Genomic DNA, 138,536 nt, shown 5'->3' with positions numbered 1-138,536 from the left:
TGATTCATCATCAAGGTAGATAGCTAGGGAATAGAAATGAAGGAGTTAAATTAATGCCAAAATTAGAGATCAAATAAATAGGTGTATATTCTTTTCTGTTGGTCGATATTCCTCAATTTTGGTGCCTTGGAAAATAAAAATGAAGCTTAAATTTTCCTAGGCCAACCTTCTTATAATGCCACCCCATTTTGTGATTATTTTTTAAAGAAAAATAATATTTTAAATGAGAGATCATCCTCTTGGGATAATAAAATAAAATTATTACTTATAAACCTGACCCACCACTTGGAATAGACACCTCTCTTGGTGAAAAGGCACTCAATGGGGTATAAAAGGAGGAAATTTGGTGGTTGAAAAGATGAGAACTTATTGAATATCTTTCTAATCATAGAACATGTCTAAAGGAGTAAAAATTAGAATTTTGGAGTAGCTATGTGGTAGATTTATGAGCAAATTATTGAAGACTTTATTGCAGATTTATGAGAGATATTTGAGCACATTTACAAGAGATGTTGAGAAAAAGTTACTTCAATTTTTTGTAAGGACCTCCATTTATTTAAAATATCAAATTACATAGCCACACTTAATCTCATACATTTAATTAAGAACACGTTAACACAACTTGCTCCAACATATATTAAAATAGAAACATAAAAAATAATTTGACGTGTTCTCAAAGTACATGAGCCAAGAAATAGGAAAACACAAGGGAATTATTTCATCGATAAGATTGATAGCAATAATACATAATGTATATAGTTGAAGATAATTCTAATAGGAGATTTCAACATCTATCTCCCACGAGCACACCATGGGTGAGAACATTGCTAGAGTGCTTTTGCACCCAACCCCAAATCAATTATGCTTCCCCAAAGTTCTTCATGGCACGAAGAACCGCCGACCTTGCACAAGGTTATCTAGCAACTCAAAACTGGCAGGGTGATGGAATATAGTGCGACATATTGTATCTACATTCTAAGATACTAATGTACTGGTACTATGACATGGAAGAGAGTGTGAAACATAGTGATTCAATTAGTAAGCACACGCTAAGAGATCAAATACAATCACATGATTACACATAAGGCATCAATCACATTTGACTTTCATTACATACATTTGCATTTCTCTCAATTTCTCACAACATGAACATCAATTCCTTGGTCACCCAAGAAGGTAATTGGATCAACCATCCAAATCAATATAAGTCAAACATTTAAAACAATATCAAACCAACTCTAACATGCCAATTTTACATTCTTCTTTGAGTTTAATCATCCAACACATTGCCACAATCATATTCCAAACATGTATGAGAGAGATAGAGAGAGCATAAAAGCTCAAGGAAGCATGTATGAGCATATAAAACCATAAGTATGCATTAATCAATACGAAATAACTTGGGACCATGTAAGATTCAAATACTAATTCATTCTCAACTCCTCATGGGTCAATAATAGAAAACTACTTGATAAGATAAAGATATCAAAATATATATGATAATGACCAAGATTATGAATCATGGTATTATAATTTTCCCTTGAAATGATACATTAATCTATGTCCCCTACCTTAAAGTCTACACGAGTTGTTCATTATTAAGTATCATGAGGAACTCTTGTATCAAACACTAAAGAACAACTTTGACGTAAGTACTTCTATTTTTATCTATCCTTGTTCTTAATATCCACACTACAAGTAGGGTATTAAATGAAGATATTATATAGCTGCCTATATCAACTATTTCATGTCAATAATTGTGTAGATGACATTAAAGCTAATTTCTTAGATTGACATTAATCCTTTTTTCTATAGATTCTTAGATGGACTAAAACATCTATAATGACTTATTTAATTGCATTCAAATTGAAACTATATAATTAAGGTACATGAATTACACGTCATTTTACTAAACTTGATTAACCCCTTTCACTTGATTATAAGTTTATCTCGGCATGACCATAATTGAATGACGACAAACTCAAATCTAGCCAAATAAAAGAATTTATAATATAAATCCACATTAAACTATGACATCATAACACTTAAATTACACCTTTTGAATAAAACTCTATTTTTGAATAAAAACCAATCCAAGAGGCCATCCTCCATTGATGGACCTCAAAAAGCTAAAAAATCCAAAATACTCAAAACTAAAATCTAAGAGAACCCATTGGTCTCCATGCAACCAACAACACAAAAATGCATTCAAAATCCCCAATGAAAGTTTACCAACATTTCCCCATATAAACCCATGCTTTTCCAAATATAAAACATACAAATAATATACTCATTCAAATAAAATATTTAAGAAGGGAGAATGCTTAAAACCACACTACAGTCAATTTGCCACAAATTTTAATTCAAAAGATGAAGAAATGAAGAAGATATGAGAAGCCATACCTCATTTTTCTCCAAAATGAAAATGCAAAGAACTCCCAACATACCAAATGAATTTGTACAATCCTTGGACAACATTGAAGACCTCCCAATTCCTACTCCAATCCAATAAACCCCATTAAAATCCACCCACAAACCAATTCATTCTTCAAAATTCAAAAATCAAGCAAGAAGAGGGCTTTTCCCTCCAAATTTTGGCTAAGTTATTTTTTTTGGTAAAATAATGTTGCAAAAATAATGAAATCTATCTCCTCCTATGATTTGGAAAACTCCCCCTTTTAAATAGAAAGCCTACCTTCATGCATTTCATAATTATTCCCTTCACGCATTTCATGATTATTCCCTTCATGCATATTATGATTATTCCTTTCATGCATTTTATGCATGATTATTCTCCTCATGCATTTTATGAGTATTCCTTTCATGCATTTTATGATTATTCTCTTCATGCATTTTATGATTATTCTCCTCGTGCATTTAATGAGTATTGCTTTCATGCATTGTATGCATGATTATTCTTTTCATGCATTTTATTAACGCCTAAAAAGCATAGCCAATCTTTAACTTTATAAAAACAAACTTTTCAAAACTCATGCAAATTTAGTTATCTTTATAAAAAGGTTCACTTCACTGTATGCTTTTAAAACTACACATCCTTCTCTAGAGCCTTCGTTACATGAGAAAATATGGTGCTTTTAAAAAATTTGTTTATAAATTTCTAACACATTCAAAACTTCCTCATTAAGTCAAGTTTCCAATTTTCTAACATTTGTTTTCTCTTATTATAATTTGATTTTCCTTTAAAGCTCCCCCCCCCATGGAAACCAAGAAGGATTTTTTTTTAAAGCTCACGTAGCTCTTAAAAGTTAAAAGTATTGCTTAGCTTTTCTTTTAGTTTAACTTAAAAACATGAGCTTAACCTTTCCTCATTCTTTAAAAAGTATTACCTTCTATTTAAGGTATCTAATTCTAAATGCCCAATGTCTCCTACAAGATTATTGCCAAGGCTTTGGGTTTGAAGATCTGTCATATGCTTCCTCAAATTATTCACCTATAATAAAATAGCTTTATGAAGTTTTGATTTATCTTGGACAATATGATTGCGGTTTGGGAAGGAATGGAAAGGATTCGACGCTTTAAAAACAAGCCATTTTTTTGAAGATTGACTTCACCAAAACTTACAACCGCCTTGAAAGGTGCTTTATTCTTTCCATTCTTGACACTCTAGGGTTTGGTCCAAAATTTATTCAATCTTTCAAGATGTTATTTTCAGATGCCACTGTGTGCATCACCATTAACAACCGCTAGTCTAAAGCTTTTAGTCTCCATTGGTCAATTTGGTATGGTTGAACCCTTGCTTTGTCTTCATATGTGCTTGTTGTTTAATGTTTTGGTTATTTATTGGTCGAATCTATCTCCTCTAATAGGGTTAGAGGAATTTCCCTTCCTAAGTCATCTAATAAACTAGTTAATGGAGACTTTGCGGATGATTAGTTTTTCACTCCTATTGAACAAGAGCAAAATATTAAAGAACTCTCCAATGTCTTGACACTTTTTGCCTAGTTTTTAACTAGACAATTTAATGGCATAAGACTCAGTTCTATCGTCGATCCATTCTTCCTATGCCTCCTTGGCCTCTTAGCTATGGTTGGAAGTGGATCAGTGATGGGGAAAACTATAATTTTTAGGCATTCCCTTCACCTTTTAGGCCTCTTTGGTCGACCTTTGGAATGTGTTTCTCTCCAGAATTGAGAAAAAAGATCACTTATTAGATCATCAAGCCACCTGGGTTGGCTAATAAATGCTAGGTTTGTTCCAAAATTCTTGCAACTACTCATGTGTAATACTCCTCCTATTGGGATTTCCAAAGCCTCCTATTTGAAGCTTGAAAAAATTCTTCGTGACTTTTTATGGGTTTTGAAGACTACAAAGGTTTTCATTACATTGCTTGGGAGTTCTACTGTCTCTTGTGAGACTTAGGAGGTTTGGGGCACCTTTCCACTCATTGACAAGGATTGGATTTTTGTGTTAAATGGATTGTGTGAGCTATTTATGGTAAAGAGGCCTTGAAAATTCTTCTCAATGCACATTGTATCTCTTCTAGTTTTTCAGCCAATCGATTTGCTTGGAAAGAGATTGGTTTTCAAACCCTTTTGTTCATGAAAGAAGTTGTTCATATCAAGGGAACTTTTGTTGCTAAGATTATTTGGTGCAGTTGGGAAGCCGTTAAAGCCTTGGCTTTTTTGGGTTGGTTCTGGCTTTAAGGACATGCTCTCTTTCAACTAGCACAATCTATGGTGATCCCTGCCTATTCAATATTGGCTTGTTTGGCTTGGGTTCGTGCCTTGTAGTTTCACAAGAAAGGAATTCATACTCCTCGAGATTTATTCCCCGGAGTTACTATGAACCTCCATTCATGGGAGGATTTGAAAGTTCAATAGAACCTCTCTTAGTTAGATCAAGAGACATTTGATGTTGTTATGTCAACTCTGCTAGTGGATATGATCCATAAGATTGGTGTTCATACATCCAAACCTTTGTGGAAATACTAGCTTTGGTCCCCCAACACCACTTTCTGCAATCATAAACCGTGTTTTGGATATCTTTGGCTCTCTTCTCACCTTCCTATGGTGCCTGCTCTGAATTTTATGTTGGCACTTGCAGTCAAGTTTATCGGTTTGACAACATAGATTTTACAATATTTGGTCTGTTATTGTTGAGCCTAAGCTCGCCCATTTTGCCTAGTGTATTATTTTCCAAGGCTAACTTGTTGGTTCTCATTTTCAACATATGGGTTCAAGACCCTCATTTCCCATTTTGTGGGCAAATTGAGTTCTTTAAGCACCTTTTTTGGTTCTATCACCGTGCTCAACAACTTTGGAGTTGTATTCATGATTTCTTTTGCCCCTTTTGACCAAAGCCCTTCTATTGACATATGGATCTCTTGGGAGATTGGGCATGTATCCCTTTCAGGTATATCCCATTTTATTTTTTAAATAAAAAGGGTAAAAATTTACTCAAAATAAATCAAAGAATACAACAGAGGCTCAAGGCCAGCCAAAGCCCCCCAAGGGCAAAACTAGACAACTTTGTCCTGTATAACCAACCTATCCATTATCTCCAAGTACTCTGGCCTCAAGAGGCTCCGATCATCCACATCCCATCCATCCTGGTTCTCTGAAGCCCATTTAGCTAGACAATCAGCCACACTATTCCATTCACGGGGAATATGACAAAAAGAAACATGGTCTATCAAAGAACACAGGCTCAAGATTTGTTTAACCACCACAGCTAATTGCCAATTAAACTCATCCAAGTACTGGGCATTAAGCATGCCAATCACAATCTGCGAGTCAAACTCGTAAACAATCCTCCTCCAACCAAGAGAACACCCTTTCTCATTAGCATGAAGAATCACAATGGCCTCAATAAGGTTATTAGAATAGTATCCTTTATAGGTAGAGAAGAAGATAACAACTTGACCTTTGTTATCTCTACCAATGCCTCTAATACCTGCAAATCCAAGATTTCCTCTAGAAGAGCCTTCAGTATTAATTTTTAAAATCCCCTTAGGAGGAGGACACTACCTCCCTTCTCTCCGAATTTTCTATCTGGATTGCCTTACTTTCCTTCTAACAGGGAAACTAATTTCACTGTCAACCAAATTCAAATTCTTTATCACAAAGGACTCACTCAGATCAATAGGTCCTGAAACATCACATTTTGAAAAAATAGTCTCTTGAAGCCTACCCACAGTCTTTCTCCAAACAAGGGCACTTGCCATTTCCATGTCCTGAAAGATCCTTCTATTCCTTTCCAACCATAAATTCCAGATGATGAACGTTGGGCCAAGAATCCAAGAAACCTGCAAAAAAGAGGATTTGACAGGAGGGCACCCCAAACAATCCCATAACTCAACTAAGGAAGAGGCATGGACACATGCATGATTCTGAGCACCCCACCACAGGTGCCAAATCTCTCTAGAGTAAGAACACTAAAAAAATATATGAGAAACACATTCTTCATTCTTCTTGCACATAACACATCTTGATGACCCTTGAAAGCCTCTCCTTTGTAAAGTCTCCCAAGAAAGACATTTATTCTGGGCAACCAACCAAAAAAAGAAATTACACTTGGGCCACGAGAAGCCATTCCAAACCTGTTTCCACCAATGCACTTCACTTTGACCATAGATCTATCTATCCAACTCATGGCAACCAGAAGTAACTACATATTTGCCCTTTAGGTGAACTCATAATACTGGTTCCCACTTTTTGGTACATCCTGATTTTTGCTGAAATCATACATTTTTTAGAAAATATAATGATTTAAGCTTTAAGAGGTCCCATTTGAAGTAATTAATTGAAGAGAGTTAGACCAAAGGCTCTTAGATCAAAGTTTATTGGATAGAACCTCTCTACTTCTAAATCATACTTGCAATGGAGTCTCCTTTGCATCTATCTAATGCTAATAAAAAAACAATTTTACATTAGGGTTTGGGGGGTCAAATGAATTCATTTAAAAGTATCTAGTCCTTATTATAAGCTTTCCAAATAGTATAATTTTTAATATATTTTTGTTTTATTTCTTATGAATGTAGGTTTTTCACCGAAAATGAACTTATTTGTTCAATGCATTGGAAAAAATAGTAAACTAATTCAAACAAATTCTGAAAAATATCTATGCCCTAGGTATTGATGTCTTATTTCTAACAAAAAAAATTAAATTAAATTTTGATATATATATATATATATATATATATATATATATATATATATATATATATATATATATATATATATATATATATATATAGAGCAAGTTATGTGTTCAAACATACACCTATATTTATATTATAATTAGTTGGACTTCAAAACTTAATAAAATGAAAAATATTCAACATATCATTATCAAACCAACTACATACCCTTGGTATTGATGTTACAAACCAAAATTCAAAAGAATTTAGTTTTTATGATTTATAGAAAAAAAGTTATGCATTTTAGGATGCACATCACTCTTAAAAAATGTTGTTTGCTATAAAAAACTACTTTTCGAGGGAGAAGGAAAATCCAATAAAATTTTATTCAAAAAAATTTCAAAAAAATATATTTATAATCTACACACAAGGTGTTACAAATCACTAGTTTACATCGTCTTCAAATTCTTAATGGTTTGAAAGTTATAGGTCTTCGAAAGTGAAGATTTTTTTCAAAATGTTCATATGTCAAAGTTGGTCAAAAAGTGAAAACCAATATTGTGAGTTCACCCCTTTGGATTAAGGCCCCAAGCCAAGGTATCTCTGTCTTGAAGAGAGTTACAAAATCTAGTAGCTAAAATCCCAACCAACTCTTGATGACTAGCATCAGTACCACCTGATGGCCACTCCTACTGGTTCTTCTAGCAAGTAACCTGCACATGCCCCTTCCAAACAACCATCTTAAAATCTACCACTCTACTCCATCCAACTCCCACAAAAATGTCACAAAGGGGTTGAAGGTGGGGAAATTTCTCCAAGATCAAGGGGTGGCCATCCTAGGAGTCATGCCAGAACCGATCTTTTGAACCACTATTACAAATCCAAAAAATACCATCCTTAATGAGATTATCCCCCTTTTTAAGGGTATTCCAAATCATGGAACCCCTCCCCAATAAACTGCATCGAGGCACCTCCAGACTATCCACCCCCCAAGGTATTTGAAAGTAATAATTCTGGCCCAATCATGATCCTAACCAGTACACCATCTCCAATATAACTTAGTTGCTAAGGCATGAGAAATCATACTAGCAAGTCGGAGACCCAATCCACCCTCTTTCTTAGGTCTACATACAACATCCCATTTAAGTAGGCTCCATTTCGAAGAAAGAAAGTTGTCGGACCAAATAAATTGACAAGAAAGAGCATCCAATTCTTTCACAAAACCTGAGGGAGCAACTTGTAAAATAATCTATAAACAGGAAAGGCTTGGACCATAGACTTCAATAGAGTTACCCTACCAGCCAGAGAAACCATCTACAGATCCAATGGCTAACCTTCTTGCGAAACTTCTCCAAAATATCCCGCCAAAATTCCCTACACTGAGAACCCAATCCAATCGGAATCCCCAGGTAAATTAGAGGAAGAGAGCCAATAGAGAATCTGAGGATCCAGACATTCCTATGTTAAATAAGTTGGGGAGTATTAAAGAAATAAATAAAGGATTTAGGCTCATTAATTTTTTGCCCAGAGGCGGCCAAACAAGTGTCCAACACTTTCCTGAAACCAACAACTTCATTTATTCTGGCCCTTCTCATCAAAGCAGTATCGTCAACAAACTGTAAGTGAGAATAAAGAGGTAAGTTCTTGCACCAACTCCAACCTTGAATAAAACCCTGTTGAACCTTAGATTTAACCAATCTGCCAAGTCCCTCAACCATAATAATAAACAAATAAGGAGATAACAGGTCTCCCTACTGAAGACCCCTAGAAGCATTGAAAAGCTTAGACGAGTCACCATTCACCAGAACCGAAGAGGAAATAGAGGAACACAACTCATAACCAATTAATCCAATCACTACCAAATCCAAAAGCTCCAATGACCTTTTGAATAAAAGCTCATTTAACTTTATCATATGCCTTAGCCATGTCAAGTTTGATAAACATGGATTTATCCTTAGAAGTAGCCATAAAATGAATAGCTTCTGAAGCTATCACAATCCCATCAAGAATTTTCCTACCCGCAACAAACCTCTTTGTTCATTAGAGATAAGATCTTTTAGACAATGCTTGAGTCTCTTAGCCATCAATTTAGTAATGATCTTGTAAACCACATTGCAGAGAGCAATAGGATGGAATTGATCAAAGCTATTTGCATTATCTTTATTGGGAATCAGAGCCAGAAAAGTGGCATTCATGGCTTTTAACATTTTCTTATTTTGATGTGATTCTTGAACCACATCCAAAAGGTCCCATTTAATAACCTCCCAAAACTCTTGATAAAATTCCAATGGGAAACCATCAGGACTTGGGGAGCTCTTCCTTTCTTCATTTGAAAAACAATGTTCTCCAGTTCTTGCAAAGAGATAGGGCGAATAAGGGCCTCGTTCATTTTCAGAGAGACAAGAGGCAGAATGCATTCCAGGATAGCAACTTCCTCTTCCCAGGCAAGAGGAGTATCTTCCTTGAACAAAGCTGAAAATTGTTGATGAGCTTCCTGAGAGATATCCTTCTACGAGGAGAGGTGTGTTATCATCGAAGATACAAGGGAAGTGATGAGGTTACTAGTTCTTCTATCCTTAATAGAGTTATGGAAAAAAGCGGTGTTCCTATCCCCTTCTTGGAGCCAATCAATTATGGACTTCTGCTTCCAAAAAATCTACTCCAGAGTCTCCCTTTCCTCCAAATCCTTAGCAGCCTTAGCCTCCTTCTGGATCAGCTCCAAAGTAAGGCCCTGATCAAACGAGTGATAGAGTCCAACTGCTCTTGAGTTGCCTGTTTGTTATGATGTAGGTTCCCAAAATATTGCCTATTCCACTTCTTAAGTCTATACTTCACATGTTACAGTTTTTTAACAAAGGAGTAGATGGTTGTACCATGAGAAGGCCTTCCTTCATACCACCAATCAGACACCAAGTTCTGAAGAGAAGGGTCCTGAAGCCACATAAGTTGAAACTTAAAAGAGGATTTCTTAGAACCACTAGAGGAGATCAAAGAGAGTTTAATCAGCCAGTCATCAGAGCCCCTCCAATCCAAAATCTCTGAACTTGAATTCCACCTATCTCCAAGACAATAATAAGACACAAGAAATCAATCCAGTCTCTCGGATATAGCCTCCATACCACATCTTCTATTGTTTGAAGTATACGATCCATTATTTGGTTTAATATCAATAATATTCAGAAATTCAATATTATCATTAAGAAGAGTGGCAGAGGGATCAAGTTTAGCCACACCCCCTCTTTTTTCTTCTAAGCTATAGATAGCATTAAAATCACCAACCAAAATCGAAGGGACAAAGGGGATCAAGGAGCGAACAAACCTTATATGATCTGAAAGTTGTGACTTACCTAAAAAAGTAGTAGGAGCATAAACATTAGAAAAAAGGTAGATCTCACCTGAATCCGCACAAGAGGCAACCATAGAAATAGAAGAGTGACTAGAGATCCACCACTACGGAACAACCTTCCTCTGATCCCAAAAGCAAACTAAACCACCAGAATTGCCATGGGCTCCAACATACTGGCATACCCCATGCGACCATGTCCTAGAGGCTATACTTTCCATATTGCGAGATTTTGCCAAGATCAAGAGCTTAATGAAAAGTACAATAGAGAGACAAAATATTGATAGGAATAAACTGTATTCTATCAAGAAGAAAATATCGATCAACTGGATCATCAAGCGTTACATACAATGAATATGAGCCTGCTTATATAAGCAAGGCTATATGACTATGTGAGCACACAAACATGACATATGGTTCAATAAGAAACAAGGGTAGGTAGGAAATAGGTGTGGTAGGTAGGAGAAACAATAAAATATTCCACATGAGGTGGATCACCCACCGAAGGTGGAATTATCACTTCACAATAAGTGAATATGATAAAGTAGTAACAAGATCACACCATAAAAGGTGGAAACTCTCCTACACACACTATCCCAATGTGGCACAAACATTTAAGTGTCTGATACCCAAACTACTATGAAATGCATTTCCTAAGTAAAATTAAGTAAGGTGTAATAATATCCAACATGAATAATTAATTACCACATATCTCCCATTGACAATTTAGTTTCCTGAATGAACATAATATCCGGAGCATGAAGTCCAATCAAATCTCGAACAACCTCTTGTTAAGGGATGTTGTTCAAGCCCCTCACATTCCATGATAAGACAATCATTTATGGGGGTGGGAGAAATGTGAATCAATGGGTTTAACAAACCCAAACTTAGCTAGAGTATGCCCAACCATCTTCACCTTCTCTTTATCTGTCTTCCGACCACTTCTCAAGGGTTTCTCCATAGATGCCTTTTTAAGGGGTTTTTGTTGAATGCCTATGACTGACATAGTCTTGTTGCTTTTCCCAGGCTCCAAAGTTACCTTCATGGAGGGGAAGACTGAGGCACCCACACTAGTCTCATCCTTCAAGACTAAAGTATCACTAGATTCTACTGCAATAGGAATTTGTGGGGGGAGACCTATATCCATTTGCCCACTGACCTGATCCCCAATTACAACATTCTAAAGATCCTTTTCATTTCCTTCCTCCAATTTCATTGCCAACAGTCTTGCACCCAGAGATACTTCAACTGGAATCCCTTCTTCCTGAACTAAGTTATTTAAATCTCATAGTAGTTATAGACCCCATCATTCTGTGTGTCTGTCCAAGTACGCTTTTGGCCTCTACTTCTATTACTATTTTTAACAGTAATAAAACCTTCCTTATCAATAGCACCTTCAGACACCATAGTCTTCCCATTATCCGCATTCGAGGTTGAATTAGAGGGAACATTAGAAGAGGAGGTATTCTTGAATCTAGGGCATCTCCTTTGCAAGTGTCCACATTCATGACAGATTTTGCATCTAAATGAGAAAGTCTATTAAGATCAACTTCCACACATATACGAGCATAGGAAATTACCTTTCTATTATGAGTTTGAGTGGCAGGACCAACATGCTTACCCACCAGAAGACCAATGGAGTGAAGAATGTCATCCTACCATAATTCTAAGGGAAACCTTGGAAGGTGAATCCAAACAGGAACTCTTGAGGGGAGCTCCTCTGTAGAGTTAAAGCTGACATGCCAAGGTTTAATAAAGAGCCCAACCTGATTAAAGGAATATGGGCCTCCCTCAAAGACCTTATGTCTATCTACCATGCATGAAAAGATAACAAAAAAACAATTGTTGGAGGCTAACATTATCTCCATATCTCCCTCAGGGTTCCAAACCTTTCTCGCCCAAGATTCCAAGATAGGTAATGAAAGACAAAGCCCTAAGAATTTGCAGATAAGAGCATGATTACTCCAATATGCAATATCATCCGCAACGGTCTCTAGTTGAACAACCAAGACGGAACGCACCTGACTTCTCTCCGAACACCCATTCACCTTCTTGATTTTCGGAGCTCCCTTAGAAGATGCATTTCCGTCAACAAAACCCTTAATCGAGTCTTCAACACCCGCATGCAAGGAGGGGGATGGATCTGAAACATCCATAGCCTCCACAATCACCAGATCAGAAGAAACCTTGATATGGGCCATGCATGCAAACCAAAAATCACTCCGCAAACACCCTAATCAAAGAGAGCCAAAGCCCCACAAAAGAGAGCACCACCCTACAAAAAAAACAAGACCACACCAACTCTTCACACCCCAAACAACTCACACTCCAAACAATCCAATCACAACACAGTGAAAAAAGCACAGGGGGTGTCCAAGAGCCACCTCCCAACACGAACCCCCACTGCAGCAAGTTCGCCACACCTCTGGCCACGCACAACAGTCACCCCCCTTCACAAATGAAACAGAGAGAACCAGGCACACAACTAGGGTTTCCCCTAGCCTGTGCGAAACCTAGCTCCCATTGCCATTCTCCCTGATCGCTCCTCCTCCATGCTATTTTACCTCATGTATATCAAAATTTAGTATGCTTTTAGAGTGGAGATTTTTTTTTCCTTGTAGAAAGGAATTTTATAGTTTTTTCTCACTACTCATTGATAATAATGTTTCACTTTTTTCTAAAGCTTCCATTTACTCTAATTTTATGTTACAAATTCAGTTTCAAACTAGTAAAGTGGCGTTGAAGGTGACTCACCTTTAAGAGATTTAAATACACGAGGCAATGCCTCGTGTATTGTTGCCAGGGTGCTCCTAGACAATTCTGTCTCTTGTGACCCTTCTCTACCTCATGATTGATGTTGAGGTTGAAGTTTCTTAGCCCAATTCTCTTGGTCCTATAGGTTTCAACTCCTTGTCGTCACTCTAGTTGTAGGAGTAGTTCAACTAGATGTCGCTTTGCCTCACATCCTCCAAGAGGTACCACCTCTAGGTGGCCCTTGGGTAGTGTGGGGCCATCAACTAATGGTGGTGGTTGGTCGGTACTTAAGTCTTCAAAGTGGTTCCCTCGACTAGTCTTGGCTATTTATTTGGCACAAAATGAAGACATAGATAAGAAGGAAGTAGAGGATAAAACTAATGAGGGGTGGTCCATTTCTAATGTCACCTCAAACCCTGTTGATGTATGATATAAACAGAATGACCAAGACCCCTCGTCGCCTCCCACTAGTATTGCTCTTGTCACTTAGTGACTTTTTTGTTGTTATCGTTAGCTTTCCAATCATTGCTTGTGTGAACTTTGGGGTAATGACCTCATGTCCACCCACCCTTTTTTGTGAATGCGTGTATTTAACTTTTAATAAAACCAGACACACTTATTCATTACAAAATAATTTAAATAAAAAATTATATTAAATTTTTAATTATTTGTATTACGCCGAAGGCGTTACCTTATTTGAGATGGACGACCTCAACTTCAAAATCAATCTAGTCTACGTTTCCCATAAACGTGTAAGATGATTGGAATGTTTTTAGCCATCAAATCTTACTTTGTTTTCTGAGTAATCAATTTTTTCCTTCCTGTTTTGACTGTTTGTTTACTTTTTCCCGTCCTCACCATTTTCTTGCTTGCCATTTTACATTTGCCATAATGCTGAAAGTACAAATTATATTCCGGCAATGAAAAGATACAATAGTTTTGCAACTTGCATAATATTTGCTATTTATTGATTTATATTATGCATTATATTAATTTTTTATGTTTTATAATACTAAATAATAATTTTTTAGGTTTTTAAAATGTCTTTGGTCATCGTTTAGACAATGATACTATCTCAATGCTAATTGCCTCTACTGGAAATATAGGCACTAAATAAAACGCATTTAATGTATGTGTACAATTTTAACAAGGATTCTAGAGGTGACTCTAATTTGGCAAGGTTTCTTAAAAAATAGAGCATCTCCTTGAGTTGAGTAGTTCTATTTGTTATTATTCCCATGTTTTCTTTTTTTGGTAAGTTTTGATAATTGCTTCCTTGATCGAGGGTTTTAGTCAATGGAATTATATATCAATTCTATATGTAAAATGTGTATTTGATTTTTTATTATTACTTATATAATTTTTTTTTAATTTATTATTAACTTTAAAAATTAGTTTTACTTTTTATTTATAATTATTATTTCTATTATTATTTAGATTTTGATGTATTTTAATTTTGTATTTAATTTACAATCTTTTAAATTTATTTTAGTTAATTGTTTATTAATTTAATAAATTTATTATTATTATTTTTATTAACATTTAGATTTTAATATATTTTGACTTCAAATTTTAATGTTGAATTTGGATTTAAGTTTGAATTAATTTTTTTAATGAGTTGTGTTCTTTTTATTAAATTGAAAATAATAATTAAATGTTATTATAATAAATATAATAACTCTCTCCCTTTCTCTTTGTCTCTTCCACTTTGGAAGTAGATAAACATTACACTGCACTATCTCTCCACCATTTTGGATGTCCATTTGATCATATATAATATTGAATTGAGACATTTCCACATGATTGACAATAAATTTGGGTAGCGGTGCAAATTGATTCTCGCAAGTAAGTCTATCTCAATCCAACTATCATGTACCCCACCTAGATAGAAGCGATTATCAAATTTCATTTAGATATGTTATGTTGGGTGCTAGAATGAATGGCCTTATCAAGATCAATGGACTAAGTCTATTTCAACATTGATCAAATACGCTTGCTTGCATTCTCATATTAACTAGGATTTTTTTGTAGAAAGGGTAGTATAGATATAACATCGACAAAATATATCAGTGTCTTGATGATTTGAAATAATCGGTGAAAAAAGAAGGTAAAAAATAAAATAGCAAAAAAACTAATGAATAATAATCCATTGGCTTTAGACATTATAATAATCTTACACGTCTCTCCACAAACATAGACCATCAATTTGCATTGTCAGTTGATTTAATTCGTATAGGGAATGCAATACATTCCCATATAAGAATGTTGGAAAAATTTAGCATAATTATCACATTATAAATAATATTTCCTCTCTCTCTCTCTCTCTCTCTCTCTACCTCTTTATTTCTTGAACTCTTTATCTCCCTCTTGCTCCTCTATATCTCTCTCTTGCTCCTCTATATCTCTTTCTATCCATCTCTCTCTTTCTCTCTCCATCTCTATTTGTTTATCTCTACTTCTCTTTGTTTTGTTCTCTATCTATCTCTCTCTACCTCTCCCCCTCTCTCTATCTCCCTATATATCTATCTCACCATCTATATCTATCTATTTATTCCCCCCCCCCTCTCTCTCTCTCTCTCTCTCTCTCTCTCTCTCTCTCTCTCTCTCTCTCTCTCTCTCTCTCTCTCTCTCTCTCTCTCTCTCTCTCTCTCTATCTATTACTTTCCCTCTTCCTCTCCACTTTATCGTCATCTCTACCTCTATCTTCCTCTATCCACCTCTATCTCTAAACATGTTGCCCTTTTTATGCATCCATCACTCTCCCTCCCTCTCACTCGCCCTTTTCCTAGGCCTTTATATCTATATCTCTTTACCTCTCTATCTCTTCCATATATTTCTTCACCCATCTCTCCGTCTATCTTTACCTTGTTATCTCTCCATCTCTCTACCCCCACATCTCTCCCTCTCCCCCCCTCTCTCCATAACACTTCTTGTATATATCTTTATCTTTCAATCTCTCCTCTATCCCTCTCTCCTCTCCATATCCCTCTCCTAAATCTCTATCTCTATCCTTATCTCTGCACCCCTCTCTCTTGCTCTTCCTCCCTCCATCTTTCCCTCTTTCTATTCCTATACATCTCTCTCTCTCTCTCTCTCTCTCTCTCTCTCTCTCTCTCTCTCTCTCTCTCTCTATTGCAAACATAACACGAGCCTTTCGGTAATGGAACCTATTTATTTCTAATTTAGAGGTTTTGTTTTAGTCATGTTTGAATCCTTGCAAGTGGATACATGATTGATTTGAAATTATCACTTCTCCATTGAGATCTTTGTTACCTAAAAAAATAAAAAATTGATATATTTACTATCAATTGATCTCATGTACTACACAAATATATACAAAAACTAGTCAATTTTTTTTTTAATTGACTTTTCATACCTCTTCAACATACCCATTGTACACCAAAATACAATTGCTAGTTTCATAATAAAGAGGTATAGCTCCTCCAAACAAAAGTCATTAAAACATCATACTAAAGACGATCAACAAAATAAAATTCACTCTTCAAAACCACCTATTAGGATGGCAAAAGGATTGGACCCTTCCATTGAAAATACATGATATTAAAAACCTAACTAATGACGTTGTTACCTTGTATTTAACGGAAACCATAAAAAAGCTCGTGGAAAAATGGGGAAGTCAACATAAGCACGAGAACAAGCCGTTTGCTTTTATTATTCAAACTAACTCAGTTGGCATCTTACGCCTTTGTCCTTATTCCACACCATCGGTAGGGGTCGATATTTACAATGCTTACAAACCTCGTTTTGTTTCTGAACATCCTCTTGTTTCAATCCTACAATGCGCAAACAGTATAGTTCTCCATTTCTTTGCTCATATTGATATTGTTTATATCTGCGCTGTGGGCAATGGAGACCTGCATAGTAAAATCTCCATGCTTTCCATCATCAGCTCAGTTATCCACCAAACTAAGCCTTAGGAAGAAATCATTACAGAAGGTCTTGTCTTTTAGATTCATAGAATCTCTTAATGCTAAAAAACTTCAGGGCAATTCCTCAAATGGGCAGATTCTTAGAGCAGTGCCAATGCAGGATGGTAATTCTTACTATACCCTTTTCTGTTAGCCACCTCTGTCTCTGTTTTGGGTACCCATATGACTATGAGTTAGTTGATTTGCACAGGTTTGGCTTCAGCTGTTACTGTTGCAACACCCACAAAGGCAGAGAAACAGAAGTTATCTACGGCTGTGCCTATTCCCACGGGCCCCCCTTTGACACCAGTGGAGGAAGCTGGTGCCGGAGATTTGATTCAGAAGGGGGTGGATCCCACTGTGAGTATCACTGTGGTGGGAGCTTCAGGAGACCTTGCCAAAAAGAAAATATTTCCTGCGCTCTTTGCTCTCTATTATGAAGATTGTCTTCCTAAGGTACTCAAGTTTGCCTTCATCTATTATATGCTCTTAACTTCTTTCTTTAAGAGGTAGCCAACGTCGAAAAGAAAATCATGATAGCAAAACTAGAACTGACTCTCACAATTTGAATTAATCTACCCCGAGATACCTTGGTGAAACAAAATCATTTAGGCATGTAAAATAAATTAGATGGGGAGTCACAGAGAATGGAGTGAAGTCCAACTGGTGGATATTGCTGAGTCTATCATAGGTTCCATTACTAGGATGTAGGGCATAGCAGATAAGGCCGGGCTTGCGCCCTGAGCAAATTTGGCTGACCTTGGCACTAAGCTAATGAAGACGATCATTCCTGCACCTGATACAAATGGACCACTTGTTCTTCAACCAAAAAGATGGTAGGAGAGCGGTTATCCATCCACCCTTGTACTACTCCAATCGAAAGTAAAGGAGGAGATCGGTTATACATCTACGCTTGTACTCCAATCGAAAGTAAAGGAGACTGATTATCGATCTACCCTTGTACTCGGATCGAAAGTAAAGGACGAGACTGATTGTCCATCCACCCTTGTTCTCCTATCAATTTTAGTGAAGGAGACTGCTTATTTATGCTCCTCTGTCACCAATCGAAAACAAAGGGTACCGAATATCTATTCACCCTTGTCTCCAATCAAGGGTAAACGAAGGGACTGAATATCATCTGAGAGCAACTGGTTCTCTGTTTACAATAAAAAAATTAACATTCAAGGCAACAACATTCGGTTCAAAGTTCAAACAGCTATTTCTAGCATTTTCTACCATCCAAATCCCATATATTTCTGAAGCCTTGAAAGTTTCTATAGAAGATGAAACCTTGCGAAGATCTCAAAATTCATTTCGGAATTCCTTTGATTTTGAAATCAGAAGTACTGCAAATTATCTGTATAATAGTCGAAGGGTCCTTAATAAGAGCAACATTCTTTTTTGACAGCAACTAATACTCTTAAAGCTGACAAACTAAATTATTAGTAATAGAGTATGATCTGAAATGTTGATGGAAAACCATTTGCGCAGTCAAATCCAGAAGCTTTCTAAATTCAATATGGACTGTAGGAATTTAATGTCTTTAATAGCTCTAAGCCTCTAACAATTCATTTTACTAATAGTCCCTGCCTCGTCACATCAACAATCCTCAAGCCTCCTTGTTTTACATCTTATGCACAAATATCCCATGAGACCAGGGCTAATCATCCCCTGTTGTGAACTCTACTACAATCGTCCAAAGGTAATTCCAAAGGAGTTTTTCCAGCTTGTGATTATATGTGTCACAAGGAACCGGCAAGAAGAATAATGTGCATTTCCAGAAGACATTTTTGGATTTTATCGTCAATCGTGGTATACCCCACTGCCATGTATTGTTGGCGGAGAAAGTGATTTCAAGTTGAATCCTAGGTTATCATACTGTATCTCCATTTCAATCTACTTTGAGTTATATTTATTCTAGCTTGGAATAGCTTTGAAACTATTGATCTAGAAAGTAGTTTTTTTTGGCTAATATTGGCACCTGAATCTATAAAAAGACACCTTCAAACTTCCCATTGTGGATATTGTTTTTATATTAACTTTTGAAGAGAGAGTCAAAGTTTCTAGTGACAATTACAACTTTGGGTTTCTGTTACTGTTTTTCATGGAAAGAAATTTATTCCCATTTTAGTTACTCATTTTGTGGGTTCTTTTGTTGTGTTCTTGCTCAAGGAACGCGTTTCCTCACATGGTTTGGAACATTTGCATTTCAGCAGGCCTTTTTGGGCAATTGACAGGCTTTTTAAAGCCGTTTCTGGCAACTTTGGAATAAATTTATATCATTTATACATGCATGTATCATCATGATCCATGATAATTGTATATATGATGTCTCAGCTTTTAGGTCAATTTTTTTGAAACAGATTCTTGTAGAAACCTGCCAAATTCTATTTCCTATCATTTTACCATTTTCATTGTTTCTTAATTCTTATGCAGTCACTCATTGTGGTAAAAGTTAACCATAGTAAACTAGTTCCCCTGAACTGATTTTGAACTTTGCTAGCCAGTATTAAGCAGTCTAATGTTTCAACAACTAATAAATAGAACAGAGGTGCTAATGGGGATTCTGGATGGGCAGATCCCTTGAGCTGAACAAAGTACAATGAAAATTTACTAGAACCTTGATAGAGATGTCAGTAAATGCTAAATAGGCTATTCACAGCAGATCTTAACTTGCAGCATAGCTCAAATAAAATCCTACTTAGGCCTATCATAAGCTTTATCAAAATGCCTTGAGAAAAGGCTCTCCCTTGATTTCTTGGTTGATTCATTAGCTTGGCATGTAGAAATAAGATTCTTTTCTCAACAAGCCTTTTTGAATAGCCTTTACAATCATAACCATCTTTTTAGCTTGCTATTTAGAACTTTAATGATACTTTTAACAGTCAATATTCAGAAGAGTATTTGGATGCCATCCTCCTATCAAGTGAATTATAATACTATTAAAGCTTTTAGGAATTATTTTAATAATCCATACATTAGGCTGTGCTGCCAAGGACTACGTGGCTAAGACACATTCATTTTTTGGAAAGATCCAAATTAATCCTTCATTTCTTAAATAGGAACTCATATTCCTCAAAGGATAGTGAGCTTTCAAGCTCTTTGCTATGGAACTGTAATATAATATATCTCCAGTAGAAATTTCAGCTTGATTAAGTTTAGACTTAGAGTGGTAAAGATTGTGGGAAAGGGATTTTGGAAACCTGCTTTGATTTTCTCAGGATCTTCCTGATGCTGGTCCCTCGTCTGCTCCCGACTCTGATTCCAATCAAAGCCTTGGCCCCTACTCCCTTCCCTCTTTCTTACTCTTGCTATCTCACTCAAAGCACATGATATTTCTTTCATGGCAGTATTTTATTATTCTATGGCATTGTAAATATTGATGTATCTAGGGTTTATCTTTCTATTTTGGGGTTCTTTTGCTTCCGAGGTTTGTGTCTAGTGTGTTGGTAGATTTTAATTCGTAGTTGTTGGAGCACTTTTTGCAGTCCCAATTGGCTGTTGTAATTTGCTCCACCCTGGAGACTCAATGATTTACTTTGGCCCATTTGTGGAAATTAATGCAATTTGTTTCTTTATATTTGTGAGAAATGAGAAGTAAAAAACTGCTTAGAAGATTAATCCCCTGGTTAAAATCCAAATCATTTTTGTTCTGATTCTCACTCCTCTTTCATCAATTCCTCTTTAGAGAACAATCTTTTCTGCAGTTGAAGTAGAGGGTTAGAACATTTCTTAGAATTGTACTCTTGAGAGATCTTTCTGGGGTCATCCACATTAGAAGTTCTCTCTTTTGTATTAGTCTCTTTGGATCATTTGACCATTGCTGTTTGGAGACATGCGACATCTTGGGTATTGGTATGGGGACTTGGATGAAGACTTTTTATATTCAATAACAAGAGATATGTAATGGGGTTACTTGGAGTCAACACTTACAAAGTTAAGATTTTTTGTACATTTATGTTAAATATATAGACTATAGTTTATTAGCACAAGCTATTACCTTCATTACCCTGATAACTTGAAATATGAAAATATCTATAAATTAGGTCATTAAAACAAGTATAAATGGCACATGTTTTTGTCAATTTCAGCCCCATTTAAGCCATCAGAATTGCTTGAAAGACACAAAAAATTAATCAAACAAGTTTGAGCATAATTAAACTAGCAGTAAAAAGGAGGCTTTGGTCATATGTAAGTCAAGTTCAGGTACATACATGTCATCACAATTACCTGACAAAAACAGGCAGTCAATCCAACAAAATTGATTTTACTTATTATTTTAACTAGCATGAAAAAGTAGAACTTATTTACAAATATCTAGTCCAATTCAGTCTAATAAATTTCATCATCATTATTTAACAGAAACACGAAATCTGTCAAATGAACTCAGGCTTCATTTAGACAGCAGAAGGAAGTAAGCCTTGGTCATATAAATGTAGGTCAGCCCATATACCAAGATACTGGTACATGTGCTGAGATTCCCTGATTTTTTTGGTACCTTGGGTATATAAACTTAATTAACCATAATGTCAATTTTATATGTATAGTATGAATAAAAAATATAACAAAATAGTATTGATAATTAACTCCACATAATAGAAGAACTTGGGATGTACCTGGACAGGTGTTCTGTGTTTGTCCAGAACCCTGCTTGGACAGGGGTCTCTAGGGAAGTTCCTGCTACTATAATGTATCCCACTCCTATTTCAATTAATCAATAGAGCTTCTGCGCAGATTGACATCACAAGGCATCTTATTTTTTTCTCTTATTATGCAGAGAGGTGTAACCTACAGTGGCAGCAGAGGAAGAAGCCTCCAATGTCGAGACTATGAATGATAAACTTTTCTAGCCTATTTTTTATCTTTTAAATATGAAGGCATCAAATTTAAAATATTTATTAATGCCTATGCATAAAACTATTATATAACACCAATTTGGGATTTGATTAGTAAGTTTCTTCTAAAAAGAATATTTTATGTTTTCTAGCAAAAGTTGAAAAAACAGATGCCTTAACATTCTTTTTATTTATTTCAGTTGACTCTTGTCAACCTGTTACTAGCACTTGAGGGAAAAACAATGCAATTTATATGAAAAAATTAAGAATCTTCTAGAGGAAGCTTCCATATTTTTTAGGGGTGCTTTTGGGAGACCTATAAAATTCTAGGAAAGGGCACCTTGAGTTTCCTAATGTCTGGAGACATCCACAGACGTTTCATTGTGACAGGAATATGTTTCTAATGCTATAGATGAATAACAATTGTCTGTGTAAATTTTTCAGGTAGCTATGCATTTATGGTAAGTCCCAAAAAGTTGAATTTTGCTACTTCTTGCCATATAATCCACTTCTTAATTTAGGATTTGAGTATAAGCTGCTATACTGCTGCAAAAGCTCGCTACAATCTTTGGAAGCTAGATATGGAATTTACAGCTTGAATAAAGTTTTAAATTTATCTAGCAGAGCAAATAAATTTTAATATATAATAATCAAGAATTGATAAAATTTTGGATTTATCTAGCTGAGCAAATAAATTCAGACAGGTTGTATATACAGTACAGTCAGGAGTTGATTTCTAAAAACTTCAAGACTTTATTTGAAGAACTAAAGCAATGAATTTATCAAAGTATCCTTGGAATCTATTGAGCCTGGCAAGAATTTTAGAATCCCTTGCTGCTTCTTTGTCCAAGTAAACCAATTTATTCTTTCTCTATATACATTTTTCCATTTGACTGAAGCATTTGTAGAGATTTTCTATGCTGGTTCTACACCTGTCTTTACATTCCAAACAAATTTATAGAACTTAGAAGAATCCCTTCTATCTTTATCGTATTCCACCATGTTGACCTCCATTCTTCTAGGGCAAGATTATAGGCAATTTTATTCCCATAATTCTATTCTTTCCTTTATTGAGTGAGCATAGATTGCAAAAGGCCAAGAGTCTGGTCAGCTGCAAAAGATTTATGCTAGAGATGCCTGGGATCATTATTTTCCTTTTAGCAATGGTGTTGGCAGTTAGCTAGTGGGTGCTGCTATGAAGAGATTTTTTATTTTCTTTGCACATGATCAATTGACCACCCTGAGTGACCCCAGATGAATTCCATAAATACTTACAATCTAAAACCCGTGGCATTTGGTTTCTGAATATATTACATCAGGTTTGTATGACTCTCTCACAAAAAGCACATTATTTTTGTTGATGTCCAATGCACCTCATACATTCCAAGTCATTATTTTGTATAATGATTAACAAGACAGAGTTTCCCAACGCTTCAAATGCATTTGTCAACTGGATGGAATTCTTGCGATGACTGCATGCTCTGTGTTTGTTTAATTGTTGGGGATTAAGATTGGCCTCTCTCAAAGCAAAAGACCTCTGTTCATGCATTACACCTAGTTTGAAGACTAACTTTTTTCCTATCTTGGAGAGGCAAGGCACATTAAGAATCTTTTATGGACAGAATTTACCAAAACAGATTGATCTGAAGGAGACTTAAAAGAAATGTTTTTGGAATCTATTGCTTATGTACTTCCCTGGCAATTCGTTTAACTTTTCTTCCTTGGTGCTGCAAGCTTCTGTCAACATCATCCCTTGATTTGTGTAGCTTATTTTCACTTGTTCACTCCCTTACTACTGCATAAGTAGAACATTCCTGATCCTCTCTCACCATAAGTGCATCTACTTTGATGCTTTTCTTATCTTTGGGATTTTCCCTTGCTACTTTCCTTATGGGCACAAGTACCCTCCATTACTACTTGTGGTTGCTTAGCTGTTCAATTGCTCATTGAAGACTTCTGCTCGTTTTTCTTCTTTTGAATTTTCACCCATCTGACACCACTAATGGTACCGTATGTCATTATATTTAAACACATATTATTGTAGGGTTTCAGCACAAATCGAGGGGCAGAAATTACTTGAGGATTTGAGATGTCAGGCTGCTTTCCTAAATTGCAAGGGTCCCCTATTGAAAGTCAAGGTTTGTTTTGATTTTGGACACAAATACAATTATGAGAGTAACTCTACTTACTACTTTTATCTCAGGAAAATAATATATTTTTTTCAGTCTGCTTTTTGGCAGTTGGTATATATAACCTTAATTTGGTGCTCTTTGAGTCAAAGAATATGGCAAGGCACAAGATAAAATTACAAATCAAGAAGTACACACAAGATGTTTTGGGATACAATTGTACTGTTTTAACTTTTATTATATAACCAGAACTCTCATGTTTTTAATTCTTATACACTAAGTTGCCGGTTGTGGTACAGGATTGGGTACGGGTATGAGATATGGGTATGCCGATGCAGCAATTTTTTTCTTGGTATATATATATATATATGTATGCATATATATGTATGTATATATAAGTATGATACTTCATCATTGATCAATGCCAAATGCCAAAATGTTAGTGATAAAGATAAATATTAAATGCCAATAGATAGTTTAGAATTTCAATATTATGTCATATGTGCCATATAATATATATCATATATGTCTAGGGTCACAATTCAAATGAAAATCATTACAATTACAAAATTGAAATAAATACAATAAAAAATAATAATTGTCTTCAATCTTCATCTATCATCGAAAGGATCTAGATGAAGGTCATCATTTGGTTCAAGTTCAACATCTAAATGCATTGCCACTCCCACTAGGTGTATCATGTGTAAGTGTCTCCTCATCATTATCTATAATGACTCTAGCAAGCTCTGTAATAGGTGCATCCAAGTTGATACACTCAAGGGTTATGTCCCAGTGCTTCGTTGACCCTTCCTTGTAGTGTTCTTGCTTATGTGATAGAAGACGCAAATTGGAATGGACATAAACCAAGCCTTCTACTTTTTTTTGCAGCCAACCGGTAACGCTTCATTGAGCAGATAAAGGAGTATGTACTCCAATTCCGTTCAACAGAAGAGCTTGCAACCTATTGAAATTGGAGAGAAAACCAACACAACTTAAAAATAAAAAATGCAAAATAAATTAAAGAATGTTAAGTACTAAAGTCTATAATACAAATGTTAAAAAAGAAAAAATACTTGTGATAGAATTTTGATTGCAAGAGGCTGGAGGAACAAACAATCTGCACATGGAGGTACCACCATGTACGAGCATCTACAGTGTATTGGTGTTGAAGAGGAGAAATACTATGATCTTGTCTTGAGATGAACAAGCCAAACTCTTTCTTAACATTTGCCACCACTTTTGAATCTAAGAAGAGTCTTTTGAATGTTTGCTTGTACCCATTTCCAACTTGACTATCTCTATATGATGGAGTTCTTGGCAAAGCTAGTATTTGTGAACTATAGTTTTTGGGAGATAATGCATATGCAAGGAGGTGCAATGGTATGTTCACTTTGTTCCAGTGATGATGAGTGGTTTTTTCCACACTTTGGAAAAATGTTTTTTTGGGGTCATTATCTTTTTGTGCTATTATGACCTTTATTTTTTCTATCACGGAGAGTCAATGCCATCATCGATTTCCCCCCAAACATGGCCAATTTGTATTAGCATACCTAATCATACTCATGATAGGCCTGGTGAAATTCAAGACATTCCACACGAGCCTACCAATCATCATCCAGGATCATTGACTTGACTTGCTAGGCTCTCTTTGAATTTGATTGCTTCCAAATACTCCATTGGTTGCTAATAACCATTACACCCAATGCCTCTTGCACCTTCACAAGTCTAGAAACGATCGTGTTTGATGTAAATCTTGTCTCAGCAACGAAGGATCATGTAAAAAGTATGTTAATGACACATATAAAATATTATAGACTTATTAAAAAATAAATTAAATAATTAAATTAAATTTACCTTAAACAATATCAAATTCAAAAAAGTCTTGAAAATGCCTTGTGACATATGGTGGTTTGTAACAAACATTTGGATCTCCTCATCCTCTTGGTATATAGCTTTCACCTATTCTATTTGAGTGCCAATTGCTTGCATCACCAATTAAGGGAGTGTATGGTGCATGGTGTCCAAAAAATGTGTTCATACCTTTCCTCAACCAAAGCACCTGTAGCCCTGCAATTTCTCGCATGGTCTACAATGATTTGGACAACATTTTTCAGGACCCACCATCTGTATGGACTCAATGAGAATTTTAGAAATGAATTCTGCATCCTTGATTTGTCCCTCACAATCAACTGCCTTAAAAAACATTGCCCCTTTGGGGGACATTGCAACAACATTTATTAAAGGTCGGTTTTTGCAATCTTTCCATCCATCAAAAATAATACACTCTGTTTCAATCCAAGAATCCCCAATTGGTTTGAGTGATGTCTCTATTATTTATTTCTCTCTTGTCAATAAGGTGGTGTGCACCTTTTCATACCTAGAGCCTATGAAACCAGAAGGTGGACTATTGATTGCTGCCTCCATTTTCCACCAATATGGTGGTCCCACCAAGTTGAAAGGAAGACCATTGGTGTAAATGCAACATGCAACTATTTCCTCTTCAATGTCTCTTGCTTCATTTTGAAATGCCTTGTCCAATGGGCCTCTTTTGTGGGAAGGAGTGGGATCTTTTGTTTGGATAGAGGGTGTCTCCAAGAAAGGATGTTGGGATACCATTACTGAACTTGTAGGTATATTCATTGATTTTTTCTTTGCTAAAGGATTAGATATTATTTTTTCTCTTTTAGTCACAACATCATCTTCTTCTTGTTCTCTAATTTATGCCATAGTTTTTTCGTTCGACAATCCCTTCCCAGTTGGCCCTTAACATACTCTAATCCCTTTACCACTTATTGCATAAAAGTGATTTTTTACTTGACTATATGAGCTCTTAAATTGGACTTCACACTCCTTACAATTCCAAATGAATGCCCTACCTCCTAGAAGTTGTTCAAGCATTGTAGTATATTTCCATAAAAGAGATACTCTATCAATTTTAATTTTTCTGTTTGTTTGCATCAATACCCATTGAACTTGAACTATTGGTCATTCTTGCAATTTAATTTTCGCTGTTATAAGAAATCACAATATTTTAAATTAAAAAATAATAAAATAAATGCAACCCTACAATATGTATAAACAAAGGAAAGTTCAAAACGAACACCAAAAAACATTATAACAAATAGTGAAACTTGTTTCTTTTTTTTTCTGAAAAAAAAACTTCAAAAAACTCATCAAAACTAAAAAAAATCATCAAAAACTTGATTTTTTTTGTTAAAAGGCTAAACAATTAGTTAAAAATTTAAAATGCTTTCCTTAGATGATTAGATCTCCTTTGTGCAAGTTATCTTTGCTCCTTTGACACTCATTGATCTATCTCCTTTGTAGAAACCACTTACCCTTCAAAATGCAAAAACGAGAAAGAAATGGCTGAAGAATGTGTTATGAGAGAAAAATGATGTTTCAAATAGGTGAAATTAGGCATAAGGGGTCATTTTAGGGTTTTTTCTGCACTTTTTAATGTTTAAAAGTGTTTTTTTATTTTATTTTGGCGGTTAATACCTGCGGGATGTTCAGGAGTGCCCTGGATGCCTTGGGTTCCCTGTGGGTGTTTTTTTGCACTTTTTAATGTGTAAAAAATGTTGTATTTTTTATTTTCTTTGGCACTTAATGCTCGTGGGACGTTCGAGAGTGCCCTAGACACCTTTGATTCTTTGTGGGCATACCCACAGGGAACTTGGGGCATGTAGGGCACTCCCTAGACGTTCTTGAGTGCTCCCTCGCACGCACTTGAACTAGAATGCTCCCGGAACAAGCATGAGATTCAAAAAATGAGAAACCCACAATTGATCTTATACACATAGGTAGACCTTAGACATAGCTTTCTTGTAATACCAATAACCTAATGAAAGGCTTGTGCTTCATGAGAGGCTATTTATCGTCTATCCACTAAGAGAAGTCATGCTATTTATAGGAAAATCATGAGGGGTAGGTGAGCAACAACAAATTAGGTGTGATCTCATTAATAACCAAAGAGTAGATTATGACCATAGATCACATGTGGATAAGTACAAACTATGGTTGTAAATTAGTTGGATAAGTGCAAACCATGACCATAGATCACCTATGGATGGGTACAAACCATGACCATTGATTTTGGGGTTCATGTTAGGACAAGAAGACTATGAAACAAAAACAGCCCAAGTTAATCTTATAAACTTGATTTGGAATACATTGATAACATGCTTGGTAAGATTAAGAGAGAGTGAAAGGTAGGGAGAATTATAAGATATTACCCCCTTTCAAGTTTTTCTGTGAACTCCAAAAATACAAATAAAGAATAGTTGACTCTTTGTAGTTGGTGCAAGTTGACATTTGTTATGACTAATGGTGAATCTTATTTGATGAGACAAAGAATAATTATGTTACTGAAGTGGTCCAAGTTTGAATGGTATTTGTGTAAAAATCCACATGATTGCTCCTTGACATGTGCACAAAATTGTACATGAGAGGCAAGCACGAAACACGAACCATACAATTTGACAAGAAAAAATCCTCATTAATAATGGGGGTAAACTACATGACAAAACTGCTGAAGTTGATGCAATTCAACAAAAAGCTCAAGAATTTATAAGTGCTTCAAGCAATGAAGATTTGTTGAAAAAATGCTTGAGTCATGCATTATGTGAAGATTACATAAGGGGAGAAATGAACCCTAACACCCATGTTAGAAAGAGTGTTTTAATTCAAGACTTATTCAAGATCCCAACATCAGGCTTGATGTTTTGTGTTTTAATGGCTACTTCCAACATTTACATCTTTTTTCATTAGTGGTTTCTATTTGATCGTATTTGCCATAAAAAGTGCAAGTTTGTGTGGATTTCTTTAGTTGAGATTTCTTAAAAGAGGAATAGGATAGAGATGGAGTGATTGAGGAGGATCCACTAACAACGGTACACATGGTAACACCTAGACCATCCTCATGGCTTAGGCACTTGTGTTAACACTTCCATGGTTTGTAGTAGACTAGAGCACTTCCTAGATGCTTGTAGTAACACAAGGATCATGCATTTGTCTATAATAGATGCCCATGTGCTCTAGTAATGATGTAAGACAATCTACATATGATTGGACACTCTTGTGGTAACCATACTTTGCCAAACCTTCAACAAGGTCTAATACATCTCTAGGCCAAGCCACAAAGTCCAATTAATATTACATATCACCATACTACTTTGCGTATCACAGTTCAAGCTTTGGACAATGTAGTTGAGGTGACAATCTAGGTAGCATCCCTTAGGTTTGCACTATGCCAAGTCATCTGCAAACACATCTTTCACCCACTTGCAAATGGTCTAACTTTGCAACCATTGGGATACAATGAATCACAAATAGAAATAGTTTCCATAGGAGAATGATTCAACTTGCTTGGTGAGTCTTAAGCTTTATGGCATGTAATCTATATATGTACATATTTGTTATGGGAGATAAATGGGTAGATAGCTTTAGAAGATAGTAGGCATACATCTTTCTCAATAGTATGTGATTTGGGGCGTAGGATAGAACCCAGTGGGCAACCCAACTTAAGAGATTCAATTAGGTTATGTTGAAACAATTTATGTTAATGATAGAGTTCAAGGATGTGCAAAGAGCAATTGAACAGGGAATACAAAAATTGAGAAGACATTTGACAACCAAATTAGAATTGTAACAACAAAGTTGTTTTATGATAGTTTTGTACAAGATCTATGAGAACAAATGTGTGATTGTCATGACCTGCCTAAAACTAGGGCAAAATAGATATAAATTGTGTTGTCGGGTAATTACGTATGTGTTAATTTGTGTGTTAAAGGTCGGCGGTTAACTGACGGTTGCCGACAGTTGGCATCGGGTAACCGTGTTGACACCTATATAGCCATCCTTGTTTCCAGTTTGTGGTACAATAGTACAGGCTTGATGTTATTGGATGTACTGGCACATGTTATCAATGAGAATGCAGTATTGAGTTCATCTATTAAGCTGCATCTGTGTATATTGTCATATTCTGGTTATCTGCAATGCACTAAACACACACTCACACCCGTAGGGAAAACATCTGGCGCCATTGCCTAAATTAATCTGGAGCACGGGAATATACTACATGGCACGTGGATAATGGGACAACTATTGCTCGAAGAGACGAGCAGTAACCCTGACGAAGAGCCTGAAGAACTGTTCGAGGGAGAACTAGCACTTACGAAAGATTTCTCCTACATCCTCTAGGCGGTGATCGAAACACACATACGAAGAGAAGCCAACACCGAGGATGTTCCAGAGGGTGCTGTGTGGAGTGCGCTTGGTGTAAGCTTGACGGTAAATCGTTTGATGAGCAACTTGCCCAACCTTCTGGCACAGGCATTTTTGGCTCTTCAAAACCGTAGGGAAGACACCTATCGGGAGAACCGACGACAACAAATCCTATGGGAGTTTTACGAGCGCCAAGAAGAGGAGCGCGATGAAAGCGAGTGAGGGCTAAATAATCCCTGAACTGTGTACGGGCGAAGGAGAATAAACAAGAACACCCCCATTATAATGAGTATGTCAGTGACACACTCAGTATACGAGGGATGAATTAATAAAAGTGTTCTTTTTAATATAATGTCTTGTTCTATTTCATAAGGAGAATTTAGAATTAATGCCCAATCTGCTAAACAAGGACAAAAACAAAAAGGAATACGTAGGGGACTCTGAAGCCACCCAACGAGCATTAATTCTCGAGCAACAAGCAGAACGAAGAAGAAAGTTCAAGAGGATTGCCGAGGAAGGAAGTGGCGGAAATAGCAGCAATGGCTCTGGTGAGGGCCAAGATTCGGTGCTAATCGAAACCACTAGGAAATGATTGGGGGATTTGTCCCTCACGTTGGAGGAGATCGGTGACGGGAGTGCAGTCGATCCGTACACACCATTTAGGGGAAACGAGACGAGAAGGGAGAAGGGGACCGAAACCGAGAACATAGAGGTTAGGGATACCGGTGCGGCCGAAGGTGTCATAGGGACACAGGGGCACGATACAAGAAGCAATATGTTTGGCTCGGCGACATCCAATCCTAAAAGTCAGAGTCACGTAGTAGGAACCAATGCACCAGTTTCTGGAGGACCAACCTCTGGAGGGTTGGGTTCGGGAGGCATAGGCATAGCGCAACCAAGAAGTGTGATGGCAAACAAACAAAAATTGCCAAAGTTCGCGGGGGATGAAATGGAAGACCCTGTAGGGCATTGCCGTACATGTGAGTCTGGTCTGCCAATGGGGTGGTGGACTAGGCTGAGTGGGTGCTGCAATTTCCGGCCACACTGAGGGGAGTAGCCATTGATTGGTACTCCGACATAGATAAACAAAAGGTGACTACATGGGCTAACTTACAAAAAGAATTTCAAGCAGAGTTTTGGCTACTACGAGACGATAATAAAATTGTGGCCGAAATCTACAGTACAAAACAAGGCAAAAAGGAGACGGTCCGTGTGTATGGCCGGAGGTTGAAAGAGTTGTTGGGGAAGATGGATAGCCAGCCAACAGACGCGCTGAAGAAGAGATGGTTTGTGGAAGGATTGAGGCCTTCCCTTTGGAAAAAAATGAAGATTGTACCGCCCACATCATATAGCGATGCGTACAATAGGGCGATGGATCTGGAGAGTGAACATAAAACATCTAAAAAGAAGGACAAATCCTCGTCCGACGAAGATGACTCCTCGGAAGAAACCAGCAGCAGCGGGGAATCCAGCAAGAAGGTCCAGGCGCTCCAGAAAGACATGGAGCGAATGATGAAAGAGTTTAAAACAATGAAGGGGAGCACGAGCGAAACTGAGGAAGGCAATTTATGGTGTATTGAATGCAGAATTGACAGGCACACGAAAGGTTCTTGCCCGAAGAAGGCCTGCTATGACATTTGCCAAATAATGGGACATTCGACGAAGGAATGCCCTTATAATATGAAGACAAGGAATTGACAGATCCTCTTTACACAAGAGCACTCGTCAGCGTCCGCAGTAGCAGGCATGTCCCAACCCACCAATAACAATGCATCATCTGGCGGGTACCGGAACAACCGGCGGGGAGGAAAAAGCAATAACAATAACAACTGGAGCCGGATCTAGTACGACGCAAAAGGGCGACCAATGATCCAGTGTAGGGCCTGCAACCAGTGGGGGCACTTCGCCAGAGACTACACAACAGAAGAAACCCTGCAAAAGTTGTGTAAGTGGTGTGGACTAGGAGATCATGACAACGAAAACTGCCCAAAATCCGGGGTCAACTTACTAAACATCGAGGGAATGGGGACAGAGGAGCAGCTGTTGGCTCTCACAAGGTCGAAGATGAAGAAAGCCACCTACCTTGACCCACGTATGGAGAAATAACGAACATTGGAGGCGAAAGACCAAGTGGAGAAAGAGATGATGTCACAACAGAGGGACACCTACGAGGCGACAAGTACTTCCTGCTCGGAGGCAGAGGAAAATATTCTGAAGCAAATGTTGCAGATAGAAGTACCCATAAAAGTGAAGGACCTTCTGGAAACAATGCCTCAACTACGTACGACACTCTTGCGTTCAGTACAAATAATTGCGCAGAGTCGGATAACCCAGGGTATGGATGTCTCTGGCGGGTCGGCAATAGACCCCTTGATCCTGACATTGAACAACGGTCGACATCCAGTAGTCATGGAAATGGGCATACTCGGGACCATCCTAACGGACACCATTGTAGATGGCGGGTCTAGGGTAAATGTCCTTCCTGAAGAAACCTGGAAGAAGCTTGGCAAACCGACACTATGGGCACCAACTTTTAACTTGCTTGGCGCGGACCAACCTGGGATAAAACCCCTGGGAACGCTAATTGCACAACAAGTGATGATCGGAACACAACCATTTGTCCTGGATTTTGTGGTGATCCCACTTAAGAAGGGCTACGACGCCATCTTAGGGAGAGGGTGGCTGGTCAAAGCAAAGGTGAATCACAATTGGAAGAACACCCTCTCCATGGAGAAAGATGGACGGAAGTACGTCATTGACCTCATGAACTAGGCCGTCACTGAGGAGCTCGCATCGGACTCTGATTCAGAAGACTCAAACAGATGGGAGTGGGATTCCTACGAAGGCAGAGACAAGATGGAACTAAATAATGGAGTGTTTGAACTGGACGATTGCTCAGAGGACGACATATGCTCGTTGAATGGACTCTTCCATTCGCAGATGGAGGATTATGAGTTGTTCCAGTGTAACATGCTCCAGATAGAGGAGCCAAAGGAGAACAGGTTCCCGCCAGCGTATGGATAGTACATCGAAGGGGACCCACCCGTAAATGAAGCACTGGCACACGAGTTTGACATGGCGAAACCCATTCGGTACGAGGAGCCTTCCGTAAAAGCCATGAACCTCAGTGAAGAAGTTGTGCCTAAGAATATTTTGGTAGGTGATGATTGGAGCCCTGCATTAAAAGCTACTGCATTTAAAATTTCATGGAATATAAGGACATGTTTGCATGGACCTATAAAGACTTGAAGGGCGTACCACCAGAACTATGTGTACACCGGATTCCTTTGGTACCGAGAGTTGTATCTGTACGGAAAAGGCCATACAAGATGAACAAGAATTATGCGGCAAGGGTAAATGATGAGATTGAGCGTATGCTCAAAGCGGGGATCATTTTTAAGGTGCAAACCAGCGAATGGGTATCCCCGATAGTGATATCCTTGAAGAAAGAGGCCAACCAAATCAAAATCTGTGTCGACTTCAGGTGCCTCAATGCAGTCACTAACAAGGACCCGTTCCCTATACCATTCACCGACACCATTTTGGAGGAAGTGGCCGGGCACGAAATATACTCGTTTATGGATGGATTTTCCAGGTTATAACCAGATATCCATCGCAGAGGAGGATAAGTTGAAGACAACCTTCGTGGTGGAAGATGGCGTCTATGCATATAATAGAATGCCCTTCAGCCTATGCAATGTGCCAGCAACCTTTCAAAGAATAATCCTCCACATCTTTGACAAAATGTCGGTGGGCAACTTCAAGGCTTTCTTAGACGACTGGTCAATTTACAGCACACAGGATGCACATTTAGTAGCTCTCGGGGAATGCATGGAAAGATGCAGGAGGGCGTGACTGGCACTAAATCCCAAAAAGTGCATATTCATGGTCCCCCAAGGGAAGTTACTGGGACACATTGTATGCAAGGCTGGACTGAAAACCGACCCCGACAAGGTTCGGGTGATTTTGGAAATGGAGGCACTAGCGGATGTCACTGGAGTGAAGTCCTTTCTCGGACACATCGGGTACTATAGGAGATTCATCAAGAACTTTGCTCGAGTGTCGTACCCACTGGATGAACTGACATGGAGAGGAGAACCATACGTGTGGGGAACGACGCAGGAAGAAGCATTTCAAGAACTGAAGACACGGTTGGTGGGTGCGCCAATTCTTACGTACCCGAACTGGGACAAGGAGTTCCATGTCCACGTGGACGCGTCCAACGCTGCAATCGGAGCCACACTAGCACAAGTTGGGGACCATGGACTGGACCACCCGGTTTACTTTGTGAGTTGGTTGCTGTCAAACGCCGAAAAGAACTACAACACCACAGAAAGAGAAGCCTTGGGGATGGTGTATTCAGTCTAGAAATTCTGGCACTATCTTTTGGCAACGCCATTTACATTTTATGTGGACCACCAGGCGTTGATGTACTTGGTCAACAAGCCGATCATCCAAGGATGGATCAGCCGGTGGTTACACCTGCAAGAGTTTACTTTCAATATCATTGTCCGACTCGGGAAAAGCCATGTGATCGCTGATCAATTGTCAAGGATCAGGTCTGGCAAGCCGACCGAGGGAGTCAACGAAGACTTTCCAGATGCTCATCTATTTTGAATTGCTGTCTTGCCTGCTTGGTACACCAGCGTGGGGGAGTACCTTTCAACGTCATAGTTTCCAAAGGAGATGCCGCCAAGAGAAAGAAGGAAGCTGGTGCTCCATAGCAGGACGTTTCAATTAATCAATGGCCTCTTGTATAAAATGGGACCTGACCAAGTCCTACGACGTGTTGTAGAAGAAGAGGTTCAAGGCGTCTTGAGGGAAGCACACGAAGGGGCGACAGGTGGACATAAGGGGCCGGATAAATATGCCAGGAAAATGTTGTTAGCAAGACTTTGGTGGCCGACACTCTATAACGATGCTCGGGAATGGGTGATGAGTTGTGATACGTGCCAACGGGCCGGAAGGGCACTTAAGAGGGATTTCATGCCGCTCAACCCATCGCACGAACAGTAGCTATTCAAACGATGGGGATTGGATTTCATCGGACCTCTGAAGCCAAGTAGAGCGTGCCGATGTAGGTACATTGTGGCGGCGACAGAGTACTTAACAAAGTGGGTCGAGGCATGAGCTCTCCTAGACAACTTAGCAATCAACACGACATAGTTTATCTATGAACATATCATCACCCGATATGGAATTCCTATCCAGCTGACGAGCGATCAGGGGGGCCACTTTGTAAACCACATCATCCGGCTGCTAACCACGGAGTTAAAAATTTTCCACTCCCTGTCAAGCCCCTATTACCCTCGAGCGAACGGGCAAGCCGAGGCAACCAATAAAATAATAGTTCTGTCATTTTTAAGTCGTGTGGGGTTGAAAAAGATGATTGGGAGGAATGACTACCATCGGTACTCTAGGCCTACCGCACAACGTATAAAGTGACCATCGGCCAGACCCCTTTTCAGTTGATGTACAAACAAGAAGCCGTGGTGCCAGTGGAGTTCATGGTGTTGAGTCTTCGGATTGCCATTGAGAATCGACTGGGTGACATGGAAAGCCTAAGGGAGAGGCTATATGCCTTGAACAAGCTGGACGAATGACGAATGATGGCACAATGGGCCATAAAGGCGGCCCAACAAAGACGAAAGGTTTGGCACGACAAGCATCTTAGGTGAATGAGATTTACTCCGGGGCAATGTGTTGAAATTCAATGGGCAGAACGAAATCAAACCTAGTAAATTTAAAGTACGATGGCTAGGTCCCTTCAAGGTGCGCGAGGTCAGTGCAAACGGAGCAATTAAATTGTGGACACTCGACGGGAAGGAGGTGCCGGATGCCGTAAATGGGTCGAAACTAAAATTGTATCGCGAGAGGCAGTCGAAGGACCCCACCGGATGAGTAAGTTAAAAAATAAAAAATAAAAAATAAAAACGAACCGTACATTTGTACAGAAAAGCCATTATATTGGAAAAAAAGGGTTGTGCTTACAAAGATAAGTCCGTACTATTAATCTGTACGACATTTTGGGGGGGGGGGGATCTGTACAAATCAGTACAACACACATGGACAAGAGCATTCCGTACATACGGTGGAGAAAAGAAATTTGCACATTATGAAATATAAATTCCGTACAGTAGTAAATCAAATTCAGCACATCATGAAATGAAATCCGTACGTGCAGAAGGTGAAATCCGTACGACCAAGGAAGGCATTGAGATTAGAGTGTGTGGAATAATTAACTGTTAAAGATTGCGTAGAAAGCCAGGGCCAGAGAAGTTGAGATAGGGTGCGAATTCTGAAAAGGATATAAATGTGCAAGCAGGGTACAAATTCATCGATGGAGTTAGGGAGCAGGAAACTAAAGAAGTTAGATTGGAGGAAGCAGTTACAGCAATTCGAGAACTCATTGGGACAATCGTCTGGAAGGAGCAGAATGGCAGATTCGAGCAATGCCAGCAAAGCGAAAAAGGTGGTGCAACCAGATGAAGGAAAGAAAGCAATGCCAACAAAAATTACAACAGAAATAGTTACATTCGAAGGTTTGAGCTGAAGTGTGTGCCGGACATGGTGGGTGGAAGCACAAACCCCAGTTGACACTGCACTGAAGACATCATTGTGCAGGGCACGCGTGCATTGGGCTATACAGATGCCTGTTTTTGCCATACGTGACTTCGAGCCATACCTCCGCATGTTAATTAAAACCTATAATGCAGAGCTGTGAGTATCGACATTCAAATACCAAGACATATATTGTCGTTTCCTTCGCACCAGACGCTTTCACTCGGGTGTTTGGTATTCCAGACGAGGGCAAGGAGGTGGACAAGAGTGCCACGAAAATGTCAGCTGAGAGGAAGACGCAGCTCCTACAGTGGATATGCCACAATGATTTGTCAGTAGCCGAATGGGGGAGGATAACTGCACCGAAGGGTAGGGGTTTGAAGAAATCTTTCATCGTACCAGGAGGGTGGCAATGTTTGCTCGATGTAATGAAGAGCCGCCTCATGGGAGCCAGCAGGGCATCCGACACGACGGTACCTATGATCGCCTTGATGGATGGATTGCGGAACGACACGGTGTATAACTGGGCGACGGTGCTTTCAGATAGAATCAATGAATTTTTGACTTTGAAGCACAAGGCGTTCTACATGCCCTTCCACGCCATCGGTCTCTTCTTAGATGCAGTACGCACACAGGTGGCTTTGGAATGGTGGGTATGGAAGCCGAGCAGTAGCATTGACCCCTTGCAGCCCTCCATTTTTTATTGGACCCACCTCGACACCTCCACAGGTGGTGGAGATGCACAGTCTAGTAAGAAGCGAAGGAGACCAATCCAGGTGAGCGTTTCTGAGAATGAGGTAGAGACCGCAGAAGAGGTTGATAGTAGCAGTGGGGAGTCCGATGATGGTTTGTCAAGGAATAGTGGTGGAGACGATGCGTTTCGCCTTACAGGTTGGAGAGAGGTGAAGGAGAGCCCTCGTATGGGGGAGAGTACTGATGGCACGGTGACTTTTGGACATATACCTAGAGGAACTCAAGGGCTTCTATTTGGTAGGTTCAAACCCCCAGAGGGAGCCAAGACAGGCCACATCCTCTTTACACCGACGTTTTTGAGTGTGGATGGCCAGGTGATGCCACTCTCGCGTACGAGGGTGACAGTTGGTGCCGCCCTAGCAGTCCTTGTGCCGGTTTTTGGACAGTTGCATCCTCCACCAGCACAGGTTCCCGCACATATGCCAGCACAGAGGGTTGCAGGGAGTACACCCTCCTCCATGGAACTAGTAGTACAGACCTTGGAGGGAGGTGCGGACATGGTAGAGGATGACGCCTCTATGGATACATGATTGGGTCGCTATTCAACTCCCCCCCTGACGCTAGTGGGACCACCGCTCGTATCCCCACGACCACCTCCAAAGGCTGTTGTGGACTTGAAGAGGGATAGTTCTTCTCCCCAACAGGAGAACACCATGACACTGCATGAGACAGAGGGGTTGGGAGAGGAGGCCCGTCAACTAGATTTGCAGATTGGGGACCTGTTGATGTGTATTTTGTACACAATCATACACAGAATAAAATACCCAAGGGTACCTTATCCTCTCTTGAATAAAGCCTTTGATTGCTGAAGATGTCGCAAAAAAGGATCAATCAGGGTGACTCCAATGTTCTTTTGTGTAGGGTCTCTACGTGTGGATAAGCACCAGTGGTCGTTGTGAATGCTGTTTCATCAAGGGGCCTTACGTCCTCCGAGCTGCAGGAACAAGATTTCTCTAAACTAACAAGTTCTCAAAAAGATCAAAAGGTAGAGTTTGCAAGGGGTAAATTCTAATCTAATCCTAAGAATGACCCAATGTAGGCTAGACTTGGCAAGTTTCTACCAATTTCAATATTGCCATGAAATAACAACCCAACTGAAATTGATGCGATCTTCTAAGGTAACAAATGATTTTTCAATTCATCAAGGATCATAGACACTACCACAAAGGCACATATCCAAAGCTCAATGACGATTGAAGGTTCAAGTAATTCAAGTCTCTCCAGTTGACCACACAAGGCGTTCCTACAATCAGTAAGAAGCTAGTGGTTTGGAACGTGAATCTCACCAAAGATCAAGCCCAACACTTAGTCCTTCAAACTTAAATACTACTTTGACTGAGAATGATTCAAGAAAACAAACAACCATGAAGATAGCCACAAGAATTGCAATAAAACACCATAACTTCAATATATTATTGATCTTAAAGCCAAAATAGACAACAATTGTTTGAAATTCTTTCTTCAAAACTCAATCTTGCTACAAGATAACTTTCTTCTCTCCAAAAGCTCTAAACTTTCTAACTATTTCTTATTGCTCTCTTTTTCTAATGACAAAATGAAAATGAATGAGGGTATATATAGCATCCTCAATTACAATGAACGGCCCAGATCAAAAGAAGATCAACGGTTGAGATTCTGACACCTAAACCCTAATTAGGGTTTTATTACAAAAGTTCCCTTTTTATTGAACAATATTAAATGCATAGCCAAATATTTAATTCGGCACAAAAATCTAGGAAACATAGACCAATGATAATTAAGGTGCCATGTCATCTATAACAACCTCTCTTCTAGAACCTTATTCCCTTTCCAATGCTCCTTTTTAGCATATGCAATGAATCTGGACACGATTCCTTCAATCTCAGCAATAGGAATCTCGGGAAGATTCCTCATTCGTTCCTCTAAGTGAATAATCTGATCAAAGGCCTTGAGAAGAGCTGCGTCCCATTCAGGTTCGAGTTCCTTGATTTTCTCAATCAGGAGCATAGTAGCAAACATTTGATCTCTTTGCTCATCTGTAATAACATTCTCATCTTTGCAAAAGATGATCTTGACCCTTTCTTCCAACTCTTGAAGATCCACATCTGTCTCAACTTCGATTCTTCTGCCAAGAATAGTACATAAAACCCCAAACACCTTGTCCTGGATTGGATGGATGACCTCCTCCACTTGATTGCATTTGGCGCTGGTGTCTTCGAAAAGAACTTCCTTCATCTGGAGTAAAGAAGACCACTGGAGTAAATTATGAGCTCCTCCATCCATTATCTTTTCTTGTGCTAAGGTCTTCCTTGGTGTTTGCCTGATTACTTGAAGAACAGGAATGACAACATCTTTAGTATGAGCAAAGGCGGCTACTGTTATCATTAAGTTGTGGATGATCTCAAGGACCTGGATAGCCCGATGAATGTTCTGCATCATTCTTGCTGCAAACTCAATGGCAACTGTATGGGATTTGTCAATCCAAGAGCTCATAAGCTGGACCAAGCTCTTAACTCTCTCTGCCTCACCAACTGATTCAAGGGGAAGTGCTTGCACAGGAGATACTGCTGGATCCTGACGTCCCAAAGGCTGACTGAGGTGGCTAAAGTAGCCTCTCCAAGCACCGACCTCTCTCTCAAGTTTTCTACTCTTTTCATTTCTTCCTTAAGTTTATCTTTAAGTGCCTCAAATGAATCAGTTGCCTCATCCATTGCCTGCTCAGTGGTGAGTGGACCAAGCTCAACGGTTTCTACATCATATTCTTCTGCAAGGATTTCACCCTCGTACTTGTCCACTGCCGGTGTAGCTATCTGCAACTTCCTGGACCCCGTCTCATCTCTGATCATCTTGGACATTTTGGTGGCCTTCCTCTTTTCTGTTACTCCCTGAGAATTTCCAACAAGGCTATCTAAATCAATCACATTATCTTCGTCTTCGATCACAATCACCCTTGTTAGTCTCTCCTTCAACCAATCTGGAATGGCAGACCTTGTCTCTCTAACTTGTATCTCTTTAGGCAATGGTTCTTCTTTCCGGAGAGGAGATGTCGCTTCATCATCGTTCTTGTCTTCATGTAGCTCATTGACCTGGGGAGATTGACTTGATGAACGTTGAGATGCCTGTCCTTCTTCATGTTTATCATTCTGAACCATTGATTCCATAGATTCCTCCACTTCAAGTGTCCTCTTCTTTTGTCGAGAAGATGTGCTGGATGAGCGATCTTGATTGGCCTCTTGCTTTTTCTTGGAAGATTCTCTTTTCTCAGGTCTTTCCTTCCTCTTCGCACCTCTAGGATGAGGATTGCCTTCACTTACGCTTCTGGGGTGAGGGTTGCCTTCGCTTGTGCTTCTAGGATGAGGATGGCCTTCACTTGCGCTTGCTCCTCCTTCTGCCGATCTTTCCTCCAAAGTAAAAGTCATAGGTATGTTCTGCTCTCTCAACTTTTGATGTTGCACATCAACCCATCTGTGAGTACAGGACAAAACTGGAGCCATCAAAAGTTTTTAGGTCCACAACCTCAGGTTCGTTCCAATCTATCTTTACTGCCTTGTCCTCTCTATCATAGGATGACTGGAGGTGCCTGCCACTGTCCTGAGCTTGATCGGCCACTCTGTAAACTTTGCATTTCCTGATGAAATCCAAAGGCAATCTGGAATGCATCTTTCTTTTCACTTCTAAATCATCTGAGAGATTTATCCAAAAGTCCTCTACCTGACATTCATGCTTGTACTTTCTACCAACTGTCTCCTCTATATACCCATAAGGATCAAAATTCTCCCTCAATGAAAAGAATGAAAATGAATATAAGGCCAACTCTCTTTTTGCATCATCCAAAGCTGGAGCATTAGGACATACCTCAACTGAATTTCCTAGTATGATAGGTACAGGAATTCCATTTCCATGCCTGTGTCTGAATGCCTTCGCATAAGCTGCCAACTGCCTAGTTACCTCAAGTAATACTATCCTGTCTGTCGGATATCTCAGCAACATATATGGAGGTGAAGGACACCCATGAACTCTAATATATGTAAACTTCTGGAATTGGATAAACCAAGCACCATACCTCTTTACAAGCTCTTGTGCCTCTTGAGATAGCCGATTGTGAATCCCGCCTTGCAGTGTCCTGGTGATGTTCATCGTGAACGTATCATTGACTAACTTGTAATTACTTCCTGGTGGATGATGCAAATGAACATAAGAATCACAAACTCTGACTTCTCCAGGTCCTCTTCCAATCACTCCTCTGTGAGGTAGTCCTGCATATTCAAAACTCCTGATCAAGGCATACATGATGTATGAGCTCATGTGGAAGGATTTAGTAGCCTTCAGTCTTCTCAACTGCACGTCCAAGCAATGGCTAATGATTCTAGCCCAATGAATTGTTCATTTTCCTTGAACTATCACTTGGATGAAGAAGAACATCCACTTCTCAAAATAGAAGGCTTGAGGAGCCCTTGTAACTCGATTGAGTAAGGTTATCAAATCTCTGTACTCCTCTTGGAAGTCGATCCTATGTGGTGTGTTGGGAATCTTGCTCAGGCGAGGACGACTTTTGAGTAACCAATTCTTGTTGATGATGCTCAAGCAAGTGTCTGGATCATCTTCGTACATGGATCTAGCTCCTTCCAAGCTTTTGTAAATCATATCTTTATGTTCTGGTAGATGAAGAGCTTCACTAATAGCCTCCTCTGAAAGATAAGCCAAAGTGTTTCCTTCCTTGGACACAATCGATCTTGACTGTGGGTCGTAATGGCGGGCACACTCGATCATTAGCTCATGGCACTGGATTGTTGGAGGGAAGCTGGCCGCCTTGATAATGCCACTTTCAATTATTCTCCTTGCGACAAGTGATGGCTTTCCAATATAAGGGACCTCTCGAAACTTCTTCACACTGAAGTTTCCCAAGTTGGTATCTCCAATGTTGCTCCACTTTGACACGATCTTGGTCTCCATTTCTTCATTCCTTTGATCTTCCTTCATGAGGGCCGGACGACTGGTGGATGCTCCTGCCTTTGGGGTTGCCATCTTGACACCTACACAACATTTCATAATGAGCAATATACCTTTGAACGTAGAAATATAGACTGGATTTAAGTTTAAAATTTAGGAAACTTCATGATAAGTCTTTGAATTATCATTTCCTAAATATGACTATGCAATTGGAAATTCAAAATTTCAAAATTTGAACGAGGGAGATCTTGCCATACCTCTCTTTGAGAACTAGCTCTAAAAAACGATGCAAAAATTAAGAAATTCGCTAGGCAAAATGAAGATCGAAGTCCTCTAGCAAATGCGCCTCCTTCATCAACTTCACCACCTTTTGGGTCTTCAACGCCTTGAGGAAAAATTCGCTCCACCTCTAACCTTCAACAAAGTTCGCACTCCTTCTTGGATCAAGATTCGCACTTCTCCTTGGATCAAAATTCGCACTTCTCCAAATCGCATTTAAACAATGATTGAATGATGGATTAAAATGCTCCAAAATACCTTTCTTATATAGGCGCTCATGCATCGCAATTGCCCATAGGCCGACTTGGAAAATAGGCAAAAATAAATAAAAATTAAATAAAAGAGGAGGCCGACTTTTATAAAAATATTAAAATAACCTCTCAAGCGCTCCCTTTCATTTAATTTAATAATAATTAATTTAAATGCCTTTGCAATTAAAATTTTGATTTTTTAAAAGGCTAAATTAATTATTAAATGCCTTATGCGAACTCATTAAATGCCAATTTTAATAAAGAATATTTCAAAGTTTTATCGAATTTTGGCATTTAATGCAATTTAAAAAATATTGGCGCCTAAACATGGGAGGAATAAGGGACATTAACAACATCGCTCTGGTCCCTGGGTGAGGGACAGGAGCGCCTCATGCATTTTAGCCTTGTATTTCTCGCTTTTCGCGTTCAAAGTTTTATCCTGGGCGTCCAAAATGGCCTTTTCGCTTGGAATCTTGAGTTTGATTTATTCCATCTTTGGAAGGAGTGTATCTTAAAACATTTTCGCTCTAGTCCCTTGGTGAGGGATAGGAGCGATCCACCTTTTGCCCTTGGTCCTTGTCTTTTCCAATCGCCAATTCATGTTGCAGGGCAATCAATGATCTTCCTTGTTTGTTCTATGCATGCCTAACTTGCTTCTCCAATACCAAATGAGCTCTTCCAAGGATATTCGCCCTGGTCCTTCAGTGAAGGACAGGAGCGATTTTTTGCTTTTGAGCTTAAAATTGTTGATTTTGAGGTTAATTCCTTGTTCATTATCTTCCTAAGGACTTTTTTCACTTTGCATAATCTCGCCTTGACGTGGTTTTGGAAAGGAATGATTGATTTTATAGAAATCGCCCTGGTCCTCCAGTGAAGGACAGGAGCGATCTTTAGTCCATGGCACAAATCCTTAATCATATCAATATCTAAATATCTTCAAGGCGTAAAACATTGTTCCTTAATCCATCTTGAGTCTTGCAAACGAAAGTAGCACTCCAAAATGTTAGGCAATAAAGCAAATTTGAAGATTTCGCTCTGGTCCCTTGGTGAGGGACAGGAGCGCCTTAGCCAATTTCATCAAGTTTTTGTGGTGCCTTAGCCAATTTCATCAAGTTTTTGTGGTCTTTGCAACTTTGTTCTTCTTTGAAGCATTCCAAATATCGTCGTCATCATGTGCCTTGGCCTGGATTCGACCACATTTGGAAGGGAAGACTTGATAATGCATTTTTCGCCCTGGTCCCTGGGTGAGGGACAGGAGCGCCTTAGCCATTTAGGCTCCACTTGTGTTTTGCAATCTTTCAAAATTATCTTCAATGGAGTGATTATGCCTTCCTTTACTTATCCTAAACGTAAAACTTGCTCATCCTTTGCCAAAAACTTGTCTCTTGAGAAAATCGCTCTGGTCCCTAGGTGAGGGACAGGAGCTTCCTTTTAAAAATCGCTCTGGTCCCTGGGTGAGGGACAGGAGCGCTTTAGTTACTTAGGTCGATTTTCTTCATTGTGGTCCATTCAAGTTATATTCAACGAGCAAAACATACTTTCCTTGTCCTCCTCAAATCGCGAAATCATTTAAATCTTGTGAGGACAATGCAATTTAGGCACTCAAGCTCCGGTCCTTCAGTGAGGGACAGGGGCGATTTTGCAAATCCAAGCTCATCCGTCCTTTGTTAGGGTTCCAAACTATCTTCAACGAGCTAAAAATACCTTCTTTCATTCGTTTCAATCACAAAACTGCTTCGTCCTTGTAATAAAATTGCACTTTTTTTAAAAAATCGCCTTGGACCTTCAACAAGGGACAGGAGCGCCCCTTTACAACTTGGTATATTTCTTTGCCTGTCGACTACTCAAATTATATTCAATGGACAAAACATGCCCTTCTTGATCTCTTCCAATCATAAAATTGTCTTGGTCCTGCAAGGACAGTGCAAACTTGAAAATCAAGCTCCGGTCCTTCAGTGAGGGACAGGAGCGATTTTTGTCTTAAAGGTTAAATCTTTACAATTTTCATCTCAAATCTCCTTTGCTGGGAAAGATATCATCGTTTTGCAAGCTATGAACAAGAGCCCAAATCCGAAAAATGTCCAAGAAGGTGTGTGTGAAGAAAATCGCTCTGGTCCCTGGGTGAGGGACAGGAGTGAACTTGTCTTGCTAGGCCAAAAGTTCAATCTTTCATTGCCAACGACCAAGTCTGGATACTCCTTTATGCTCATTTCATCCTTCATTGCGTCCTTGATGCTTCAGTTCGATCAAATGAGGCCAAAAACGTTCTAAGTAAGCCATTTCGCCCTGGTCCTTTAGAGAAGGACAGGAGCGATTTGGCCTTAAACCTTAAAAAACTTGTCATTTTGAGTCTTCAAAATCCTCAAAATCTTCAATTCACGTTCGATCATACCCCTTGGCGACCCTGCAGAAAACAAATAAAACAAGTCAATAACCAAGATGCACTAAATATCATTTTCGCCCTGGTCCCTGAGAGAGGGACAGGAGCGATTTTGCCTTTATAAGCCAAAACATCAAAAAAAAAGGTCTTCAGATCACTTGATCATGCAGGGCTAGGTCGTCTCCAAGGCCAGGAATCGGTTACCTTGCTTCCAAAATTTGGTTAGAGTTGGCCCAGACAAAATGTATAATTTAATCATTAAAATGCTAACACTTAGACCTAACCTGAATTTGCCCTCAAAATCTTGACTGGACTCATCCTGAGACATACTTGACTTCCTGACAGGCTCATCCTATTTCAAAATTGCAATCCTCGGGAGGAGGCTTAATAATCTTTCAAAATTTGACTGGACTTCGGCTTGAAGATAACAAAAGGAAACCCTAAGGCTTAACCCTAGTCCAGATGACTCACTCACTTACTCAAAACCCTAAAAGCAGAGAGAAGAACAGGCAAAACAAAAGCAAAAAAGAGGGGGTCCCCATTTTAATGGGGCGATGTGTGAAATGGTCACAACAGGACCCTGCAGAGAGCCAGCCCAGTGGGATGGCCCAGTTTTTCGCTGAGGTTGAGGCATGTGCTTGGCGGTGGGCGACTTCAGCGCAAGAGTGGACTCTTGGCCCGCCAGCCTTAGAGGGTCTCCTCGCATTTTCCACAGGGGGCTGCGCCGAGGCGTTTGGGCGATGTTTTGAGGATAGGGGTTGTCCTGAGGTTGAGCTTCCTGTGATGTTGGAGGAGTGGCAGCACTCGGGGGTGATTGGAGAGAGTGGGATGCAGTCCCTACTTAGGCAGACTCAGCATTCCCTACTTAGGAGAGTCTAGCATTCTATTCGAGATGGTTATTATCAGCTCAGGCAGACTCAGCACACTGCGGAGACTGCGCGGGTGGCCGCCTTGGCAGCTCGAGTCAAGCTGGCCACCCGTGTTCCACCTCTTGAGTTGGAGCTTGCCTAGCAGCGAGCTAGGGCCAGTAGCCTGGAGGAGGAGTTGACTCGGGTGAAGGCGGAATTGGCAACTACCACGGGTGAGCGAGCATTGTTGGAGACCCGACTCACTTCTGCCCTGGACGAGCTTGACGGGAAACAGAAGGAGCTTATGGAGGCTGTCCATATGGTGAAGCGGTCGAGGGAGCGGCAATTGGTCGCCGAGAGGGATCTTCGCCACTGTACACAACAGGTGTACTAGCTGCTGGAGCAGATGGCAACCACACTAGCGGGCCCTTCTTTATCAGGGACAACCTCTGTACCCCCTCCGTCTTGAGTTTCTTTTGCTGTATATGTTACATCATTCCCATTTTTGTTGTATGTTGTTCGGAGACGACCCTTCTTTTTTGGGGGGATGATGTTGTTGGGTAATTACGTATGTGTTAATTTGTGTGTTAAAGGTCGGCGGTTAACTGACGGTTGCTGACAGTTGGCACCAGGTAACTGTGCCGACACCTATATAGTCGTCCTTGTTTCTAGTTTGTGGTACGATAGTACAGGCTTGATGTTATTTGATGTATTGACACATGTTATCAATGAGAATGCAGTATTGAGTTCATCTATTTATCTGCATCTGTGTATATTGTCATATTTTGGTTATCTGCAATGCACTAAACACACACTCGCACCCGTAGGGAAAACAAATTGCAGCCTTCTCAAAACTAAATTGCAGCCTTAATCATTGATTAAAGCTTGGGCGATGGAAAATAACTGAAGAGGGTTGACCTTGGTTTTTGACAAAACAAGTGCAAGGACAATCACCATACAAATAAGGCCGACCTAGCCAGGAAGATAAAAATTATTGGTGGATTATCCTAAGGGGCCAACCCTGTCAGGAAGAAATAAATTAATAATAAATTAATAACTCTTCATGCTTGGCCGACTTGCACTTGAAGCAAGGTGACCATTAGGTGAAAGGGCCACATGAGGCCAAGATGGGATGGTATATCTGCTCTTGGGCCTAGGGTAGAGGATCTCTAGGGCACTTTGTCAAGTCACCTTATTCTGGCTTCCCTATGGTTGAATTTCCCCAAATAAATTAGAAGTATATAATGATTAAGTCAATGTCCCTAAGCCTAGTAGGAAAGTTACTTGGAATTGTGATTTTAGGGCAAAAACTAGGGCATTTATAAAAGGGGACATTACGAATGGATTCTGTAGTTGGCATAAAATGCATACTGTTATGTTTGATAATTTTGGCTACCTGACAATATATTAATTAATTGTATTGAGTGGGTTGTCACTCTCGGGTAGTTATGTGTCGGTTGGTTGACGGTTGTGTACCTCTCGGCAACCGTCGGGTCCTTTAAAATTTAAATATATTGTGTACCGCCAAGGAAGTAGGACGGTATAGTCGGATCTATTGTAATCCTTGGCCGACCATCGCTGGTCTTCTTCTCTTTAATAATTGCATGTGCGAGTAAAGATATATTTTACTGCCGTGTCTGGTATGCATTGTCATGTACATTATTATTTTCTGTATTTAATTTACTAGTTGTAGCGGTAAACAGATTCCTACAGGTTGTTATATTCCTAAATCATGCTACTACAAGGTGGTTTATTGTGTAGATGGCTGCTTTAGAAAAGGTGACAGGAGCTGTGTCTCATATAACAGGCTGAATTTGTGTTTGTTATAAAAATGCATTCCTTTAATATAGGCTGCAAGAGGGAATGTGAAAATCATCTTCAGACATTAAATGATATGTTTCCAACCATTTGTTACCTATCCAAAATTAAAGTGGATGTGATAAAGGATAGACTAGTGTCAGTCTTGCTCATTTGAAGGCATTCTTTTATCTTTTCCCAGTCTAGCTAATGCTAGGGTTGAACTATTTCAGGCAGCTTCGTATACTCCCAGCGATGTAATTGTAGCGGTAAACAGATTCCTACAGGTTGTTATATTCCTAAATCATGCTACTACAAGGTGGTTTATTGTGTAGATGGCTGCTTTAGAAAAGGTGACAGGAGCTGTGTCTCATACTACAGGCTGAATGTGTGTTTGTTATAAAAATGCATTCCTTTAATATAGGCTGCAAGAGGGAATGTGAAAATCATCTTCAGACATTAAATGATATGTTTCCAACCATTTGTTACCTATCCAAAATTAAAGTGGATGTGATAAAGGATGGACTAGTGTTAGTCTTGCTCATTTGAAGGCATTCTTTTATCTTTTCCCGATCTAGCTAATGCTAGGGTTGAACTATTTCAGGCAGCTTCATATACTCCCAGCAATGTAACAGTTATGTCATAGTTTCCTTTTGATTTGTTGCGGACTTTTCCACATGGCGGTAGGTTGGCTGAATCTTGCTATCTTGGGACAGCTTATCCTTTGCTTAGGTGACCTTTTCACTTAGTTTTCCTTTGTTTTGGTTGATTGACACTTGCATGATGTAGATTTCTTTTTCATTGGATTTTCCTTTTTTGTTCTTTGGCAGCATGATGTTTCATCTCCTCTTCTTGGTTGTTTGGTTCTTGATGGGGTGGTTTCAATACTGGAGCAGATTGGGAGTTACAAACACAAACAAATCTTTCCAAAATTTGCCTAAAAAGATGCCAAAAATGTTTTTGATAATTAATATTCATATTTCATGATTGGGGATGTTTTTGGGAAGGCCCAGGTTGCTGGAAAGCAGCAACAAAAAAGTTCAGAAAATGAGTAAAAAATGAAGGGTTAAAGCGAATGGTGCAATTATCCAAAATCTGAACCCATATTTGAGGCGGGTTTTTTGTGCATATGAAGCAGGGAAAAATGTTTTAGGAGAGTTCATTTTAAACAGTGAGATTTTGAGCTGTCAATTTCTATGTAAGTGCTTGAAAGCATATGTAAGCTATTGTAATTGAGAAAAAAGGTTTTGAGTGTGTTGTAGATCATTTAAAAGGGCTTGTGACCCGTGCCTTGTGTATTGAAAAAATAAATTCATTTTATGATATTTTATGGTGATCTGTGCATTTGCATGTCTTGGAAAGGCCAAAAACTGTATGTCAGTCAAGTGATTGTTCTGATTTTGTGTGAAATCCATATGAAGATGGGAATGTGTTAGAATGTCATGGGATTTGTTTTGAGTCTTCGTACCCCTGGGTGTATAGGCTATTCAAAACCAATTATGTTTTTAGGCAATTTACCTCGTTTAGTAGTTAAAAGTCCTGTAAAATGATGGGAATTGCAAATTGAGACTTTCTTGTTTGCTGGGTAATTGGACAATGTTCCTTTGGGTATATGTGGGGTGTTTGGAGGCCTGTGAATTTGTTAGAAACTTGCTATAAGCCTTGTGTTATTGGATTTAGCTTTTGCCAGTGTGTTTTGGCAAGCCTTTTGAAGATGTTGGTCATAGTTTAATGCTTCCCACTGTTTTCTGATTGGCATGCAAGTATGATGGTGAGTATTGTTTTGGGTGCAAGGTCAAGGTAGTCATTCAATTAATTCCCTATCCTTTACTGCACCAGAGATGGGTGTTCCAATTAGTTCATGTGCTTCATCTACCCAGTTGAATTACAATGGTTTCTTTTCATTTTCATTTGCTTTGGCTTATAGCCATAGTGATAGGGTAGAGCCCTTTAATCCTTATAGGGCCTTCCATAAAGGAATTTTAGATCATGCATTTAGTTCTTGTCAACTGTAAATCAGCTGGAATTGACAGATTGAATACCATGTTAACAAAGAAAAATATAAAGCAAGAGGACAGCTGATATTACAAATGGAAGCTACAATGGAAAAACACTTGTTTCCAAGAATAAGACCCAAAAACGCTTATGTTTGTCAAAGTTAGGGGCAACGGATGTTCTGAAAATGAGGATGTACCCTGCTACTTTAAAGATTTGATAAAAATTAGTAGCAGATGACATCATAACAGAAATCTGATCTGACAGGGTGAAACCCTTGAAAGTCTAGATGAAATAAAAAAAGCTCACGATTCATCTGTGTACTTTTGAGCCAATCTTCATAGACCCATATTTCATTAGTAGTGGTCATGATTCCTATGCGGACCAGTGGATTTGGAAGAATGCTGTGGTTGTAGGAGTGGTGTCTTTGGAAGCAGTTGGCAGGTCCATGTGCAAACAGGCATTTCACACTCAAAGAGGTGAGCTTATTGTGTAATCCTTGGAAATATATCCATTCTGTAAAAAATGTTGCTCAAAATGGATTTTGTGTAGCTTTAGAATGGTCTAGACAAAACAAGGGTCTTGAAACAATGTATCGAGGATTCAAATGCACTGGCAAGTCAAGGTGGGCTCCACTAATGTTGTGGCACCTGACTGGAGTGCTTATGTGGCAGTTGAGGTGGTCCCCTGTACTAATGTGACAACTATGACCATCAGTCAAATAAAATCAATTTGTTTAATTCCTGAGAAAAATCAGAGTTGGAAAATTAGGTTTGGAAGAAAATAGATTTTAAAATTCATATTTAAAATCAGATATTGAAACTAATTTTTTTATTTGTAAAAATTAGGTTAAAAAATGACCTCTGTAAGGATAAATGGACAGCCCATGTCTTGGTAAAAACAGGGGATTTTTCTGATGATGAAAGGTTAACTGCCTTAACTTAAACATCCCAACTCTATATATCAAGTTGGATTTTCCTCAGTGTACAATTTTTCCAATATGAGCTCAGCCATTGTAATGACCCCTCTTGGGATTACCTTAAATTTTGCCCTAGAATCACAAGTTCAATAAAAACAAGGAACATAATATAGTTAGAGATGTACTTTACCCAAAGAATGCAAAAGCAAGATAGATCCTGGTTGAGACCCTACAATTATGATAGACAATTATCGAAAATACAATTCATAAATCCAATCATTTCTACTAGGGTTAAAGAACATATATTCATAACCATCTTATTTATGTAATATCTTTAATTTATTATTAGGGTTCAACCATAATAGGGCTTGGATAAGGAGACATGATAGGGTGCCCGAAGCAATCCTCACACTAGGCCCAATAGCAGATATACCATCCCTCTTCGTGTCATGTGGCCTTCCACCATCCATCCTTCATGAGGGGGTGTACCTAGTGAGAAAGCCTAAGTTGCAAGGTTCGACCCTTGGAAATTCAACCCTTGGAAACCTGGGTACCAGTTTGGTTCGAACTTGGTCGTGATTCTTGTTCGGTTTGCCTGTGGATCCAGCCAGGGTGTGGTACTGGGCAAGCTGGTTCGGCCTGGGCAAATCCTGGCGAACCAAACGCCAAGACCGCCCAAAACTATTTTTTTTTCAATTTTTAAAACTTTTTGAGGTCTAGTTTCACTTTTTGACCAACCTAAACCTTAAAAGTTGCCTCCAAAACACTTAAGACATCAAAACAACATCATTTTTGGTCATTTCTTTTGTATAGAACAATTTCATTCCTATAGGTTAAGATATATTTTTTCTTGTTGCATCAAAGTAGAGAGTTGAAGATCGAAGATTGAAGCTTCATCAAGTGTGGCATCGTCATTCCTATGCATTTGCAACTTTCTATTGGCTGTAAGAGGTAAGATTTTTTTCATTTTCTTTTCCTCCATTTTTGTTTTCCTCTATTTTTTCCATTCTTTTAATTTTTTGTGTGTTTTCAACGAGTTCATAAATTTTCTTGCCATAGGAACTAGAATGGCAACTAGTTCTACATCCACAAATGAACAACAAAGATACAAAACAGATTTAAACTCTCCTCTATGGAAATACGTTGATGTTTTACGACCGCTTCATGAAGGTGGGGGATTCCTTTGGAAATGCAAGGGATGTGATATACAACGTCCTAGTTCATATTTTTGGGTGAAAGGTCATTTGTGTGGAATACCAGGAAGAGGCATCAAAAGTTTGGAAAAGATGGTGTGCTGTAATGTCCCCTTTTCTCCAAGTTGGATTTATTTAAGGTAATAAATAAATAAATTAAATGTTAAATAGTCCTGAGTCCTATGGGATTATTTAAATTTAATTAATTAGTAGTTGGACATACTTTATTTTATAAAGTGACTTTATAATAATGTCAATGACAAAGTATAAAGTAAAGTCACTTTTGAGGGGAAAAGTAATTTAAAAGAGAAATAAAATAAAGTATTACTTTCGAAAAAGAAAAATATTATAAAAGGAGGAAAAAGTGCAATGAGGATTCATTCTTGAGTTGTTATTTTCAAAGAAACTTTTCCTTGAGAGCTTGAGAGCTTTAGCTTGCAGGTTCAGTAAACCCTAGGATGGAAACCCTAGAGGTTTTGGCTATTTGGACGGAAACACAAATCAGCCCACTTGGTGAATTCATCTCAAGATTCACAGTTGCACATCATTGATCAGTTTTCATGGAGATTTGATGATCTATCTTGTAGATTTTCAGAGGGTTTGTTATTTTATGTATGGAGGCATTCTGAGTATGTGTTACTTGATGGCATTAGGCATCTTTTGATTTGTAACAGCAGCATGTGTTTGTAAACAGTAATAATTTTCTATATCAAAGAATACCATTGGCTTATTTAGATTCTCTGTATTACATTGATTGATTTCCTTGAAAATCTGTATTGTTGATCTTGCATGTTCAATCTGCATATTTGCATGTTACAATATTATATCATGATCGAACAAAAATGAGCAAAAACGAAAACCTATATCAGGTTTGAGCAATATCCAAGTTTGGGAGTGCCTATACCGCAAGAGAGAATTTTAAAATATATTAGGGAGCAAGAGGAAGTAGATGAGAGAGAAACACGTAGGTTAAATCGGCCCATTTCAAAAAATCAAAAATCAAAGGGAATGCAGCCCCCATCTAATGCCAATAGTGTGGTAGAAGACCACCTGTTTTTTTACCACAACCGAGCCTCAAAGTGAAGAACCCATTGTATGCGAAAGATCAAAGGGACCTTTGGAAAGTGCATTTCGAAATGAGAGTGAGGCATTGTCGACCAAGATGTAGCAAGATGTATATATGCAAATGGGTTGCTTTCAATGCTGTTTGCTCCCCATATTGGAAAAAGATGTTGAAAAGTGTTAATGAAGCTCCAAGAGGGTATAAGGGCCTGGGTAATGAGAAGGTACATGGCACCTTGTTGGAAAGAGAGGTCAAGGGGTTTGAAGATGCATTGAAGCTCATAAGGGATTCATGGATTGAGACAAGTGTATCCATTGTTTCAGATGGGTGGGAAGATTCAAAAAGTCGTCCCTTGATCAATGTCATAGCGGTGTTCCCTAAAGGGGCAATGTTTTTGAAAGCCGTGGATTGTGAGGGGCAAGTAAATGATGGGTAATTTATTGTTGACATTCTCATCTCTACCATTGAGACAGTGGGACCTTGTAACGGTGTTCAAGTCATAACAAATGATACAAAGAATTGTAGAGCTGTTGGTTTGTTGGTTGAGGAATGATATCACTATATTTTTTTGACACCTTGTGTGGTCCACTCAATCTTTTGCTGCAAAAGATTGGAAATAAAATTGAGTGGATCAAAGAGGTGTATGCAAAGGCTGAGGACATCTAGTTGTTCACCACCAACCACCACATGTCTCAAGGAATTTTTAGATCATTTTCAAAATTGGAGCTATTGAAGGTAAGTGAAGAGATTTAATATTACATTTTCTGATTTTCTGGTTTTCATAATTTGATGGTGTAATGTGTATTCTTCTTTAAAGTTTGTCTTTAATTTTTAATCATTTTGGCTTTAATTTCTATTATAGGTTGCAGAGACCCATTTTGCATCTAACACAATCCTCTTGAGATGACTTGTGAAAGTTAAAGATGCACTTACTAATATGGTAATCAGTCAAAATTGGTTTATATGGAAGTAGAACAACACTGAGAGGGCAACATAAATTAGGCAAAGAATATTAGATGAATCATGGTGGGAGCGTATGTCCTTAGTTTCACCGAGTCCATTATATGAGCACGATTTGCTATATTGACATTGTTAAGCCTTGCATTCGAGAGGTGTATGATGTCATCAACTCAATGCTTGAGAAGATGAAGTGCATCATAAGTGCAAAAGAGCAAGACCTTGAGGAGACTTTCTTCAATCAATTGTATGTAATTGTTAAAGAAAGGTGGAACAAGATGATCACTCCATTACATCTTGCCTATGCATTGGCTCCAAAATACTACAACAATCAGTATCTTGATATGCCAGTAAGGCTTTGCACCATATAGAGATTTAGAAGTTTCTGAAGGGGACAAGGGAACATTTCTTAGACTCTTCCCTGAAGACGATGTGTGAGATCTGATTACAAATAAGTCCATAGAATTTGTGAACGCAAATAGTCTAAGATCTGATTACAAATAAGTCCATAGAATTTGTGAACGCAAATAGTCTAATTGTTGATGCTCTTCATCTTAGGTATAAAAAGGATGCTCATAGTTGGTGGTATGTACATGGTCAATGTTTCCAAATTCTTCGGCCCCTTATAATCAAAATTTTATCACAAGTAAGTTTAACAATTAATGAATATTTATTTTTTAGTATTTAAAGTTTTTTATTTTTTTAAAATTGTAAATTCTATTAATAAAATTATAAATTCTTTAATTGTTTACTTTGTCTTAATAGGTTGCTAGTTCATCTGCATCGGAAAGAAATTGGAGCACATATTCTTTCATCCACTTAGTAAAGCACAATAGATTGCAATCAAAAAGAGCAGAGAACTTAGTATATGTGCATTTCAACTTGTGCCTCCTTTCACGCAAGCAACATGACTACAAGCAAGGGGAGTTGAAGATGTGAGATATAGAGTTAGAGCATACCGACTTGGATGCTTCCACTTCTCAGCTTGTTGCATTTGAGGACTTGAAAAGTGAGAACACTATTAGTGCAAGTGCAAGTGAAAGTGGTATTGGCATTGGCATTGGTTCGTCTAATGTCAATGATGATGATGATGTTGATGATCTAGAGAATCCATTTGATGATTAAAACTTAAAACTAAAGTTCCAATTTTGAAACAATGATACTTGAACTTGATATTGAACTTGAAGCATATGATGCTATGATGGTATGATCATGATGCAATGATTACAAATTTATGGTGGTTTTGTTGTTTATATGATGCTATTTGACATTCTAATCTTAATTCATGCTTCTAGGCTGCATATATATATAAATTTTTTTTACATTGTTTTTGTACTAACGAATCCCAAATGAACCCAAAACCCATTTCAAAATTTTGCCGAACCAGGATGAGCAGAGACCAGATTGTGACTGTAGTTGACTTATGGATGAGTACAAATCACTGCCATAGATCACTTACGAATAAGTAGAAACCACAACCATAGATCACTTATAATTAAATACAAATCATGACAATTAATTTTGGGTTCAAAACATATTACATTTTTTTGAATCTGTTTCGAGATTAGTGCCTATATGAAAAGTTAACCAATAGTTTAAGTAGAACAATCTTAAGCCTTTGATTAGCTACGCAACTCAAAAACTAATCATCCTGTCATGCTAATGATTTCCCTTGTACTGTTGCAGCATTTCACTGTATATGGTTTTGCACGGAGTAAGATGACTGATGCAGAATTACGTCAGATTATTAGTGGTAAATTGACCTGCAGGATTGACAAGAGGTACTTATAATTTTGTGTACTACATAATTTTCAAAATTTTAAAATTACTAAATTATGCTTTAAACATTAGCAATGCTATGTTCTTAGTAGAACCAAAATGCATTTTAAGAATCATTGAACCAGAAATGTATTTCATAGGAATTTCAGAAAGAAAATTCATTTGTTATTAAATTAATCTTGTAGAAATTTGCTGTCTGACCAGGGAAAACTGTGGAGATAAAATGGAGGAGTTTTTACAACGGTGCTTTTACCATTCAGGGCAGTACAATTCTGAGGATGACTTTAGAGAGCTAGACAAAAAATTGCAGGAACATGAGGTAGCAAAATGGGTTGAATACACATGTACAACTTTAAATTTGACTCTCTTTTGTCTGTTGTACTCTCGAGTCTTGACAAGTCTTTCCCTATTTAGAGAGTAATATCACAATTAAATTATTTTCATTTTTAGGGCACTGTATCTTGTGCCCATTGTCATTCTCTTTGTTCTTAGAGCTAGAGTTCTATTTTCGAGGATCATTTCATTTTGATAATATAAGTTGCTTCTTTTATAAAAAGTAATCTTGGGAGTTTCGTTTGTGCCTCTAATACCGCTTTTGAATACATAGCATCTAATGTTTTCTTTCAATATATAATGAAGAACTTTGTCAATGGGAAAGCCATTCTACATAGATATTCATCAAGTTAACTAAACCTATATCTCATGATTGAACATAAAGAACCTATAGGAGGGCAGCTGGAAGGAGATGAAAGGAAGAGATAACTGTGAAGGACAAAATTTTGATGTCAGGGTTAAGATATATTGTCGGCAAAGTTGCTATAGTTTAGCTCAAACATAAATCTGGAGATTGAAATCCCAGAAATTTAACATGTTTTTCTTTAGATATTCCTTTGTATCAAGTTATGAAAGGGGTTCCAAATGGGCTTTGCATATGCTTATTGCTGGAAGGAAAATTATATCCACATTTTATGAAATAAATGAAACAGTTGAGCATAAGAATTCTGAGCAAAATTTTGAACTTGGAAATATCAAAAAGGATCAAGGGGATTTTCTGGTTGAGTTTATTTAAGTTTACAATGTCTACAATATATACTTCTAGTGTAAAAGAAGGGAAAACAAAAATCATCATCCATGCACAATACCAAGGGGGACCATCCTGTTCTATTTCACATCAGAAATCAATGATATTTACACTTATGTTCAGGTTTCAGGTGAGTTGGCTTTTAAATATGAATTTTCATGCATCTCTGGAACAAACATTACATCCTGAAACACATGCCTAACAACATTATTAAGGAGAACATGAGCATCACATGTACCTTCCACTGCATGAGACTGACCATCTCCTCACAAAACTGATTCATAATTTGTATTATCTGTGGTTAAATTTTGATACCAGTTCTTGTGACAAGTGAAATGGTGCAATTCTGTTGAATCAGAGAACTAACATATAACGTATTCTTTCTCATCTTAGGAGACAACAAAAGCATATTCCTCTCAAAAATTCTGTACCCCTTCATTAACTGCTGCATTAGCCTAAGACTTTGAATTATTATAAGCGAAATCATACTACCACTTCTGACATTTCTTCTTAACATTGATGAACTTATTGAAGCAAAAACTCTTCACTTTGGTTTTTGACAAATTCTTTACAAATTGCTTCTTAGGATGTGCTTTGCCGCTGCTTTTATGTTGTGCTGCAAAAGCACTTTCCATACACCCAATTAATGTGCTTCCCCAATTGTTTTGGCACTGTTCCTTTTACTAGATATATGTACTGACATGCTCAAAGGTTAATGTCTAACTCTTACCCAACAGATTCAGAGACTCAATAAATTTTTCATTAAGAGGGGTAAGATTGTTCGTCACTTGAGCAACTATATGTTCATATTTTACTTTTTTGTTTATGGTTGATAGGTAATTGATCACTTCGGTCGAAAAACAATTTTTAGATACAATACACTGCATGACTCTTATTTGATGTTTGATATTTATTTTTCAGACTGGTCAATAAGATAACAATAGGAGTTGCATTTCAGACTTCGGGTATGAGGTCATCAGATGTGTAAAGTTTGAGAATCAATAGAACTATCAATGTTTGTAGAGGTTCTAAATTCCTTCCCCAAAACAATTTGGTCACTGTCTTGATGCTCACATATCATATGTATCTTGTGACTTTAGACATTATAATAACATGTGGTGAGTTTTTGGGAGTTATGTAAAGACTAAATATTGAACATAAGCTATGTTTAACAGTAGATAGACTTTGAAAGACGGGAATGATTATTCAACCAAACTACCAACAACAAAATCAGGTATTTAAATGATTTGGTTTCAAATTATAGAACCACACATTGGTATTTCTGGCAAGAGAGATTATAGAACTTTTGCATACAATAATACAAATTTTGAATATCCAAACAATAAATAGAACTATTCAGATTTTGGATTGTGCTTGTTGTAATTTTACAAACTTTCATCTATTCTCGTGGCCAACACTGTTCCTTCTTGTGACAAATTTCTGTCCTTGACACTGGTGTCCGACTTCTGCAGTGTTGGCACCTCACTGTACTTTGACTGTGAGGTTTGCTCTGTCCAATTCCCTCCTTTGCGGTGCCAACCAATTTTTGTTTTATTTGCATCTTGATTTTATTTTTCAGGAGCTTACGATACCAAATGTTGTAAGGAAAAGATGGGAGAAAAATGGGCAAACCAAGTGTGTGTGTATGCAAGGGAATTAAATTGTTTGTCACTTACACTGCAAATTGATCAGGTTATCTTGAAATAATTAAATTACAATTTATGATTAAATATTAAAGCACTTACGCCGTACAGTAATAAATTATGTCTACTAGGTATCTTGAGATCAATTTGCTTCTTCAGTCTATTAGCAGCTCTATTAATAGGCTTCTTCATTTTCAAAATACTTAAATCATTCTCCTTCTCATATTCTCTTGAAACTGGTGATCCATAGTTGTTCAAAGAGGACATACCAATAATGCATTTAGGTCTCTTGAACCTCTTCTTTGTAACCTCTCAGTTCCAAGATGGCTGTCCACGCTGAGCATTTCCTATGGATTGTGGATGACATCATTTGACCTGTCTATCTTGAATATTTAATAGACTTTAGGTCACGTAGCTTGAGTGTCCCCACTAGTTATGTGTTGAGATGGACCATATATCTTTTGTGGTTATATCATTATTGTCTTTGTTATATCTAAGAAGTGACGAACGAGGAACGATTTTATTTTGAAGTGGCTTATCAATATGAGATCTAGGTGAGATATCTTTGTCTATACAAGGACCAACAAGGTTTTCTATTTACTTTATCTACTATCACAATAAAATAATTTAGTGCCTTTTTCTTTGGAGGTGGCCTTTGAGCTCTAAGACTTTACGATGGAATCCTAGGCCTACTAGGATGATTATCTTTTTTTAGGTGAAAGCAAAAGTTGGAGGCATTAAACATCCTTTGGATACTTTGGATTCAGACATAGACGAGGAATTGATGAGACAATATTCATTTTGTGTGCTGCTACAGTGGTTCCTTTAGCCTTTCTCATTCTAAGTAGTGTGTGTCTACTTCATTTTGGCATTGAGGGTCTTCTAGTTTCCTTAGCTTGCTATTGGGGATCACTAGAAAATGCACACAATACTAGTTTTCTCTCTATCTCTCGAGGTTTGTTGACCTTGAGTTTTAGGATAGGTTATGGAGCAAGTACCATGTATCCTCCTAGCTTGTGACCCTAACTCAAGTTGTATACTAAATACAGCATTTTGTGTATATGCCTATTGTGTGTTATCATGAACTAGAGAAATATGATCAAAATATTGAGCTATTTTGGCTTAAGTTCATAGTAAATGGTGATATTCTCCACTCTAATACATAGAGCTGAAAACACATAAGATTGTATTGATGTGAAAATAAATTGATCACGTAGAGGCATAAACCCTTATTAGATGTTCATGTTGTCCATTCTAGTGCCTGGAGTGGAAAATAAATAAGATTTTATTCATACAAGATTGAATACATAGATTGGAGTAAGCTTTTATTTAAAACAATATCTTACTTACAACAAGATACATTGAATTTAATACCAACAAAAGGGGATATTTTGATGGTGACCACATATAATGACTAAATAGTTACATTATAAAGTTTTTACCTTACTACAAAATATGAGCTTAAACAAATAACTCTTTATGGACTGTCATATTTTACGCTTTGTTACACGGCAATAAATAGTAGGCCTATGGACAAAATTGTTAAGTTCTTTCAAAATTCTGTGATCAAAATAGAAGAGATGGAGATATGATCTGAAAGTTGTATTTTATCTACTATAGCATGTTTTAAAGATGCACCACACTTATCAATTTCGGTGTATGCATCCTCCTCAATGTAAGCATGCTATATAAGTGAATGAGGCGTTACGTAGTGAAGAGATATGTCTTTCCACGTGGGAAGACACATCTCTTCCCTACGTACCTCTCACCACAGTATATAAACTAGTCACCGTTTACTTACCCGATCCGAAGGAGTACAACTTGTTTGAGAATCGCTTTACCACCCGATACCATGAATGGTGTAACCGTTGGTCAAACGCGATAAGTTAACTTTTGGTTTTATTTATCATTAGTTAACGTTAACATATTAGTATATGTAATCAAATATATATCTATCAGAAGCATGAAATAGTACGACCGACGTTACAAAATTAACACTCCCTCTTAACTAGGGAGGACACATTTCATGTTAGAGAAAACATTACAATTCATCCATTGATTGTGAAGAGAGGAGATATCACACCATAGTGATATTCATAGATATGGTTCAACAATGAATATCAAGTCTCATGATACTCACCATAACTCATAGTTATCAAGTAAGGTATGTGCACTGGCATCAAGTCACATGATGCCTACCATACTGATAATGATTTCATGGCATGTCCACGAATATTATGTTCATAATATTCACCATGAAGATCTCTATCATAATTATGGTTTATTTAATGATATCAACCAACAAATATCTACCATAATGTCTCAGAGATGTATATACTATCATGACATGTTTACAAATATCAAGTCACATGATATCCATCAAGATAGTTAAATTGATAATTGTAAAATCGTCACCTTACAATATCAATTTGAAACAAGTGTTCATTATTGAAAAGTCGTCACCCTTCAATAATGTTCACAAAAGGCCCATGCAGTCATGGAGTCACACACATGACAAATAAAAGAGTTTACACACTAAACATCTTTAAATATATTAGTATATCAGAATAAATGAGACTATCTCAAAATTAAATATCATTTTCAACCATACCAAGTTTATCTCTAAAGTGTTCAATCTTGATCCTGGAGAGAGGCTTGGTAAGAATGTCTGCAATTTGATCACCTGTACTAATATAATTCAGTCGGATCACATTCCTTTCCACCATATCTCGAACATAGTGATAAGGAATCTCAATGTGTTTAGACCTGTCATGAAATACTGGATTCATTGAAAGCTTGATGCAACTCTGATTGTCACAGTAGATGACAGTAGGATTTAAGGGCTGACCAAACAGTCCTACAAGCAATTTCCGGAGCCATACAGCTTCTCTTGCTCCCATGGAGGCTACAATGTATTCATCTTCTGTAGAACCCTGAGCAACTGAAGACTGTTTTCGACATATCCATGAGATCATTCTTGATCCTAAACTGAAACAACATCCTGATGTGCTTTTCCTGTCAACTATGCTTCCAGCCCAATCAGAATCAGTGAATCCATGTAGGTCAAGTTCTACATGTTTATATTTCAAACCAAAACCAATAGTTCCTCGAAGATATCTCAGAATATGCTTTGCAACAACAAGATGTGTTTCCCTGGGTTCACACATGAACTGACTTATTACAACATAACATATATCAGGTCTTGTGTTTACCAAATACATCAGAAATCCAATAATTTGTCTATAGAGTGTAGGATCTGCAAACTCTGATTCTGCAGCTGTTTCCTTTAGCTTGTGCAGATTTGTCTCCATAGGTGTGGTCATGGATCTACAATCCAACATTCTAAATCTCTTGAGTATATCAATGGTGTATTTTCCTTGATTAAGGATTATACCATCTGCCTGCTGCCAAACTTCCAATCCAAGGAAGTAGTGAAGAATTCCTAAATCTTTCATATCAAACTCAGAGGCTAATTCTTTCTTACATCGAGAAATGCAATTATCCTCTCCTGTGATTAGTAGATCATCAACATAAAGAATAAGAATTAATAATTCACCATTGATTACCTTGTAGTAGAGATTTGGATCTGCTTCATTCTTGAAAAACCCTAATTCCAAGAGATAGTGATCAATTCTTTCATACCATGCTCTAGGGGCTTGTTTCAGCCCATAAAGAGCTTTCTTTAATCCGCAGACATGTGATTCAGCCTTATGAATCACAAAACCTTCAGGTTGCTCCAAATAAACTTCTACAATCTTACCATTCAAAAAAATAGTCTTGACATCCATTTGATGGACTTTCCATCCTTTAGATGCTGCAATAGCCAAAACTGCTCGGACATAAGTGTATTTGGCAACAGGAGCAAATGTCTCTTCATAGTCAATACCTTCTTTCTGTTAGAAACCTCTGGCAACAAACCTTGCTTTGTGCTTCTCAATGCTGCCATTTGCTGCATGTTTGATTTTGAAGAGCCATTTAGAAGATACCACAAATTTGCCTTTAGGCCTAGGCACAATATCCCAGACATCATTTTTCAGAATTGACTGATACTCTTCTGACATAGCATCTTTCCAAACTTGATGCTTGAGCGCATCTCCAACACAGGAAGGTTCCGCATCAATGATCTCACTCATCAAGGCAGTATAACTGGAAAATAGGTTAGGTCTCTTACTTTCTCTGAAGGTCCCCTTTGGAGCAGCATAATTTTCAGCTTCTTGAAGCATATTTTTAGCCCAAAGTGGTCTCGTCCTAGTTTCGGGATAATTTTCTTCTAAAGGTAAGCCTTAAACTTCATGCTCAACATCTTCAGGGGTCTCCCTCTGAATCTCATGGGTGGAATCCTCATCCAAGCTTGTGGGAGGATCTTGGTGTTCTAATTCATTAGAGCTTTTGGACCTCCTGAATGCTATGTCTTCCTCGAAGATGACATCTCTGCTTAGTTCAATTTGTCTTTGACCAGGTATGTATATTCCGTAGGCTTTAGAGGTTTCACTGTACCCAACAAATACTCCTTTCTTTCCAGAAGGTTCTAACTTTGACCTCTTTTCTTTGGGGAAATGAATATAGACTGGACACCCAAAGATCCGGAAATGACTTATGTCAGGTTTGTTGCTAGTAAAGGCTTCTTCAGGGGTTTTATTGTCAAGAAGAGAATGAGGACATCTATTTTGAATGTACACAACTGTCCTAGATGCTTCAACCCAAAATGAGGTTTCTATATTTTGGTCAAACAACATAGCCCTAGCAGCTTCTAGTATAGTCCTATTCTTTCTTTCAGCTACCCCATTTTGTTGTGGGTTATAAGGTACAATTAACTCCCTCTTAATCCCAACATTTTTACAATAATCTTCAAACATATCAGAAGTGTATTCCTCCCCATTGTCTATTCTTAAGGTTATGATTTTCTTACCTGTCATATTTTTTGCAAGAGCTTTGAATTCCTTAAATTTAGAAAGGATTTCTTCAGACTCTTTGTACCTCAGGAAATATATCCAGGTCTTCCTAGAATAATCATCTACAAATATTACATAATATAAAAATCCCCCTAATGAGGGTACAGACATGGGTCCACATAAATCAGAATGAACTAATTCTAATACATTTTTGGATTTACTGTTGCTAGAATTAAAAGACCCTTTAGTATTCTTTCCCAAGGCACACCCTTTGCAAGCTCATTCAGATTTTTAACTTAGCTTGGGTAAGCCGATCACCATCTTCTCTATCTTAGGTAGGGCATGGAAATGAAGGTGCCCTAATCTTCTGTGCCAAAGTTCATTCGAATCTGGAGTCTCATGAATCAAGGCTAGAGGTGGAGTGGTGCAAAGTCTGTAGAGCCTCCCTTGTCTTACTTCAATGGTGTGGGCTTTCTTGATGGTGGAGTTCTTTGGCCAAGCATCTACCTTTCCTTCCATAAAGGTTAATCTGTAACCCTTATCTTCAAGTGCAGAAACTGAGACAAGGTTCTTTTTATACCAGGTACAAATAGAACTCCAGTTAACTGTAGGTATATGCCTGACTTTAGGTTGATATTGCAGGTTCCTATTCCCATAACTGGATAATTTGAGTCATCACCAATTGTCACTTCTTCATTTGAACTTTCTACAAGTGTATCTAGGTGCTCACGAAATCCAGTGATGTGTCGAGATGTTCCACTGTCAATCACCCATGTGTTGAAACTGGAGGTGAGTTGACTAGAGAGGGCTGAGTAGAAGACTAGCTTCTCGGAATTACTCCCTTTCTTAATTTCTGCCATTGAAGCTTGTTGTTTGATCCTGTCTGGACACTTCATTGCATAGTGCCCATATTGGTCACATCTGAAACATTGTACTTCAGAAATGTCTCTCTTCTTCTTTGAAGACCTCTTCCCATTTGAGCTGTTGTCCCTCTTTCTCTTAAAGTTCTTCTTCTTTCCTTTCTTGTGGGAATTAGAGTTTAGAACTTGAATGTCTTCATTACCATTGTTTTGTTTTATTCCTCTTGTGACAAACCGAGATTCCTTTTGAATGCAATTGGTTTTCAATCTATCAAACTTAGGAAATTTAGAACGAGCACTGATTCCTTGAATGAACGATTCCCATGAGGTAGGAAGTCCATTTAGGGCCATCATAGCAAGTTCTTTGTTGTCTACTAGATGTCCAATAGTGGATAGTTGATCCCTAAGCCCAGTGATCCTCAAGAAATAGGATGTAATTGTTTCTCCTTTATTCATCTTTATATGGTGTAGTTGATTCTTTAGGGTGAGAGCCCTGCTAGTGTTGTTGATTTCATAAATGTCAGCTAGTGCTTTGAACATCTGAAAGGCCGTCTCATATTTAGAAATGACTGGTATAATGTGGTCTCTTACTGAATCCACAATTATTTGAAGGGCCTTCTCACTGTCCTTGCTCCACTGAATTTTCTCTGTATCATCAGAGGGTTCAGGAATTTCACTTTTGACATGGGAGTCAATTTTATTTTCTTTCAAAACAAGCATGATCCTGAATTTCCAAGATACAAAATTTGATGCTCCATCTAATCTATCTTTAAACCTAACTCTGGTTGCCATTAGGATTATGGGAATGTGATCTTAGTAAGAGCTTGGTGAAAGTTTTTTGAGATCGTTACAAAATTTTAATATGATCTTTCTTAACTTTGCTCTGATACCATGTTAAGTTCTTTCAAAATTCTGTGATTAAAATAGAAGAGATGGAGATATGATCTGAAAGTTGTATTTTATCTGCTATAGCGTGTTTTAAAGATGCACCACACTTATCAATTTTGGTGTATGCATCCTCCTCAATGTAAGCATGCTATATAAGTGAATGAGGGGTTACGTAGTGAAGAGATATGTCTTCCCACGTGGGAAGACACATCTCTTCCCTACGTACCTCTCACCACAGTATATAAACTAGTCACCGTTTACTTACCCGATCGGAAGGAGTGCGACTTGTTTGAGAATCGCTTTACCACCCAATACCATGAACGGTGTAACCGTTGGTCAAACATGATAAGTTAACTTTTGGTTTTATTTATCATTAGTTAACGTCAACATATTAGTATATGTAATCAAATTAATATATATATATATATATATATCGGAAGCATGAAATAGTACGACCGACGTTACAAAATTAAGAAAAATGCCCCTCCAAATGTTGTGTTAGGCATACTACACATTAAAAATTCTATTATAGATATTATTTGATCATGCTTTGACGGTTTCATGGTGGTGGATAATTGATGGTCTTGGTTTTCTGCCATTAGCTCTATTAAAGATATGTGATAGTGCTCTTTTCTAGACCTGATCTTTGTATTGATATTCAACTCTTTGATTCAATGAGTGGATATTTCCCTTATATTTCTATTTATTCTGTTGTTCAAACCATTTTGTTTGGAGTTTAATTGCTTTGGATTGATCCCTTCTAGTTATGTTTATATTGTTTGAATATTTACTCACTTTTCAAGAACCTGTGTTTTTTTTACCGTGTAATTTACTATTGCAAATTTGCAATACTATGAACATTTGAATTCCAATGGCTCACTTTGGTCATTTGTGGTTGCTTCACATGTAAACCTTTGTAATAGCCCCAACAATTTTTTTGATTTTTTTAACACATCAAACACTACAATGCACCCGTTTGGGTTAGAAAATGAAATCCCAATACTGCTGAAAGTAACTCTTTCCACCTTTTGATCACTGAGAGCCCAATCTGGGAGGGTGAGAGCATACAGTGTTGAGGGGATTGTTAGATGTAAGAAACTGAAAATGATTACAATACTTGGGCGGCAAGCCAGCCCCTTCCACTTTTCAGCGGGATAATGAGAATACTGAAAGATCACTTGGCGGTAAACCAGCCAAGGACAAGCCAAGAAATTGAAGAAGTAATCACTCAACTGCTTATCCAGTGGGAGGATTAAAAATGAAATTACAATCAACTCTACCGCTTCTTAGCGGGAGGACTGTAATAACCCTTTCTTATTCTGATCCAAAATTTCAGTATTACCCCTTATGGTATTTCGTCAAACACTTGGCATACAACCGATCAAACACTTCAGACTTCAAGGGTCATCTAAAGATACTTGTTCTTAACAATAGGAGGGCTGTTCTAACACAATATGACTGCTATGAAGTGACTGATTAGCACTACTTTTCAGATGCATGAACTTAAGACGAATAAGAGATCGATAAACAATGGAACAGCAGATATACGTTACTATAAACAGTTGGCAAACCATCTACTAATATTGATATTAGGCAAGATAACTTTCAGACTGTTTATTCCTGAGACAAATGCTTCATTACATGAGCTGGTTGCAACTAGACATTAATCTGAAACATTTACATATTCAGATCTAGTCTGAATACAATGACTGATTTATTTATTTTAACCTCTCAAATTACAGCATAGAACAAGCAATAAAAACCTGGACAAGTCTGCAATGAAGTGGGAAGCCAAATCGGTAGTCCTTAGGCCTTCTAATAGCGAAATGTGCCACAAGTGATCACCATGACTGCTGTAGATGATGCTTCAGATTTGCTACCGTCACTGCTGATGGATGTCTCCAAAAATGCCTAAAATCTGATCAGATTTCTTCCTTATGACAACGCCTAGCCTTTCCCAATGGTCCTTGGGCAATGTGAAGTGTTCATACATGAAATTGTGGATCCAAGGAGGGGCGGACCTGGTATAGTTCGACCTCTTCTAATAAATAATTTATGCACTCTTCCCACCAACAAATGCACCAAAAAGTATTGCCTTGGTCACACTTCCAATCTGCAATCATCAAATAGTGGAATTGATGCAAGAAGGGTGAGTTATGAGTGAAAACGTGGGCACCAAGGGGTCTGTGTAATGGACACCCTAGAATGCCCAAAAACTAACCCCACTGCTGATAGGAATTTAGTCAAACAGTTTGCAGCCAACTCCTTATTCCTCCGTTTAATGTTTCAATGTTTTTTTTTGTTTTCAAGTCTTCGCACAGGTATGAAACCACATAACATGAACTAAAAAGAATTTACAATAATAGGCAAGCTGGAAATTGAACTACTGCTGTTATAATATTATTTCCAGAATTAACAAAAATCAAATACATAGCAGGTTATTTTCAACTCACTAAATACTCCAGCATTTTGACATAATGTTCCAACCAAAGTTTCTAATTCTGCTGCTACAGTAACATGAATAGTGCTGCATGAATAGTGCCGCGTGAATAGTACCCGCGTGAATAGTACCCGCGTGAATAGTGTCGCGGCCTGTAGCTGGAAATGCAACCAAATAATGCTGCTGCTTGTAGCTGGAAAAGCACCCAATTTGCCTGTAAATGAATGATAGCAAAGGATTCCAAAGGCCAAACCCCAAGGGAATGACGTCTAGAATGTCACAAGAGAGGATAGACGTCCTCCAATGCCAAGAACGGATCTGCAACTCACACACCAAATTCTTCTCATATTCCCATACCCAATGAAGCCACAAAAGCTCCCTTTTATTCTTTCTCCAAGGGGCGACCCAACTCACCCAAGCAATGTAGGATAAAACATGTTCAATATAAAACATATTAAAATATTCACTTATGTCTCCCTTGGTTGCCCCTTTGATTTACACATATCTCCATAAAATAAATATTAAAGTAACACTTTAATATTTTACAATTAAATTAAATGTTACTTTAATAAAACTTCAGGCATTAAAATATATTAGCAATCGGACTCCGAATAGCGTGAGTGATAGCTCGTCGGAAAGCTCTCGCCAAGGAGTATCAAATCCAATCACCAAAACTAGCCCCCGTTGTGTCCTGCTGACTTACTAAAAATAGTAAGTATGCCTGAAACTAAGTAAATCAACTTCGTTTTGGCCCAAACTGGAAATGACTAGGCCAAAACACTCCAGGATCCCTTTAAACCCTTCGTTAGCCCTCGGGACCATGTAGAGCTAAGCTAACGCACATATACTTGGTCAATCTGCTAGAGTGGGGACATTACAGTCTGCAACCTCTGTCAACAGCAAGCCAATACACCACGACCTGCCTCCAATCTATCTCCCAATCATCAAATGAGAATATTGCCGACCTTCTGGCTTCAAGAATATACCTCCATTAGCAACAATCGTCAAATCTGAAAGTTCTGAAAATCTGAAACATATGAGGTCTGATGTAAAACTCTTTTAAGCACAAATTGAGAAGCTGAAGTACTTCTCACTCCTCTAGCAACCCCTCAGAGGGTCTTTCACCTCTTCAGTTATGCTTGATCAATAGGGAGGTATCGTTCCCTAAGATCTTATGTGGACAGCTCGTGTCTTCACACTCACAAGAGATAACAACCAAACAACTGATGCCTAATGTGTCTTCCCTTTCTTCTATTTATACATTACTTGACACGTCACAATCACCTTCTAGAAGATGAGGGTTGGTACAATTTATATTATTTTATTGAAACATTATAATGTACCTTTTAATTAATTAATTGATAAACACCGACACGTCCCCAGATACGTGTTATCTTTTAAATCATCAAAATGTCAATAGATAATGAGATGTGAAGCCTCAAATCGCCACAACATGACCCCCAAAACACTCCTCTTGGCCTACAAGGACAATGTTACAATATTCAAAATAGGCGGCAAAGCCAGCCTCTTCCACTTATGCAGTGGGACTAATTGCAATAATCCAATTAGATAGCTGCTAGTACTACTAACCAGCTTTACAATGCACAATATGGATTACAATTTAAGGGAAATCAGTATTCCAAAGATTGGCGGCAAGGCCAACCTCTTCCACTTATGCAGTGGGACAAGAAAGAACAATAAAAATTGCTGTTAGTACTACTACCAGCATTACAATATGAATCATAGCATATCAGAGTGATGAACCAAGTACAATAACATGACCAACATCTGCAAATGAAACCAAGTCCTTTCTCTTCACGCCAATGAACTCACACACCCCAAAACCAACTCCAAACACCAAAAGCTCTAATTCTGATATACTCCTAGCATGCTGAAAACACACAGACCAACAACACCAAATCCCACGAAAACACTCACAACTCACCCAATTCGTAACCAAATAACATGAAACTGAAAGCAAATCATCACTAGGAGGTAGGCGATCATTCCTAGGACAACAAAACGTGGCAAACCGACCCCAATAATTTATGCACGCATTTCAAAGCGCTCAGCCACATGGTACGGCCAGCTAAGGTATGATTTTGCAAAAATAAAATCAAAAACACCATTTTAAGCTCTATAAACTTGCAAAATGAATCGCCTAAACCATAAAGAAAGATAAATGAAATACCCAGAACGAGGAGAATGACACATTGAAACCTGCGACCAAAAATCAATTTCAGCACACTCGGCGACCAGCAACAAGAACACTTAGAAATCCACACAAATCTTCACCACATTGAGCCCAATCTGCTCCTCTGGATGAGAAACAGTCATACATTCAGCTAGGCGCTATCTTTCAAGCACGAAACTGAGGCACTAGGAGGTATGCATCCCTTGAAATAAGAATCTGACGACATTTTGACAACACTTCGTTATCATAACAAGATTGGATAGCCAAATGAGAGCCCAAGGCTTGTATTTATAACTTTTCGCCAGCTAAATTCAAATTCAAATTCCACTCAAATGGTGCCCAAATTCCATTACATTTCATTTCACCCCTTAGGCGTTGCATTTCATATTTTTCCCTTAGCAAATGACGTCCAAACATGACCCCTCTTAAGTCGAACTTTTGGAGATTACATAAAGTATATAGAATAATAATAATGCATTGTATTTTGGCATCCAACAAGGGGGTGAAATAATTTGCCCAAGTAGACTTAGGATAGAATTATTATTTTCTCCTTTTCCTAAGTCGTCCATCCATAAAATAATCAAATATTAAAACCTTATGCCTAAGGTATTAATATATTAAAAATATCTTCTCAAATACTGATTATTGCCAAATTGAGTCAGAGACTAAAGTGCTGGAAATTACCAAAACTGAACTGAGTTGGAGCTCTAAATTGAACTGCTAAAAATAGTCATCTGAGTGAACACAGGATCATGCCAATATAATACTGCTAGAAATAGCCACTGAGCTGAGTTGCAGAACCCCTACCCAAAATAGCACTGCTAAAAATAGTACTTACTATAAATAGAATACTGCTAAAAATAGTAAGTGTGTCAAAAGTCATTTTCATCACATTCTGAGCAGCAGTCATGACTTACTAAAAATAGCTGTCCGGAAATCATCTCCGAAGAATTTGCATGTCAAACCACGCTGGACCTCTCGGAAAACCCAGAAAAACCCTATAAAGCAAACTGCCATCAGCCTGTCGCAATTTACTAAAAATAGTAAATTCAGAAATCTTTTCTGATTGGAATGCATGTTATACCATCCTGAAGCTCACGAAAATCCTAGAAAGAATCTAGAGAGAAAACTATAGAACTCCTGCAAAAACCTCTCCGAAAACCTTCCTGAAGACAAAAACCTAATTTAGTCTCTGGCTAGCCTATGGGTTTCCAAAATAGGCTAAGACTCCATCCATCAGTCTAGAACTGAGAAGGGGACATTACAGTCCGCCCTCCCCAAAATTCCTTGTCCTCAAGCAATAGCAACGATGGATGCTGCAAAATCTGCTCATTCTCCCAAGTTGCATCCTCAATTGGTAGGTTTTTCCATTTAATCAAATACTTCTTGAGAGCCCTCCTCAACGAATGTTTCCTGGAATCAATAATGTCCTCTGAAATGAACACCAATTGCCCCTCCTCATCTAGGGGAGGTAGATTTGATGAAGCTACCACATTATGTCCAAGTGCCCTCTTGAGGCGTGACACATGGAAAACATTATGTATCTTGTTGTTTTCAGGTAACTCCAACTGATAAGCCACTTCTCCAACCTTCTTGGTGACTCTGAATGGTCCATAAAAACGGGGCTTGAGCTTCTCTGCTCCACTCTTCTTGAGAGTGGACTGTTGGTAAGGTTGAAGCCTCAAGTAGACCATATCTCCAACCTCAAAAGAGTGCTCTATTCGTTGCCAATCAGAATACATCTTTTGCTGATTCTGTGCATGCTAAAGGTTGTCCTTCAAAGATATCAGAATGTCTTGACTTTGCTGCAACATATCCCTCGCTTGAGGGGCTCTTCTATCTCCAAAAGTCAAATCAGCAAAGATAGGTGCCTCATATCCATACAGGGTTGTGAAAGGAGACATCCTAATCAACATGCGATAGGAAGAGTTGTATCAATACTCTCCCAAATGAAGCCATCTCACCCAAGCCCTCTGCTGCCCTGACATACTTTCCGAGATAACCTTCTAACCACTTATTCACAACCTCAGTTTGTCCATCAGTCTGAGGGTGAAGACTGGTGCTAGGAGTGAGTACTGTGCCACTTGATCTGAAAATCTCTTGCCAAAAGATGCTTAGGAACTTGCTGTCCTTATCACTCACAATAGTTTTTGGCAAGTCATGCAATCTAAACACTTCTCTGAAGAAGAGATCAGCTACCTGAGCCGTTGCAAATGAGCTGGTAATTGCAAAGAAGTGTGCAAACTTAGCCAATATGTGCACAACAACATATATGCAATCTTTCTCTTGCATCCTTGGTAGCCCAGTGATGAAAGCTATCCAAATGCTTGGCCCTTTTTGATCAGGAATAGGTAAGGGCTGCAGCAAACCAGCTGGGAAAGTCTGTGCATCTTTGTTCTGTTGGCAGACCGAACACTCTATAATGTAGCGAAGGACCTCGTCCTTGAGTCCCTTCCAAGAAAATCTTCCTTGGATTTGCCGATATGTTGTGAAATACCCTTGATGACCAGTTGAGGGGATGTCATGAAATGATTGAAGAATCTTCTTCTTGAATTTGGAATCAGGTATGAGGAAGATTCTACCTTCATAGTGTATCAATCATCATCCATCTGATACCTTCCATCATGCAAAGTGCCCTCCACTAGGCTAGTAGCAAATTGATTTTTGGCATACTCTACAATAATCTGTTGTTTCCAATCAGCAGTAATCTCAACCAACGAATTCAAATGCGGCCATCTTGACAAAGCATCAACCACAATGATGTTCTTCCCCACTCCTTGCACTCTGTCATAGAAATGTCTCTAAGACCAAATTTGTTGTCCCAAATGCAAACACAAGCTAAGTGTAAGCAATAACAATAATTTGGTGCCCGGATGTTCAACCAAAACCTAAACTGGTTAGCCCAAACAGACATCCAATCTATCTGAAGCCCAAAATTAATCCTGACAAAAATCTGATTGGACTGAAATCAGATGTGAAGGTATCATTATTTTAACCACCAAAAGGCTTAGGAGTAGGTATTGCTCTGGGTGCCTTGACAAGGTATATAGTCTCTCAGAAAATTCGCTTTGGTACCTTTGGAAGGTACATGCCCTTATCACCAAAGTCGCTCCTGTACCTTTGGAAGGTACATGACCAAACTAGGGGTTGCTTGTAGTTTCTTCACCTCTTTGATGAATGCGTGCTTAATGCTTGTGATTTGCATGAAGCTTAGAATGTGGCAAAGCTTAGACCACCCTCAAGGAGGCCTTTAGATCATCTTCATTAGCAAAATACTCTCTCTCTAGGAATTTCACTCTTGTACCTTTGGAAGGTACATGAGCAAATTTCTTCCTTGGCTCAATTCAATCCTCATTTCCTTTCAAATCACCTTAAACTTGACTTTTCCATTCATTTCTCACCATGATCTTGCTAATTTGCCTTCACTATTGTTCAAAATAATATCCATTCAATGCCCTTTGGTGAGGAATTAGGTCTTCTAAATAATTTCGCTCTTGTACCTTTGGAAGGTATCTGAGTGAATTTCTTATTTTACTCAATTCAGCTCTCATTTCCTTCACTCCACCTTTGACTTGTCTTTCCAATCCTTCTCTCATCTTGATCATGTCAATTCGCCTTCATCCTAGCTTAAAACAAGATCTTCTTAGTGCATTAGGTGAGATAGGGGGTCCTTCCAAGAGGCTCGCTCCTGTACCTTTGGAAGGGTCAGGAGCGAAATTCTTCTTTTGATTCAATTCTTTCACCATTCCTCAATACTTTGGAATGCAAACCGACCCCAATAATCTATGTACGCATTCCAAAGTGCTCAGCCACATGGTACGGCCAGCTAAGGTATGATTTTGCAAAAATAAAATCCAAAACACCATTTTAAGCTCTATAAACTTGCAAAATGAATCGCCTAAACCTTATAGAAAGATAGATGAAATACCCAGAATGTGGAGAATGACACATTGAGACCTGCGACCAAAAATCCACTTCAGCACACTCGGCGACCAGCAACAAGAACACTCAACAATCCACACAAATCTTCATCACATTGAGCCCAATCTGCTCCTTTGGATGAGAAACAGTCATACATTCAGCTAGGCGCTATTTTTCAAGCATGAAACTGAGGCACTAGGAGGTATGCATCCCTCGAAGTAAGAATCTGATTGTATTTCGACAACACTTCGTTATCATAACAAGATTGGATATCCAAATGAGAGCCCAAGGCATGTATTTATAACTTTACGCCAGCCAAATTCAAATTCAAATTCCACTCAAATGGCGCCCAAATTCCATTGCATTTCATTTCACCCCTTAAGTGTTGCATTTCATATTTTTCCCTTAGCAAATGGCGTCCAAACATGACCTCTCTTAAGTCAAACTTTTGGAGATAACATAAAGTATATAGAATAATAATAATGCATTGTATTTTGGCGTCCAACAAGGGGGTGAAATAATTCGCCCAAGTAGACTTAGGATAGAAATATTATTTTCTCCTTTTCCTAAATCGTCCATCTATAAAATAATCAAATATTAAAACCTTATGCGTAAGGTGTTAATATATTAAAAATACCTTCTCCTCAAATACTGATTATTGCCAAATTGAGTCGGAGACTGAAGTGCTAGAAATCACCAAAACTGAACTACTAAAAATAGTCATTTGAGTGAACATAGGATCTTGCCAAAAATAGAATTGCTAAAAATAGTACTTACTATAAATAGCATACTGCTAAAAATAGTAAGTGTGTCAAAAGTCATTTTCATCACATCCTGAGCAACAATCATGACTTACTAAAAATGGAAGTCCGGAAATCATCTCCGAAGAATTTGCATGTCAAACTACGCTGGAGCTCTCGAAAAACCCAAAAAAACCCCAATAAAGCAAAAGCCGTCATCATGTCGCAATTTACTAAAAATAGTAAATTCAGAAATGTTATCTGATTGGAATGCATGTTATACCATCTTGAAGCTCACGAAAAACCCAAAAAGAATCTAGAGAGCAAACTGTAGAACTCCTGTAAACACGTCTCCGAAAACCTTCTTGAAGATGAAAACCCTAATTATGGTAAATTTGAAGACGAAAACCTTCTTGAAGATGAAAACCCTAATAAAAAAAATGAAAACCACCATATCTATACATCTTTGTCAAATGTGTAATCCATTATGTTTGTTTTTTAGAATTTTCGGAGAGGTGTTTACAGGAGTTCTAAAAAACAAACATAATGGATTACACATTTGACAAAGATGTATAGATATGGTGGTTTTCATTTTTTTTATTATAGTCTTTTGGATTATTTCTCAATTCAAAAAGAGCAAGAAAAGAATGAGAAATATATGTTTTCTTTCTTTATTTAGTCTATTGGATCATAGATTGAAAAGTCGACAAGTAACTTGTGAACTCATGAGTTGGATGGGTCCCACATTACTTGACCAAAAACTTGAACCAATGAGTTTTGGGCGAGAACCCACCTAGTAATTCATGAGTTAACTTTTTTGGTTAGCTTATTCCTATGATTAAACTCGGTGTTGCAGCACACTAGACTGGGGCCTAAAAACAGTAAAAGCATTGTTTCTTCTCATTTGTGATTTGTGCTCTTCACTCCTTGATTTCATTGCATGGATTTTTAGGCGATTTCAATTCATGTTGAGGATTTTCGACTATTTCAGCAAATTTATTGACCAGATTTGAAACATATGTAACTCCCTTTTTGTTTCTTGATTTTGAGTTTTGCTATTTTTTTTTTCATTTTTATTATGTTTTAGCATTTCTAGGGTTTTTGTAATGTCCCCATCTAATCCAAACCATTCTAAGACTAAGTACATATGGCATAGTTCACTGAGGTTGTCCGAATTTGGGAAGTCTCCGATGGAGACGAATTTGGAAGTAAGATTCAAATTGATATCAATGATATTGAAGAGATGGTTAAGGACAGGTCAAAAGAATACATATGGAGCAATCATATGGTTTCTCTGACAAACAAGAATATCGTTTAAGACTAAACTAGTATAATCGACATCTAAGAGTTAATTAGACGACAAGAGATACCGTTTATGTGCAAGCACGATTTGATTATGATCATTACCGATGGAGTTGTGAAGAGGCATGGATTAGAAGGTTTAACTCTTAAAAGAGAATTATCAAGAGCGATCACTCTGTCAACTCTTGACACGGGATGAAGAAAATGATAGAGTCAGGTTCGAGCAAATTCTATAAGTCAGCGGCCATGGTATACTACAATACCCTTATCAATCATAGGGAAGGTGCGGTCCTATCAATACACCAAATGATAATCGATAACAAAAGAATGACAGCCTAAGGATATTGATCAATCAAAGCCTACAATTGAATATGAATATTGGCAACTATCTTATAGACATTGATCAATATACAATGGAAGGTGCATTTTCCTTGGAGAGAACGATTAACATAGGGAGGATCGACTTACATGAGTAACCAATTTTAAGTGGTCAAAGATAACTGTAATAATCACTAAGGCAGTGATTATACAAGTTATATAATAAACTAATCATTGAAGAGCAATTAAGCCATTTGTTTCGGGTAATAATGTCATAATGTAATTATAATGTTACGTGTGTTAAGGGTCGGTGGTTATGTGAGAGTTGTCGGCAGTTGGCACTGGACAACCTGTACCGACACCTATATATATGTACTTGGTTTCCTGTTTCAATGTGTAGATATTGTCGAAGAAAGTCATGTTTGAATGTACTGGCATTGGGCATTAATGAATAAAGGCATATGAGTTCTTTTGTTAACTTGCATTGCTGTATATTGTCATATTTCCTACATTTCTGTACTGTTATGCACTGTTGAACACACACCCCCCTCGGGGGAAAACATCTGGCGCTGTTGCCAAATTAAACTTGGAATGACGGGAACATATTGCATGGCACGACGATAATGGGGCAACCAGTAAGCGAGGGGGCCAGCAGCAATCCCGAGGAAGAGCCGATAGAGTTGTTCAAAGGAGAGGGAGCACTAAACAAGGGATTTCACTTGCATCCTACAGGCATCCATCCAAACTTACGTACGGAGGGAGGCCACGACCGAGGACATCCCTGAGAGCACAGTGTGGAGTGCCCTTGGCATAAGTTCGGTCGTAAATCGGTTGATGAACAACTTGCCTAGCTTGTTGGCACAGGCGTTCCTTGCTCTCCAAACTCGCCAGGAAGAAACCTACTGTGAGACCCGTCGACAATAAATTTTGCAGCAATTTGAAGAAAGGAGTCGACGAGAGGAGGAACGTGACGAAAGCTGTTGACGAACCTTCAACCCCACGGAAAGAAGGAATTGATGCCCGTGACTCTAAATAAGAATAGAAATCGTGTGCCGAAGGAGGAAGAAGATGCGCACGAGGCAGCCGCGAGGACGCTGAGGTTAGAACAAGAAGCAGAACATCGACGACGACTGAAGAAACTTGCTGAAGAAAGTACAACTGTACCCCCTCAAATTTGATTTTCAGGTTTGGTCTTAGTGTCATTTCCCATTTTGTTTGTATGTCGTTAGGAGACGACCTTTTTTTTTGGGGGGGGATGATGTTGTCAAGTAATTATGTCATAATGTAATTAGAATGTTACGTGTGTTAAGGGTCGGTGGTTATGTGACGGTTGTCGGCAGTTGGCACTGGACAACCCGTACCGACACCTATATATATGTACGTCGAAGAAATTCATGTTTGAATGTACTAGCATTTGACATTAATGAATAAAGGCATATGAGTTCTTCTGTTAACTTGCATTGCTGTATACTGTCATATTTCCTACATTTCTGTACTGTTATGCACTGTTGAACACACACACTCCTCGGGGGAAAAGATCATTAATATAAGACGTATGTCATCAAGGGAAGACTACTTCAAAAGGACATGACCATTGGGAGTTGAGAGTATTAAAGAAGGTTGAACACCATTTCAAAATCATCGTAGAATTTTGTATTTCTGATTCAGTCCAGTTTGGATCTCTCTTTTAGAGCAATTGCCGAAGGCACAATATCGGTTGCATGAGGAACAAATTGCCCATTAGAGAAGGCACCAGTCTTGCATGAATTTTTAGTCATATCAGAAACTGCATATCATATAATTGTTGCAAGTGATTATATCCATATCAGAAGCAGCAGCTATATTACTTCAAGCGATAATACAGACCAGACATTGCATGTGTCCCAAGTCATAATCAGAAACAGCAATCATCCTTCATCACTATAAGTGATAGGAGAAGATCATCAGCTTATTATCATTGCCTTATCAGACACAGCTCTTGATAGCATCAGTGCTATCATCAAGAAGCAGATCTCTATTTGCACGCACATAAAGAATCTATTCAGCCACAGCAGTATTGCAGATTATCAAACTCAAGCTTTGAGTTTCCTTTTGCTTATTTATTCATATTTACATCTAAAATAGCAAGTAATTAGGTGCGAGACATTCCAATTCGTTTTGGCATACATCTAATTGCATATATCAGAAATAGCGACATTGTTAATTATTATTTTATATTATATATATTTATAGATTCACTTCAAAATCAGATATTGTAAGTTAGAGAATTGAAGTAATTGTCCCAATATTCCTAGTTATCCTAAAACGGGACATTACAGTTTTAATATGTCATGTCTTGTTTATTTTTTCATTTTCTTATTTATTTTAGAGCTAGAGTTTACAATGTTTAAAATTACTTTCCCCCTTTTTTTCTAGGGTTTCCAAATTTGCAAATAGAAATGGCATTCCCAAGTAATCATAGTAGTGTAAGACCTATGACCTCACTTGGAGGCATGGCTCGTTGGGTCCAAAGACAAGAATGGTGGTATGCAATTATTTCAAATATCACTTTGCATCAATCCTTGTTAGAGATCTGCATTTGTGTAATTTAGTGGAATTGGAGATTACACAAAAGATGAAGGTTGCCTTTTCTTTGTATGAGAAGAAATTATAAAAGAAGACATTTGAGGAAATTGTAGTTGTGATGAATTCTCCTCTTGACTTAGAGACTAATGTAATGGGCTCTTGTCATGGCCCATGGACATAGGGATCATCCATTGGAGATAGTTCTAGGCAGATGTAGCCAAACTCATAGGGGCTCATTGTTCCTCATTGTACTCTTGGTGCACAACGTTCACTCTAATGTACTATGTGGAATTAGAAGCATCACAAGGTGAGGATGGCATGTACTAATTTTGGTATTATAACAACATATCATTTCATGTTGCAAGAAGCCAGTATTGGGAGTCATTGTTCAATGCATTCACTATAGCTAGAAAAGGGTTCAAGGCACCCAATCCATATTATTTGAGTAGGCCCTTGTTGGATTAAGCTATGAAAAATTGTGAGGTCGTAGTAAAGATCAAAAGAGAAATTGTTGAAAAAGTGGCTGCACTATTTTGTTTGATGGGTGGACGGATGGCAAGAACCACATGTTGATCAACTTCCTAATGGCATTAGGTGGATGGTGTTCTTTAAGTCAATTTGATGCCTCCATGAAGTGAAAAATGTTGAGATTCTATCTGATGTGTTAGATGAAATGGTCATCGAAGTGGGTGTGGAGATTGCTGTTTAAGGTGAGACTAACAATGCAACACCCTACCATTTTGTGGAGCCTTTGTGCTACCTACCAGATTGATTTTCTACTGGAGGATATGGGCAAAAATGGATGGGTGAAAACTGTGGTGGAAGAGGCAAGAAACATTACTAAATACATCTACAAGCATCATTTTGTGCTTAACTTGATGAGAGAGCACACGAAGGGAAAGGAACTTGTGTGATTGGGTGCCACATGATTTGCCTCCAACTTCATCACATTTTAGAGCATTTCAATGTCATTGATGTCTCTTATTCAGATGCTTGTGAGCATGTTGTACCATTGTGAAACTCACGAATAAACCCTTTGATGTATGTTATGTTTCTGTTAAGTTGTTGCATATTATCTACTTTGATTTTTTCACTAATTATCTACTTTGTTTTTTTCTTCATTTTGAGCAAGGTTATTTGTCCTCAAGTTTGTTTTGTCTGTTGTCTAGGTCAAAATTAAAGTAGGAGATGATGACAGGTAGTTTGGGAGGTGAAAAGTCAAGTTAAAGACACAAGGTTTACCTACTTTTATAGAAGAAATAGGGCCGACCTGTACATTTTTTCTCCAAAAGCAAAGTCTTGTTTAGCATTTTATATGGTTGGAATTTGCCTTTAGTTCTCGTTCATTTGCTGGGCGATTCAGTAGTGCACCTAGGAGATGAAGGTGACATGGGCAGTTGATAAAAGCTCTTAGGAAATAGAAATTAAGTGTTTCAAGTGATACGAGCATCATGAGCTTATGCATTAGGAGTGAAACAAACACTTGAGTAGCAGAACCAAAATGTTATTGAGCACCTGGGACAGATTTCAGACCTGTTTTATGACAATAAAAGGGCACTTCTGGTGATAAAGACATGATAAGGAGGTGCCTAAGATGGCAAGAATGAGAGGGACATGTGTGTAGGATTGTGTTGAGTGACTTAAGTGATTGAAAAGTGTACTTAGGCCTTTGTTGACAATGTTAAATTGACAAGGTCATGCTGAGGGCATGCCTAGGTGTTATTTTTGTGATAGATAAACTTGAAATCAGTGTCTGGGAGCCTATGGATGGCAAGAGTTGATGTGTAAGCTAGGATGATGTCAATCCTTTAGTGGTAGAGGTGAGCAGATTGAGTAGTCAAGCCATGTATCTGATTCTGACAAGTGACATGAATAGTGAAAAGAGGCACCAAGCATGTAACTTAAGTGAGAAAGTAAGCATAAAAGAGTTCGTAGGTTGTGAAAGCCAAGTTGTTGGCTTGACCTTGTAACCCTACCAATTCGGTTATGATTTGTTTTGGGTCTCGATCCTAGTTTGGTGCAGGTGAGGACACAGCTAGGGTTCAGATTTTCACTTGCAGGTTCATCTTAGATGAACTTGGGAGAACTTGTGATATATTTTGATGTGAACTTGACAGTTTTAGTATAGAAGAGTAAAAACCACTAGAAGAAAATGTAGAAGGGTAGAAAGTAGAAACCACTAGAAACATGAATGATGAAGAAAATATAGAAAGGTAAAATCCTAGACATGACCAATTGCAAAGGTCCTAGGCAAAACAGGCAGAAACAAACCTTAAAATGGTGGGCAGAAATATAGATGTGAGCAGAAATATAGCCATAGGAAGATGAATCCACAAATCTTAAATGCATTGAACGCATCCTTTCATATGAATGTAGGAAACAAGAATCCTTATATTGCTCTCTTATTGATTTGTATACATTCCTTGCATTACTTAATTGTGTGATGTGGAATGATGCTGACATGATTATATTGCAGCCATTTCAGTAATCCTTTCACTGAGGGTTTTTAAATTAATTGTGCGATGTGGAATGATGCTGACATGATTATTTTAATTTAAATTTGAGGGTTTGGACTTTGGAGTAATCTAGGGTTTATACCAATAATTGTGATTGATGAGCTTTATCATATGAAGTATTGTATCAGCAATTGAGGGTTTGCTAAAGTGTTCTAGTCAATTGTTTTCAATTTTTACTTGCTATTTCAGCTTGGCTTGGTTTTCAAAATTTAGAAAAAATACAAAAAATCATGAAGTTGTTTAAAATATTGCATGATTCTAATTGGGGACGTTATATAGATCAATGAAGTGCATTTGAGATGGTAAACAATAGGTATGCCATTTGGAAACGACTCACATAATCGTAACTTACATATGCCTTTAGTACATTATACATTATTTATTCATTCCTTTTATTGAACTGTGTGCTTTTTTTTATAAAAAGAATAGTTATGTATGCTAATTAATTTTCAAAATTCCCCCATTAATGGGGATGGGAGGGCTAATCTTCTCGGAAATCCAAGATTGGGAATATAGTGGACTGCACCTGAAAATGGATGGATAAAAGTCAGCTTTGATGGAAAAAGTGGGGTAAGGGTGTGGCAAAGATATTCGCGGAAAAAGCAATGTATATAGGAAAATCCACCAATAACATGGCAGAGTTCAGAGCAGCCTTAATGGGGTTGCAGATGCGTGTGGAGTTGAAAGCCAACCAGATTCACCTAGAAGGTGACTTGCTTATTGTGATCAATGCTATCAGGCAGAACCAAACACCCAATTGGAAGCTTGCTCATTGGTTGAGACCCATAAGATAAATTATAGGAAGATTGGAAGATTTTAAAGTGTCGCATTTATATACAGAAGGCAATGATGTGGTGGATAGGTTGGCAAAGGATGCTGTGGAGGAGACGATGGATGGGGCGGGTAATGATGAGTTGGGATTGGGGATGTTGCACTGATGATGTGACCACAATGATATTGACTGACGTGCTGCTAAGGTGGCGTTGGAGTAATGAGCGAGATTAGGTGGTATTTGAATGACATAGTCTGATTTTACTTCGTATACAAAACAAAATGATGGAAGTGACGTGGGGTAGATTGGCTGTCATGGAAAATAGATCAGATGCAGTAGTGGTGGTGGACACTTAACATGCTTTACTCTCACAATATCATACCTCAAATGTAGAAATGCATTGGATAGTACAGATTTGTTTAGATTTGAAAGATTTCCAAGAGCCGGTTTTATGATGGCTGGATTGGGTTGTTGGCTATATTTTCGAAGGGACAGGTTGCAATTCCGCATAGTCTCTACTGGCGGTTTGCAGTGACTCAATCTTTGCACCTGCAAATGGCCATGGACACACCAATTCGCTTGCTCTCGAATAGGAGGCAATTGTCATTTCTTGGGGAGGTCACAGAGAAAAGACGCAAGGCCATTCTCGATTACTCGAATGGCCTGGTAATGCACGCGGTGAAGACTATTTTGAGAAATGAATTTCTACTTGTGGATCATCGACACAAGGTTAACACAGATATAACTGGGATATTTTTGGTGGTGGTGTTGATGGTTGGGGAGACTAAAGAGAGTGCCAAGGCGCTATGCAAGAAAATCTTTCAAGATTCCTTTTTGGAGAATTTGGAGATAGTAACAGCCAACATTGACAGAGAAATGAGTATTCGGCTGCCACAAGATTATTTCTTTCTTCAGCGATGTGGAAGTGATGTTCCAAGATTTCTAATTCTTATCACTTATGACCCTGAGGCCTTTGAAGGTAAGAAGCCGACTATCTTCAGGAACATTGTCTGTCTAAAGAAATTGATGGGGTTTATGCTGAATGAGGGTGAGGATTGGCTGGGAGCATATATGAAGGCTGAAGGGCTGGAGTGGGAAGAAGAGGATGAAGACTTTGGTGTGACAATTTTGGAGGTGCAGCGGAGGATGATAATAGAGGTGGGCCTAAGTATTGGAGTGATGGCTAAGGAGCATGCAGGGGTAGATGCCATGGACAAAGATTAGGAGAAATAGTAAAATATTTGTCTTTTTTGTATTGGGTATATGTAGGCTTGTAGGCATCATTTTGGAAAGGGATGCTACTTAAAAGCTTAGTAGAATCAAATTGTATAGGGTTTGTGATAGTTTGGATTTACCATTTTGGGCGACTGGTGAACCATTTTGTATATGGGTAGATAGGAATAGAATATGGAGGCAATGCATGACTGGGCCTCTTTTTGCTACACAGAGTAGTGATAGATACAGGATGATGTAATTGAATTTCTGATATCAATACAAAGGGTGCTGGCCTACTCCAGCTATTAACTTACCGAAAAAAAGTTAATTTTCAAAATTAATTTATCAATATTAATTCAATTTATAATTTTTTATCATACTACAATATTATATATTAACTTAATTAATATTGTATAAGGCTTATAAATATTACTATATGCTAAAAATATTGGGAAATATGTATGTTGCATCTAATATTCTTGATTTTAGGCTGCAAATATGTATACTTAGGATTTTCATATGTTTTTGTGATGAACCCAAAACAAATCTAACTTCAATTTTTTTTGTTCAGATCTGTTAACTAAGCTAGCGAACCTGAATTAGTACTAGGATTGATAATTTAGTATGAAAGCACTAGATTGTTATCGAAAAAAGGGTGCTTGATTGAATTGTAAGTGGTAGAACCACTAGAAGGGTGCACGTAAGAGGAAGAAGACCAGCTCCGAGTGATAGAATATCATGATGGGGTGCCTAAGTTAAGAAACAACTGTTTCAAGTGTCAAAAGAAGACTTAATAGCACCTAGGTAGTGAACTAGCATGATTTTAAGTGATCAATGTAGATGAAAGGTGTTCTTACTGCATGGAGGCCATTATAAGTGACAAATACATGTCCATAGAGTGCCTAAGAGGAATGAGATCAGTTTCAAGTGGCACTAATGACTAATGAGCATTAGTAAGGTAGATGGAAGTGGTTTTAAGTGATAGTGGATGAAATCAATGCCTAACACGACTTTTAAGTGTCATTTAGTGAAAATGTGCACCCACCAAGGCTTCCAACCTTCAAATAGAGCAGAAAAGGCACTTATGACAGGGTTTCCAAGGTTTAGCTGTTTGGTTTATAGAATCTCATGTCATCTTGTGTTGCACTTTTTATTCTTTATTAGATTCTTGTTTGGACTAAATTGTTGATCTTTGCTTTATTCAATAGGAAGATGTTGTTTGTATAAATCTTTCTTACGAGACAAGAGCTATTATCAGTCTTGTGCACATACCCAAGGAAAAGAACATTCAAATAGTTAGTTATTTCATTCATGCAAAAAATCCTTAAAGAGAATATTGTAGTGTCAAATATTATATAAATTGTCTACATCTTAGTGTCTAGGGTATTTTTGGATCCTAGGGAGCTTCCACACATAATTTGAAGAGAGGTTTTACCTCACATATTCTTATGGTTTGAGTTATCTTGAAAGATACAAATTAAAATGCTAGCAAAATACTAGGTGGGTGGAGTCTTCATACTCAAATAAATGACATGGAGGAAAGGGTTGTCAAGACCATTTTTTATATATATTTGCAAAGAGCATGAACAAGAACGTCAAGGTAACTTTAAACTTAATGTTTAGGAATCTACAAAGTCATCAACTCCATTATTAGTTTTTCATTTACTTTTTATTTGTTGCCATTTAAATTTTTATTAATTTTCATCTTAGTTGCTGGTTTTGGTTTGAATCCTTTTTCAAGTTCACTTATTTGGTTGGTGTATCCAGCAATTTTCTTTTTGGGATTGGGTTCCCTCATACAAAAACCTAAGTTGCTAGTTCCGGTTCGGGCTCGGGTTTGAGGTTCGAGTTCGTGGATTTGGCCAAATTTTTTTTTTTTTTTTTTCGGTTCGTTAGTACAAATTAAAAAAAAAATATATATATACATATATGCAGTAGTAGTTAAGTTCAAAATACACTACTATGTTAATAGTCAAATAACATAGCAAAACACACCATATTAAAGTTTTAATATTTAGTTCAAAATAAATAATGTCAAGTGTCAACAATCAGCCATCACTGATTAAATATCATATAGGTCGTCAAAAATATCATCATCATCCTCCATATGCTGTGGTAAATTAGAAGAACCACAAATAGTGCCACTGGCATTGGCAATGGTACTAGCAAACTCAATCTCATGATCACTAGGTAGGTCATTGTCATCATCATCAACTCCAAGTGCTGCAAGGCAGGAAATTGAATCATCCAACTAGGCATGCTCTGGATCATTATCCCATTGCTTTGTCTCCCCTTGTTTGTAGGCATTTTCTTTGTGTGTGAGGAGCCGCAAGTTTGAATGTACAAAGACCAAGTCCTCCCTATTTTTGGAGTGTAGTCTATTGCTCTTTATTGAGTGGATGAAGGAGTATGTGCTCTAATTCCTCTTGGATGAAGATGACCTAGCAACCTATCAAGATTTTGAAATTGGAGAGTTAGAGTTATAAATTTAAAAAAAAAAAGCAAGATAGAATTTTTTTTTGATAACTAAGAACGAACTTGTGATAAAATTTTGATAGCAATAGGTTGTAGGTGCTGGAATGCTTCTCCATGGAAGTATCACCAACTATGAGCAGTAACCTTACTCTTGTCCCAAAGAGCTTCAAGACCACAATCATTTGTGCTTGAAAAACTCATGAATTCAGCCCTCTCTGCAGGCCATAGGTCTTGGGGAAAGAGTCTACGAAGGGCTGCCTTGTACTCTTGAGAAACTTTAGAATCTCTATATGGGGCAACTCTTGTGTTAGTTAGGAGATCTTGACTATAATACTTCAGACTCAATGCAAAGGCAAGGAGATGCAATGGAGTGGTCATTTTGTTCCATCTCTCCTCAATGATTTGTTGTAGTAAGAATGTTTCTTTTGGATCTTTATCTTTTGCATTTATGACGACTTTCATTTCTCAATCATTGAGTTGATGCAATTATATACCTTACCCAAACAAGGTCTATCCATGTCAATATAACTTATCATGCTCAATATAGGCTCAATGAAATTCAAGAGGTATTCAACACGATCCCACCAAGAGTCATCTAGTATCATTCTCTTAATGTTTGCTGCCCTTGTAATGCTAGATTGCCTCCATATGCTTCAGTTAGGGCTGATTACCATGCTAGCTAATGCATCACGAACCTTCACAAGTTGTCTCAACACAAGTGTGTTGGAGACAAAACTGGTCTTAGCAACCTATTTCAAAATCAAAATAAGAAAAATTAAAATTAAAATTAAATTAAAAAGTTTACTAAACATATTTATTTATTATTTAACTAAATAATAAATTTAAAATTAACTTACCTTCAATAGCTCCAATCTCGAAAATTGTCTAAATATGCCTTGCGACATATGGTGGTTGGTGATAAACATTTGGATCTCCTCGGCCTCAACATACACCTATTTGATCCAATCAACTTTGTTGCCAATTTTTTTGCAACATTAGGTTGAGTGAGTAGATAGAACAAGGTGTTGACAAAATGTGTTGATAGTGCTCCTCAACCAGTAACCCAACAACCCTACAATTTTTGGCATTGTCTGTTACCACTTGAACAACATTTCGAGGGCCAACTTAATGGCTTGGAAAATAATATTAGCAATAAATGGACCACCCTTTGTTAGGGGTAAATAACGTATGTTAGTAAGAATAATATTTATTAAGTGTGTTATGTTGTATGTTATCGTCGAGAGGTTCCCGTCGGGTAGTTGGGAGTTGGTGACGTTGGCAACTTGACCAACCGTCGGGTCTTTATATTGTTTGGTTGGAACCTCGGCAGAGGAGATTATGTATGGACATTTCTGGACACTGGAATAAGGATATAATTCTTCTGGTCTAATTAGTATCATTGTCATTTATGCTGTGATGTGCGATTGTTCTGTTACATGAATATTTGGTATGTGTGGGAAATACTGTGTTATTTGTTTCTTCACCAACCTCACATTTAGGACTAAACATTTTGGCGCCGTTGCCTTAACGAACCTGGAGATAACTATGGCGGTATGCGGAAGCAATTAATGGGCCGGCCATTTAACCAACAATTAATTGTCGTGGACAGTGACACGCACGGAGAGAGTACCGCGGAAGAAGACCGAGAGGATCAGTTGACGACAGACTTGGTGGAGTTGTGGGACGTGTCGGTCACGCAGTATGTGCAACGAGAGGCTCAGGAGAGAGCCATTTCGGAAGGCACGGTACGTGGTGAACTCACCGTCAGCATCCCTGTCTTTGACCTGCTCGGAAGTATTCCAAGGTTACTTGCCAAAAATTTGATTGCACTCCAAGACCGAAGGGAGGAGACGACAAAGGAACTTCGGCAGCAACAAGTCCTCCGACGATATGAGGAGCGGAGTCGTAGGGAGGAAGAGGAGAGGGAGGCTAGTCGGCGCCGTACCTCTGACACTTGATGCCCCTACGGCCAAACAAAGACAGGCGTGCCACTACCACCGAAGGAGTAAACGAGGGAACTGTACGGAGATCTCTCCGCATAAAAGAACAGGCCGAAAGGAGACGGCGACTAAGGGAGGTTGCTAACTCGAAGAGTCCGGAGAAACACAGTAGAAATCGGAGTGTGAGTCGGAGTTGTAGCCGGGAGAGGCAAAAACCGTGTACGTGGAAGGAGTTGGCCGAGGTCGCCAGGAACCTGCCACTTGCAGACGTAGTGGAGGAAGATCTCGCCGACCAGGCCCCACACTCGATGTCAAGTGAAGAGGACTCCAGGGCTGAGTCGCAAAGCACCCCGTCGGAATATTCTGAACAAGGAGAGGAGGTGGTACGAGACTTGCACGAAGAAATCGCCACTATTTTTGAAGCAACGTTATCTGGCATTAAAAATTTGTCCTTTTCAGAGGGCATCAAAATAGGAGGGTCAGATCCAGAAACCCCGGGAAGGAGGGACTATAGAAGCGAAGGTGACCAAAGTTCGGCTGACAGGGGCCCAGCTAGACTAGGAGCGTATGTTACCTCCCGGACACATAATACCTTCCCGACATATAGCCATTTCCAAGCACTGCATAAAACCGTCTAGAAAAGAACAATGGCACACATCCCGGAGAAGCAAAAACTCCCAAAATTCATGGGCGACGGGTCAGAGGACCCCGTACAACATTGTAAGACATGCGTGACCATCTGGGAATCAAATGGCTAGGATGACCGGGACTACTGGTTGAAGGCATTCCCAGCCACTTTGCGAGGAATAGCCATTGACTGGTATACAGACCTCAATGCCCAGTATAAAACGTCCTCGAGCAATTTGAAGAAGGCCTTCGAGGAAGAGTTCAAACTCCTACGAGATGACAACGAAATTGTGGCAGAGATTTACAACACCAAACAAGGAAAAAATGAAAGTGTATGTGCATATAACAGAAGGCTCAGGGAACTGCTCAATAAAATGGAGAACCAGCTGGCTAATGGTCTCAAGAAGAGATGGTTCGTTGAAGGATTGGTACCATCCCTCAAATGAAAGATGAAGGTGGTCCCCCTGCCCTCATATGATGAGGCGTACAACCGTGTGATGGATATTGAAAGCGAAAATAAGACATCCCGAGGGAAGCGTCGGGTGAGCGATGGTGATAGTACGAATGAAGATAGTGATGGGGAGTCCAAAACCGTGCAAGCACTCCGAAGGGATATGATGAGAATGATGAAAGAACTAAAGGCTAACAAAGAAGGTGGCAGGGAAGGAAAGGAGCTATGGTGCACCGACTGCAAGACGGAAGGACACACTAAGGGGAGTTGTCCCTGCAAAGCCTTCTGTGATATCTGCCAAGTAATGGGACATTCCATTAAGGAATGCCCGTACAACTTGAAAACACGGAGCACACAAGTGCTCTACGCCCAACCTGACCAAGTCACACCGCCAACGACACCTCCGAAGCCGGCAGCAAACTCTGACGCCTCTTCTGGAGGGTACAGGAACAATCGGTGGGGTAACATGTCCAATAATAACACGCCAAGGAGTAGAATTCAATACGACGCGAAGGGACGACCCATGATTCAATGCAAAAAGTGCAACGAATGGGGTCACTTTGCGCGGGAATGTGAAAATGGGGGTGACACAGGAAGTTTGCTATGCAAATGGTACGGTCCAGGGAATCATGAGGACATAGACTGTCCAAGGCAAAAAGGGGTGAATATGCTGGAGGTGGAAGGACCGAGGGAAGGCGTATTGGCAATCACAAGATTGTAAAACAAAAAAGCCTTGTGCCCTAATCCTCGCACGGAGAAGGAAAGACTACAGGAAGCCAGGGCGGATATCGAGCGAGCGATGGCAGAAGAGCGCAGGGCCTCGCACCCGACTGCTAGTACACCACTCCGGTCAGGACCGGAGAAAACTATCATTAAGCAGATGTTATAGACCACAATACTTGTACGGGTATCCGACCTCCTATAGATCATGCCACAGTTGAGGATGGCCCTGACGAATGCAGTCGGTGACACCACCGTCGGCCAGGAACACTGGATGATGACAAAACCACATATTACGACTCCGGTGAAGGAACATGGTACGGACGCCATGGACCCTATGCTACTCACAGTAAGCACTGGACGGAAACCTATCGTGGTGGAGATGGACATAATGGGACAAAAGCTCACAAAGACCATTGTGGATGGCGGGTCTGGAGTCAACGTACTACCGGAGGAAGCATGGAGAAGCCTTGGCAAGCCTACTCTCTGGCCACCAACATTCCATCTCGTTGGTGCAGACCAACACGGTATCAAACCTCTTGGTACACTCATGGCACAAAAGGTAGTGATCGGGACACAACAATTTATTTTGGATTTCATAGTCATTCCACTGGAAAGAAAAGCGTACGACGCCCTCCTGGGAAGGGGGTGGCTGATCATGGCTAGAGCCAATCATAACTGGAAGAAGAATGCACTCTCAATCGAAAGTGAAGGCCATAAGTATGTGATTGACCTGAGGAATCAGTCAGTCAATGAAGAGCTCGCGTCGTTTGACTCCGACTTGGATGACTCAAATAGATGGGAGTGGGGTTCCGAAGGAGACAGAGGAGGGAAGGAACCCAACGAAGGAGTGTTGGAACTGGATGGATGCTCTAAAGATGGAACTAGTTCATTGGCTGGACTCTTCCATTGGCAGATAGAGGACTACGAGGTCTTCTACCCAGAGTGCCACATGCTGCAAATATGCGAGATTGGGGAATCAAGTGGCAGTATGGAAGAGCAGTCATTTCCCTCGGAGTACGGTAGGTACCAGGAGGGAATGGCATGGGTGGATGACACACCAACCCACCAGTTTGAACGAGACAAACCCATCAAGTACGAGGAAAGGGATGTGAAAAAAAATCAATCTAGGCAAGGACGAGGACCCGCAGGTGATACTCGTAGGGGATGACAAGAACCCCGTACTGGATCACTCGTACAACGTATGCCAGTCGATGGAGTGTTTGAGTTATCTGTACGGCGTACGATCGACAAAGAAGGGAGACTGGCAGTGTTTGAGTTATCTGTACGGCGTATGGTCGTCAAAGAAGGGAGACTGGCATAGCCCGTACGGTGTATGACTTGCAAGGGGAGGAATACCGAACGACGGAACATTGCACCCACATGAAACTAAGTCGTACGATCTTGTACGACTACCATCGGATAAAGGAGAAAGACTGTACGGTTAGAAAATAGACATACCGTACGTGCAGGATCCATACAATCCCCTCCGCGGCATTTGTACACGCAGGGAGCAGTTGTATAAAAAGTTTGAGGGTATCTGTGCAGAGATTTGTGCCATCCATGTGGAGCTGAGTGAAGAGTTGGCACAGGTTAAAAGGTCGTACGACTAGGGAGCGGAAGTGCATGAGTTAATCTGTACGGTGTAGAGGCAGTAGTTGGTCCAATGGTCCGTACTAGTATGGTAGACCAGACAATGGCAGAGGAGGCCGCACCAGGGAAAAACGAGGTTCCCGTACAGGGAATTGGTACTGGTACGACATGTTCAGGTACTGGTACGACGAGCACTAGTACAGTACCAACAGGTATTGGTACGGTTCTAGCAGGAACTAGTACGATTCCAACAAGAACTGGTATGGTACTAGCAGGTACTGGTACGCCATGTGCTAGTACGATAGGTTCAGGTACTGGTACGACGATCACTGGTACCAGGTCGGAAGGACAACTTTTGGCAGAACGAATTCATGTTTTTTTCAAGCTGGAACACAAGACATTCTACATGTACCATCATGCTATCAGCCTATTCCTGGATGCCATGCGCCTGCAAGTACCACCAGAAATGTGGGGAACCTTTGAACCGCGTGGACGGGTGGAACCGAATAAACCTAACATGTACTACTATACTCACCTGGACACACTAGGTGACACCGCGCAACCAACCAAAAGGAGAAGAAAGTTGGACACGTTGGTAGAGGTCGAAGATGCCAGCAGCGCAGAGGATTCTGAGGAGGCAGAAGAGACTGAAGAGCAAGAAAGTGGTGATGAGGGGTTTCATATGGCAACTCACACAGTTGTGAAGGATGAAGGGGAACCAGAGTCGCAACAGCAGGACGAGGAAGAAGAGGAGGATCAACACGAAAGGTTACGGGCACAATGGAAGAGTACGAGGGTAAAGTTCACACCTTCCAAATTATCTTTGACACACTTGGTACCACAAGAAGCACTTACGGTGGCTAGCCCTATGGGGGACGTACGACCAGTAGGGGTGTTGTTCCAAAAAATCAATGAAGGGGAACCACCAGCGCAACGACGGGTATCATTACCACAGAAACCAGTACTTGCATCAGAAACCACGGAGGGTACTAGTACGGTAGACTAGACAGTGGCAGGGGAGGCTGTACTAGGAAAAGACACAATGGTCGAGCAAGGAATTGGTATAGCATATCTAGGTTTTGGTACGGAAGACATTGGTACGGTACCAGTAGGTACTAGTACAGTGTCAGTAGGTACTGGTACGGTTCCAACATGTACTGGTACGACAAGAACTGGTACGGTACCAACACCAGCAAGAACTGGTACGGTACCAACACCAGTAAGAATTGGTACGGTGCCAACATGTACTGGTACGACAGGAACCGGTATGGTGCCAATAGGAATTGGTATAGTGCCAGCAGGAATTGGTACGGTACCAACATGTACTAGTACGCTAGGTGCCAATACGGTACCTCACATATGGAGCAAAAAGATAAGAAACTGTTGGAAGCTACCCACATGGTAAAGAAGGCATAGGAACGACAGCTGCTGGCAGAAAAGAACCTAAGACTTCACACTGGAAAACAACTTTCTTCTCCGACCACTACAGGGACGCCTCCTCCCTCTTCTCAGTCCTAGTTTATGTTTTATATTTCAGCTCTTATTGTCTTAGTCGTCTGGAAGACGACTACGTTTTTGGGGGGGCTAATGTTAGGGGTAAATAACGTATGTTAGTAAGAATAATATTTATTAAGTGTGTTATGATGTATGTTGTTGCCGAGAGGTTCCCGTCGGGTAGTTGGGAGTTGGTGACGGTTGGCAACTTGACCAACCGTCGGGTCTTTATAGTTTATATTGTTTGGTTGGAACCTCGACAGGGGAGATTATGTATGGACATTTCTGGACACTGGAATAAGGATATAATTCTTTTGGTCTAATTAGTATCATTGTCATTTATGCTGTGATGTGCGATTATTCTGTTACATGAATATTTGGTAAGTGTGGGAAATACTCTGTTATCTGTTTCTTCACCAACCATACATTTAGGACTAAACACCCTTCACCTACCCTTCACAATCCACTGGTCTCAAAAACATTGCCCCTTTAGGGGACATTGCAATAACATTGATCAATGGGTGATTTCTTGCATCTTTCCATCAGATATAATGGATACCCCTGTTTAGATCCATGAATCCTTGATAGGTTTCAAGGAGTCCTCTACATGTTTCACCTCTTTCTCCAATAAGGAAGAATGCACCTTCTTATAACTTGGGCCCTTGAACCCGTTTTGAGCCTCATTGATTGATCCCACCATTTATTGCCAATAAGGTGAGGAAACAACATTAACTGCCAATCTATTAGCATAGATTCATCTAGCTATGTCTTGCTTGGCAATCTGTCTACCCTCATTGTGAAATGATGTTTCCAATAGTTGCTTTGTTCTCTTATGTGTCAGTATAGGTTGTTCTTGAGGTCTAAACAAGAATGGATGGCCCTTTGTATGTTCAAGATTGGAAAATGATGGAGCGGCCATTGATCCTTTCTTAGTCTTACTCTTTGCCTGTGCTAAAGAATGAGAAGATTGTTTCCCAACTGCTTCATTTTCTTTTTCTTGCTCTTCAATATATGCCAATACTTGTGCCTTTGCAAGAAGGCCTTCACCTTTTGTCTTTCCTAGACAAAATTTGGTGCCTTTTTAGGGATAAAGAACAAATGTGCTTTCACTCAACTATATGAGCTCTTATATGTTTCTTTGCAATGAGAACAAATCCAAAGATAACCTTCATTTGGAAGTTGTTCTACCATTTCCACATATTTCCAAAGGGGAGAGTTTGATTCTGTTTTAAAATGGGGTTTGTTCCCAGTACAAGAAGCATTTGCCATTCTACAAACCAAAATGAAAAAATAAAACAAAACTAGAAAGTCCATTTCAATTTGTAAAAAAATGCAAGGGAAAAAAACAACAAAAAAAAAACAAACAAAAAAACCTACCTCTTTTGTTGAAATCTTCCTCTTCAATGTCTTTGAGACTGAATCTACACTTGCAACCTGTTGTGACCTTTTTCACACATCGCCCCATTGCAAATGGGGACCCTCTCTTTTCTTGCTTTCTAGGGTTTTGTTAGTGTCTTATGGCTTTCCGCATCAGTTTTACCAAGCCTTGCCCAGTTTTGAGCAGTTCAGGTCCTGACGATTGAAAGTTAGTTTTTGCAAATCATGTGATTCCAGAGTACAAACGCCACCAGGGTGCTTAGAAAGGCCGAAGGACGAAGATCGCAATTGATTTGGACGAATTTGGACAACTTTCTATTTTTAGAAAGTTTGCTTTTTTGCTTTTTCCTATTTTTTAGGAAGTTTCGTTTTTGGCATTTTTAGCCCGATCCCCGGTGTGGCTATTTTAAAATTTTTTTCCCTATTTTTTAGGGATGCCTGCTTTTTGCTTTTTTGGGATGGGAATCTAGGGTTTGCACTAGCACCACTGACCAGCTTCGACCGGGACCCAAAATCTCCAAGTTTTGACCTAAAAAGCCAGTTCCCTACATTTTAGGGGTTGTATCGCTTCGAAGGGTTTGCTTGAGTATGGATTTCAAATTTCAAGTCAATCTGGTTAAATTTGGTTAAATTATGAAATTTTGAAATTTTCTAAATTTTCTCTAAGTTTGGCTAATGGAAGGTGTTGAGTGTTATGGCAGGTGTTCATCAAAGTCCGCCATGTTGGGGAAGAGGATCAAGGACCGCCATGAAGCTATGCCTGAAAGTCTGCCATGCCATGAAGAAGGAGCATCAAAAGTCCGCCATGTCTTGGAGAAGCCATGAAGAGGGGTTCTCATACTCCGCCATACCTTGGAGAAGCCTTGGGAGTGGTCTTAAAACTCCGCCCCATGTTGATGGCCCACACTCAAAAGTCTGCCCTATCCTAGCAAGGTGATGGCGACCTCCAGGAAGTCCGCCCACGAAGTTGGAGACTCAAAAGTCCGCCATGTGGGAGTGCTTCAAAACTTCGCCCTATATATAGGAGCCTCCATAGAACTCCACCCAAGGCCTTCAAATGTTGAAGAGGTGTCAAAAGTCCGCCATATGCATTAGTTGAAACTTCGCCTTGGTTGAGTCATCACCAAAGTCCGCCCAAAGGAGAGTCTTCTAGAAAGTCCGCCATGAAGAGGTAGAGCCTAAAGTCCGCCATGTAGAGGTTGACCCAAAGTCTGCCATAGGTTAAGAAGACTAAGAAGAGGGAGCCCAAACCTCTACCCTCCTTGGTGCTACCTCCAAAGTCCGCCCTAGAAAAGATCTTCAAAACTTCGCTCTAGGCCATGTGAAGGCCTTCTCAAACTCCGCCATGCCTTGGAGAGGTAAGGAAAGTCCGCCCAAGTTTGACGAATATGAAGGTGAGTCTTCAAAAGTCCGCCTAAACATGAAAGTCAAACAAAATCAACGAAAATGCAAGTGATGTCATGAAAATCCTTCAAGATTTCGAACTTAAAACCAAAATGGAAAGTTTTTTTTAAAGGAGAATATTGGAAGATTGATAAGGATTTCAAACTTAAAACCAAAATGGAAAGTTTTTTTTAAAGGGAATATTGAGGATTACTAAAGATTTCGAACTAAGTTCTAAATTAGAATCTTTTGAAGACATTCTTTTTACAAGCCTAGTTTGAGTTAACCAACTAAAAACAAAATAGAAACTTGCATTATTGAAAGATTTTCGAATTTTTAAACATGACAACACTTTCCTAAAGAATGAAGTTAAAATTGGAAACATGAGTTGGAAGATTTTAAGGGTTTCTAATTGAGGATTTAACTTTATTTACAAATACTTCGTGTAAGCTTCATTTCTACACCAAGAAGTTCGAAAATATTAAGGAGAGCATAGTAAAATACTTTCAGTTTGGAGTTCATATGGAGAAAGTTTTGGATATTGCTGGAAGTTGGATAAACTTTTTGACAAAAGTTTCGCAGATTTGTGAGTGAAGCCAGCAAGTATAAGGGAGAGTTATCGAATCTCTCCTGAATTTTTGAGTATTTTTGACAAATTGCCAGCCTTACTTCCGTTTATTCGAAGGTGAAATTAATTTCATGGTGCAGATTTATGTATTTTTCTGAGTTTATTCCAGAGTTTGAGAAATGATTTTTAGTGAATTTGTTCGAACTTCTAAGGAAGGAAAATCATCTTTTTCGGCTAAGTAGAAGAAATTTTCGGAGTTATAACACTTGGTGTTGATTTAAGATCACAACCATCTTTGAAGATTGAAGGGTTATAAGATGAAATTTCAGTTTTTATGGCTAAGTACGAGAATAAAGTGAAATTTTCCGACACTTAGCCATTTCGCAGCCCCGTTATTTTCTTCAAGTTGCGAATTAATTTCTAACTTAAAGTTTCATTGTTTGCTTGTAGATCCTAGGCAGGATGAAATTTCAAGTGGATAAAGATGCTCCTCCGGAGTCAAGGATGACTTCAAAATGGAAAAATGTTAGCAACACCAACCTCAGACACATCAATCTGAGGGAATTTAAGAAGCGAATGTTTGGTCTGGACAACCTTGTGCCTACCACCATTGCGCGAAAGATGATGAAGAGTGGCATAGTACACGCTGCTGGTTTTCTTCCCACCATGCAATGCACTGAGTTAGTGGTTGAATGTGCTAAACATTACAACCCCACTAGTAAGGACATTGTGGCACCTGATGGAAGAGTGTTGGCGAACATCAGTGATGAGGCCATCAGAGAGGCCTTCAAGATCCTAGAGTATCACAACACAGTGTATATGACAAAAGACAAAGCTGACAGCATGTATCATGACCACTTGGAGGAATATGATGCCATAGTCAACCATTCCTAGCTGGACAAGCCAAGGAAGGGCGACTCCAAACTTCAAAGGAAGAGCCTGGTGAGGGCGTACTTCAAGGAGGACATCAGGGACATGATCGTTCTACTCAACAGAATAATGGGAAATCCTTAGGGTGCCCCATTTGAACCCTGGATGTATTATTTCATTAATGAAATAATGAATGGAGTAAAAATGATAGATTGGGCTAGGATGATTAGCGACAATCTAGACAGCCAGTTGAGGAACCTAGAGGCGAATAGGACTTTCTTCATGAGTTCTTACCTATTTTATTCCTTGGCTAGGACCTACAGATACAGAGGTCTCACTTGCAGAGGAGAAATAGGGAACAAGGAGAACCAGCTTCCAGTGTATGATTGCTATCCCCAGCTCCACATGGAAGAGATATTCCATTTCAAAAGAGTGAATGATACCTCCCTCATGCACATCACTCGGACATTGCAAGGTGGACTGCACCAGAGGCTCTCTCAGGAGTCTATGGACTTCATTAGTCGATTCAAGTATTGGTATATCTAATATCCAAAGTTCACTTACCTTAGAATTCAAGGATTCTTAGGGCCTCCCTACAAGCTTCCAGCTTACCCTACCAACCGAGTTGTGTTGCTTGAAGTTGTAAGGCAATTGGAAGAGTATATGGTAATTTAGAGGGAAAAACAGAAGAAGGCAGGGACTTCATCTCTTACAATTGGTAATGGGCTGGAAACATGTCCATCGGCATAAGCTGCTGCGATAGCTTAGAAGGAGCTAGCCTGGTATCCCTTTTATCAGTACAAGGCGAGAAGGAATTTTGATCCGTTCCACATGATAAAGAAGGTCGAAGGGACAACGTATGAACACAGGGCCGATCTAGAAGATTATTGGGCTAACGCAGCCGATAGCTTCGAGATCAGGAAGAGATTCTGGTCGAGAATTCCTTTGAACATGGTGAGGGCAACAGAGGTATTCAGAGTTGCCAATCAAGTAGAGGATAGCCTAGAGCTTCAGCAGCCAGGTTTTGAAAAGATGAAAAATGAAACACTAGTTTTAATAGATTGGATAGAGGGAGAGAAATCAGATTTAGCAGACCTCATGAGGACGGTGGTTGAGTATTTGAGGTGGTGGACATCTAAAAGGACAAGGCAATTAAAAGCCAAAGGTGTGACCTTGACCTACGAATTGATGGGAGTAGATGATTCTTCATCCGCCAATCCTTGTATCTCTGCAGGTAATGCCCGGAATCCAGAAAGTGTTGGGTCTTGGAAGAGGAAGGAGTTGGTTGGAAGCTCCGTAAAGGTCACAGGGAAAAGGATTGGAGGTGAAAGAAGGGAGTCTAGCGAAGGCCAGTCCATCTTAAGTGCCGCTTCTATTGTGCCCGATCAGAATGCAGCTAGGGATGAAGAGATGAATATGTGCATGGTTAACGATGAAGCGAGAGTGCCTTCTCCTTCGGTTGAGGAAGTAATGAAGGAAGTTGTCCAAAGTCCGGACAGAGAGAAAACGAAAGCGCCTACAGTCTTCTTGGATGGCATACCTGCAAACCCGGGAGGGACAGATGATGGATTTGACCAGAACACCATGGAGCAGTCAACTATCCCGGATTGGCTAAGGGAAAGAATAAAGGCCAAGGTTCCCAAGGAGGTCTGTTCTGAAGGAATTACAGCAGCATTCCTGGAGAAGGTAAATGAGCCAGCTGTAGCTAAACCGCCTAAGCCCGCCAAAAAGTTTTCTTTAATCCAGAGAGACAGTGCAGGATACAGGACAGTCCAGATAGCGATGCCTAAGGAAGGAAAAACTAGGGACAACGTCGTTGCAAATGATTACAAGATCACCACCATAGAGTTGGGTAAACCCACCCAAGACCAAGAGGTCCAGTATTTCGATGACTCTTGTAACGCTCTGAAGGCAAGTTTAGCTCAGGAGAAAGAGAAAAGAAAGAAGGTTGAAGAAGAAAACCAGCAATGGAGAAAGTATGTTCTCCATCTCACCAGGCCACTTAACCATGAGATCCCAGTTACCCCTCCATAGCCTCTTCAGCAGGAATCGATGAAGGATTATGAGGATATGAAGGGTACTTTCACACAGGCCAAGGAGTGGATTTCAGATGCCTCAGCACATGTAGATATACTGGTAGAGAATTTAGTGTCAGCATATGAGTCGGCCTCTTCACTTGTCAGCCGTATCCAGGATCTTGCCACCAATTGGGAGGACGTGGAGGAAATTCAAGATGAAATACTTCCTCATCTGAAGGTTATCTGAGGCTTGTCGAGAAGAAGCCTAGTGGATGCAGGTATCATACAGGCCGGAGATAGGTACAACTTCAGCACATGGTATTACACCTTGGTTACTCGGATTGAAGTTTTGAAGAAATCCGAGACCAAGTGCTTTGAGACAGAAGAGAGTGTCAGGGAGATTTTGAGCAAAGTATTTCGTGTAGCATCTGAGATTTGGAAGAAAGAGAGTATAAGGGAGAAGCACTTGCAGGCAGAGGACCTGAGAGCCAGGATTCAGTCAAGTTTCTTCAAGGATTCAGGGATGATTGACAAGGGCGATCTTTCAAAGATTGCAAACTTTCTCTTCATCGATGAAAACTTTCTTGCCCAGGCAATTGAGTGGGAAGGCATCCTCGCCACATGTACCGATGATGTGGACATCATCGACTTCCAGATCGGCAGTTTGCCAAGTGTCACCATGGAGGAGGTCAAGCTTATTGTGTCCAAGTACATCGAATCTATGAAGCAGGAAAGTAGGCGCTCACCCCAGTGAGATTAGCAGCTGTGCCACGTGTCACTTTCTTATTCACTTGAACTGATGGTGTTTTGGGAAACCCTAATTAGGGTTTATTGCTTTCAATCTTGGCCCTTGATCATTGTTCGATCTCGACCGTTTGTTTATTTTGAAAAACTATATAAGGCTACCTCCTCTCATTTGGAGAGTGAGGTTTTTGATGCATTGTTGCTTAAGGTCATTTCCAGATAATATATTGCATGTGCGCTTGCTTTGTAATCTCTATTGTTTGAATGATTTGCATGGTTTCAATTTCCTCAACACCTAGTTAAAATTAATATAGATTTGCTTTCATTGTTAATTTGAATGAAGGATTTGATAAGTGTCAATCAATGGTGTATCTTCGCTCATACTTTTGGTGAATGGATGATTTCCATTTCACCGTGCAAAGTTAGCCTGAGCTCATCCTCTGTGCGTCCCAACATCTTAATCATAAGCACAATCCATTGAAGATTGCACCGGCTTTGTGTAGTTGTCCCTAGTGTGGCGAAGCAAGGTTTGGTTTCTCGAGAGCACCCAATTGATACTGTCTCTGGAGTTCGTAGGATTAGATTAGCCTTCTCAAACCCTACTTCTTTTCTCCTTTTTTTTGAAAGTCTAAACCCCGAAAATCCCCCCAAAAAAAGAAGAGCCTAAAAATGCTAAATCCATCTAAGTCCAGTAGTTCAAGATAGTTGTTAAACGTAAGTCCCCCTTGAGATTTTCAGCTTACACTACCCAAGAAGCTATTCCACTAAAGTCGCTTGTTTGCACATATAGACCTTGGAATCAGTAGTGATTTTTCCGGAGAGGATAGAATGCCTTCGGGTATCCTATCCTAATGTTTGGTAGATGATAAAACAGACACCAACACAACCACGTAGGAGTAGCACAAGAACCAGCTAGGAACAAGCAACAATCAATCTTCAACTCTCCTTGAGCAATGGCAAGCAAAAAACAAATTTCAGCAATGGAGCAAAGATGTTATAAATCAAAAAGTGTTGTTACTAGGGGTCCATCCACCTGGATTCCTTTAAGAAAACACATCAATATCAAAACTCAATGTGCAAGACAAGTGTCAAGATGTATGTATTCTTTTAGCTGTCAAGTTTTAAGATGTCTCTATGGGAAGAAAAATTTAACAATCATAAGGAGAGCATTCAAATAGCTGTCTACTAATCCATAACAGAACAAGACCCAAACTATAATGGCTAAAACTGCAAGTGAATCTCCAATATGTAAGCAACCAGTCATCTTAACCAAAATGAATGCAAAAGTATCTGTGTAATCACTCCGTTCCATTTCTTTTTTCTATCCCTTTTGTCATCTTTTACTGAAACACATCCTCCAACATGATGTCCTTTCTCTTGTTTGTGTTGTGTACCTCGCACAAATATCAATAGAGAGAGGATTACTAATCTGATCAAAACACATTAATTTACATAAATAAGAAGAGTCAATGTTAACTATACATTTTTCAAATATCCATATCATTTAAATAATTTAACTTTATATGATCCGAATACTGAAATCACAATTAAGCAATTGTCTTAATCATCTTTGAATATCCAAATTTATGACTCTTAATTTTTAAAAGCATAAATACATGACAAACCTACTCAAGTAGTCCATCACAGCAGCCTCCATTTTCATAAGGATTCCATTCTTCAAGGGGTTGTTCCTCTGTCAAATCAGCTTCATTGGTTTCAACAATAATTAACATCTAGAGGAAGATTGTACTGCCATCCCCTATTTTCTAGGAAAGAATCCGACTCTTTCTTAGCAGGGATCATAGGATTTATAGTCTCTTTGGCTTAGTTTCAGATTTTATGCTATCATTTAGTGCTTAGTGTTACTTCTGCTCCTACTGCTATGATTTCCTATAGTGTTATTATCTACTGGCTGTCCAAGGTTTATAAGCTTGAAAAAGCTGATTTTTATAACATTCACTTTTAGTCCCTCTGGCTTCCACTAAGTGCTGGTTTTTGTTATTTGTTTTTCTGCACTATTTTTATTTTTGTTGTTAACGAAAGAAGATTTGCTGTACCTGGGATGGCTTGACATGACAGGCAGGGAGAGTTGCAAATCGATTATTTTACTTGTCCATCCCTCCAAATGTTTTTGTGGATGTGGCAAGGTGTGCTAGTCGTTCTTCATCTTCTGCTAGTGGATGGACTCGATTAATTGTTGAAAAGCCTTTTGGTCGGGATTCTGAGTCATCTGCTGAACTTACAAGAGGTCTGAAACAATACTTATCTGAGGAGCAGATTTACCGGTACATACCATCAATCTCAGTGTTATATTCCAGAAGTATATTATCTTCAGAAATATTCAAATTTTTGGTTGTTTTATTTCTGAAATGTTTCTGTTTTAAATAGAAGTCTTTGATATATAATACTTAAGTTTGGTTGCTATGCTAACTTGTGTATCTTTGTCAAACAGGATTGATCATTATCTGGGGAAAGAACTTGTTGAAAATCTTTCTGTTCTAAGGTTTTCCAATCTGATATTTGAACCCTTGTGGTCAAGGCAATATATAAGGAACGTACAACTGATTTTTTCAGAGGACTTTGGAACAGAAGGTCGAGGAGGGTAAGGCTAAAATCTAGTGTGGTGTTTTTCAGCACTGCTATAACCAAGTTTTGGTGATATTGAACTCATCATTTAACTTTATCAGAATGTTGTTTCTTTCTAATGGTCTTGTATAGGTACTTTGATAACTATGGAATTATCCGCGATATAATGCAGAACCACCTGCTTCAAATATTAGCTCTTTTTGCAATGGAAACACCAGTCAGTTTGGATGCAGAAGACATACGGAATGAAAAGGCAAGTTGAAACTCAGTCAGAAGCCTTATTGGGGATAGATAAGACATAGTTTTCATTATTATTTTGGTTTATATCTTTCAGACTTGGTTCTATGTGCTAACCATTTTAATCTAGGGAAAGAGATGATTTATTGGGCTAACTTTTATTTTATATTTTCAGGTCAAAGTGTTGCGCTCAATGATGCCATTGCAACTTGAAAATGTGGTAATTGGTCAATACAAGAGCCATGTTAAAGGTGGTGTGACATATCCTGGGTATACAGATGATAAGACAGTGCCCAAAGATAGCTTAACTCCAACATTTGCAGCAGCGGCTCTTTTCATTGACAATTCCAGATGGGATGGTGTACCTTTCCTTATGAAAGCTGGAAAGGCTTTACATAATAGACGGTATGATTGTTGTCTTATGGTATTCTGCAATCTGCAATTGGACAAAAATATAGACAAAGAACAAGCTTTTACTCTCTTACATATACCTGTAAACATTTTTAAAATGATCACTGGGTTTTCCTGTTTGGATGTTTTTGCAACTTTATAGTGCAGAAATTAGGGTTCAGTTTAGACATGTTCCGGGGAACCTGTACAAGAGAAAATTTGGAACAGACTTGGACAGAGCTACCAATGAGCTTGTCATTCGTGTCCAACCTGATGAAGCTATCTATCTGAAAATTAACAATAAGATTCCAGGTTTGGGCATGAGGCTAGATCGAAGTAATTTGAACCTTCACTATGCAGCAAGGTGAGGACTGAGTAAACAAATTGCTTGTCAATTTGTACAACAGTAATGAATTTCTTTCTTATGGTCAGAAAATACTTCTCTGCAGTAATTTCTGATTTATATCTGACTTTTCATGTTCTCTGTCTCAGGTATTCTGGAGAAATTCCTGATGCTTATGAACGATTGCTTTTGGATGCAATTGAAGGGGAGCGACGCTTGTTCATCAGAAGTGATGAACTTGATGCAGCATGGTCTCTATTCACACCATTGTTGAAAGAATTAGAATCAAAGAAGGTTTCACCTGAGCTTTATCCATATGGCAGTCGAGGCCCAGTGGGAGCACATTATCTGGCTGCCAAATACAATGTCAGATGGGGTGATACAAGTACAGATCCTCTGCAGTTCTGACTACTTTGGTGTCAGTTTTACGTGGCACTTTGCCATAGATATTTTTCATTGGTCAAGACATTATTGTTGATTGGCATGTCTCAAAGAACTTTCTTATGATTTGGTGCTAATGGCAGAGGATTTTTTTAGAATTGTTTTAGTTGTGTTCGAATCTGGCATTCACAGTAAATGATAGATAATGAATAATCATATGGCAGGGCTTTTGCAAAAACCAGGATGAGAGTTGGGTACAATTGAGGAGAGTTTAGTTGGGTTTTTGGTGGTTCCATGTTAAGGAAACGTAGGTGTTAAGGGACATTCTCTATGCTATATGGTCCTTACGAGACCCCATAGTGAAATGAAAACTGATTACCAACAATCTATCACAAGCTTTGTTGCTGGAAAAATTTCATGCCTACAAAGCTTTACTTAAGAGAATCAAGTTCTGTAATATATCTTCATGTTCTTGCTTCCAAAGCTCTTCTCTAGAAATCATAGCTTGGATTTTGTGTTTAGCATCCATATTGTTAGAATGGAACGTGAGGTTTTCAGAGTCCATGATATTATGAAAGCTTCTAGGAAAAAGCTTAGTAAAATTACATACACATTTTTTTCTGGAAGCTTTGCTAATCTATGCTGCCAGTCTATTTCACTTGGTAGGTTTTCCTCTGGATTTGTGTATTATTGACTTTCTTGATTTACATCTTAAATTGGGTATAATTCTACAAGAAAATCTCAAATTTTTCTTTGTTTGTTGGTTTAACTAATAGTGGTACAGGTGTTTTTGACTATTTAGCATATTGATAGGGTGGCAAATGATATAAAAGATGCCCAGAGTTATAAATATGGTTTTGCATTATCATGTGTTGTGCAGGCCTTTGGCAATGACAAAAGAATCCTGCTACAAAGTTATGGTTGGACTTGCTTAGTAAGAGCATAGTATCAATGACTTGAACATAGCTTGAACTCCTTGAGACCAGTGAACCAGGATTGTGAAAAGCTTGGCATGAAGACTTGTCTAGTAAAATACCTTCATTGCTGCATTGTAGTATCTAAGCCTTTTGCCACAGTTGTTGGAAAGTTGAAACTGATAAGGGGATATACTTCCCATTTAGCATCTGCTGCTGAAGAAACATTCATTAAAAATTCTAAATCTTTTCTCCAAAATGAATTTGATGTTTGCTTATAATATGGATGTTAAATTTAATTTTCAAAATCATGACACAGAAGTGAGTAAAAGGCCCTATAAAACAGAGAGAAAAGAGAGTGAACAAGTTGTTTGGTATCATATTTATTGGGGCTGGCTGATTCATGAAATTTTCAAAATCCCCAAGTGTTGAGTGACTTGTTGGCTTTTAATTGCCTTGGAAAATGTTCTGACCTTCTGCACACACATCCAAGTCCTTCTCATTCAGACTTGTATGAGAATGTGCTAACCTTTTTCTGATAAATCTGTTGCCAACCGGCAAACCCTGGATGCCCATTAGCCATTCTGTTCTGTTGTAGCAATTTGGCAGCAGTTGCTTCAAACTTATTCATGGCTCCTGCAACTGCAAAATATTGGCCCATTTGAATAAGGGATAAAATTATAAACTATTGATATTATTCTTGATCCAGAAGGAATAATATCATCCTGCTGAAAGACCAAATATTTTTTAAATAAGAACTGTCTACATTTTTCATCTGTGGTTGGTGTCTACTCATAAATATATAGTACCAAAACTACCAGGGATGATACTCATCTTATTAAATTTTTATGCAACAAAGAGCATGGAAAGCTTTCAAGAATCACGATTCCTAACAAACAGGTTCACTTGGTTTGCAATTGTTTCAAAGTAGTTCAAGGTGAACTTTTAGTTCACATACTGTTGTAAAGCAGGAAACAATAATCTAGGGTAAGAGGATTGAATTACACATTGATTGAAAAATAGATACTAGAAATTGAAAATTTGGCACCAAGGATTAGAAGGAATCATTTAATTTGAAGTTGATGGCCCATAAAATTTATATTACCATTCTAGTCTCACTAGTACCTATTATGAATATTGGCAATTTGAGTGTTGAAAAGAAATCTGATGAAATGGAAAACTCTATGGAAAATATTAAAATTAATAGATTGTGATTTCCCTGAAGAAGGCCCATGAGGGAGGCACAACAAAGTTGGAATAAATGACACTATACAGTGGTATCTATCCAAATACATGATATTAGTATATTGCGTGTAACTGAAAATAAAAAACTTTTAATTAATAAATTGTGGTCCTGGCAGGCCTGTAATTTGACTGGATGTGGCCTGTTTTAAGTTTTTAGACCATAAATTACTATTACTTTTTGCCTTGGCAGTCTTTGACTGGGCCATCACTTTTTTTTTTGGCACGGCTGTCATATCCCCATGTAGACAGCGGAATCATTAGAAGAAAAACTGTATGCGATTTGTACATAAATGTATATTTTCCAACTATTCAAGTTAATAAAATTATATTAACCGATTAAATGTGTTTGCACCTTAACTAGTGTTATTAAAGAAAGGATGCGATCATCCCCAAGTCATCTCTGGAAAAGACGCCATGCTTCCAAGGGGGTCGCGTGGTTTTATAAGGTATAAATCACGCACAGCAAGGGAAGCATGGGAGAAGAAGGTGACGGAGAAATCGCGAGGAGAACCCGCAAACAGGTAACCCTGTTACTCAGCTATAATAATACTTTAGTTTCATGTTTAAACCACCCACGGATAGCCTGTGAATGTATCAGGCTGGCACAATGCGGAGGGAGAGTCACTGTTTCTTCCCAGCGATGAAGAACCAGTGCCTACTCGTATAGAGCACCCCCTCCCCATCACCGGCAGTCTGGTGCATTCCCAGGCCAGTTCGTCTGGGTATCGCAGAGCATCCATGTGTTATCTTTCATTAAATATGTTTTAATATGCAAATTGAATTCAATCTGATTTTCTGTAACTCATCTCTGCATCAATGGGAATAAACATAATCAAAGTAATTGAATAGATTTATTGCTAATCAATCACAAATTTGTATCGATAAATGAATATTCTTGCCTTATGAATTAATCAAACCTATAACATACTAAAGGATATCTTCCCTGTCAAATAATACAACCAGTAATGTTAGGTTCAGGTATAAGTCGTAAGAGGTACTCTAAGAATCGGCAGAGATAAAAATAATTCACAAGCAATACTTACGAACTAATGAAAAAATAATAATAAATGATAATCATGTATTCTGAAAATAAACCAGATGTAATTAAAATTAATAGATTGTGATTTCCCTGAAGAAGGCCCATGAGGGAGGCACAACAAAGTTGGAATAAATGACACTATACAGTTGTATCTATCCAAATACATGATATTAGTATATTGCGTGTAACTGAAAATAAAAAACTTTTAATTTATAAATTGTGGTCCTGGCAGGCCTGTAATTTGACTGGATGTGGCATGTTTTAAGTTTTTAGACCATAAATTACTATTACTTTTTGCCTTGGTAGCCTTTGACTGGGCCATCACTTTTTTTTTGGCACGGCAAAGGTTTTTTAAGCCAGGGCATATGAACTCACAGTTTTTATATTGATTGTCTCCTCTGTTTTTAAACCTGTATTGTAATGGATTGCTTTCTCCAATTTCTTACAGTTTGGGTGTAAAAGGAGCCTGTGGGTTTTGAGTGGAAAAGTTCTCTGACACTGGGCCAGCGTGTTACTGCTGCACCCTAGGTCTGAACTCCGACTGGCTGCAATTTTACATAACTGTAACTGTAGATTTGACGAAAAAGTAAATAAGACCTTAGATTTTTGTTGGCTTGGGCAGATTTGAAATAAGAAAAAAAGTTTTAAACTTAAATCTTACCACTAATTTATAACAGTCAATATTAGATTAATGGCTGCCTAATAGCTGGATATCAGGTCACTCTTTCGTTGGTTTATCTGATCTTTTATAATATTTTACATCAACTAATTAAAACATCAATTTCAAGAAAGAAGTTGATTCCTGATTGCCTGGAGATGTTGGACACATTCAAAATTAGATAATTTTTTTAATAGGGCATTTAATCTGCACCTTGTTATAAGGTTAAACTGATGAAAAACCTTGATTGGCTATTAAGTATATCTTCTTGATCGTGGTTTATTTGATATGAATTTTGTTAATGTAGTCAAGTTTTTTTTTTTATCAAGAACGTGTTACTCTGAATGGTCTAAAACAAATTGTAAAAGCTTATTTGAGTGCAGCTTTGTGACGGCTGACGGCTTCTGTTAAATTAAAAAATTTCAGTTAAAGTAAAACATTAAAAATTATACTGTATATATATAATAGTAAAAATAATATAAAGTTTGTGAAATGGCAGAGCGGAGGAAGGAGCTAGGGTTTCACAGACCACGGGATCGATGGATTGGTTGAGGGCAAATCTCGTGGCCACTAAACAGGAGATTTGGTAGAACAGGGCTTGGCGGCCTCCCCAGAAAGCATGGAAGGCTTTGGAAAAGTTTTTCAGTCACTTGGCAGGAAATGATCCAGAGAAACCCTTCAAACATGATTCAGCTACGAGGAACAAGTGGGGTTTTGTGGATTTAAGGTTGAATGGATCCTTTGACTTCTGCAAAATAGAGAAGAAATTTTTGGAGGCCAAAATCACTTACAGACTCGCAAAGGCAAGAAAAGGTGAGCCCTAATCTTGAACATGCTACAATCGTCTCTTTATTGATAGATGGACAACCTTGTAATGAATTGGTTAGTAACCTTAAGGAGAAAGTTTTTTTCATGAAGTGGAGTGGCCCTTGGCCGGCTTTCAGAAGAGTTAGAAGTTGGTTTAATGAGCATTGGGGGACTTCAACTGTTCTGAAAACGTTACCCAATGGCTTTTACTTAGTGATATGTCTGAGCTCCAAGGACAAGGAGTGGATCCTAAATAGTGGCTCCTTTCTGATGGGGGGGAAAGGTTTCTATCTTAAGGTTTGGACTCCAAATTTTAATCCCAAGGAAGAAACTATTACAAAGATACCAATGTGGATCCGGTTGTACAACCTACCACGAGTATTGGGATAGTGAAACCCTAGCTCAAATTGGAAACAAGCTAGGTACTTTTGTTAAGGTGGATGAGGCTATAACAAGCAATTACTATAGCATGTATGCTCGTATTTGTATTCTCTGGCAAGCAATACATCTGCTTCCTAAAATGGTGGAACTAAGAACAAGAGAAGGCGTCTGGAAGCAATCGATAGAAGTTGAGGAGCATATTGAAATGTGTAAGATTTGTAAAGGGCTTGGACACCCTGAAAAGGAATGCTCAAAACTGGAGAAAGGAGAGGGATTGACACATGAAGCTCTTACAGACTTGCTTCTGAATAAGGAGGACACTTTTTATACTGAGGATTCAGATTTTTTGGAGACAATGATATAGAGAAATGATCAGCCTTTTGAGAACGATGGGGGTGTAAAGGTTGCTGGGTCATTCTTGGATTCATGGTCTTTGGAAAGGCGTGAGACCAGTGGTCAGAGAGGGGATCCAATGAGGGAGGGTAACACCCAACTGATAAAAGGGAATGAGATTAACATATCATTCGGGAAATCGGCCTCTCCGAAAGGAAGTTCAACTTAGAGGTCAGATAGAGAGAAGCAGGTACATTATGAAGAATTTAGTCTTCAGTGTGTTGATAACCTGGATGTGGGTTAGAGGAGTACATTGGAAAGTGATTTGAACCTCATCTCAAAGGATTATTTATCAGAAATGGAGAAAGGTTTATTGGGAGGTAATAGTTTGGAAACCTCTTTTGAAGGTGTAGGGAACATGTCAAACAACTTACCTTTTTTAAACAGATCACATGATAATGTTTCAAGGGGGGAGAAACTTGGCGAAGAATATTCGGACAATCGGATGGTTCAAGAACAAGAACTGCCAGAACTCAAATACCAGGGAACTAGAAGAGGTGAGGATTCATAAATCTTTTTTAAGGATATACCAATCTCGCCAATAAGGAACTTAGAGAGTTCACTTGAAGAAGCTAAGGAGAATGATAATTCTTTTGAAGATATGGATTCAGACATGCATTCAGATGGAGAAGCTGAAGACGAGGATGAGTTAGGTCTAAATGTAGTCATAGGCATCATGGAAAGGAGGTCATTGGATGAAACCTCAACAAAAAAACTGAAGGCTTTTGTAGGTGAGAAAAAGAAGAGGGGTCCAAAATTGGCAATAGTTAAGCTAGAGATGGCAGGAAGTGCAATGGGTCAAAAAAATTTGAGATCGAGACGAGAGCCATGAGGGTCTTATCATGGAATGTTAGGGGCTGCAATGCCTTTGACAAAATTCGTTTGATCAAGCGTTGTTTTGATCAAACAAGGACTGAAATTGTAATTTTACAAGAGATGAAACTGAGTGGGGCAGAGGTTGATAAATTTTGTAGGAGTTTTAAAGGTTGGCAAAGTAAAGTAGTTGAATCTGTTGGAGCCTCAGGTGGATTGAGTATTTTATGGAAAGAAGAGGTAGTGAAGATTCAAGTAATCAAGGAGGAAAGATCTTGACAATGGGTTGAGGTTTGGTCGAAGCAACTTCAATCCAAATTTTTCTCGATCAATGTTTATAGACCTAATGATGTTGCTGAACTAAAAACGGGTGTGGGAAGATGTTTCAGAGGTTCTCTCGGGAAATGGTGAAAATTTGTTTCTATTGGGGGGCGATTTCAATGCTATTTTGAATCCCTTTGATAAAAGAGGAGGAACAGGCTGGAATAACCAAATGCAGAGAGATTTCAGTGACTTTGTCAATTCTAATAGTTTGTTTGATGTACCTTTTAAAAGTGTCGAATTCACATGGACAAATAAAAGGTGTGAATTTTCTTATATTGCTAAAAAATTGGACAGATTTTTGCTAGGAGGGAATTGGGAAGATACTCAATGGATATTGTAGGAGGAAATCCTCCCCATCACGGGCTCAGATCATTACCCTATATGTGTAAGGATTCACGAGGATGCGGCTCCGGAACGATGTCCCTTCAAGTTTGAAAAAAAGTGGTTGAGGATGGATTCTTTGATCGTGTTGCAGAATGGTGAGCAAATGCACCGCAAAGGTTTGTAAACAAGCGTTTATTTTCTTTAAAAAGTTGCAGTTTATAAAAGAAAAGCTAAAACAGTGGAATAAGGAAGTGTTTAAAAATATCTTTACTAAGATGCTGCGATTGGAAAAGGAGTTAGGGGAATTGCACTAGAAATTTATTGTTGATGGAATGAGAACATAGGAGTTTCAGAAGGAAAAGGACCTTAACAAGGAGTACTCAGAGGTATTAGCAAGAGAGGAAGTGTTCTGGAGACAAAAATCTAGAGAAACATGGTTAAAAGAAGAGGATCAGAATACAATTTTTTTTCATAATTTAGTCAAGGCAATGAGATCCAGTAACAAAATCTTTTCCATTCAAAATGCAAATGGTGAAGTTCTTACTGACAAGATGGAAATTTGCAATGAGGCTGTACGCTTCTTCTCGGGTTCTTTTAACAGTACTTCTCAAGACTCTCAAAGGGAGGTATTATGCCCTGCATATATAGTCCCATCATTTTCATTTTTATGAAAATATGAGTCCACTCTTTTGTCTTTTTCTATTAGTTTTTCCTTTGCTTTTTAGCTTTTGTTTTGTTCACCTCGAAACTTGGGTTCCGGAGTTCCTGAAGTGGGTTGTTTGCTTGTGTTTGTTTCTTTGTTCGGGAATCCGGGTCCCTAGGTTCCCGAGTTCGTTGTTGTCTCGTTTGTTTGTTTGTGTAGCCCCGAAAGTTCGAGTTTCCGAAGTTCTGGGTCATGTTTCTGTTTTCTTGTTCAGAAGTTTGGGTTCCCGAACTCCCGAGTTCGCTTTGTGTCATTTCGGAGCATCACTTCGGAACTTCGGGTTCTTGGAGTCCCAAAGTGTTTGTTCGTCTTTTGGTTTTCGCCCCAGAAGTTCGGATTCCTGAACTCCTGGGTTGTTTTTCTGTCTGTTTTTCGGCGACTTGGGTCCTTGAGGTTCCGATCTTGTCTCTTGTGCGTCTTCGTCTTCATTGCGTGTCTTCTCCTTGGTCATTGTTGTCGTCCTGTCATTGCTTGTTCGTGTTTCTTTTGTCCTTCCTTTTCCGGGTTGATCTTTCGTTTCCTTGTCCTTGATTTCTCATTTTTTTTTTTCGTGTTTCCTGTTTTCATAGTTTAGGGTTTAGAGTTAGATTTCACGCTTTCAATAAAATCCACTTTTATCAATCCGTAGGTTGTTGGCCTTATTTCTCGGATTCTTGAAATCCTAAAAAATGAACCCCAGAACCCCAGTATCCTGAAATTACGAAATGCTTGCCTCTGGAGCACTATCACGGAAGTGAGCGGTGAGTGCTAGTTTCGTAATAGTTAAGTAGAACCTTAGAGCCCCGAAATCCTCAATAATAGACCTCGGAACCCTGAAATCTTGAAATCATCAATAGTGAACCCCAGAACCTTAGAATCTTGAAATTACGAAATGCTTGCCTCTGGAGCACTATCACGGAAGTGAGCGGTGAGCGCTAGTTTCGTAACAGTTAAGTAGAACCTTAGAACCCCGAAATCCTCAATAATGGACCCCGGAACCCTGAAATCTCGAAATCATCAATAGTGAACCCTAGAACCTTAGAATCCTGAAATTACGAAATGCTTGCCTCTGGAGCATTGTCACGGAAGTGAGCGGTGAGCACTAGTTTCGTAACAGTTAAGTAGAACCCTAGAATCCCGAAATTTTAGAGTCCCTTATGATTTTGCTAATATGATGAAGCTGATTATGTATCTTGTTTTGCATGTTATGAAATACCTACCTCTGGAGCACCGTTATGGAAGTGGGCAGTGAGCACTAGTTTCATAACAGTTGAATTAGACTTATGGAACCTTCCACCTCATCCCGAAAGAAGACTAAAGAGTACATAGGAGGTGCTCAGAGTTTTTAAATTCAGAATGGAGTATATTGCTGACCCACCAACCACTTCCATAGAATGTTTCATCAGCAACTACCAGAACTACAAGAGGAATGAAGGACAACCATGCAGTTAGAAAGAGAAAAATGCATGTTGGAGAAGTGCCACCATCACAACCACTATAGCTTCAACTCATACTAGATGTCACACTTGCTTTTTGGGCATTAGTTTTGCATGATTACAAAGTGTTGGTTCATGCAACACCGTTTTTGTAATGCTCACCCAGTCACAATTTTGTAACAGTTAAGTGGAGTTCACAGGTAGCGACTTGCATTTTTGTATGATTATGAAGTGTTGGCTCATGCAGCATTGTTTTCGTAATGCTCACCTAGTCGCAATTTTTTAGTAGTTAATTGGAGTTCAAGGCAGAGACTTGCATTTTTGCATGATTACGAAGTGTTTGCTCATGCAACACTATTTTCGTAATGCTCACCCAGTCGCAGTTTTGTAGTAGTTAACTAGAGTTCAAGGCAAAGACTTGTATTTTTGCATGATTACAAAGTGTTGGCTCATGCAACACCGTTTTCGTAATTCTCACCCAGTCGCAGTTTTGTAATAGTTAACTGGAGTTCAAGGCAGAGTCTTGCATGTCAACTGCGACTCCTTGCTTTTTAGTGCTTAATTTAGATAGATTTATTTCCTATAAAGTAGGGAAAAAAACTCTATAAATTAGAAATTTTGATTCATTGTAGGGGTGCACAAATTGATGATTTGAGGCCCACTTAGAGCTTTTAAATTATTGTTATGAATTTGAGTAGTTTTGTGATACAAGAAGTAGCTTATAGATTGCCTGATCTATGCGTATGTGCAATGAATTTTTTCTTTGCAATCTGGTAATGTCTATTGTTTGAAATCAACAACTTATTTTGGTCTTATGTTTTACTGCTTTATGATTCATATTGCACACGTAAGTGGTGTATGAGAACTAATGTGATAGAATGATATTGTGGTGGTATTCTTTCCATGAATCTATGAGGTTGCATGACTTTGCATGTTTATTGGAGGTCCGTTATTGAATGCTGGTTTGAATGATATTGATGATTTTTGGATTGCAGGGTGCTAATTGCATAGTTCATTAAGTTGTTATTGTATTGGTTTCATTGTTATTTTCTTGTTTCCCTTATCTATCTTTCACAGTTTATTTCGAAAGAATCTTAATCATAAAATACAAAAAAAGTTAAATTATTGGAAGTTATTGGAATTTGTTTCAACCAACAGGCCCCTTGATAGGTACAACCGCATCAACCATTGAGCTACCCATCACCATCGAGACCTGACTATAGAGACCTTAGTGTAGTTAGTTTCCCAAAACTTATTGCTTTTCAGGAGAGATGGTGAGTGTTCGAATTAACTACCCAACTGTTGGTGAGTGTGTCAAAACACTCGTCAACAGGAGGATCTTCTAAATGTGATCCCTGTCTCTGTTTCTGATGAACAAAATGAATTTCTCACAAGAAATGTGACTTTGGAGGAAGTTAGAGTTGCTCTTTTTAGTCTGGGTGTTGATAAAGCACCTAGGCCTGATGGTTTCCCAACCCTCTTCTATTAGCATATGTGAGATGTACTGGAAAATTATCTTCTAGATGTGGTGGAAGAGTCAAGGGTAGGGGGTTTTGTGTTAAAGGACTTTAACAATACATTTATTGCCCTGATTCCTAAAAAGGAGGAAGTTAAAGCATTTGGAGATTTTAGACCCATCTCACTCTATAATACAGTATACAAAATCATTTCTAAAGATATGGCGAATAGGTTGAAGGTGATATTGGATTCGGTTATCTCTTTAGAGCAGAGTGGTTTCTCCCCCAACTGTTCTATTTTTGAGGGTGTAATAGTAGCACACGAGGTCATTCACTCGATCCAAACCTCTAGAATGTATAGAATGTTGGTCAAGCTTGACATTAGGAAGGCATATGATGAAGTAAATAGAGACTTCCTTTTTGATGTGCTCAGAAAATTTGGGTTTTGTAATGATTGGGTGAAATGGGTTGAAAGCTGTATTAAAACTCCATGCTTCTCGGTCCTAATAAATGGAAGTCCCCAATGTTTTTTTGAGTTTGAGAAAGGATTAAGGTAGGGTGATCCCATCTCACCTTTTCTTTTCATCATCATAGCGGAGGCTCTAGGGAGACTGATTTCTAAGAAGAGGAGGGATGGGGTGTGGAAGTGAGTGAAGGTGGAAGATGGCGTTGAAAATATTTCTCATTTACAATTTGCTAATGACACCATCTTGTTAGGGGAAGCTTCTTTTAGGGAAGCAAGGGTTATGAAAGAGGTACTTGACAAGTATAGTTGAATTTCTGGTCAATGCATCAATTGGAGAAAATCAAAAGTTTTTTTCTTTAATACTTGTCAGAAACAAGGAGAGATCTATTCTATTCTAGGTATGAAACAGGGTACTCTTCCAGGAGAATATCTGGGTATCCCACTCTTTGGTGGTGCTTGTAGATCCATTGTATGGAAGGGTTTAGTGGAGAGATGTTTGAAAAAATTGGATGGCTGGAAAAGCAAATGGTTAACTTCGGTTGGGAGGATTCTAATGTTAAAATCGGTTGTTTCAACTATCTCAATTTTTTTATATGATGTGCCTCAAGATCCCCCAAAAAATTATTAAGGTTATTGGACAACGAATGAGCATGTTTTTCTGGAATGATGCAAGGGAGCAGGAAAATATACATTTTCTCTCTTGAGATAATATTTGTTTAGCAAAAGATAAAGGGGGACCAGGTTTGACGGATTGGAACATCATGAATGAAGCACTTGGTGCAAAACTTGTGTGGAATATTTATTCATAGCCCTCTCAGCTTTTGGTCTAAATTTTGAAAGCTAAATATTTGGACTCTCAGGATGATTGCAGGATCATTACTATTCGTAACCCCCCACGTGGTTCAGCTATCTAGAACTTTATTATCTCTTGTTGTAAGGTAATTGTGGAGCATATCACTTGGCAGGTTGGCAATGGATTAAGGGCTAAATTTTGGGATGACTCATGGAACGGTCTCCCAACCCTTAAAGACAATCGTAATTTTCAGGATTTAAGGCGGCTTTGGTTTCTTCATCATTGGGGAGACAAGATTACTAATTACCTAACTTATCAAGGGGGGATTTTTGGTGGCTCATTGAAGCAGTCACCGGTGAGGAGGGACCTCAAAGAGATCTATTTGGACTGGTTAGCAAGAGTAAACACAACAAAAACACACATATATGATGGAGGAAATGCAAAACAAATAGTTTTATTGCATGAAATTTGATTACATCCAATCGGTAACAACCGGGTTACAACATACCGACACACAAGCCTAGTAGAATAGGTCTCATCGGGACCTTGAATCAAAAGATCTATCTTCTATGTACAATCTATCTATTTGATTCTCTCATTGATCTAATTGATTATATTCTAAATCATAATTACAAATAAATAAATAAATAAATATATATATATATATATATATGTATATATATATATATGTATATATATATATAGATATAGATATAGATATAGATATAGATATAGATATAGATATATATATATATATATATATATATATCGATCCAAAGGATTGAGTTGGACCAAAAGGGATAAAAACCCGAAGAACAAGACCTAACATGCAAAATAGAAAAGTCGGCCTCCACCAAGAGATTCCTCTGGAAAATCTAAAGGATGAAACATAGAAGGTCGACCACATGCCAAGGAACATCAAGATCAATGCCCAAGGCTCTACAAGCTTCAGAATGGGTTTCGGTAGATCACCATAATAGGTCTCAGGCAACCGGTAATAAGGAACAACCGGTAACAAGAAACTGTCATGGAAACCAATAGTGATATCTTGCCGGAAAGTGATCCAAATGTGATGCGGTTTGAAAACAAGAAAGATGATCAAGTCTTCAAGTAGAATCCAACTCCATAGGATTCAGTGAGCCAAAATCGAGACACATAGAAATGAAAACTGAAAAATGCAAACATAAAGGAAAATGTTTTTGGTTGATGCAAGATTGCTATGAACCGAGGATGCTCCTGCATCAGACATCCATGGTCAATAAAAAAGTGAGCCTCTCACTTTGTTGGGGCTAGAGGGAAACCAAGGCGGTCTGCCTCTACCTGAGAAATCTAAGATGAATTTTCAACTGGTCTGTCCTTCCACTTCACAAGATATTCCTTATACTCATTGCTCCGGGTACTACGCCCTATCCTATTGTCCAAAATCTCTTCATTTTGATTTGATTCCTTCCGGGGCAATTGTTTGTCCAAGTCCGTAACACTGTCCTTACTAAATTTTGGTTCAAGGTACTCATGAAGATCTGCAATGTTGAATATAGGTGAAATACTTAGACTATCCGGTAGCTCCACTTCATATGCATTTCCAGAAATAAACTTCCTCAAAATCTTATAGGGTCCAAACTTCTTCATTTGCAATTTATTATAAGTTACCACTGGGAATCTTTTTTTTTTTCTTTCCAGATATACCATCACTTCATCGCCAACTTCAAATTCTTTATGTCTCTTCTTCTCATCTTCCTTCTCCTTATATTTGTTGCTCATGTCTTCCAAATGCTGTTTAACCTGAATATACAATACTGCCATGTGATCTGCAAAATCTTCTGCTTCTGAACTCTTCTAGTCTTCACTGCTAATCTCTCTCAATTCTACTATACCTCTAGGGTGCACTCTAGTAACAATCTCAAAAGGTGTTTTTCTAGTACTTCTATTCACTGAATTGCTGTAGGCAAACTCTGCTTGTGCAAGGATTAAATCCCAACTTCTAGTTTTATCTCCCACTAAACATCTCAACAAGTTTCCCAAACTCCAGTTAACAAATTCTGTCTATCGATCAGTTTGTGGATGAAACGTAGAACTGAAATTCAAATTGTCTTCATCTTCTTCCAAAGTGTTCTCCAAAAATAGCCAACAAACTTAGTGTCTCTGTCTGAAACTATGCTCTTAGGTAATTCATGCAATCTCACCACTTCCTTGAAAAATAGGTCTGCTACATGCATTGCATCTGATGTCTTCTTACAAGGTATGAAATAAGCCATCTTCGAAAATCTATCCACTACCACAAATATAGAATCATCCCCTCTCGGTCTCTTAGGCAATCCAAGTACAAAATCCATGCTTATATCCTCCCAAGGTCTTATCGGTACTGTCAAAGGTTTATACAATCCCACATTCTGACTACTACCTTTTGCAACTTGACAAACTCTACAACTCTGCACATATCTCTTAACATCCTTATGAATCTAGGGCCAAAAGTATTGATCACTCACCAATGCAACTATTTTATCAATGCCAAAATGTCCGGCTAAACCTCCACTATGTTTCTTTGTTATCAAATTTTCTCTCATGGAACTTTTAGGTATGCACAATTGAACTCCCCTGAATAACATCCCATCCCGAATGAAATAATACAACCATTTGCTTCTATCTACCATAACCGGTTCTCTACATGCTCTCCAAGGTTTTGCGAAATCCGTGTCTTTATCATACAAGGTCTTCAAATATTCAAAACATAATACTGTCACTCTCATCTCTGCCAACAAATTCCTTCTCCTACTCAATGCATCAATAACTTTGTTAGATTTTCCACTTCTATGCTTCAACACAAAGGTGTAACTCTACAAGAATTCTACCCATCTCATATGTCTTTGATTCAACTTACTCTGACTGTTCAAATACTGCAAAACTTGATAATCTGTATACAACACAAACTCCTTAGGTAACAAGTAATGTCTCCATTTCTTCAAGGCTTGAACTATGGCATAAAATTCCTGATCGTACACTGAATATCTCTTCAAGGCATCATTCAATTTCTCACTGAAATAGGCTACTGCTCTCCCTTCTTGAATCAAGACTACTCCTATTGCCGTTCCACTTGCATCACAATCCACTTGAAATATTTTATTGAAATCCGGTAAAGCTAACATAAGCTGCTTAGTTACTTTCTTCTTCAACAACTCAAAAATTTTGTTTTCTCCGGTGGTCCACTTGAATTCATTTCGATCTGCTCTCATGATCTCGGTCATAGGGTTACAAACTGAACTGAAATTCCCTATAAACTTCTTGTAAAAACTAGCCAATCCATGAAATGATCTTACCTCTCCAATGCTTTCCGGTGTAGGCCACTCAACAATGGCTTCACTTTCTTAGAGTCCATCTTCAAACCATCCTCAGATATCACAAATCCTAAATAGACTAACTCATCCTTCATGAAAGTACACTTCTTGATATTGATCAACAACTTCTCTTGTCTCAACCTCTGCAAAACTTGTCTTAATTGCAACAAATGTTTCTCTTTTGTCTTATTGAAAATCAGAATGTCATTCAAATACACAATAACAAACTTACCCAAGAATTTATTCAATACCTCATTCATCAACCTCATGAAAGTACTCGGTGCATTAGTCAATCCAAAAGGTGTCACCAACCATTCATATAGTCCTTCATTTGTCTTAAATGCCGTCTTCCACTCATCGCCTTCTCTGATCCTAATTTGATGATATCCACTCTTCAAATCTATCTTTGTAAAGTATTTTGCTCCACTCAAACAGTCCATTATGTCATCCATCCTAGGCAAAGGAAGCTGGTATTTAACAGTGATCTTGTTTATTTCTCTTGAATCGGTACACATTCTCCATTTTCCATTCTCCATTCTCTATTCTTCTTAGGTGCTAATACTTCTAGTACCATAGAAGGGCTCAGACTCTCCCTGATCAAACCTTTCTTCAAAAAATCTTATACTTGTCTATTTAATTCTTGATTCTTTGCTGATGTCAACTGTTGTGCATCTTTGTTAGGCAAACTAGCTCCGAGAACCAAGTCCATGCAATGACTAGTACTTCTAACAGGTGGCAATCCATCAGGTACATTATTTGAAATGATATCCTCATATTCTGTCAGCAAATCTCTTATCTCTACCAGGTGTTCTCCTTCTGGTTCCAATCTCCCAGTCTTCTTAGGAATTAAGGTAAAACACACATTCTCATGTCTCAGTCCATCCATGAATTTCCTTGCATCTACTAAACAGGTTCTGGCATTCGTACAAACTTCATTCTTCAAAGGTTCCTACAAAGGTAACAAGGTTTGCTTCATCCCATTGGCCACAATAGTGTATGTATTCTTTCTTCCATCATGTATTGCCTGTCTATCAAACTTCCAAGGTCTACCCAACAAAAGATGACAGATATCCATAGGCATAATATCACACAAAACTTCATCATGATAATTTCCAATTTACAATTTCATCAAACATTGTTCACTTACTAACAACTTATGTTCATCCTAAATCAATGCTATTTGGTAAGGCTTAAGGTGTTTCAACCTCGCCAATTTCAACTTATTCACCATCTCTTCTGAAACAAGATTATCTGAACTACTACTATCAATAACAACTGTACAACACTTACCAGATACCTTACATTTGGTCTTGAATAGATTCTTCCTCTGCTAGGGCTCTTGATCTCCTCTGGTATGACAAAAAGCTCTCCTCATCATCAATAGTTCTCCATCTTCCAGTTTGTTGTCTGATCCGGTGGGGTTTTCTTCCACCACTGCTTCTCTTCCGGTAGTCTCTGTCTTCTTACACTCAAATGCACGATGTCCTTCTCCTCCACACTTAAAGCAAGTTCCTCTAAACGTCCTCTTGTCTTGTCTTCCAAAGTTCTCATTCCGGTAACCATCCGGTTCTCTTCTCCAGTAGGAATTTCTATCATCCTTCTGGTATAAATTATCTTCTTTTCTCACTTCCTTGTCCTTGTTATGATCTGTACTGGTTCCTCTTCCTCCAATATATCTTCTTCCTCCTTGAAATATTCCTCCGATAAACCTTCCACCTCTACCTCTCCGTCTCTGCTCATGTCTTTTGTTCAATTTCTCTTCAGCCTTCAGGGCATACTAGTAAGCCTCTTTAACACTCTCCAATTTGATCATACTAAGTTCATCTTGTATAGACATCTGCAATCCATTCAAATATCTTGTAATTTGTTCAACTTCATCATCAACATGTTCGGATCTGATGTTCAATTTGTAAAATGCTTCGGTGTACTCCTTCACACTAGATTTCTTCTGTCTCAGATTCTGCAACTACAAGATCAAATCCACTTGATAATTCGCCGACACAAACTTTGATTTCAACTTAGCAATCATCTTATCCCATGTCTTAATCTTTTCTTTACCTCTTCTCTTTCTATCAACCTGCAAATGCTCCCACCAAAGAGATGCATGGCCTTTCAATTGGGTATAGGCATATTTCACTTTCTTCTCTTCTGCCGTGTTTTCAAAATCGAAATACTTCTCCATCTCCGAGATCCAATCCATCAATTCATCCGAATCTAACTTCCCATCATATTTTGGTGGGGTAAAATGAGGTTTAGTGTTCGCCCTACTCAAAACCCTCAAAAACCTTTCTTCATTCAGGTCAACTGCTGGTAGGTTTACTTGTTCTACTGAGGCTTCTTCTCCTTCATCTTCACTTACATCTTCAATGTGTCGGCCTCTTCTTTGGGCTGTTTCCATGGCTTCTAACGGGGCTTCTATTCCTCACAACATCTCCATTACAATAGGGTCTGCATTCCCACATGCTCCACCATTCCTAGTTCCTCTTCGCGCCATCGATTCATGCTAGTCCTCTGTAATTGCAGGTCGGATCCGCAATCCACCACCCTGCAACAAGAAATTCAGGACACGCAACCTATGGAACAAAAATTCGCTCTAATTTCACTTGAAGAAGTCACTGGTGAAGAGGGACCTCAAAGAGATCTATCCGGACTGGTCAACAAGAGTAAACACAACGAAAACACACAGATATGATGGAGGATATGCAAAATAGATAGTTTTATTACATGAAATTTGATTACATCCAACCAGTAACAACTGGGTTACAACATACCGACACACAAGCCTGGTAGAATAGGTCTCACTGGGACGTTGAATCGAAAGATCTATCTTCTATGTACAATCTATATATCTGATTCTCTCATTGATCTAATTGATTGCATTATAAAGCATAATTATAAATATATATATCGATCAAAAGGATCCAGTCGGCCCAAAAGGGATCAAAACCCAAAGAACAAGACCTAACGTGCAAAATAGCAAATTCGGCCTCTGCCAAGAGATTCCTCCGGAAAATCCAAAGGATGAAACGTAGAAGGTTGACCACACACCAAGGAACATCAAGATCAACACCTAAGGCTCTGCAAGCTTCAGAATGGGTTCCAGTAGATCACCAAAATAGGTCTCAGGCAACCGGTAACAAGGAACAATTGGTAACAAGAAACTGTCATGGAAACTGGTAGCGATATCTTGCTAGAAAGTGATCCAAATGTGATGCGGTTTGAAAGCAAGAAAGATGATCCAGTCTTCAAGTAGAATCCAACTCCATAGGATCTAGCGAGCCAAAACTGAGACACATAGAAAGGAAAACTAAAAACTGCAAACATAAAGGAAAATTGTTTTGGTTGATGCAAGATTGTTGTGAATTGGGGATGCTCCTGCATCACTCATGGACATGGAAATCCCTACAGGATCTTGACATACCAGATCATCAAATTTTTTTGAAGTAGGGTATTTTTCAGTTCAAGAAGTATACAAAAAGTTAATCGTGAGGACATAGTTGTTTGGTGCGGGGCAGTTGATGGTAAGTGTTCGGTAAAATTGGGATACAAATTCTTGGAGGTAGGTGTGCGGGGTGGAAATTGGTCCGTGGAGTTGTTTTGGGGGAAGGAATTTTTGCCTAAAGCGGGAGCTTTTACATGGTTGGCTTATAGAGGTCGTATTCTAATAGGGGAGAGAAGAAAGAGGTTGGGATTCTGTGAGCCATCTAAATTTGTTATGGGTGGAGAGGCAAAAGAAACTACAAACTATTTACTCTTAAACTGCAAAGTTGCTTCTGCTGGCAACAACAATGAATAAAACTGAGAGGGGGGGTGAATTAGTTTTCACTGAATCTACAATCTTAATCACAAATACAAATATGATAAAATGCAGTAATAACACAGATAAGCAAATTGAAAGCACAACACACAACACCAAGATTTTTGACATGGAAAACCCGGTTAAGGAAAAAACCACAATGGGAGCCTACCCACAATAAGATGACACTCTGCAGTAGTATGTGAAAATATTACAATGGGGAATGCCAATGTATTCAGGCACATTACCTAGAGATCACTGCTCAAAAGATAATGATCCGGAAGGCTACAACCCTCAGGGAAGTCTCATTGACTTACAACAAGATTTATACTACAATCCGAAAAAAATGAACTAAAAGAATAACATCTCCAAATGCCTGATTACAGTTTCGGTTAAGCACAAATGTCTTCTTAGTAACACCAATCTCTGCTCAATCACAATTGCCGAAGGATGAATCCTTGTTTGCACATAAACCTCTCTCTGATAATGCAGACACACCCACTATATCTAAATTACATGAATATGACACCTATATATACAAGTCATCAACCTTGACAACAAGGTCAGCTAAACCCTCAACTCACAATTACAAAATTACATCACACGATACAAAGATCAACCACTAGACCAATATAATGATTTACAAGACATAACATGGACCTATTTGAAATTCCCAAATACTCCACTCCACCGAAAATCACGCCAAGATCAACCACAACACGCTACACCACCAAAAATACCGAATAACACGAAAATCATCACCGGTTCATGAAAACCACCAAAAACTCACACAACGATCAATGCGGGTCATCAAAACAAATAGGACACAATTAGGAAACACCAACAAGCACGTTACAATCATCAGTAATAGTTACACCAACACCACTTATCAAATCCGATCAACATCTAAGAACTCAAGGACACAACCAATCAACAACTATCATGAAGAAAGATAACTTGTAGGGCACCAAATCACAAACCATTTGAAAGGAAGATACACAAGACCATCCCAAACAATATTCCAAAATCTCTGCTCAAGATCTTATCACACTAGAGTATACTGGAGGAAATATTGAACTCTGCAAAGCAAATTTTTCTTATAAATCCTTACACAACTACAAATTAGATCTACATATAAATTTAAGTTTTAAACAAATAAAACCAAAACACTAGATTTATGTGGGAGAACCCTTTCGGAAAATAATGTTCCACACTCTAAAAAACATAGCTCAATTGAATTATCAACAACAATATTTACAACACAATGTACATAGCCAATGCTCTATAGGAGAAATTACAACAACAAAAAATTCTAGAGAAAGTTTGGCCATGTAATGTCTCAAAAAATAATCTTGTCTCATAAAATACACTAAGGCACCAACATATTTATAGATCTCAACATGAAGAGGTAGATTCCCAAGGTTTCCAAAACCAACTCCCACACCTAAGAGGTAAGTGGTGTAAAAAATAACAATTTTTTATTTCCATGACACATTGCACATAGCAACTTCCAAAGCACTAGTCACCTATCTCATTTGCAATGATCATCTTGCCTAATGCAATACATTTTCAACATAGAAACTGTCATAACCAAGAATAGGAACATTCCTTACCTCACACCGCTCATCAAAAGTGAACTACACCATTAATTTCAACTATCAAACATTAAATCCCCAAGTGACTCTTCCACTGAACTAGTAGTTGTCATAGTCATAATGAGAAACCATCATTGTCCCAACACAACATCTTATGACACTAGTCCCCTAAAATTTAGAACCTCTAAAGTGGGTGCCAACTTCCTAGAAAATAGGAATCCATGCCATAGTATCACCTAGCATGTAGGATGCCACCTGGCCAAGAAGTCAAAGGTGATATGACAATAGGAAATTATAAACATAGGATATACTAATATATGCAACAATTAATTAAATAATTCAACATATTTGGACTCTAAGGTTGAGACACTTTAATTCCAACAAAAAATACATTGGGTTTGGTGTGTGTCAACATAAATTCTTGTTCTTTGTAGTTTTATCTATTGTAGCACCATAGCGAAGACCCCTTGGTTTAGGAAAGCTATAAGTTGAAGGAGGTCTTTCTATATTTTATCATTTAATTTTCATTTTCATCTTCTCATCTTGTGTGGTAGAGACAGGCACTAGAGATATGCAATGTCAGAACATAGTGCTCTATTGACAAGGCCTTTATTGACCAACCAAAAATGATGTGATAAGATGACATCGTCTATGCAGCCATGCGTAACACAACAATTATTTTCTATCTCTACTTTATTTTCTTGATTTCTTGATTATATGCATGCATACATGTGAACTTGTGATATATTATAATCTTATAATTTTTTCATACAAGAAATATCCATACCTATTTCATCAATGGCAAACCCTCCTCCGTGCACTGGAGAAGCATCTTAGGATCCGATACACTTTTGTTTGATATGTAAAATTAATTGTTTTTAACCTTCAATACTTATCATTATATTAATTGTATTTAATCTTTGAACCATTTTTGTATAGGTAATAGCGATAGTTTCTACATTGATGGTGAGCCATCCTCAGTCCATTAGAGAAGCATCTCAGGCACAGGTACGTCATTGTTCTCTATATTATAGATTCTAAGTGTTTTTGATATATTTACGTTAGTACATTGTATTAAATGTACATTTAATCTACAATAGACCCCTTTGCGGTACGGCCATAACGTGGATCCATTTAAGTATATCTTCAAGAAAACTCCTAAGAGTGACAAGGAGAGCAGAGCAAAGACATCACCTCCTAGATCAGCCGATGAGGTAATCTACATTTCAATTGCAAAGGAATTAAAGTTAAATGAATAGTTATGTTGTTAATTGTGAACTATTTTCTACAAAAGAATTCTAACTTGGCTTTTGAATTGTGGTTTTGCAGCCATCTACAGAACCGCATACTGCATCGAAGAGGCTTGATTTTGATGATCCACCACAAGTTTAGGATCATATAGTGTTAGTTTTGGTCATACAATGACCAATACATGTAGATATATTCTACATTTTTATTGTATATCGATTTGGACATGGCATATGCCACATTTTTGTAATACTTGTATTGGCTTGGCAAACATGCCTTTTTTTATATATAAATATCGATATTCGATCCAATAAATGTGTACCGAGTTCATTATTTTGTATTCGTTGTATTTTGTGGTTGTCCTTTTATAAATTTAAATGAATATTTGCATATGTAATCAACAATATGAATATAAACAACAAAAATATATAATATAAAACATTGCAATCGTGGAATATGATTTGATAAAATTTCTAAAATGTTGAATTAACCCTACAAAAATCCTTGTTTTCAATTCATTATTGTGTATTCGCTGTATTTGGTGGCTGCCCTTTTATAAATTTAAATGAATATTTGCATATGTAATCAACAATATGAATATAAACAACAAAAATCAACAATATGAATATAAACAACAATATGTGTTTGGTGCAAGAGCACGCTCACGCTCGCAATGGTCAAATTTTGTTCATCGTGTGCACAAACTGGCATCACAAGAACATCCAGGTGGGCAGGTTTACACTAGGCATGCCCTTGTCATGCATCCCAAAGCGCCAGAACGTTGAGAGTCATACCATACTGGTGCGATCTCTCAAGTGCCCTAAGTCCAAAAAATTGTCAAAATTTGACGGACTGTTTCTTCAAATCCAGGACACATATGGTCGATTTGTTTGAACCCATAGGGTCACGTGAATCTTCTCTACAATGGCCTATCTCAGTTTTTGACGAGTCGGAGCCATTTTCAATTGGTAGCATTTTTTCGCCTGCTGCAAAAACCGTCAGTTGCATGCAATGCAAAGTTACCAGATTGGCTAGAATTGATTCGGTTCGTCGTGTGCACAAACCGACATCACGAGTGCGTCCGAGTGAGCAGGTTTACGCTAGGCATGCCCCTATTGTGCATCCCAAAGCGTCGAAACGTCGAGAGTCATACCGTACCAGTGCGATCTCTTAAGTGCCCTGAGTCCAAAAAATTATCAAAATTTGACGGACTATTTTTTCAAATCCAGGACACATATGGTTGATCCGTTTGAACCCATGGGGTCGCATGAGGCTCCTCTACAATGGCCTATCTCGGTTTTTGACGAGTTAGAGCCATTTTCAATTGGTAGCATTTTTTTGCCTGCTGCAAAAACTATCAGTTGCATGCAATGCAAAGTTGTCAAATTGGCTAGAATTGAATCGGTTCATCGTGTGCACAAACCGACGTCGCGAGCACGTTCGGGTGGGTAGGTTTATGCTAGGCATGCCCCTGTCATGCATCCCAAAGCGCCAAAACGTCGAGAGTCATACCGTACCGGTGCAATCTCTCAAGTGCTTTGAGTCCAAAAAAATGTCAAAATTTGACGGACTGTTTCTTCAAATCTAGGACACATATGGTTGATCCATTTGAACTTGTAGGTTTGCGTGATGCTCCTCTACAATGGGCTATCTCGGATTTTGACGAGTCGGAGCCATTTTCAATTGGTAGCATATTTTCTCCTGTTGCAAAAATCGTCAGTTGCATGCAATGCAAAGTTGCCAGATTGGCTAGAATTGATTTGGTTCCTCGTGTGCACAATCCAACACAAACCGACGTCGTGAGCGCGTCCGAGTGGGTAGGTTTACGCTAGGCATGCCCCTGTCATGCATCCCAAAGCACCAGAACGTCGCGAGTCATACCGTACCAGTGCGATCTCTCAAGTGCCCTGATTCCAAAAAATTATCAAAATTTGACGGACTATTTCTTCAAATCCAAGACATATATGGTCGATCCATTTGAACCTGTGGGGTTGCATGAGGATCCTCTATAGTGGCCTGTCTCGGTTTTTGACGAGTCGGAGCCATTTTCAATTGGTAGCATTTTTTCGCCTGCTGCAAAAACTGTTAGTTGCATGCAATGCAAAGTTGCCAGATTGACTAGAATTAATTCGGTTCCTCGTGTGCACAAACCAATGTCGCGAGCGCATCCGGATGGGCAGGTTTATGCTAGGCATGCCCTTGTCGTGCATCCCAAAGCGCCAGAACGTCGAGAGTCATACCGTACCGACACAATGTAGAAGTTGCTTGACAACTTTTTTGACAACAATGACAATTTTTGCTCAAATTGTATCCAGTCTCATCTATGACCCCTATGACCCGATAATGACTCAAATAATTTTCTATGATTACACAATAATCAAGAATGCTCATGATTGACCAGGGACACATCACATATACTCAAAACATAGTCACAAAACATTGACACACAAAATAGTCATAAAGCATTGTCACATATTATTAAAAAATTTGCCCCTAAGTATGGTCAAATCAGCTCTTGGTTATTTGATTATACAAAAAAATATATTACAAATCATCTCATGGGCTTTTATACAAAATTTGGCATTACAATATGTGCGATTCAACTCATCGCCATTTTAATATACAAATCATCTCATGGGCTTTTATACAAAATTTGGCATTACAATATGTGCGATTTAGCTCATCGCCATTTTAATATACAAAATTTGGCATGTACATATGTACAAATCAGCTCATTGCCATTTAAATATACAAAATTATGCCCCTAAACATGTAAAAATCAGCTCATGGGCATTTATATATACAAAAAATGAATATAGAACAATTCGTCGATAATTTATACAAAATTCTCAAAATCATTCTACTCTGAGCTGTAGAATCAATCAAGTGAGCCTTCAGGATCGACTCTAACCCGTATTGTGTCAAGTATTGCCTCGTGGTCAGATTCACGAACTTTCCATAAAATCTTGTTATGAGGTCTACCACGATACTTCATCAAATGAATATTTGTTGCAACAACAAGGTTAGAGAAATGAAGAATATGTCTGTGTGTTTCAAAGTCCTTGAACAACCAAATATTAGAATTATTGATAGGGTATCTTCAAAGCCATGTTCCTGTCACGACAACAGATCCTATTGGGTACTCAATACCCTCTCCGTCAATGATTGTGGTTGTCAATTTCTTTTAGGCTCAACACAACGACACAAATAGTAATATTTTCCTTCTTCATTGTTCTCTTCTGCAACAACTGCATACAAATGACCTGCATTTTATAAAGTGTTAATTAATACCAAAAATAAAGTATGATGTACAAACCAAAAAGAATACTTACAAAAAAATTAGCTCAAAAAATCATCTGAATCCACTAGGTTAGATACATGGTCAAAATCCACTGATGTCTCCATCTGACTCAATTGTAGTGCTTTGGGAATTTGATATGAATCAATGGGAACCAACGGTCTACAAGACCATTTGCCAACCCACTCTTGTGATTCACATTCTTCCCACAAAAAATACATGCATGAAGAGCAAAAACATACCATCTATCTCATATAAATTACTAGTGAACTTGAATTTGAACTCATAAATGAGTGCATGTCACTCGATCCTGTAACTGTACAACAATCTAGATAGTTTTCAATGTTAGATTCAGTGATCAACCAAAATATCTATGAACCATTGACGTACTTGGATTATCTAGACCCATTGTAGACTTACACCATCGCACAATTCTTTCTGTATCTATCAACTCAACACCACCTTCATACTTCAATTCTTCCCTAGCTAGGGCTCTTGTCACACATGCTCCAGCACCATCGTGCTCTCCCTTACCATGCCCAGCCCTAGTGAAATTCCAAAAATGTTGTATACCGCTTGTCATATGCATCCTTGTCAACCAATAAAACATCCTTACATTCTTAAATCGTGCAGTGCAATTATTTGACCATATTAAGTGTCGATTGTATCATATGTTCATTTCCCTTAAACTATCATAGAAAAATTTAAAGCATCCTTGTACAAACTCTGATGAATGAGTACGATCATCACTTATGTATAAGTGATACTCTCTTACAACCTTTCTATCCTCCTCTGTGCTATCATTTGCATGCATGAATGCTATGTGTACAAAAATAGAAACTTGTGTAGAGTGATAATACATGGATTGCACTTCATTTTGAGGTTGTATTGTATAATTTTCAGCAAAATCAACGATAGAGACAATGGTGCCAAGAGGAAATGTGTTCTTACATAACTTGAATTGCTCATCTAACTATTGAGCTCTATGTGTATGCATTATGTACTCATAAACTAGTTTCTCTTGAAACATTTTCATAAATTGAGCTACACATATATCATTTTTCACTAGCTCACATCTCTTCAAATCTTTTCCATCTTTAACTCCATATGTGACTATCTTGAATTTTCCGAAAGAAACTAGTTTCGTACCAATTTCATTAGGTGCATTATATTCATTTGGTAAATCGAATTGAGATGTTGAGGATGACATACCGTCTTCTCCCATTGTTCTTATGTCACACAATTTCTTCATACGCTGCCTTTGTCTTTCCTTTTGAGCCTCTCATTGTTCCATCGTTCCTCACTTGTTCTTTCCCATGGTTGGTATCGGTTGTCCTAAATAGAATCATATTACATATATATGTAAACAAAAGTTCATAAACAAACAAATAACCATAAATATGCATCTTATCACTATTTTTTGGAATCAAACTATTAAACAATCATAATACTATTGACAAAAACTAATAAGAACAACAACTCAATCATTGAGAATATCACTGACTCTCATCCCGAGGATCTTCATGAACCTATATCAAAAAAAGATGAACCCTGTTTAGAGGAAGAGTTTCAAGAACATGAAATAAAACTGGGAAGGAGTAACAAGTTTGGGTCACCGCAAGCAAACTTAAATGCCTTATTCCAAAATATAGAAGTTGATATGACCACTTCATCCCAGAAAAGAGAAGACCTATGGAGAAACATGCAAGATGAGTCTAGAGCAGAATAACAAGAAGAAAACACAATAGGAAATGGAAAGAAAATTAAAACCAAGAAGGTAGGAGGCCCTAATGGAGTAAAAACTAGAACCAGATCTAAAGGCTGATTTTGGGGCTTCAAGATCCCCATCGGGATGAAAAACTATGAAATGGCATAGGGACCAGGAGAGTAAGCAAAACATAGCTGATGGAAGGCAGCAAACTATCAAGGAATCCCACCCTTAGGCTTCCAAATGAAAGTAATATCTTGGAACATCAGAGGCCTAAATGGTCTCAATAAATAGGATATATTAAGGAACCTCATTTGAGATCAAAATCCGGATATTATCCTGGTTTAGGAAACCAAAATGAGTAAAGAGAAAGTGGAGAAATTAAAGTTTTTCAAAACTGGAGGGGTTTGTGGCAGTAGCTCGAATGGAGCCTCAGGAGGGGTTGCTATATTCTGGAATAAAAGCACAACCTCTGGAGATATGATTGATGTTGATGGCACTATTTTATCCCTAAAAGCTAAAAGCATATTTGATGGTAAGGAATTTGTTATCACTAATATCTATGCCCCTAACTCCAAATCCACTAGAAGTAAATTCTGGAATAAAGTTCAGCATAAAAGGAAAAAATTTCCTCTGTACAGTTGGGTTGTGATGAGAGATTTCAATACTCCTCTGCAAGACATTGAAAAATTTGGAGGCAGTCAAGCTCAACCAGACAATAGATCTGACCTGATGGACTTTATTAATGACAATGCTCTCATTGATATGGATCTCAACGGGGCTTCCTACACTTGGTCTAACCAAAGAGATGGTGAAGATCTCATCCAGGTAAGACTTGATAGATCGGTTCTCTCTAATGATTGGATTCTTTCTCATAGGTGCTCCCTTTCTGTTATTAATAGAATTGGGTCAGATCATTATCCCATCTCTTTTGTTGCTGAGAATTTTAAGAATAATCAGAGATTCCCTTTTTTTTTCGAAAAGATGTGGATCTCCCACCCTAATCTTGAAAAATCTATTGCTAACTGGTGGAATCTTGATGTTAATGGAACTGCCATGTATAAAGTTGCCAAAAAACTTAAAAACATCAAAACCAACATTAAGACCTGGAACAAGAAGGTCTTTGGTGATATCTTTGATTCAAAGAAAAAATTAAAGGAGGAACTAGACCAGATACAAAATTCAATCCAGAAAGAAGGCTACAAAAAGTATTCCAAAGCCATGGAAGATGATGTTCTAGTCAATATCCACAACATTATTTCTAGGGAAGAAATCTATTGGAGGCAGAGATCTAGGGCTATATGGTTGAAGGTAGGGGACATAAACACTAAATTTTTCCACATGACTTCTCTAAAACATAAGGCAACAAATAGAATCACAAGACTGATTGTTGAAAACAACACTCTACTTAATAAGGATGAAATCAGGGATGAAGCTGTTAGATTCTTCAAGCAACTCCTTTCTAGTAACAAGGACATTGATCAGACCCATCAACTCAATTTGGTTAAAATTATTCCTAAGGTCATTAACCCTATTCAGAATAAGACCCTTATTGCCATCCTGTCTGCTAGAGAAATAAAAAAAGCTGTTTTCTCGTTTCAAGGGGATAAAGCTCCGGGCTCTGACTGTTTCCCTATGTTTTTCTTCCAAGAGTTCTGGCATATTATGGGGGAAGACACGGTTAATGTGGTCAAAGAATTTTTTGGATCTAGAAGAATCCTTAAGGAACTTAATTCGACTTTTATAGCATTAATCCCCAAAGTTGCTGGGGCGGACTCTATGGGAAAATTTAGGCCAATTAGCCTATGCAACTCTTTCTACAAAATTATATCCAAAGTTTTGACCACTAGAATTTTGGTGGTGCTTCCTTTCAAATTATCTGAGGAGCAGAAAGGTTTTGTTTCTGGTAGGCAGATTCTAGACTCAATTATTCTTGTTCATGAGAACATTCATTCCCTCAGTGCTGCTAAAAAAGAAGGTTTCTTGATAAAGTTGGATTTGGCAAAGGCTTATGATAGAGTTGAGTGGGATGTTCTCTTCAAAATCATGGGGGCTTTTGGTTTTGATGATAAGGTAATCAAAATAATCAAAGAACTGATCACTACTCCTATGTTTTCTATCCTGATTAATGGATCTCCTACAAACTTTTTTAAAACCTCAAGAGGGCTAAGACAAGGAGATCCCATATCTCCTATCCTTTTTACCATATTGGCTAAAAGTATGAGCAGATTGATTCATAAGTTGAAACAAAGCAAAACTATCAAAGGTCTTCAACCTTCCTCCGCTAATGTTTTTTGCACTCATCAACAGTTTGTTGATGACACTATCCTCATGGGATATTCTTCGGTCAAGGAGGCTGATGCCTTCAAAACAACTCTTAACTCCTATGCTTTGGCTACTGGTCAGCAAGTCAATTGGGACAAATCGGCTATGTACTTCCTCAATACTCCGGTCACAAGACAACATAAAATTGCTAACATTATTGGGTGCAAAGTGGAAATGCTCCCTTCCACCTATTTGGGCTTTCCTTTAGGGTTAGCTCCCCCAAATTCCTTCTGGAATATGCTTATTGATAAAATTAATAAAAGACTTGCTGGATGGAAAGGCTCAATGTTATCTCAAGCTGGGAAAATGCAGCTCCTTCAAGCTACTCTTCAAAATCTCCCTGTTTATCCACTCAGCCTGTTTAGTATCTCGGTTAAATTTGCTGAAGCTATGGAAAGAATCCAGAAGAGATTTTTATGGTCAGGAGTGGAAGAAAAAAAGAGAATACCCTTGGTTTCCTGGGACAAAGTGTGTAGACCAAAGAACAAAGGAGGGCTGGGATTAAAGCTATAAAAACCTTTAACAAAGCTCTTCATGCTAAACAATTATGGAGAGCCTATGATACTAAGAAAGATTGGAATCAAATTTGGTTTGACAAATACATTCAAAATCAGACTATCTAATGGATCCTTAACTCTGAAGATATCCCTGCTAGATCCTTCATCTGGAATAGTATAACCAAATCCATAAAAGTGGCAAAAGCTGGGGCTGGATGAGTCCTTGGAAAAGGTGACAGAATAAGGTTTTGGAAAGACCCCTGGATGAAGAATGAAGCCCTTTATGATCAAAACAACAGTCAAATTATTGAGGAGTGTAAAAGGAGGTTTGGGCTTATGGTATGTGACTATTGGAAGGAGGACAAGTGGGTTAGGCTTGATGACCTCCATTCTGGATTTTCCTCTCTCCAGAAGGAGTTGCTGTCCTTTTCCCCTATCAAAAGCTATGATGATGTTTTCCTCTGGAAAAGTGATCCTAAAGGTGAATTTACGGTTGCTTCTACCTATAAAAACACCTTTTCTCAAACCAACAATCCCATTTGGAGTAAAGTTTGGAACAATATTTTGATCCCTAAAGTCAACATTTTCTTTTGGCTTGCTTCTCATAATAGCACCCTTACTCTTGACAATTTAATCCGAAGGGTTTTCAAACACCCTAATAGATGTGAGGTTTTCCAGAAGGAGGGGGAATCAGTTGATCACCTCTTTTTTCACTGCTCCTTTACCTGGGATATTTGGTGTGAAATGTGGGAAAAATGGAAAATTAACTGGGTCATGAACAAGAGCATCAAGGAGATTATTTGGCAATGGAATTTTCCAACCAAATGCCAAATCATCAAGAACCTTTGGTCTTTGACCCTCCCGATGATATGTTGGGGCATTTGGAAAGAAAGGAATAATAGGATATTTAGGGAAGTTAAGTGTAATACTCAAGTGGTCTTTGAAAAAATATGCAGGGCTATAAAGGAGAACATCAACATTCCTCACAAGAATAATCAACAATGGTCTATTACTGATATGAATGATATGGAAAAAGACATCCTTACCGAATGGAACCTAATGCATAAGGTCTATAGATCGGAAAATAAGAAGAGAGATAACATTATATGGCGGTTTCTTGAATATGACTGGATAAAGGTTAATTTTGATGGGGCGGCTAAAGGGAACCCTGGAAAGGCTGGTGGAGGAGGAGTCATTAGAAATGCTCAAGGAATTTGTATTGCTTCTTTTGCTTCTCCTTTTGGGACCCAAAATAACCATGTGGCTGAAGCTCTGGCAATGCTAAAGAGCCTCCAACTAGCTCAGGAATTCAAATTCAAAAAAATTTGGCTCGAAGGGGACTCTTCAAACATCATACAAGCCCTCAAAGGTACTAGTTCTGTTTCCTAGAATATTACCAATTTAATTAAAAATGCTAAAGATATTCTAAATAACTATGTTAGCAAAGTATAACTCATACCTTTAGAGAGGGCAATAAGGTTGTGGATATCCTAGCCAATGAAGGGGTCAATTTGGAGAAGGATGTCAAATACATTGAAGAAACTCACATCAAACGGGAGGTTAAAGAGCAATTATACTTTAATCGCATCAATGGGTCAAGTTAATCTCATGATTTATTTCTAGGGAACGAGTTCCAAGGATAGATTTTGGAGACGGATTAACTGTCAAATTATGAGTGTCTCTCGGCATCATAAGCAAGATCATATGTGTGTGAAAGATTATAGTAATAATAGCTGGGTTTGTGTGGACATAGCAGCAACTTCAAAACTACGAAAGAGTATTTACACGGGGAATCCAGAAATAACAAGTTTTTAGAGTTTTATCTGCGGATTGATAACTGCAACAGAGGGTATCTTTACTTGGAGCTCAGAATGGGCGGTAACCTAAATAGGAACGAGCCTCCAGGTTGTGAGAATTGGAAGAGTGAAAGAAAGGTCTGGAGAAGGCTCTAGAGACATGGCTTCACTGACTATATGGAAAAGCTTCATGGAAGCAGAAACTCTATGTCTTACGGTTTCGCTAAAAGCTGGAGTAACAATAGAGCCACTCTGTTTGGGGAGATTTGGCAAATCGATGAAAACTTGATTGCAGAGGTCACGAGACTCAAGATGGAGGGGACTAAATTCTACAGGGATTGGAAGTATGCAACTGAGGCTTTCAAAAATTTTCCGAAGATAGAGGATGAGAAGGGCAAGCTTGCGAAGAAGGACAACATCTCCTACTACACCCCCAACAGGTAAAGCCTTTCTGGCAAAAAGTTCTTAGGGCTTTAATGGAATATTTGACTGTGGATGACAGATTTACAAAAAATTATAACTATCATTTCGCTATCCTGAACCATTTCCGTCATGGGGCTAAAATATCCTTGCCCTTCTATTTAGCATCCTCTCTAAACAAGAGCCTTGCCAACTATGCTAAACAGCCTAATTCCTATCCTTTAGCTCACCAGGGACTCATTCTGCTAATATATGAACATATTAAGGATAAGGCTAGGGGAACCAAGGATGATCCTTTGATCATTAATGCTCATATATTTGAGAAATGCAAAGACTCCGACTCAAATGGGGATCAACCCAACACCCCTACCCATAAAAAAAGGAAAGTTGAAACAGAGCATGAAGAAAAGGAGGTGCATTGTGATGAAGAAGAGGAAAAGGATAAGGAAACTGATACTGAAATGGAGCCAAACAAGGATGAGAACTATGGTGAAGGGGAGGAAGGGGGTAATTCTGAGAACCCTCACTCTAACCCTAAGGGTTTAGAAAGCGAGAATGAGGCTCTGAATCCTAAGGAGTATGACAACCCTAATGCTGAGGAGACTGAACAGAGAAAGGACTCTGCGGATACCATCTTGGACATCGCCCGCAACTGCACTCTTGAATTCTTCAATTTCCAGAAATGGGTTGTTGAAAACATCACCAGTACTCTGGGAAACAGAATGAGGATACGGAAAACAATGAAGCGGAGGAGGAAATGGAGATGGAGGATTGGCTGGAGAAAGATCTGATAAAAGGTGACCTGAAACATTTGGAGGATGTTATTAGAACTATGAAAGAACAGGTGGAGGAGGACAAAGACAACGTCAACACCCAGATTACTCGTAATGAGAAGGCATTGAAAAGCCTTATGAACCACAGCCTCCAGGTCCTTAAAGTTTCTTCCCAGAATATGAATGCACTGGTGGATCATTTGGAAAAAAAAAATCAGGAGAAGAACCTGGCAATTATAGAAGATGCTCCAACTTCCAGCCCTACCCACCAGAACCCTAGGCGCAAAACTAGGCAGACTACTGCTGAGAAGGACAGGAAAATGAAAGAGAGTTAGATTGGACAGGAAAACAATGACCCGAGGGAAGCGGCCAAGGCGATGATGCTCTTGGTACAGAATGTTGAGGAAACTATGAAGAGTTTTTAATTTTCTTGTAATGCTGGGCTTGGGGTCAATTTCTTGCTGGCCTCTTGCTGTCCTTTTCTCTGTTGCTGGTTTTTTTCTGGTCTTTTGTAGCTATCTTGTTTTGTTTCCTTCTTGAATATATTTTGATTGTAATTGGGTTTCGAGTCCCTTAAAACCTGTTTTTACTTAATCAAAAACAATTCAATCATTTGAAATCATGCAAAAACAAAAAATTCACTTACTTTTATGTATAAAACAATGATAGAAGTGTAGACACAGTTCCAGTGGGGCCTTCAATGACCTCAAAAACTTCTTTTGAGTCCGTTGAAGCTCTTGGGCAACTAAAACTATGTCTATAAACCACGTATGCGCTATTAGTCCATAAAATATTGACAAGCCCAACGATATTATTTTTTCCCATTCTAGACTAATAAGTAGCACGTACGTGCTCCTAAGCCTAAAAAATGTTATCGCAGGGTAACGAATAATGGACTCAGTACCTCATACGTGCTTACAAGTAATAAGTACTGCGTATGCGCTCCTTTGCTTTAAAAAAGTTATGGTAGGGCAATGAACTAATAGTTTTAGTACCTCGTACATGCTATTGGTAGTAGAAAAGATGTGAATGAAAAGGGAGGGAGGGAGGGAGGGAGGGAGGGAGAGAGAGAGAGAGAGAGAGAGAGAGAGAGAGAGAGAGAGAGAGAGAGAGAGAGAGAGAGAGAGAGAGAGAGAGAGAGAGAGAGAGAGAGAGAGAGAGAGAGAGGGGGGACGGGTAGGGTAGGAGAGAAGAAGAGGTATGGAGGAAGGGAGAGGAAGAGTAGGGGGGAGGGAGGGAGAGGAGAGGGGAGAGGGAGAGAGAGAGGGAGGAGGGAGAGGGAGAGAGAGAGAGGGAGAGGGAGAGAGAGGGAAGGAGGGAGAGGGAGAGAGGGAGAGAGAGAGAGGGGGGAGGGAAGGTAGAGAGAGGTAGAGGGAGGGAGAGAGGGAGAGAGAGAGAGAGAGAGAGAGAGAGAGAGAGAGAGAGAGAGAGAGAGAGAGAGAGAGAGAGAGAGAGAGAGAGAGAGAGAGAGAGAGAGAGGGGGGGGACGGGTAGGGTAGGAGAGAAGAAGAGGTATGGAGGAAGGGAGAGGAAGAGTAGGGGGGAGGGAGGGAGAGGAGAGGGGAGAGGGAGAGAGAGAGGGAGGAGGGAGAGGGAGAGAGAGAGAGGGAGAGGGAGAGAGAGGGAAGGAGGGAGAGGGAGAGAGGGAGAGAGAGAGAGGGGGGAGGGAAGGTAGAGAGAGGTAGAGGGAGGGAGAGAGGGAGAGAAGAGGGGCGAGGGAAGGAGGGAGAGGGAGAGAGAGGGAAGGAGGGAGAGGGAGAGAGAGGGAAGGAGGGAGAGGGAGAGAGAGGGAGAGAGAGAGAGGGGTGAGGGAAGGTAGAGAGAGGGAGAGAGGTAGAGGGAGGGAGAGAGGGAGAGAAGAGGGGGGAGGGAAGGAGGGAGAGGGAGAGAGAAAGGACACAAGACACCATATGACTGATCTTGATTGTGATTATAGGAATTACAAAAGAAGGGAAAGAAGTAGGGTGAGAAGAAGAGAAAGAGGGATGGGGTATGGATGAAGGGAGAAGGGGAGAGAGTGAGAGAGAGAGGGATGGGGTATTGAGGAAGGGAGAAGGGGAGAGAGAGAGAGAGGGAGAGAGAGATAGGGAGAGAAGGAGGGGGGAGGGAGGGAGAGGAAGAGATATCGAATCCAGGACACAATATGACCCCTATCAACATCTCAGGGGTCATAGTGTGTCCTAAGGGGTCATATGACACTATATTATCCCTTAGCACACCATAGGACCTATAACGACACCAAATGGTGTCCTAAGGGGTCATAGAACACCATAGGACCCTTTAGAATGTTAGGTCTTGGAGGCAACTGAGAGGGGGGGTGAATCAGTTGTTTATTAATTTCAAACCAAAACTAACTTAACCAAACTTAGTGCATAATATCAGTAAACCAAACTTTAATTCCGGTAGACGGTTTAGCAGTTAATAAAAGTACCTGTAAAGTTTAATGCATGAAAC

General features: G+C 38.7%; 1 protein-coding gene across 1 annotated transcript; it reads left to right on the top strand.

Annotated features, from left to right (window-relative positions):
* The first annotated feature begins 16,893 nt into the window (after positions 1 to 16,893).
* LOC131037024 (glucose-6-phosphate 1-dehydrogenase, chloroplastic) lies at positions 16,894 to 104,033 on the top strand. The gene is made up of 10 exons (XM_057969060.2): positions 16,894 to 17,250; positions 17,337 to 17,581; positions 55,926 to 56,020; positions 56,223 to 56,337; positions 101,705 to 101,910; positions 102,078 to 102,227; positions 102,344 to 102,464; positions 102,624 to 102,853; positions 103,002 to 103,202; positions 103,331 to 104,033. Exons 1-10 carry the CDS (start codon positions 17,064 to 17,066, stop codon positions 103,587 to 103,589), a joined length of 1,809 nt encoding a protein of 602 aa, XP_057825043.1. The 5' UTR covers positions 16,894 to 17,063; the 3' UTR covers positions 103,590 to 104,033.
* The last annotated feature ends 34,503 nt before the right edge of the window (positions 104,034 to 138,536 follow it).

The sequence above is a fragment of the Cryptomeria japonica genome, chromosome 8 (genome assembly GCF_030272615.1).
Source record: "Cryptomeria japonica chromosome 8, Sugi_1.0, whole genome shotgun sequence".
NCBI lineage: Eukaryota > Viridiplantae > Streptophyta > Pinopsida > Cupressales > Cupressaceae > Cryptomeria > Cryptomeria japonica.
The sequence above is the reverse complement of the archived record's forward strand: the minus strand, read 5'-3'. Positions and strand labels throughout refer to the sequence as shown.

Bases quoted from the DNA above. Each gene is read 5' to 3' on its own strand.
- LOC131037024 (XM_057969060.2), top strand. From the start codon at position 17,064: ATGGAGACCTGCATAGTAAAATCTCCATGCTTTCCATCATCAGCTCAG. The intron at 101,911-102,077 runs GTACATACCATC...TTTGTCAAACAG, and splicing joins TCTGAGGAGCAGATTTACCG to GATTGATCATTATCTGGGGA. The intron at 103,203-103,330 runs GTGAGGACTGAG...TCTCTGTCTCAG, and splicing joins AACCTTCACTATGCAGCAAG to GTATTCTGGAGAAATTCCTG.